Consider the following 121,896-nt stretch of genomic DNA (forward strand, 5'->3'; position numbering starts at 1 on the left):
ACGGATTTGTGTGCGGTCTTGTGTTGTTGGGGGAAGAAGTACAGTAGCATTTTTGTGGCGACGAACACATTGCAGAAGTCACTGCTGTGTGCAAAAGGTTGGCACGCAGATGATGGACAGGTTCGCGGAAAGTTGTTGAGATGATGATAGACACCTCAGCCAAAAAAACCACATGCTTTTTATTCACTGCCAGATCTCTGTAGACACTCTGCAAACGCCTATGAATTTCTGCGATGCTCTGGTTTTCCGACATTTTCGGACAATGACTGCATGGAACACACCTCCGTTACAGACGCCGTTTTGAAGATTACGCATGACGCCGCCACCTATCAGAATTTCATGAAACTACAGGGCTGGTGCGGGTATATTTCACAAAATCCCACAAAAAATTCCGCATTTTTTCAGCCAAAATTGGCAGCGAGAAAAACGTTGCATCATGTACTGAACGCCCCTCGCAACACTTTACCTAAGTAAAAGTATAAAATGGGAGAAGCAATACGTTGTCACATCCTCTACACTTAATATTACAATTTATTGTCGTGTTTGGAAACTTTTCTCTATTAGAGGGGAGCAACAGTAGTGGTAACAGATTTGATTACAGTTAATATTGAAACAATCTGCTCTCACCTAACTAATTTTGTATATTATATTTTGTAATACACGTTTCGGCTGAGACGTATTCGATGGAAATCCAATCATTTATAGTAAACTGTTAAGTTGCAATTTTAGGCTAAAAATAAATTTAGCATTTCCAAAATGCTTTTATTTTTCACTTTAGATATGCTTGCTTTACAGTTCATCAGACTAGTTCCAGCACGATAATCACCTGTCAGCACCAACCAAGTTGTTTATAGAATCGATAGACCTATACACTTTCCAACCCTGTTCATATATTCTGTTTTTCTAATGTTGCCATCTGTTGAATGAGTCTATATGATACTTATGGGCAGTGATTATATTTTTCAAAATTAGCTTTTTAAAGTTTATGTAGAATGACTCACTTATTTATACTTGATCACTTACCACATAATTTCACCTTGATTATGTTCTCCTTGTAGCGTAGCTCTCTTTGGTAAAGAACACCGATTTATTTGCAGGTTAGCATATCAAATGAAGTGCACATTTCACCTCCTCCAAAGCTCTTCAAGGAAGAGGAGGCACAATTTTCATTTGCCTTTAACATCTTAATTGATAGCGAAAACAGTTGTGTCCCTCAGATCAGTACATAAAAAAATATGTAGCTGGATTATGTGTCGTGTGTGTTCTGGAAAGGAGTTAAAGTCTTTCCTGCTGTTTTTGTATGGCCTACGCTTCACCAGCAGAAAGGGCTGTCTTTAGGCACAGTAATTTCCACAGTTAATCAGGCAGAGCAAATTCCTTTTTGTAGAAAATTCAACTCCTTGTACACATTCCTGTGTATCACTCACGGACAGTCAGCTACGACATCCAGAAAATGTAAGTAAGAAGACTGCATGTATAATTTATTACTGAAGTAATTGACGTAAAACTATTCAACAATCTTTAGAAATGTTTTAGTTTATCCTCGTTCACCAATACCATAATTGTGGAACTAAGACATCCACTAAGACACAATCTCCATGTGAATAAGCTTCTCTCTTTGCATGGCAGATCATTGTTTTTAAGATGAATATATTATTTTCTAATACAGTGAAATTGCAATGCGAAAACTACTAGAAGTATATGATAGTTCTTTTTGTTTACACTATTTTCATACCAGGTTCTATTTTAGCTCTCATAGTTTTTCATGCTTGTCGCCCCACATCTTCCGTGTCTGAGTCACACAAGTGATTGTCCTTGTCATCCTCCTTTGCAAGCGAGTATATCCTCGCCAAAACACACATGATACATAATTCAGCTACAGATTGTTTATGTACACTGGATCTGCTCTGATGGACACAACTGTTTCTGTTGTCAATTAAGACGATAAAATCAAATGAAAATCATTATTAATATTCCGATACATCTTGTTTTCAGTTCATGATTATGTGTTGTGTGTCCACAAAACACGTATTATGTATCTCATATTGTGTGCATGTGTGTGTGTGTGTGTGTGTGTGTGTGTGTGTGTGTGTGTGTGTGTGTGTATGTGTGCGCAGTTTACGGCGCTCACTGAGAGGTTATCACCATCCTTACTGAAGTCAGTAAAAATGAATTTAGTTGAAAAGTCTAAAATATTAAGACAGTATTACATGCCACTGCACTCTCTCTCCCTCTTTGAATCACAGTCACGTTCACTCGCACAACCACACTACCTTATATTCTATAAGTGAGATAGATCCGTCAGATCCATCTTATATATTTTGATACTATATTAAGTCATTCCTGTTTCGTGACACTCGCTACCGGTAGGAGAAGGTAGTAAGCCTTGAGGAAGACAGTGAGTCGTTTTATTCTTTTTTTTTTTACGTCGGCGTTTGTGCATCTGTGCCTTTCCTGTATCCTTTCCCTAATATTTAACCCTGTGTGTGTAACTGTGTTGAGTGAATGTGAATTGGACGATATCTGTAGTCTGCTACTGCATTTTTGGCAACTAGCAGTAGATGGGCAGAAAGGCAGAGATGTCCAACTGCACCGTCTGGTGCACGGTTGACTCACTCAGTTTGGTAGAAGATAACGTGGAGCTCTAAGGTGGCTACGTCTCCCCGTTTTGAAAAGCGAGACCGGTTGCGGTACACCTGGTGTGCGACAGTGCCGCTGAGACTTGGTAAGAACATGTACACACATCAAAAAAGTTTTGCATCATATCGGTTCCGAGAGTTCCGGGACCCGTACAGGAAATTGGAATAGAGATCAACATAAACATCCTTTCCGCACTTTTTATTGCTCGTGAAAACCACGCATTGCATGTTGTACCACCATACAAGGAGATCTTCAGACGTGATGGTCCAGATTGCTGTACACACCGGTACCTCTAATACCTAGTAGGACGTCCACTTGCATTGATACATGCCTGTATTCATCGTGGCATACTATCCACAAGTTCAACAAGACACTGTTGGTCCAGATTGTCCCACTCATCAGTCTCGATTCGGAGCAGACCCCTCAGAGTGGTTGGTGGGTCACGTCGTCCATAAACAGTGCTTTTTCAATCTATTCCCGACATATTCGATAGGGTTCATATCTGTAGAACATGCTGACCACTCTATTCGAGCGACGTCGTTATCCTGAAGGAAGTCATTCATAAGATGTGCACGATGGGGGCGCGAGTTGTCCATGAAGACGAATGCCTCGCCAACATGCTGCCGATGTGATTGCACTATCGGTCATGTGTAGCACAGCCCTTACGGCGCCTTCCATGACCACCAGCGGCGTACGTCGGCCCCACATAATGCCACCCCAAAACAGCAGGGAACCTCCACCTTGCTCCACTCGCTGGACAGTATGTCTAAACCGTTCAGCCAGACCGGGTTACGTCCAAACAAGTCTCCGGCGGTTGTCTGGTTGAAGGCATATACAACACTCATCGGTGAAGAGAACGTGATATCAATCCCGGGCAGTCTATTCAGCATGTTGTTGGGCCCATCGATACCGCGCTGCATGGTGTCGTGGTTGCAAAGATGGACCTCTCCATGAATGTCGGAGAGCCTATGGTGCACAGTTTGAGTCGTAACACGACGTCATGTGTCTGCACGAAAAGCATTATTCAACATGGTGGTGTTGCTGTCAGGGTTCCTCCGAACCATAATCCGTATTTAGCGGACATCCACTGCAGTAGTAGCCCTTGGGCGGCCTGAGCGAGGTATGTCATCGACAGTTCCTGTCTCTCTGTATCTCCTCCATGTCCAAACAACATCTCTTTGGTTCACTCCGAGACGCCCGGACACTTCCCTTGTTGAGAGCCCTTCTGGCACAAAGCAACAACGCGGACACGATCGAACCGCGGTATTGACCGTCTAGGCATGGTTGAGCTACAGACAACTCGAGCTGTGTACCTCCTTCCTAGTGGAATGACTGGAACTGATTGGCTGTCGGATCCCCTCCGTCTAATAGGCGATGCTCATGCATGGTTGTTTACATCTTTGGGCGGTTCAAATGGCTCTGAGCACTATGGGACTCAACTGCTTTGGTCATCAGTCCCCTAGAACTTAGAACTACTTAAACCTAACTAACCTAAGGACATCAGACACATCCATGCCCGAGGCAGGATTAGAACCTGCGACCGTAGCAGCACCGCGGCTCCGGACTGGAGCGCCTAGAACCGCACGACCACCGCTGCCGGCCACCTTTGGGCGGGTTTAGTGACATCTCTGAGCAGTCAAAGGGACTGTGTCTGTGATGCAACCGTTATCTTTAGGAGTTCTGTGAACCGGGGTGATGCAGAACTTTTCCTGATGTGTGTTGGCGGTATTGTCACTCTGGGAACTGAGATATTTGATTCAATTAGTCTGTCATATTGGTACTTAATAATCATAATTTTAGCTTTTTGGATATTAGCGGGCTTCATGCTTGTTATTCTGGGAGTGGTCTACTTATTACTAGTATCTTTTAGGTAGGAAGTACGCTCTGTGTGAGTTGCTTTGCTACAATGTGGAGGAAAATACAAATAAAATTTATTCTCGTGTACAACCAATAAAGTGGAACTGTTTTCAATATGTGAAGTAAATTTTCGAGGTATAACTGTGCAGAAAGTGCAGTTGAATTTTCGTATTTTCCATTATTTATAGAACGTTGAAGATTGTTGGCTTTGTTCAGCCACTTTTTCTCATGAATAATGGAAGAAATGAAATGCATTATTTCATTAATCTTGAGTGAATATGTGCGTCCTCAGCGCTTAAGTAGTGTGTGTGTGTGTGTGTGTGTGTGTGTGTGTGTGTGTGTGTGTGTGTGTGAATTTTCAAATTTAGATTCACCTTTCTTGCGGATAAATGCATAACTGGTACTTCCAGCCACATGTTACTGAGACTACGAAATAAATTCGTTTCTTTGTTAACCATTCAACACATCTAATCGTGGAAGAGGTGAAACTAATGCCTACAAGTGTAGACTGTTTTTCTTTATTTTTGTGATTCGTAATTTAATGCAATTTTTGTGGTTTGGAATACGGTCATGGTCGAGCTATGGGTTGTCTGTCGAGTATGTAGTAGGCTTTGTGACGGTTATCAGCAGTGTAGAATCACTTTCTGTGCAGTCCTAAAGCGTTGACTGCACACTGACCAGCGCAGCGCCGCGAAACGACATCAAAAGGCGCTGACCGGCGCGCAAATGGAAAGAGCGGGCGACACCACACCTCCAGGAACACAGAGTTCACCGCCACTTGTCAACGCTGACTTAATCAGCCACCCATCACTGGTCGGCCCCAGTTCGATCGCAGGCTTCAAAAACTTCAGTAATGATAATAGGATGACGATACATAATCTGCGCTCTTCGAGTCGAAATAGTGTGTTGAAGTAATTGCATGTACGAAGCACAGGAAGGACATGACTACACCTCACAAAGAGAAGTTAAGTTGTGTTTCTCTCCGTAAGAGACAAAGTTTTCTGTTAATCTGAAAGTGTTACGTACAGATCATTTAGGAATCCTGCCACCGGTGTGACTCCCACAGTAACCGGCACAAGACTTTCAATGCAGTTCCTTTGATGAATGAGCAACATGTGAATTGTTTTGTGAGGCGTCGACCTCGTCTTGGCCTTTTCCTCGCAGTTTCAATCAACGTAGAACCGCATCAAGTGTAAATAATTCAATCTTGCATTCCCATTTTAATGACATGGAATATGAATGGTTATGAGATTCGATGGGTGCTGTAGTTAGTTTTATCTTAATTGTATCTTTCTTTAACCTGTTTTCAGAAATATATTTTCTTCTACCTAACATTTTTGCATGTGGTAACAGCGTCTGGAGTTACGTGTGGGGGCTTCTGAACTTGCGATTCTCACGGCTTACGACAGAGGCAGATGAGGTCCGGGCGAGACATCAAGATATGGCGCTGACCGGACCATCACTAAGCCGCTTACAGCGGAAACAAAAGTGGACCTGTGGTCACAGTTTCAGCGAAATACTGTCCGCGCAATAGTGTACCCGAGCAAGAGGACAGGGTGAGGCGAGGCATCCCACTTGCCAGAGCGAGGAGAGTGAAATGGATGACAGCTGACCTGAAGAGCAAACAAACATTCTGCAGCAAGGCAGTGGAACACTGCTCTTTAGTCAAAATAATGTCGTCTAGAGAATACTTCAGTGAATACAGACTCTGAGTCTTCTGCGGGAATTTTTCGTTACCGTTTCCAGAAATCTTACTAGCAGGATGAACGACCGCCGCTCCTTGGGAATCGGGCTAGTCGGCCGCTGCTTTGTGCAGAAGTTGCTCATTGGTTGGCCCACAGTCACCATTCTGGTGGGAGGGAAATGTTCATTATAATTCGGTGTAACTGGAACAGCGTTTAGAGCCTGCCCTACAATTAGACGCGAGGGAGGGGCGTGATCGCTGCTCCAAATTTAGATGTGAAGCCAGAGAGGCGAGAACGAATAATCTTATACTGTGACAGCAAGTGACTTGGCCCTTCGTGTGGGGAGTCTAAAAGTTTTTCTTTCGGAACGGCATCTGCTACTATGGAGTATGGCGTCTGCGAGCACCGCCGCTGTACGGGCAATCCTGTCCATGCCTAATGCGACATCTCAGCCGACCTGAGAGACGCAGCGTCGCTCGCCACACAGGCAATCCATTGGTGCTAAGACGCCACTGCAGTGCGACAGATTGGCGCAGTGAATAGTGGCAGAATAGGGGGGGGGGGGGACGGGTTTAAAATATAATATATAATGGAAACTGATTAATAATTGCTGCTTGAATAATTTTTAAAAAATGGAAAGAATAACTGAAAGGAATTGGAAGGTACAAATATTCAAATGGTTCAAATGGCTCTGAGCACTATGGGACTTAACATCTATGGTCATCAGTCCCCTATAACTTAGAACTACTTAAACCTAGATAACCTAAGGACATCACACAACACCCAGCCATCACGAGGCAGAGAAAATCCCTGACCCCGCCGGGAGTCGAACCTGGGAACCCGGGCGTGGGAAGCGAGAACGCTATCGCACTACCACGAGATGCGGGCACAAGTATTCTGAGTGAATTTTAACTAGCACTAATATCAACAGACCTTCAATATTCAGTACATTTAAGATCAACATTCATCATTTAAATTTACGTACTTCTCGTTAGCGCCGTTGTGCATAGAGCTGGTTGTTACGGTGCTGTTTCTGGATCACCCCTCCTCTGCACACGGAAAGTCCTCTTGTCTGCTCCGATCCTCTTGATGCAGGATTCTCGTCGAGGGCGAAATGATGAACGGATGGGATTCTATGAGGTGCGACAATAAAGTAATGAGACTGATGTGAAAAAAAATGTTGCTTACCGTTTTAGTCAAGTTTAGTGTTGTCTCCTTGAAAGTAGTTCCCTCCTGATTGCACACACTTTTTCCAGGGCTTCTGCAATTGATGGTAACATTTCTGGAACTCATCTTCTGTAATATCCTCCAAGACCCTCGCCACAGCTTTTTGGACATCTTGTGTTACTTGAAAATGGTGTGCCTTGACCGTCGTTTTGACTCTTGGAAATAGAAGAAAGTCGCACGGAGCAATATCTAGTGAATAAGGTGGCTGTGGCGGTACTGAAATTTGTTTTGAGGTTAAAAATTGCTGTACTGAGAAAGCAGTATGAGATGGCGCATCGTCGTGATGCAGAATCCACGTATCAGCAATGTTGGCACGGACACTAAGAACTCTTTTACGAAGTCTTTCTAAAATTTCTTTGTAGTAATATTGGTTAACTGTTTGTCCAGGAGGCACCCACTCATTATAAACAACTCCCTTGGAATCAAAGAATCACACAAGCAAGCATTTCAATTTTGACTTTGACATGCGAGCTTTTTTTGGTCTGTATGATCCCTTTGAGCACCATTTAAAACTTATGCGTTGAAAAAACCAACTTTCATCACTAGTGATAACGAGGCCCAACAATTCTGGATTGATTTCCCTTTGCTCTAACAGATCGGCTGCCACATTTTTCCATGTTTCTCACTGATGTGGTGTGAGATTTTTGGGGACCATTTTTGCACAAATCTTTCTCATACCAAAATCCTCAGTTATTATTAGATGAACCGTTTCTCAATTATTGTTCAGTTGTTCTGCAATCATTTTCACGGGTAATATTCGATCAGATCGTACGAGTTCACGCACGCTGGCCAAGTTGACATCCGTCCTTGAGGTTGATGGCCGTCCTCTGCGGTCTTCATCTTCAACAATTGTTCTGCTTTCAAAACATGGTTCAAATGGCTCTGAGCACTATGGGACTTAACTTCTGAGGTCATCAGTCCCGTAGAGCTTAGAACTATTTAAACCTAACTAACCTAAGGACATCACACACATCCATACCCGAGGCAGGATTCGAACCTGCGACAGTAGCGTTCGCGCTGTTCCGGACTGTAGCGCCTAGAACCGCTTCCCAAGAAAAAAATAGTTTATTGCTTATGAACACAACTCAAACTTGACGATACCAATCGTATCGAATACTTTTTCAGTGTTTAAAGTCCAGCTCAATAATTACTTGCTACGTTCATTGTATAAAGGAAAACCAAACCATTTCATATACTGAGGTATACAGAGATGTATCATCAATACTATATGTTACATACAATGAGCATAAGACAGTGTTTGCGTAAGTAACAAACGTGTATAAAAATTTCAATGTAATTGAGGTGTTTGACGCTTTCATGGATTGGCGACTCTCACAGTAGTTAGGTTTTGACCCTTTGATTATTTTATAGTCCTCAGCCTGAGTTCAATATCGTGATATTGACGTACTGCAACTGTTTCCCTCTTCACATACTTTCTCCCTATTACATTCATACGTAACATAAACTTATAACTATATTTGTCTTACGGTGCGGTCCTTCTTGTTTTTATATGGTACTTAACACTCTACAAGCATTTATCTTTCTTCACTTTAGGACGTGTCGATGTATCGTTTCCTAGAAGATAAACTTAATACTGGTTTAAAACTAAATTTTCATAGATAAGTGCACAGTGGCTCGATGGCTATTAATACCTCTTTCATATATTCAACCATGTATTTATTTACTTCAGTGTGCAGTCGTACTATCACAAACTCTTCTAATGTCATGTGTGTATCTCTACTTACCTAATAAATCTGAAAGATAAAATGTAATATAGGCGAGGAGCGACCTCTTTTTCCAGCTTTCCACTTATATTGTACACGCTTGTTTACCTGCAGCATGGGTTTTCTGGTCCCTCCAATATAATTAGTGCGTGTACTTTCAATACCTTAATTTGTAAATATGTAGATATAACGTATATAGCAGCGTAACTGCAGTAAATATCTCGTAATTTAGGATCCCTTTCCACGTATATAATCCCAAATATTTGTGTGTATTGTGTAGGTAGTCGTAGCTGTAGTATAGACTCTCCCTGAATGTTCTTTGTCTCAGATTATGCAATAGGCTTTACAAATGCTACTGCAGCCTGTAGCTCATAGGGTCTGTTTGTTTTTGTTGCTCCAACACCTTCAGCTGTGTCTGTCTGGCGCGCACGTGAATGCGGATTGATGACTAGCTTGCTCCCCAATGCGCACGCACTGCGTCGCTCTGATACGACCAACGTCGCGACGAGTTGTGTATTGCGCTGAGCGTTACTCTGCGTTTCACAAGTTCGTTTATTCGTTTACAACTGGGCTAAGCGCTAGGTGAAGCGTTGTATTTGAAGTATTGTGGTCTCTAGACACATAAAAGCTAAATTCTTCTTTGTTACATCCAAGCAGCTTATCATTTACACATTTGAAATATAATAAAAAACACAAACAAACATTTTCCTTATTAACTGATAACTGATAACAAATTCTTTAACGAGATTTTTCAGCATCCTAAATCTAATATTATTATACATATGTACAACTTAGGGGGTATACAGCCCTTCTTCAATATATAAACGTTCTCAAGTCTTTGTGTGGGTAAAGGCCCTTGTCCTTACCTGTGTTTGTGTGTGCCAATTTGTATGCTCCCAAGTAGGGGTTTTAGTAATTATGTATGGTCCGGTGTATAGCAGTTGCCACTTACGGTTCAGTTTCCAATTTTTGTGGATTTGGGGTGTCTTCTTAACACTTTTGTCCTATATAAAATTGTGTTGTAAGTTTCAGCTTTCTGTCGTAAATTCATTTCCTATATTTAGCCCAGATTTCCAGGTTGATTACTACTTGTCGTATTTTATCATCCAGTGATATTGCCTGTATCGGTACCTCGGGCAAAGGTTTTTCCCACTCGTCTACTTGTTTGCAATTGAACATCAGTTCATTTGGTATAAATCCAGTTGATATATGGGGAAGGTTCTTAACAACTTGTAAGAAAGGAGTGACATATGCAATCCACTTGGTATGTTTTCGAGGTATGTAGGTCCTCTCAAACCTGTTGAATTCCTTAAACACCCTTTCTATGGGGAATGCTGCAGGATGAAATTTGGATAGTAAAATGTGTTTGATTTGGTCGGAATCTACAAACTCTCTCCACTTATCAAAGAAATATGAGACATTACTGTTAACATGACTTCTGGTTTACCTACTCTGGCAAAACAATCCTCTTTAATTCGTCTTATAATTGAACTGGCTGTAACGTTCTGTACGGCATACAGTACGTAATTTGTGAAAATATACAGGCCTACTATATATTTCACTCCCCCCGATACCTCTGAAACAGGATCCAGCCACATCTAACGGTATCTTTTCTAGAGGTTTCTTAGCCACAATTGGATTTAGTGCTATCTGTTTGGAGATGTTAGAATGTTTCTGTCAGACAGTACAATTTCTTACCACCTGTAGTACTTTTCGTCTGAGATTGGGGAAATAACAATTTTTACATATTTTATCAGTGCATTTTGCAGTGCCATAATGGCCCCAAGTATTGTTTCCTTATCAGATAAAATCATTCACACATTCCTCTGACAAACACCCGCGCCATTGTTCTATTACGGAAGTGTTCCTGTGGAACAGAACACATTTACGAATAGTGAAAAACCTTTTTCACTTTTCATCACCGTTATGTGTAAGTTTTGCTCTTACCTTACTCCAGTGTGTGTCTTCCTGCTGTAATTGCTCCATGTGTTTACACATGTGGACATAGTACGGTCGGAGTGTTTTGTCCTCCATCAACATGGCTCTTAATTCACCTTCTTGGTCTAAAAGGCCGTTTAATACCTCTAAGCCTTGTGGTAGTCGAGAAAGAGCATCAGCTATTGTGTTTTAATTTCCTCTTATGTATACTATTTCAAAATTGAATTCATGAAGTATGAACTCCATCTGGTTATCCGTCAATGTAGCAGTTTACAAGTTAACAAAAACGATAAGAACAGATGGTCACAGTAAACTTTTGTATGTTTACCCGAAAGGAAATATTCAAACATTTTTAAAAGACCAAATTACAGCCAACCCCTCCAACTCAGTGACTGAATATGAACCTTCAGCTTCGGATAAGTTAATGACTTTAAGGATGAGATTTCCTTCTTCTTCTACCATTTGAAAAAGACATGTCTCCAGGCCGTGTGAAGACACGCGGTGCATAAAGAAAAATCTTTCTTCGTGTCTGGTTAAGATAAAATGTTAGCATTTAATAAGGCTTGTTTGATGTTCTCGAAATCGGTTTGACATTGCATCCCATTACCAAGGACTGTTTTTACGGAGATCATTGAGTAAAGCATCACTGTTCGTAAGTTGGTTGGTTAGGGATGAATTTCCTGAAAAATGACACTAAGCCTAAGTACGCCTTTAACTGTCTCCTGTTTTGAGGAACAGAGTATTTCCTAATGGCATCACGTTCTTTAGGATCTGGCAGTATGCCTTCCGAAGAGATTGTGCGTCCTAAAAATTTTGCCTTTTCTTGTCTGAAATTAGATTTCTTGAGATTTGCTGTTACTCCGTATTCGGGCAAGCAGCTCAATACTTGTTCAATTAATCTTAAATGTTCTGCCAAATTGGTTGTAGTGACCAAAAGGTTGTCCACATATACCATTGTCTTACTCAAAAGTTCGGGCTCTATCACTCTGTCAAGTACAGAGATAAATACACCTGCACTTAGATTAGATCCAAATGGTAATACATGAAATTCGAAGCTCCTGCCCCCACATACGAAGGCGATGTACTTCCGACTTTCTTCATGCACTTCTATTTGCCAATATGAAGACCGGGAGTCGATTATAGTAAGAAATTTAACATTATGGAATTTGATAAGTTATTCCTGTAAATTGTCTGGACGTGTTTGGACTGATACAATAATCTTATTAATGTTACGTGCGTCAAGGACCACCTTGCCGTCTAGCTTACACACGGCTAAAATAAGACTACAATAAGGTGAAAATGATGGATGTATTATGCCCCAGTCAAGCATCCTGTTAATCTCTTTTCTTACTGCTTCCCTCTTTGTCCCTGGTGTAGGGTATGCGGCAGAACAAAAAGCTTCGTGAGGATACACTTCCATTTTGTATACAAAATCCTTAATCATACTTGTTCTTTCTTCAAATACATGTATATAAGCAATTATCAGTTCCCTAAGTTCCGCTTGATGTTCCTGAGAAAAGCACTTTGATTCACTTACCTTTGTGCTTATTGTGTCGACTGTTCGTTATTGTATGTGTTGACAAACACAACTATGGGATTTACCAATCGACCTTCAAAGTTGTAACTTCAGTTTTACATCTATTAGTACTTCCCCTGATTAGGTCTATTACAAATAAGCGGTTATTTACAGTGAATGACATTGGCCTTTTCGTACATCAATTTGTACTTGGTATGCCCTAAATGTATCCATACCGATTAAACCATCAACTATTAATTTCTCTACTATCAAAATGGTGCATCGTACAGAAAAAACTGTCCTAATTGTATGGGAATTAAGGCTTGTATTTTGACTCCTTTCGATTTCTGACCAACGGCAATTTGTACCTTGCAATTTTGCACTGATAGTGTGCGTATACGGCCACGTTTCTTCAATTATTGAAAGAATCCCTGAGACACCAAATTATTCGTAGCACCTGTGTCAAGCACAAAGGGTACATCAAGGTCAAATATTTTAGCTTTAATAGTAGTTTGTACCTTGTCCTCCGTCAAGTTTTTCTGCGTATCCACATTACCTTGATACAGATAATCTCTCCCATCATTACCATGATCGTATCTGATAAAACAAGTGTCGACAAAACTCGTGCCCCACTCTCCTCCGAGATCACAGAATGGGGGCCTATCGTGATCGGTTCAAGTTTCCCGGCGTCGCTGGCCGGGTGGCCGAGCAGTTCTAGGCGCTACAGTCTGGAACCGCGCGAACTCTACGGTCGCAGGTTCGAATCCTGCCTCAGGCATGAGTGTGTGTGGTGTCCTTAGGTTAGTTAGGTTTAAGTAGTTCTACGTTCTAGGGGACTGATGGCATCAGAAGTTAAGTCCCATAGTGCTCAGAGCCATTTGAACCATTTTTCCGGCGTCATGGTGGCATCGATCTCTGAGTTAGGCGAAACTTCCACTGTGTGGACTGTTGGTGTTTGATTACGCCAATTAGTATCCTGCGAGGCTCTAGATTGAAATTCTCTTTACCTCTGCACGTTATTCGGCAATGTACGTTGCTTTGCTGGCCGAATACCGCTGCCTGTGTGTTATTCGGTTGTCTGGTATTCTTTTGCGTTTGCGAAGCGATCGGCTGATTGTTGCCGGTAGCTTGTGTCTGTACATATTTTACAGGCTGGCCATACACTACTCGCCAGTTGTAGTTGTTTTTACTAAATTTCTGTCCATTTCTTTTATATTCGCCTTTGAATTTACGGCTTTCTCCATTCCCTTTGTGATTACCGTTACCCCTACCACAGGTCTTTGTGGGGTGAGTTGCCATCCGTGTTGTATTATTAATTGTTGGTCCTTACCTCTGTGGCGCTATCGGCGTATTAACAGGCTTGGGTTGTACTGGTGTCTCTTCGTATATCAAATCTACTGGGTCCAGTACAGGTAGAAAGTATTAGATGTCGTGTTCCAGAATAGTGATGAATTTTTCCCTAATGTGGCAGGAAGACGGCTCTTTAAAATTTTCAGCACTTCAACTTGAGATACCGAGTTCGTCCAGTATTTGGTTTTATTCAAATATTTTTCAAAATAGCGCCTTAAGCTTCCATGTTTGCTATTGAAAGGAGCTGGGTTGAATACTTCATATCTAAGCCTCTCTTGTACGGCCTCAGACCAATACGTATCCAGAAACGCTCTAGGACTGTTCAACGTTCTACCATGTCCGTATGGGACGTACCATGGCAACGTTCTACCATGTCCGTACCCCATAGCAGAACGTCACCTTGTGTGTATCCAACAACAAATCTAATGTTATGGGCTTCGGTCCAATTACGAGGTAAAACATTTCGAAATGCTCTGATAAGTACCACTGGGCGTCATCATTTTCCTTCAGAGGTAAATATCGGAAACTGTTGATGCCTAAATAAACCCTCACCTGCAAGTAATGTTGACAAACACGACTCGCTGTAGGTTTACAGGAGTGTTTATGCTCTCTCGTCACGTAGCGCATGGCAACTGCACTTGCTCGACAGGTGCAACTGCGGGCAAGTGTTGTTGCATTGTGCAACTTCCGCTATTTTCCTTCGACGTGCTAGCCCCGTATTATGGGTAACCAGTGACGGTGTCTAACTTCTCTAAAAGCATGGGTTTGTGTTCTGTCCTATGTTGTTTTGGAATGTCAGTAGTTTTAGCAACACTGTCTCGTAACCTTTCCTCTGCTTCCTTTAAACGTGAATCTGTTTTAGCTAGAAGTTGACTTACTTTCTATTTTAGAGCTTCTTCTACATTGTTGTTGTGGTCTTCAGTCCTGAGACTGGTTTGATGCAGCTCTCCATGCTACTCTATCCTGTGCAAGCTTCTTCATCTCCCGGTACTTACTGCAACCTACATCCTTCTGAATCTGCTTAGTGTAGTCATCTCTTGGTCTCCCTCTACGATTTTTACCCTCCACGCTGCCCTCCAATGCTAAATTTGTGATTCCTTGATGCCTCAAAACATGTCCTACCAACCGGTCCCTTCTTTTTGCCAAGTTGTGCCACAAACTCCTCTACTCCCCAATTCTATTCAATACCTCCTCATTAGTTATGTGATCTACCCATCTAATCTTCAGCATTCTTCTGTAGCACCACATTTCGAAAGCTTCTATTCTCTTCTTGTCCAAACTAGTTATCGTCCATGTTTCACTTCCATACAAGGCTACACTCCATACAAATACTTTCAGAAACGACTTCCTGACACTTAAATCTATAGTCGATGTTAACAAAATTCTCTTCTTCAGAAACGATTTCCTTGCCATTGCCAGTCTACATTTTATATCCTCTCTACTTCGACTATCGTCAGTTATTTTACTTCCTAAATAGCAAAACTCCTTTACTACTTTAAGTGTCTCATTTCCTAAAATAATTCTCTCAGCATCACCCGAATTAACTTGACTGCATTCCATTATCCTCGTTTTGCTTTTGTTGTTGTTCATCTTATATCCTCCTTTCAAGACACTGTCCACCCCGTTCAACTGCTCTTCCAAGTCCTTTGCTGTCTCTGACAGAATTACAATGTCATCGGCGAACCTCAAAGTTTTAAGTTCTTCTCCATGAATTTTAATACCTACTCCGACTTTTTCTTTTGTTTCCTTTACTGCTTGTTCAATATACAGATTGAATAACATCGGGGAGAGGCTCCAACCCTGTCTCACTCCCTTCCCAACCACTGCTTCCCTTTCATGCTCCTCGACTCTTTATAACTGCCATCTGGTTTCTGTACAAATTGTAAATAGCCTTTCGCTCCCTGTATTTTACCCCTGCCACCTTCAGAATGCTAGAAACGTAGGTTTGCCTTTTCTTAATCTTTCTTCTAAGATAAGTCTAAGGTTAGTATTGCCTCACGTGTTCCAACATTTGTACGGAATCCAAACTGATCTTCCCCGAGGTCCGCTTCTACCAGTTTTTCCATTCGTCTGTAAAGAATTCGCGTTAGTATTTTGCAGCTGTGACTTATTAAACTGATAGTTCGGTAATTTTCACATCTGTCAACACCCGCTTTCTTTGGGATTGGAATTATTATATTCTTCATGAAGTCTGAGGATATTATGCCTGTCTCATACATCTTACGCACCAGATGGTAGCGTTTTGTCATGACTGGCTCACCCAAGGCCGTCAGTAGTTCCAATGGAATGTTGTCTACTCCGAGGGCCTTGTTTCGACTCAGGTCTTTCAGTGCCCGGTCAAACTCTCCACGCAGTATCTTATCTCCCATTTCGTCTTCATCTACATCCTCTTCCATTTCCATAATATTGTCCTCAAGTACATAGCCCATGTATAAACCCTCTATATACTCCTTCCACCCTTTCCGCCTTCCCTTCTTTGCTTAGAACTGGGTTTCCATCGAGCTCTTGATGTTCATACAAGTGGTACTCTTCTCTCCAAAGGTCTCTTTAATTTTCCTGTAGACAGTATCTATCTTACCCCTAGTGAGATAAGCCTCTATATCGTTACATTTGTCCTCTAGCTATCCCTGCTTAGCCATTTTGCACTTCCTGTCGATCTCATTTTTGAGACGTTTGTATTCCTTTTTGCCTGCTTCGTTTACTGCGTTTTTATATTTTCTCCTTTCATCAATTAAATTCAATATTTCTTCTGTTACCCAAGGATTTCTATTAGCCCTCGTCTTTTTACCTACTTGGCCGTCTGCTGCCCTCACTACTTCATCCCTCAAAGGTACCCATTCTTCTTCTACTGTATTTCTTTCCCCTATTCCTGTCAATTGTTCCCTTACGCTCTCCCTGAAACACTGTACAACCTCTGGTTCTTTCAGTCTATCCAGGTCCCATCTCCTTAATTTAGCATCTTTTTGTAGTTTCTTCAGTTTTCATCTACAGTTCATAACCAATAGATTGTGGTCAGAGTCCACATCTGCCCCTGGAAATGTCTTACAATTTAAAACTTGATTCCTAAATCTCTGTCTTACCATTATGTAATCTATCTGATACCTTTTAGTATCTCCAGAATTGTATTTCTGTCGGTAGGTTTTTGCATACGTCTTGCAGCTCGCTGACTGCATTCGTCCTTTTTTTACCGATGCATCCATTTGGAATTACGTGTCCTGATTTTGAGAATATCCTGTACTAAAGTTTTTTAACTCACCTGCAAGTTGTTCCTGTTTATAGTTTACGGATGTTACTTTTTCCATTAACTTATTTATATTGCGGGCATGTCGGTAATTATTTCTTGTTTTAGTTGTTTACCGAGGTCTATCAGCTTCCCGGATAATTCGTCAAATAATTCGGTGCGTATAGTTTTGCCCACTTCACTGAACTGTTGACTAATACTATTCTTGTAATCGTTAAATGCCTGATTGCTCTGTGTAAGTTATTGTCCTATATTTTCTGATGTTTTATGAACTTCTGTGTAAACTGTTGTTCTATATTTTCCTGATGTCTTGTAAACTGTTGTTTATTAGTTGCATGAGTTGTGTTAAATTGTGTGTTCATATCGCCAACTAAGGTAATGTGTCGCTCACCAGATGGTATTATGTATATCATATCTGAGCACACAAAGTTTTCCTTGTAAAGAATATTGTTAATATCCTTTTTGTAAATAAAAGCCACCTTTTCTTGTTAATATTTCATTTCTGTATTTCTCTTGTAGAAAATTGCATTGGTTAACATTTTGTGTGCGCTTCACGGAAATTAGTAAAAAAAGTTTAAAATAATCATTTGGTGGAATGGGTATTTACTTTGTTTGTTGGCTAAATAATAAAATGTAAATAGTTATCATTCTAATGATTTGTTTCCATAATGTTATTTAAGAGTTAACCTGGTAACAATAACCGCCTTATTTTCCAGTTTGCTTTATATGAGCACAAACTTCTTTGTTGAGTAATTAAGAAGGCAATCAGCTGCCACTAACACAAACTGCTTTGTTTCATCACGTAATAAATACTTCCTGATGTCTTGATAGTATGCTTATGTGAAAGAACAAGTAAAATCAAAGATTCAAATCAAAATTGGCTATCTGAAGGGTAAGAATGTTTTCTTTTCTTTCTTTTAAATATAATGATATAAATAATTAAGTGAAAGTTTATTATTTTTTCTGTTCATTTCACGAACAATGCCGACAGCCTAATGAACAGTTCACCAAAACGTCTTTCAAAGATGTTTAAGACTCGAACAAAATCTCACAGATGAGAATTCGTCACGCCAAGCAATCACTGTTATTACCATTTTTCTGAACCTTGATGAAGTGCTTTCATATGGCAGCTGGCGTAACACCGAGAAGTATTCGTAGCGGTAATCTCACTGCACCATAAACGTCCGCAACAAAAAAGCAGTTGAAGCTTTTTTTTCTTTTCAAATAGAAAACAAGGAGAGAAGTATTGTAAGCAATAGCTTCACTTTATTGCTCACGTCAGTATAACAGTGAGGAGTTTCACGTCTTGCAATTTTTTGCTACCATCATTGCCTGTAAGTTTCACAAGGTTAGCTAGTATCTGAATCCAAGATTAAAGACTTGCTTTCATGCGATTTCTATTGCAAGGTCAATAGATAATTGACTATGTCTTATGTAAAATTGGAACTAATTTTTTTCCAACGTTAATCAGTTCCGCAACAACACATTAGAATATCTACCAAGTTTCGCTACCACACGATATTACAGCCCTGGTCATCTGTGAGTAACTGCACTTTAATTAAAACCATCCGGTAGTTAAATTTTGCACTGAGGTACGTTTCCACTAGAGGCCGTAGTTTTCGATTCATTCAAGATAAACGTACAAAATTGACCTTCAAACGCACCCGCACTCCCAAACTCAGCTCCCACCAGTCGCGTTTCTAGTAAATTGTCCATGACTCTCCCTCCTCCCACTGTACAAAACGTTGCGATTGCACGAAGTATTTTCCACATTAGACCTTTTCTGGTCTTCATTGGCTCGCCTTATTACGCCACTGGCTTAGTCAAGCAGTTGCAACTTTTAACAGCTTTGTGAAATTGAATGTCAGAAGGATACATCACAGAAGAGATAGCTCGACGTAATGCATTTACATCCAAACATCTGAAAATATTAATTATCTCGTCGAGTATTGTGTCAGCTCCTGCAATAAAAATGAAATCACTATCGCTTACTAACAGCGAGTATATCCGGCAGTGGATGCGATGAAGGTAAGATTGTTCGACTAGTAGATTGAACAATGTACGTTACCCTTCCTGACACATTGTCTCTAAAACATAAAATGCACAGCGCAATATACTAGGGATCTACAGGGTGTTTCAAAAATGACCGGTATATTTGAAACGGCAATAAAAAATAAACGAGCAGCGATAGAAATACACCGTTTGTTGCAATATGCTTGGGACAACAGTACATTTTCAGGCAGACATACTTTCGAAATTACAGTAGTTACAATTGTCAACAACAGATGGCGCTGCGGTCTGGGAAACTCTATGGTACGATATTTTCCACATATCCACCATGCGTAGCAATAATATGGCGTAGTCTCTGAATGAAATTACCCGAAACCTTTGACAACATGTCTGGCGGAATGGCTTCACATGCAGATGAGATGTTCTGCTTCAGCTGTTCAATTGTTTCTGGATTCTGGCGGTACATCTGGTCTTTCAAGTGTCCCCACAGAAAGAATTCTCAGGGGTTCATGTCTGGCGAATAGGGAGGCCAATCCACGCCGCCTCCTGTATGTTTCGGATAGCCCAAAGCAATCACACGATCATCGAAATATTCATTCAGGAAATTAAAGACGTCGGCCGTGCTATGTGGCCGGGAACCATCTTGCATAAACCACGAGGTGTTCGCAGTGTCGTCTAAGGCAGTTTGTACCGCCACAAATTCACGAAGAATGTCCAGATAGCGTGATGCAGTAATCGTTTCGGATCTGAAAAATGGGCCAATGATTCCTTTGGAAGAAATGGCGGCCCAGACCAGTACTTTTTGAGGATGCAGGGACGATGGGACTGCAACATGGGGCTTTTCAGTTCGCCATATGCGCCAGTTCTGTTTATTGACGAAGCCGTCCAGGTAAAAATAAGCTTCGTCAGTAAACCAAATGCTGCCCACATGCATATCGCCGTCATCAATCCTGTGCACTATATCGTTAGCGAATGTCTCTCGTGCAGAAATGGTAGCGGCGCTGAGGGGTTGCCGCGTTTGAATTTTGTATGGATAGAGGTGTAAACTCTGGCGCATGAGACGATACGTGGACGTTGGCGTCATTTGGACCGCAGCTGCAACACGGCGAACGGAAACCCGAGGCCGCTGTTGGATCACCTGCTGCACTAGCTGCGCGTTGCCCTCTGTGGTTGCCGAACACGGTCGCCCTACCTTTCCAGCACGTTCATCCGTCACGTTTCCAATCCGTTGAAATTTTTCAAACAGATCCTTTATTGTATCGCTTTTCGGTCCTTTGTTTACATTAAACCTCCGTTGAAAACTTCGTCTTGTTGCAACAACACTGTGTTCTAGGCGGTGGAATTCCAACACCAGAAAAATCCTCTGTTCTAAGGAATAAACCATGTTGTCCACAGCACACTTGCACGTTGTGAGCAGCACACGCTTACAGCAGAAAGACGAAGTACAGAATGGCGCACCCACAGACTGCGTTGTCTTCTATATCTTTCACATCTCTTGCAGCGCCATCTGTTGTTGAAAGTTGTAACTACTGTAATTTCGAAAGTTTGTCCGCCTGAAAATGTACTGTTGTCCCAAGCATATTGCAACGAACGGTGTATTTCTATCGCTGCTCGTTTAGTTTTTATTGCAGTTTCAAATATACCGGTCATTTTTGAAACACCCTGTACAAGTGTCTACATTAACGGAAGATAGTTTTGATAAATATTTCAAGTTGTTATTCAGAACAAGTACAAGTACAAGATTTGGAAGTTACTCATACGTATGTGTGCTTCTCAAAACCAAACAAACGGAGTAACTACCGGAAAGGAGCTTATTCCCTCAAAAAATTTCTGACCTGTAACGACTGACAGATATTTTTTCGTATATGATATCTTTGTCTAAATTTTATTCCTTTACATAAGTAATCTGTGCCTTTTTACTCTTATTCTCTATTTATATTACGCTGGAGTGGGGATACACTTTATTATGACAGTACGGATAAATGAAACAAGAATTTCACATTATTATATTTCTTACACTTTAAAATGCATTTTATATTTTGTAAGGAAATAAAATACACAATAGACTAACACTGAATATTGTGCAGTTCTAATTATGGGCAAAACAAAGAAACAAATGACAAAGAGAAGTCGTCGGCTCCCAGTTTCTCTCTCACACATTCATTTATGTTTCTTTCCCTCCTAATGCTACCACTACTACCAGTAATCCTACCATTTACTACGTCATTTATGCACTCTACCAAAACTGCCGAATCGTAGTTTTCATAGAGCGCAACTCTACGTAATACTATTACGAGGTGTCGCGCAGTAACCCGAATGAAGAGGAACGCGTTAAACTTGCATGACAAGCGTTTGTCGCGCAGTGAAACTAGCGAGTGCGCGCGCGCCGGGCTGTTATTTGAGCCACGGCGCGGACGTGCTGGAGGCTGTGTGGCGTGTGTGCGCCGAACTGGCCCGCCCTGTGTGTTAGCAGCGACTTTAATTTCGCGGATTTGTGTGCCGGTGACATGGTGCGCAGAATTCCGGGAACGGCTGGCCAGGCATGCGGGCTGGCGCGATGCCAACATAGGCCCTACCTGTCCGGGGCGCCGTTTTATTTTCACCGCTTCCTCACTCGTCCACAGCCCGTGTGCCTGCAAATCTCATTTGCTCTGCCACATGTCCTGCTCTCTAGAAAAATACGGCTTTAGGCTATTTGTTTCAGTTAACGCTGCAGACGTTCGTAGGAACGTTTTGGAAGTCTCTAGGGAGAGCGAATGTGTAATCAGAACACGGCATACTAGAGCGGCAATGTTAGGGATTTTGTGAAGTAGCTGGAGGACACTACTATACGCAGTGTGATTCATCTTCCCCTACAGACGGTGTTTTATGCAACCCGCAATGTCATATTTGGTCTTCAAAAGCTGTGCACGACATTTTCATATTCTCTCGCTCGCTACGTCCTACAGAAAAAATGAATAAGACCTCTTTGTAGGAAATTTAATGTACCACGTGGATATAATTAACATTATAAAGGCATTCGAAATCGACAGTAAAACAACAAAAATAGTTACAGGAACTTTAACAACCACAACCTCGAAAGTAAAATTCATGGGGGAACTATCAAAACCTTTCGAAATAAAATATGGAGTAAGACAGATCTTCAACTAGGAAACCCAAATAAATCATGATAAATTGTCTGACTTTTGCAGATGACATGACATTAGTTATTGACTCAGTGGATAGTGACAAAGAACAAATCACAGAATTGTAGAAACAAGCAGACTAATTAGGACCAAAAATATCTTTTGAAAAAAGACATTTCATGACAAATATCAATGACGCCCCTCCAAATCTTAAAATTCATAGCAACACAATATCTAAAATTATCTAGGAGAATGGATAACAAAAGAAAAATAGCCATAGAAAATAGAGTACATAAAATGGAAAGGGCATTAAGTGTGACAAAAAACACATATAAAAGAAAGATTTATGCTGGAACAAAAGGTACTATCAAACAGTGGTAAGGCCTGAAACACTGTATGCAACAGTTACACTTAAACTAACAAGATTTGGGGATCTTGAAAAATTGGAAAAATTTGCATAGAAGGCCTCTAAGGCAAATACTGGGGCCTGTAAGTACTAGTGCTGTTGAGTACAGAATAAGATCAAACAGATAGGTTTGTTTTTGAAAATGAAGAGCTAACTGATGCAATGAGGAAAAGAACAATTTTATGGACACATGCAGTATACGAATGGATAACAACAGACTAAACAACCATATATTCAACTAAACAGCTAACATTCCAAATTCACATGGTCCATCGAAATTGGCGAAGATATGAAAAACGCAGGAATCAAAATGGACATAATTAACAACAGAAGGGTAGAAGTTCAGAAGAGAAAGAGATCTGCGAAAGGAAGAAAGTAGACCCAGGAAGAGGAGGAATGACGTTCTCGAAGGATGAAGGAAAATTTGATTTATCGTACACTCCAAAAGGGTTATTCGAATAAATAAATAAATAAACAAAGTGCAGCTATTCACGGACGTCCAGAATGGGCTGTAATTGTCGTATGGAAACGAAACTTCGTAGATATGCTAATGCATTAAGGCGTAATCGATTTATACAGGAAAAAAGTAGTTAAAATTTGGCCACCAGGTGCAGATCTGGCGCTGTACAGCATCTCGTCGACGTCTCCGGTGCTCATACAGAACAAAGTACGTAAGTGGCGGTTAATAATAAAATCAACATTATGCCTTTCTCACTTCTTTACCTTTTCTGCCCACGTCCTGTTCCTACTCGATCACATATGGAAATATTTCTGTACGTCTGTCCAGCATTCATAGCGCCAGTTTTGCACCTGGTGGCCAAACTTGGAACTAACTTTTTTCAGCATTAAACAGTTCCGCATTAACACATTAGAATATATACCAATTTCGCTGCCCTACGATAATTACATGCTACACTCGACCTCTGTGAGTAGCTGCAATTTAATTATAACAATACAGTAGCTAAATTTTACACCGAAATACTTTCCACTAGAGGCCATAATTTTCGAATTATTCGGGAAAAACCTACAACAGTAATATTCAAACTTATCACTGCTCCGAAACTCAGCACCCACGAGTCAGAATTTCTAGTATGTTGTTCACGGCATTCCCATCTACCGCTCAACAAAAATTTGCAACCGCATGAAGAATTTCCCACATTCGACCTTTTCTGGTTTTCACTGACTGATCTTATTAGGCCACTGGCTTAATCGAGCATTTACAGACTATATAAAATTAACGTTTCTGTAAACTTTACGTGGAATTTAACTGCAAAACATAAACAATTACGTCGTTGTGTTCGTTATAACTTCTACCTACGGAACTACTGTGCGTTCTTAAGTTTGGATCGAATTGTCAACGTAATTAGTTTTAGGGTAACGTTTACAAAAGTCACTTTTCTTTCATTATCCACTCGATCACGTTTAAACTGATAATGTTATCGAAATAGCTGACTATGCTGGTCGTATAATATTCCACTCAATACAGATCAAAAAAGGTAGATACGGGGAATAGTCGGTATAGTCGGAAAATTTTTGTACAGCGGTAGAAAGAAGTGCCACCAACAACGCACTAGCAATCCTGACTGATGAGGGATGAGTGTGGTGGTAGAGTAGGGTTTGATAGTAACTTTATGTTTTTCTTGAATAATTCGAAAACCATGGCATCCTACGAAAAACGTATCCCACTGCAAAATTTAACTACATGAAATTTGCTACAAATGGTCTGTTTATTTTTTTCTTGAAGAGTAATAGTTTGCACGTAGCTAGCGAGAGAATATGAAAATTTAGCTCGTTGTTTTTTTAAGACGGTATATAAAATTCTGGGTTGCATAAAACTATATCGGTAGGGGAGATGAATCATTCTTTCTTCTATTTTTCTTGAATTTAGGAAGTAAAATTACTTGGTGATATCCAAAGTTTCTCCAGATATGTTAATCTTATTTTATTATTTCTTATCTTAAGATAGCCTGATGATGGTATTTGGTACTAAAACAGGTTGACGGTAGACGTAAGTGCATCTAAATACTAAAGCAAATAATTTCTTCCAAAATCATATTAATTAAAATTACTGCCTCTTACTTAGTTCTTATCCTGGTCCATCAACTCCGCAGCGGACCACTTGAGGCCGATTACACCGATACCAAAGTTTCTGCCACTTTTAAAATGGATCCTGTGATTTTTTGTTAGGTATTGGCAGAGAAATGATCCGTATAGAGATTGTAGATTGTTTTGAAGTCAGAACTGGTCTCACCAAGAAACAGCACTAAATTGGCCAACTTGAGGCCTTTTTTTATGGAGAAAAGAGAACACTTGCAAGATGTCAGCTCCGGCACTAGACCCCGCGGGAGATTTGGGTCAAAATTCTAAGAGCACGCAGTTATGATGTGAAAGTAAAGTTTTTACCTGTCACGCACAGGTTGTTTGTCATTGGCTCCGTCCCACTATATCCGCCTAAGGCCCGAGCGCATTGTACTGGACAGTGGAATTCCTGTTAAATGCTCTACGTTTCGAGGGTCATAACTGGTTACTGTTAGAATTGGCCCAAGCCAGGAATAGATACGATTGGTGTAGGAATGTCTCCCAGGCCAAGCAACAATTAAGGAGAAGAAAGAAGAAAGAAGAGGAAGGCATTTGATACCCTTTACAATTCCGCTTTACTTTCCTCCACTATATCTTCACCTTGATTTTCATTTTGGGGAAGGTGAAGTGGTTACACAGAGCTAAGCCTGGTGATTACGGCGGATGGGGACCAATTGTAATCTGATTTCCAGTCAAAACTCATCAATAATTTAGGCCGTATTCAGTCGTGCTTTGTCATGGTAGAGAATCAAGTGGTGTTTACGCCGCTCTGTGCACGTTTTACTCTCATATACCGCGCCGTCTAAGGCCCAAGCGAAACAAGCGACCATTTGTGGCTCGTAGCTAAGTGGGCGCCTCCAACACAAAATTTGTACGCAGTGGGTATCGAAATAAACATCAAAAACACAATTTCCACGGTCGTTAGAGTAAATTTATTTTTTAAATGTCTTAGCCGGACTCTCAGGAACGGATACTAGTACACGAGGGAGGGAAGAGAAGAGAGGGGATAGCGGAGGCCGACAAATGATATGACGCTTGTGTGGAATAATGCTTTCGAAGCAGCCTGCCTTATGTCCTCCCTCAAACTTATTAGATCATCGTGATATAACTCCTATTCATCATCTGCCCAGGAGGGACAATTCCGTCAACGTACAAAAAAAAAGACAGATCAACAACAACATACTGTAATTCCTGACTTGCTGAACGTTTTTAGTTGTGCTGAAGAATGACTCTTCCATTGGAACGATTGCAGCTTAGTTTCAGCCATAAACTCAACTTTTCTTACCAGTGACAACTTTGGAGAGCAAGTTTTCATCGTCTTGTAGCAGTTGTTTAAGTTGCCTGCAGACTTCCGCCCAATGTTGCTCCTGGTTGTCTTGAAGCAGTCGTAGCACAAACTTCGTCGCAGTCACTCTCCTTTTCCCTGCTTCTAATATGAAACGTTCACGCTTATCATAACAAATTCACAAGGCGGTATATGAGTTTTCTGTTGCGATCTTGCAGTACCAGACAGCTCACTTTCTGAACATTTTCAGGTTTGACGTCAAATTGTAGTCGATATTCCACTGTTTTTGAAACGCTTATATTAGTCGTAAGCAAATGCCTGACCTAAGGAGTTCTCTACAAAAGCTTGATTCAACATTTGGTGTGCTTCTGCATTCGTTTTCCCAACTTTGAAACAAAACTTTGTAGACTTGCTGCTGAGTTTCATGTCAGCCATCGTAAATCCACAAACTCACGGTAATACGAAAATGGAAATATGACCACCAACTACTATCCAGACCACTCGCGCACAAAACCAAAATTTCGAGGACTTTTTGATGACACCTCTATCAAAACCGACCATTATCTGAATTAGGAAAACAACGGCTGCCTAAAAAAATCAATGAGAGAGTTACACCATGTGAAGTGTAGTCATGGTCTCGGAGTCCCGGGTGTTTACTATAACCTGTGTGAATGTCTCAGTGGCTATTTGGGACAATTTACTCGAATCGTTTCCCATTTCTGTACCGAACGTCACCGACATATAAAGTACAAAAATGTAGAAAAGTCTGTGGAGGTTAGACACGTAAGACGAGTAAGCATAAAATCTTGTTTGATCAAACACAGGTTCTAACCACGCTTCAAAGTATTCGGGCTCATCCATGAAACAAGTTGAGGGAATAACAAAGTTTGTTAGCACCTTTAACAGATATACGTGCTATGTGCTAAACCCTTTGTGGTAGATGGCACTTGATATTGAGCGACTGCATACTCGTAGTATACCCCAACTGACACGTCGTGATGGAAAAAAAGAGGCTCCAAGTCACATTTCATCATTGGTGCTAATATAATACTTGGTTGCATTGGGAATTACTACATCAGTACAATAGAAGAAAAGTCACACTCGGTGTACACGGAAGTGACATCAACATGGCATGAAAATCGACGCACAACGAAACTCCATAGCACTGAATAACTGAAGAACTATAGAGACACCAGATTGGATTTAGTCGTACTTCGCTCTTTTCGTGTTATACGTTGTGTGTTATGACAGTATGAAGTTTCAAAGCAACAGCACATTGTGCATTCATCATAAACTATTACTCTTTGTACATTTTGTTATACGAATGTTAGTGGCGGTAACAGCGTTCACGAAATCCTAGGATGAAAGACTCTGTTGTTGAAAGCTGTATGTATTCACCGTGATGTAGTGATTAGAGAGACAGAGTTACGAAGTTGAAAGGAGATGATTTGCATCCAGGTATGCTGTAATATTCTTTTATAAGTCTTTCGCGTTTCTCGGGCTTCCCTATTAATTTAAAAGAAGTACGTTCTGCAATATTCTATATTACTTATATATGAGAACTCTCTCACTCAGGAGTGAATTACTTCTATTTTGTGGCTTCAGTCTGATTAAAAAAGAAAAGATTAAATTTCTACGAGTGAAACGAACAGCAGTGACATTTGTCTTTTTGACTGTTACAAATATTTGGTTGTTTCTTCCGAGCATGTCACGATTTCCAAGGGTGTGGTTAGGCAGGATCTAAGAACATAGCTTAAATTATAGTGAGTGTAAAGAACAGCAATGACATTTGTTTTCTTGCTTATCACAATATTTATCTGTTTCTTTTTCCCGAATATGTCGCTATTTCCGAGGATCCACACACAGACGTGACTATTACCAAACTCGATACGACCATGAAACTCGATAATAGTCGCCCGACAAGTACTCATCATTTCGACGTCATTTTCGAGTACGTCATACGTGTAACTGGCTTCTCCCCATCATTTACATCTGTTGTGACTGCATTCTTTCTTTGAAAATCAGCTTCTTTCGTGATGAACGCAATGGTGGATGCTGTCGGAGCCTCGGCTTTTCCCGGAGAAATGACACCAGAAGAAAGCCGAGGACATGTAACGGAACTTTAATTATTAAGAAACTGTCTGACATGCTTTATATTGTTACTTTGTGCAGCAAATGGAGAGAATTTTGATTTCCTTCGAATCTTTTGGAAGATTCCACTTCTGCGAGTATGTTTCTTTGTCAAATATAAAACAGGTTAACATTTTAAATATATTTAAGGACAGCACTATATTTTTAAAATACGCTTTCAATAAAATGTACATATTCACAAAAATAAACAGCTTAATTTTTTTTTACTTTTCTTCTAGTATTACCTCTGTGATTAGCACAATACGATCTTCTTTCTGTCTTCTGTGTAAAAATGTGCTGGTGTACTTCTCCTTTCTCTGGCAACTCACCTGAAATATTTTATCAACAGAATGTGTAATGTACTCTAACGTGAATTTAATTTGCTATTAAAATATATATATTATTTTTACTGAATGGAAAATATGATAACTAAAACAATCATTGTTACAGTCGGATGAGGTAGCACTGGATATATATACATTCAGCATCACGAAAAAAACCGCTGCAGCTTGCCCTTTCACAAACCGTCCTCTCGCAGTCAATGGTTGAAGAGTAGAGAAGTAAAACGAGAACATTACCATCATTTATTGAAACAAAAACATCAGTTCTTTTCTTGATCTAACTGCAGCATATAACATGGTCTGTAGAGGTGGATTCTTATAAAAATTAGTACAACCTGTCCCATGTAAACAGACGATAAAACTAATTGATAACATGTTAGCTGGAAAGTCATTTACTGTCTCTACAAGAAAAGACACTAGCTGTCCAAAGGTATAAAATAATAGTTTACTGCAGGGATTTGTCCATCCTCCTGTCTTGTTTAATTTATGTATATCTGATATTCCTCCAACGCAAGCCTGAAAGTTTCCTAATGTGACAACTGGGCAATACTTACCCAATACAAAACCTTTGAAACAACTGCAGGAACTTTGGCTTCTGATATGACGTCGTAAGCCTATATTGCCGTAAATGGAGGTTTCATCTAAACTCAAATAAAATAGAAGTTGCATGTTTTCATCGGGCCAACAGATTGACTCGCAAAGCCTTTGGTGGCTATTCTGAGGGAGACATACTTTATCATAACATGCATTCAAAATACTTTAGGATCACTTCTGATAGAACACTTTCTTTCATGGAGCACTTGATGCAAACGTCTAGTAAGTTCAAAAGGAGAAACGACATTCTCCATAAACTTTGTAGCACTAGTTAGATATCGTCAGCAGACACTCTTCGAGTACTAGCTCTCGGAGTGGTATACTCAACAGCACAGAACTGTGCGCCTATCTGGCTTAATAGACTCTTCCTAAGAAAGATAAACGTACGCGTTAATTAAACCATGTGCATTGTTGGTAGGTCAATACGGTCTACTCCCCCACACTCGATATATATTTTGAGCTCCATTCAACCTCCTGATATCAGACGGGAGAGCGTGCTACTATATCAATATCAAATGATTGCTGATAACCCTGATCTTCCAGTACTGAGCAATGTCTCATCTGCGAAGCGAAAAAGATTAAGATCATGATATCCCACTCTTATCAGAACCAGGGTTCTTACGGGAATTGAATTCAGTGCCATCAATGAATGAAAACGGCACTAGATACAGAATTGTCCTCCTCAATGCCTGAAATTGCCCTGCATAAAAAAACGTTGGATATGACCAGTGTCGGGCAATTTAGATTACCCCAAACCAGATCGGAACGGGCCAAGGAAGGTGTGCAGACACTGCAAATGGGGAAAATCTTCATCTGTGGTGCGGAAAGATAAACAGTTGCTCATGTTTTACCAACATGTCCTGCACATGCATGTAAGGATGCGTTCCAAAATTTCCTGACAGTGATGAGTGGTGTGATAAAATACATAAAAAACCTTCATATCCGGCTTAGCTGTTATTTATGTTACTTCAGGCTTAAGAGCTGTGTTTGAATGTTAACGTGTAAAAATAAATAATCATACCCAATAGTATCCACAGTAATGGTTGTCACCCTGTCAGCTGACGATGACTGCCTCCCCTCAGAAGTATCCAGGGGAATGGCAGCCATCAAATGTCAACTGAAGATCATTCTCCCATCCAATAAGAAATTTGAGGGGGGGGGGGGGGGGGAGGGAGGGGGGTCAACTGACCTTAATTATAAAACAATAGTAATTGGGGATAATGGCAGTCACCCTCTCACCTGACCATCATAACGCCATAGTAGTACCTGGGGTAATGATAATAACGCTATTAACTGATCATCATTGCCCCACACTACTATCTGGAACAATAACAGTCATCATGTATTAACTGAACATCACTGTATAACAACAGTAACGGTACCTGGGGTGTTCATTGCAATCACCAAAAAATGTCTCTATTGATGTCGAATTTGAGTGTGACTGTGAAGTTATGTGGTTGCATATATCAGGTATAACTTAAATTGTTGGATGTTTTTACCGACCACCCAGTTCTGATGTGACAGTTTTAATGATTCAAGAACAGTCTACCCTCAGTGGTAGAGAAAGATCCAGATCACGCACAATTAGTTGGCGTGAGTTTAACATGCTGAGTAAAGATTATGGATTCACTGGAAGGGGTATGGACAGGATGTCTTGTGAAATACTTTAGCACTCATTTTCCGAAAACTGTCTTGAGCAGCTAGTTCAAAAACCCATATGCTATGAAAATATTCTAGACCTTGTAGCTGCAAACAGGCCTGACGTTCTCAGTGGTGTCAGTATAGACACAGGGGTTGGTGATATAGATGTCATCATAGTGTCAGTGGTAACTATAATTAATAAATCAATCAAGAAAGCTATGAGAGTATTTTTGCTAGAAAAAGCAGATGAGCAATTGTTAGCATCCCATTTAAACAGTGAATAGAAGTAATTTAGTTCCAATACGATAGACACGGAAGAATTACGGGAATAGTTTAAATGGAATCTAAATTACGTTCTGGAGAAGTATGTACTGAGTAAATAGATTAAGGATGTATAAAGACCTACGGTGGTTTAATAACAAAATTCGGAATACGCTGAGGAAGCAAATCCGTTTCTTTCCTAAAACACAGCAGAGTTTACAAATATGCATCTCGCTAAAATTATAATGAAGAATCCTGAAACAGCGTGTTATTAAACTAACATCTGAATACAAGATAGGTCAGCAGCTTATGAAAAAGCCTATTCTCAGTATAAAAATAAATCTGCAATTTCGTTAGTTATATTGTCGCAAAACCTACAACACTTCTCATTTCATCAGCTACCAATAGCCCTTAAAAATAACATTATTTTATTAAAAAATCTGTTGCTGGTTTAACATCATGGTAAATGTGGAAGTTTCGAATACTAATCATATGGAAACGTATTCCTCTCTTTGTGTGTTATCATTTATCTAACCATTGTTTCGATATCTCAATCTGTTTAAGAGATAAAAAGGAAGTTATGAATATTTTATTTTGGACTCGCCTCTTGCACACATGATTGGAACGAAGTGTTTTACGTAGATTCTATGTTCTTCAGCATGCACGCGGATTTAAAGCATAATTAGATATGCTAGCCAATTTTCATATGCAGCAATATATGATCTAACATGCACCAACGCAAATTCATATTGACCCCTATTTATAATGTAAACTTATCGAATTTCTTGCAGTAGTCTACTTAATATCGAAATATCACAGTTACTACGACTATTAACGAAATTATATGCTGTTCACCGTAAAAGTTATGAATGGAGCTACAAGATGTGCGAAAATCAAATTCTTTATTGAATAGTGTCTTTACAATCGTTTGAGAAAGACTGCAGAATGGTTGGCAGGCATATGACACTGCTTCGTCTCGAGGATAAACCAGCGATGCTGCGACGTCAGATGTCAAAGAGGTCAACTGATTGCACAACGCAATGGGGAATAGCATCAGAACTATCACAAAAAAGATGCCCAACTCCCTGCAGTGTAGGCGGGTAGTAGATGACAAAGGCTGCTAATGAGCCACTGTCTGAGCCAGAAAGTACGATTATAATGAATTTTAAAGTGAATTTATATCTGACATTTTTCTCTGGAAATATATATCGGGTGTTGGACAGAAAATCCCTTTGACTGTTTACGCACTAATACACTACTGGCCATTAAAATTGCTACACCAAGAAGAAGTGCAGATGATAAACAGGTATTCATTGGACAAATATATTATGCTAGAACCGACATGTGATTACATTTTCATGCAATTTGAGTGCATAGATCCTGAGTAATCAGTACCCAGAACAACCACCTCTGGCCTTAATAACGACCTTGATACGCCTGGACATTGAGTCAAACAGAGCTTGGATGGCGTGTACACGTACAGCTGCCCACGCAGCTTCAACACGATACCACAGTTCATCAAGAGTAGTGAGTGACTGGCGTATTGTTACCAGCCAGTTGCTCGGCCACCAATGACCAGACGTTTTGAATTGGTGAGAGATCTGGAGAATGTGATGGCCAGGACAGCAGTCCAACATTTTCTGTATCCACAAAGGCCTGTACAGGAACTGCAACATGCAGTCGTGCATTGTCCTGTTGAAATGTAGGGCTTCGCAGGGATCGGACAAAGGGTATAGCCACGGGTCCTAACACATCTGAAATGTAACTTCCACTGTTCAAAGTGCCGTCAATGCGAATAAGAGGTGACCGAGACGTGTAACCAATGCCATCCCATACCATCACGCCGAGTGATTCGCCAGTATGGCGATGACGAATACACGCTTCCAATGTGCGTTCACCGCAATGTCGCCAAAAACGGATGCGACCATCATGATGCTGTAAACAGAACCTGGATTCATCCGAAAGAATGACGTTTTGCAATTCCTGCACCCAGGTTCGTCGTTGAGCACACCATGGCATGCGCTCCCGTCTGTGATGCAGCGTCAAGGGTAACCGCAGCCATGGTCTCCGAGCTGATAGTCCATGCTGCTGCAGACGACGTCGAACTGGTCGTGCAGATGGTTGTTGTCTTGCGAACGTCCCCATCTGTTGACTCAGGGCTCGAGACGTGGCTGCACGATCCGTTACAGTCATGCGGATAAGATACCTGTCATCTCGACTGCTAGTGATACGAGGGCGTTTGGATCCAGCACGGTGTTCTATATTACGCTAACGAACCCACCGATTCCATATTCTGCTAACAGTAATTGGATCTCGACCAACGCGAGCAGCAATGTCGCGATACGATAAACCGCAATCACGATAGGTTACAATCCGACCTTTATCAAAGTCGGAAACGTGATGGTACGCGTTTCTCCTCCTTACACAAGGCATCACAACAACGTTTCACCAGGCAGCGCCGGTCAACTGCTGTTTGTGTATGAGAAATCGGTTGGAAGCTTTGCTCATGTCAGCACGTTATTGGTGTCACCATCGGCGCCAACCTTGTGTGAATGCTCTGAAAAGCTAATCATTTGCATATCACAGCATCTTGTTCCTGTCGGTTAAATTTCGCGTCTGTAGCACGTCATCTTCGTGGTGTAGCAATTTTAAAGGCCAGTAGTGTAAAAATCACTAGAAATTCATGTCATGAATATGTGTCTGACAGTTTCTGAATTTGCAGTAAATCTACAGCCTGCTTAGGTACGTTTATGTCTGACACTTATTACATGGTACATACGGATGAGTCCTGTGTCGTACATCTCTTTCATCCTGCTTCCATGTTGAAAGCAACCCATGAAATTATTCTAAAATGTCAGAAAAGAAGAAACAGTTCTGCGTGGGTTTGACATCGGATTTTGAGATGTGTAAATGTTGGTGCATATAGCCAATAACAGTTGGTGCATATAGCCAATAACCGGAGCTTCGCATTGTTGATCCTGCACAATTCGCGAAATTTGTAAGAATAAAACCAGCTGATTTAGAAAACTTGCTTGTAATATTGGTCCACTTATATTAAAACAATATACCAAATTCAGAAAATCCATTAGTGTAACACAAGAACTTGCTGTGACATTGCTATTTTTAGTATCAGGTAAGCAGGTACTAAGACTGCTTAATGAAATAGTATTTTACTTCATGAAATATTTATCAAAAGTACATTGTTTGAAATTTGGAATTGTGTGCTTATGGGTAATTCTTATGCAGGCAAATTTCATACTGACGGTTTTCACACTGTGTAAGCCTCTATGCAGAAATAATAGCAAATTATAGTACAGCCATTTTGATACATGCAGTTATTCAATACCCTGGCCAGATTTTGTCTTGGTGCTTCTTGTAAATTCATTGTTAAAGGCATTTCCAATCTACGACTTTTTCTTTGAATCCATTATATGGACATACAAAATTCAACTATTTTCATTAAGGCATTATGTCTCTTCACTCTGTGTTTATCAGTTTTGCATGCAACATCCCATATTTTAGGTTTATTGTGCTACATATTAATTAACTCTTCAACTTCAGCTTTTAGCCACTTTTTTGGTCATCCATGTACACTTGACATTTATTGGCCAGTGCAAGAAAAGTAGACAAGGAGCCATCTTCAGCGATATCTGTCAAATCAATCTGAACTTGGAAATAAACATTGTTTATTTCTGTTGGTATAGGTGTGTCGACACATTGCTGGTGGTAGAACTATGTATCTCTACCATCTATTCTTCACTGTTTCTATTACACACGATTTACCTACGACATTAATACCTAGCAGATGCAAACATAACTTTACTCTGCATGAGATGGCCTTTTTATTAGATCGCTTTCTTGTCTGTCTGTCTATTCAGTACAAATTTTGCAATTTTTAAAGTAATTTTTGAACTAAAAACTTGAAATTTTAAATTCAGCTCAGAACTGGATGACATGCAGTATTAACCCCCTTTCTTGTCTGATTAATCTACATAGCTCCCATAGGGTTGGGAGTGGGGTTGAAAAGGGTTGTTATAGCCTGACATCTCAGCTACCCTGCAGCATTGGTATGTTGTGTCGGTAGTATCAGAACGCTTTCCAAGTGGTATGCGAATGGATGAGCATGACTGAGCAAAGAGAGGGGGAAGAGGTACTGGATATCACTTTCTTGTCTGTCTGTTTGCTCAGCACAAGTTTTGCAATTGAGCAAAAGCCAAAGACATGAAAATGTAAAGATACCTCAGAACATGATGATAGTGCAATATTAACTCACTTTACTGTCTGGTTTGTGGCGGAGGATATTTTGTGTACCACTGTCATTTTCCCCTTTTCCTGTTCCAGTTGCAAATGGTTACCAGTAAGCCTCCATATGAGCTCGAATCTCTCTAATTTTTATCTTCATGAAATGACTGCTGGTAAGTCTCCATGTGAACTCAGTCTCTCTAATTTTTATCTTCATAGTGTTTTCACAAGATATGAATAGGAGCAAACAATGTAGTTTCAGTCATGAGTAAATTAACCAGAAATTTGTCACATGTCTCTATTGTAATCTCATCAAAATGCTTGGAATAAATTCAAAAATTTCACACAGAATAGTATAAAAAGCGGAAATTTTTAAAAAAATATAAATGAATTATTAATATATTACATTTTTAATTATACTAAAAATTATAAAATAGTTTCTCCTAGCTCCATACAAATAGTGCTGAAAATTTGTGATGGTGAACTTTTAAAAGCTATGAAAATACATGTCAGATTTAAAATGAAAAACGTGGGATGCATGTATTTAGTAATTTATATATGAATGGTTCACCTCCTTACTGTTATCTACTGCATGTGCCAGACATTTTTCGTTTTAAATCTTAACATTTTCATAATTATTAAAAATTCACAATAACAAATTTTCTATCTGCATGGGGTTAGGAATCTGTATGGGCTAGGAGAAATTATCTTATTCTTTTTAGTCCTATTTAAAAATATAGTATATTAAAAATTCATTTTTATTTAAATAATTATTTTTCACTGAAAATAATTCAAAATATATTGTCTGAATATCTTGCTACACTGATAACAGAAGTGTAACTCTGCACTTACTGCTCAATCACTGATTAGACAATATAATAGGTTATGGCAGGGGTGGACTACTGCCTGGTGGCAAGGTCAGCTGTGGCGTTAACAGTGCAGCTTGCTATTGCCTACACACTTCGTGCTCCCTACAGTTCCTTTCAGTAACAGTGATTTCAGTTGTTAGGCTGACCCTCTCCTACCACATCGTGACAACAAGCAACTAAGCATTCACTTACAACACTTTCCTTTCCCCTACCACGATGCCTATGCAGGTACCGGCCAAGTTATTTTACACACCCTCTATACTAACTGCCCTATTATGAAATTATGTCAGTCAAGTACGACAGTTACTAACCATGTTCTAATTCCCACCTAGAAGTACGAGAGTTGCCCAGTAAGTAACGCAGCGCATTTTTTTCTGAGCTGAAAACAATGGTAGAATGCGAAACGTTACGCTATCATTATTTGAAGTCTCCTGAGGGAGCGCGTCACGTTTCCGTCACTTCCGACAGATAGCGTAGCTGCAGGACAGTTTCAAAATGACATCTGTAAGTGATGTACTTTACAAGCAACGTTCCGTCACTGAATTTGTCACTGGGGTGGGGAATATTCACAAACGCTTGTGCAAAGTCTATGGAGCACCTGACGTCGATAGAAGTACAGTTACTTGCTGGGCAGGGAGGCTGAGGTCATCAGAAGGCGGTTCGGCAGAGCTCTGTGATTTGCAGCGGTTGGGGAGACCATCCGTGGCTGTCACACTTGATACACCTGATCTAGCCCCCTCGGGCTTCCACTTGTTTGGGCCATTAAGGGATACAATTCGTGGAAGACATATTGAGGTCGATAAGTATGTGATTCACACAATGAAGCACTGGCTCCACCACCAGGAGAAGGATTGGTACCAACGGGGCATGCACGCCGTTGTTTCGCCCTGCACGAAGACCATAGAACGGGATGGAGATTACGTGGAAAAATATGCTGTGTAGGTAAAAAGCCATTCTTTTGTGTGTGTAATTCTCATTACGTCCAATAAAGAAATGTTTTGAAGAAAGAAAGAAGTGCATTACTTTCTGGGCAACCCTCGTAATAAAATTAAGTAATCAATTTTTTCATGTAGACATTTGCAGTCCTGGTACACATTAAAATCCTCATGTCACAGTACCAAAATAAGCCACTAGAGATGACAAAACAAAATGATGCAGCCCATTGACAAATTGGAGTACAGTGGTGTAATTTGTCTGTGAAGAACCAGGAATCGAAAGAGAAGACAAGCTATTAGAACTGAAACGACAACGTAAAGGTGATAATCACAGACCAGTTTTCAATATCTTGCACCACATATCAAACATGACAAAGGTCGCTGCACACTGCGTTTCGTGACTTCTACAACCAATTCAAAGCGCTCGCCGGATCAAGGTGAGATACTAGTCAGGCCAGTCCAAATTTCTTCGGCTACGTAATCAACATGGACGAGTGGTTGTTGTACCACAATGACACGAGACAAAGGAACAAAGCAAGCAGTGGAAATATGTGGATTCACCACCGCTGTAAAAGGTGAAAGCCGAACCGTCGGCAGAAAATGGGAGTCGAGTGTTTTTAGAGATTGCCTTTGTGTGATGCTAAGAAGAGTAAGGGTGGAAGGGTCAAACTGTCACATGAGTGAATTACCAAAATCTGAGGTGGTTATGGTAGGCTACAACCAACGTCTCCACCACGTCATCTATCGTTGGAAGGAATGTCGCATTGGAGGGTAAATTTGTTGAGAAGGAGTAGTGTCGGAAAGAGCTTTCATGGTCACTGTTTGATTTTTTCCGATGTGATGACTACAAAGCAGACTTCTAAACCTGACCTGCCAGAAAGTTCAGTATGCCGACGACCTTACAGTTTCACACACACCTAAGAAGGTAGAAATTGACTGAACCTAGTGAGGAGGCTGATAAATAGCATATGTAGAGCAAATACATCAGTTCACTGATGAGCCTACCTACGTTGGTATATTCTGCAGCAGTATGGCTCCACAGAGATCTTGTGAAGAAAGATGACTATCTGAAAGCGGCTATGAGAACTATTGATGGCACAGTCAGCTCTGCGCCTATATGCTCATCTTCGTCGAAAGGTGGCTCTCTGCATCCTTTGCCAAGAAGTTTCTAACAATGAACGAATGTCTATTCACGGAGGTTAAAGTGCGCTACCTAGAAAACACCTCAACTCCAGAGTACCAGCATATGAACAAAGATTCGAAATGCTCTCCACGGAGTTCAAATGGAACATTGAACAGAATGTGATTGGCAAGTTTTGAAAACACGGAACCACAAACTTATTGACAACTCAACTATTAAAGTTCCATGTTTTATTCATCCATGGGAGGTGTGGGCACAACTTAATATATTACAGACTGAAGAAGTTATGTACATATACAACATGCATAAGTGCAATTGTGGTGATATTCAAACAATGAGCAAACTGATTGTCGTAATAGATGATTCCTTAGTGATATCAAGAGACTGCATGAATCATCTGACGAGATTGGTGTGTAGCTTGGGGCGTTGAATGCTTATGTAGTGTAAACAGTTGCACGTGTGTATTTTTTGATTAAGTAGACTGCGCAAAACAAATAAACGGTCACTTGTTAGAAACTCCTTCATTTTCCCCACTTTGTGATGCAGTTTGGCTCAGAGGTACCTAGAACCTTCCTCTGTAAGGTTGCGACGTCACCCTCAGGCTCGGCGACACTGCGAACAGCAATGTGCCAACACACTCGAAAAAAAATCCAGAGTTCAGAAGTTCAAGTGATGTATAAGGTGGGTTAATGATGACAGCTTGGTACCAAATTTCACCATAAATCTGCCCAGTGACACCGTGGACGTGAGGCTACAACCCTAATGAACACGATCTGAGTTCTTGACAAACTAATTTTATATTCTGCCCAGACTGTTGAAGGCACGGTGTTAGGAAGAATTCGCTAACAGCTTCGAAACATCATGATTCCTTTGTAGTTCAGTGTGGAGGCAAGTTTTGCTTGATTATACAGGATGGAACCACTAGTGACAGTTCAAAACTACTCAGTGACATCTGAATGTGATCCAAAGCAGCAATGTGTTTTTATGCTTTTTCAGCCCTTCTGTTTCACTCCCTCCTGTTGCATGATCACAGGGGGCTGCAACATTAACATGTGGATAAATAAGACAGTAAAGGGTCTTTCTAAGACCCAGTATGGCAACACGCACAGTGTCATCTTTGCGCCTTTGTAGAGCACTTTAAAAATGTATCTGTACAGAGACGGCCCTTGACCGGTTCCTTTGCGCCTGCTGGCAGATAACCCTTTCAACATCCTTCATATTTTACATGCCTGTAAGCATGCTACAGCGGTAGTGTAGAGCCAATCAGCTGTAGGACTTTGAAGGAAGTGCCTGCCCACAGTCAAGAGTCGTTTCTGTACAGGCATATTTTTAAAGGGCTCTAAAACGTGCGTGGGCGGTGCCGAGATTGTTGCCAAACTGGGGGCATTAGTGGAGCCCTTTACCGTTTTATTCATGCATGTGTCATTATCACAGCCACTCATGACCTCTCCACAGGAGGGTGTGAAACAATCTGAGACAACAAACACCATGTGCTGCTTTGGATGAAGTTCAGACTTCGCCGTATGTTTTTGAACAGTCACTAGCAGTTCCATCCCGTATACCAGAGCAAAAATTGTGGTCGTGCTACATTCCAAACGGGTCAGATCACATTCAACGGGGTCGCAGCCCCACAGTGTCCTGAGAGAAGGGATGAATCGTCTGGTGGTGGGGAGGTGGGGGGGGGGGGGGCAGCAGTATCAAAGGTTGTCAAGAACATTTTCTGTTACACATCGCACTGAAAACTGTCGTTTTCGACCGTGAAAGGCGTGTAAATGAACGATCCAAGGTAAGGAGTGGTTTCATTGACGTCCTTAATGCCACCTACAGAGGCCGTTTCATGTCGATTCTGAGCAGCGGTGTGTATCAAATGTTTTCCTCGGCCACCCATAAGAAAATCTCATGATTTCAGCATGTGCGTCGTTGTTCTGACAACCACCCCGGAAGTGTCAAGAGAAAGGGTGAAATGTGGTAAAGCGATGTGACGACCTTCCCATCGTATAAAACGTACACGGTGTCGTTGGAAATATTTATGATGAAATTTGGTGGCAGTGATTCATCATTATCCCATCTTACACCTAAAAAATGGTTAAAATGGCTCTGAGCACTATGGGACTTAACTGCTGAGCTCATCAGTCCCCTAGAACTTAGAACTACTTAAACCTAACTAACCTAAGGACATCACACACACCCATGCCCAGGGCAGGATTCGAACCTGCGGCCGTAGCAGTCCCGCGGATCCGGACTGAAGCGCCTAGAACCGCTCGGTCACCGCGGCCTACATCTTACACCTCACATGAACTTCTGAGATCTGCCTTTTTTTTTTTTACATGTGCTGTTTGAAACCTCTCCAACTCCAAGAGTGACGTCACAGGGCACCATGCTTTTCCATCATTGCAGAAGAAGGTCCTAGCCACCTTTGAGCCAAATGTCCACTCCTGCATCGGAGGGCGGGGGGGGGGGGGGGGGGGCGACTAGGTTTCAAATAAATGCGCAGTGTATGCCAAGGTGGAAAAAGTCATGGGATAGTGATATTCATATTTGCAGATGGGGGTAGTGTGGCAAACAGAAAGTGTAAAATGGCAGTGAAAAGGCAGAGCTGCCATTTGTAGTGAGGCGACTGATGTGACCGCACGATATGAATTAACAGATTTTGACTGCAGAAGTGGGAGGTAGACGCATGGGACATTTCATTACGGATTCGTTAGCGAATCCAATATTCCGAGATCCACACAGTCCAGACTGTGTCGTAAATAGCACATTTCGAGTATTACCTATCACAATGAATAACACAGCGGCCGACAGCCTTCACTTGACGACCGAGAACAGTGGCGTTTGCATAGAGTTGTCATTACTAACAGACAAACAACTCTGCGTGAAACAACTGCAGAAATCAATGTGGGACGTATGCGTTAGGACAGTGAGGCGAAATTTGGCGTTAATGTGCTATGGAAGCAGACGACCGACGCGAGTGCCTTTGCCAACAGCACGACATCGCCTGCAGCGCCTCTCCTTGGCTCGTAACCGTATCAGTTGGGCACAGACGACTGTAAAATCGTGACCTCGTCAGATGAGCCCCAGTTTCGGTTGGTAAGAGCTAACGGCAGGGTACGCGTGCAGTGCAGACCCCACAAAGCCGTGGACCCAAGTTGTCAACACGACGCTGTGCAAGCTGGTGGCTGGCCTACAATAGAGTGCGCTGGGCATACATGGAATGCACAGAGTCCTCTTTTCCGACTGAACCGATCACTGACTGGAAATAGTTATGTTCAGCTACTTGGAGACCATTTGCCACCATTCATGGGTTTCATGTTCCCAAACAACGACGGAATTGTTATATATGACAACGTGTTAATAGATCAGTTGTTTGCGACTGGTTTGAAGAACATTCTGTACTATTAGAGCGAATGATTTGGCCGCTCATCGAACATTAATAGGAGATAATCAAGAGGTCAGCTCGTACACAATATCCTGCACTGGCAATACTTTCCCAATTGTGGACAGCTATACAGGGTGAAATGTATTTAAACCGACAAACTCTGGGAGGTTGTAGGGGACATCAAAACAAATATTTTTCCCTAATGTCATTTTTTCCCATGAGGATTATTTAAACCGGCGGAGGCCGTATTACGCTCTTCAGTTGTTAGAGGCCGTATCAGGATCTTCAGTTGGTACAGATCGTATTACGTTCTTCAGTTGTACGAAACGGCTGTCCACCAGTGTAGTAGTGCATTGTCTCTGTTTACTAATGGATCGATACACCTGGAGTGAGTACACTGATACAGTTGGTGCGTACTACGTAGCGCACCCCAACGCACGAGCTGCACAGCGGGTTTATCAACAATAATATCCTAATCGCCGTAGCCCGCATCATACGATCTTTGCTGCTGTGAACCAACGTCTGCGTGAGACCGGGTCATTTAGCAGATTATCTGGACAGGGACGCCGTCGCACGGCAATAACGCTGCAATTTGAGGGCTGTCTTGGAGCATGTGAAGAGTCAGCCTTCAATCAGTACTCTTGCAATTGCAAGTAACATGGGGACGAATCAGACGAATGTAAGAACAGCCCTTCAAGAGCAATTGTCACGTCCGTTTCACTTACAGCGTGTCCACAACCTGGAACCAGTCAATTATCCACCCAGAGCACAGTTTTCGCAGTGGTACCTGGAACAGTGCGAAATGCATCCTACATTTCCATCCTCTGTGTTGTTTGCCGAGGAAGCAACGTTCGGGCGTGATGGAGTCTTCAACATGCACAGTTCGCATGTTTGGAATGAGGATAGCCCACATGTCACAGTTACTAGTGCTCATCAAGTGTGGTTCTTCGTTGATGTGTGGGCCGCTGTTGTTGGGAACTGCTTAATTGGGTCCTATCTGCTACATAGGCCATTAAATGGCAGCCACTATTGGAATTTTCTCGCCAGAGCATTGCCAAAATTGCTGGAAAACGTCCCGATCCCTACAAGACAACGCATGTGGTTCCAACAAGACGGGGCGCCGGCACATTTCAGTCGTCGTGTGCGTCGATTTATGGACCGACGGTTCCCACAAACGTGGATTGGCAGAGGCAGAGTGTTTGTTGGTTTAATTAATTTGCCACCATAGAAATCTTCCTCTGCCGGCTTAAATACTCCTCATAGGAAAAAATGACATTAGGGAAAAATATTTATTTTGATGTCCCTTACAACCTTCCAGAGTTTTTCGGTTTAAATACCTTTCACCCTGTAGAGGTAGCATGCAGAGGTCCTCCAACGACTTGTGGAGCCCACGCCACGTCGAATAGCTTTACTATGCTGGGCGAAAGGAGGGCCGCCACGATATTAGGAAGTTTACACGATTTTTGTCATCTCATTGGATGTCTAACAATTTTGTCTTTGTAGGAGGCGACTTACCAGGGGAAGCAGTGGCAGTAGGGCTTGCGCGGCTGGCGGCAGGCCTCGTGCGCGGGGCGCAGCGAGCTGGGGAAGCAGTGCGGCTCGGGCAGCAGGCAGTAGGCGTTGCCGTGGCAGCCCGTGCGCCGGCAGTCGTCTTGCAGCCCGTTACTGTGCAGGCAGTCGCAGCCGTTCACCAGCCACCCCATCAGGATCTCGCGGCTGCGGCTCGGCCGAGGCGGGCACACGCACTGCCAACATCCAGTCGCCTTACATCTATCTTTTTTTATGCACGATGGGGCATCAAAATGTAAGGTACACGTTGTTATGGCTTGCCAAGTAGCTGTTATTGAACGCTCAATTACACTACAAAGAGACACCCCATGGTACTATTTTTCGTCGTAGCCACCAAGTCTATGTAAACAACAGTCTGAAAGTTCTACCCAACTTTCATTGTTTTCCTTTATTGATTTTCAATTCCGCCCTAAGGGAGCGGGTTGGCAGCAGCTTAGTACGCTACTCTGCAGCCTACAGACCTTTTAAAACGTAAGAAGAAGAAAAGAAACAATAAAAGCAGGCGATAAAACGGTGACTTAAATTGTAAAACGGCGGTAAATTGTGGAAAGTTAAAAAAGAAAACAAAGGGTTGGCAATACTAATAAAATACACAGGAAACAGACAGGTGAAATAGTAGACAGACAATTAAAAAACATGGCGACACTCTGGTTTCTGTTCGCAAGAGATATAAAAATCACACCCAGCGACAATATGATTTCCGTTCACAACACTTCGAAAAAGACACACAACACTGAACACTCACTGTAAACACTGCGCTGAACTGTCGGCCCAAAGATGACACACCATAGCCGAGGAAGATGGGGGGGGGGGGGGGGGAGAGGACCTGGACAGATGAGGGGGAAAACAATGAGGGAGGAGAGGAAAAACGAAAGGCGGGGGGGGGGGGGACCGAAGGAGGTAGAGGACTCATAAGGGGGGGGGGGGGGCAGGACAGACGCGAGAGGGAATGGGAAAAGGCAGAGGAGGGAAGTGCAAAAGGACTCGGTGGAGAGAAGGGGGGCACAGAGAGGGTAGATGGGGAAAAAAGAGGATGGAAGGGGGGAGAGGGAGCCCAGGAAAAGGACGGAAGAAAGGAGGGGAGTGAGGATCACAGTTAATAGGAGGGATAAATGGAGGGCAAGAGGACATCATCCTGGAGGGGGAGTTGATGGAAGCCACCTTGGGAAAGGAGATGAAGGGTGTAGAGATGAAGGGTATGGGGGACGCAACAGTGAAGGGGTGGCAGAGGGCGGGGGTTGGAGAGGAGAGGAGCAACCAGGGGGTGAGGGGGATCAAGGCGGCAGGAGGTGTAGAGTATGTGGATATGTTCGAGGAATAGGAGCATATGGGGGAAAGGAATGACGTCATAGAGGATCCGCGTGGAGGACGGGAGGCATACACGGAAGGCGTGGCGGAGTGCATAACGCTCAAGGATATGGAGGGGCTTATAGAATTTGGGGGGGGGGGGGGGAGGGGGACAGATATCCAAGTGAGACTGGCATAACAGAGGATGGGACGGATTAAGGATTTGTAGGTGTGGAGCATGGATGAGGGGTGCAACCCCCATGTCCAGCCAGAGAGGAGCCCAACTTTCATTTTCTTGAATACAGGAATCCGCTCCTTAGTGACGGATCCATTCGAGAACCACTATTTGTAAGTACTCAGCGTTGAAAAATCTCTTTCTTACAAGTGTTCTTTCAGCCCGCTGATAAGATAGAAATTGCATGGTGCAAAATGTGGACTTCCCTTTTAGCGTCACCTACGAGGTGGAATCCAAACTTTTCGGGACTGGTGCTGCCATCTGGAAACAAGGAGTAGTAGATCTTTGCACAGCTAGGTGGCGAGAGCTGCATATCTGATGAGTCAGTGTGGGGAGTGGTATTCAGCTGGGAGAACGTGTTGCGTGTCCACAGTGATTTCCGTAATACTCTGTGTTCGGTGTGTGGCGATTTTACGATGGATCTGCGAACAGAACAGCGTGTGTGTATCAAATTCTCTGCCAATCTCGGGAAAAGTGCTACGGAGACCCTTACCATGATTCAACTGGATTTACGATTATGACCCAGAGACAAAGCAACAATCGTCCCAATGGAAGATCCCGGGCTCTCCAAAACCCAAGAAAGCGAGGCAGGTGCAGAGCAAAGTGAAGAGCATAATCATCGTTTTCTTTGATACCAAGGGCGTTCTGCACGAAGAATTCGTCCCACCCAACCAAACAGTGAATTCCGCGTACTACTGTGACGCCTTGCGATGACTCCGTGAAAACGTGCGGTGACGACGGCCCGAACTTTGGCATCTAGGGAACTGGCTGCTGCATCACGACAACGCGCCCTGTCACACGTCCTTGCTCACCAGGACCTGTTTGGCAAAAAACAACATTGCGGTTGTACCCCACCCACCGTACTCGCCAGATTTGGTCACTTGCGACCTCGCGCTATTCCCAAAACTGAAACTCAGTTTGAAAGGCCATCGGTTCGACACTCTAGAGAGGATTCAAGAAGCATCGCTGGTGGTGATATACACCATCAAAGAACAGGACTTCCAGAGAACGTATGACCACTGGCAGAAGTTCTGGGACAGGTGTGTAGGTGCGGATGGGAACTACTTCGAGGGTGATGGTGACCATTATTCCAAAGGTAAGATTTTCAACAGATGGCAGCACCAGTCCCAAAAATTTTGGATAGCACCTCGTATGCCTGTCAATTCTTGGTGAAACCGTTGGCACCATTTCGCTATGGTTGAATGTGACATTGAATTTGGTCCACACACAGTCAGAATTTCACTGTGAGTCTGTGTGCGCGGCCGCAGTCCGGTCGCAATGGTAACACCGGTCTCCGTCAGATTACCGAAGCTAAGCGTTGTCGGGCTTGGATAACACTTGGATGGGTCACCGTGGGGGTCTGACGAGTGCTGTTCGTAAGAAGGCTACGCTCAGCCCTTGTAAGGGCAACTGATGAGCTACTGGATGGAGAAGTAGTGACACCAGACACGAAAACTCACGATGGCTGGGAGAACAGTGTGCTGATCGCATGCCCCTCAGTAATCGCATCCATAGACTCCTAACGGCTGAGGGTGACACCGCGGCCGCTCGGTATTGTTGGGCGCTCAAGGCCTGTTTTGACGGTGTTTGTTTACGTGTGCAATTGAGATGTTAGTCCCACAAGACTTTACAGTCCCCCGTATTTCAACTTTGGAGAACGTTTTCAGTTGACGAGCCATTTCAGTCCCACAGCAGAACATGTATTCTCCTCTGGCAATTCGCACTCATGTTGCACAGTGGTTTTAGCGTAGGACTGCATGTGTAACTTTTTTTCTGAAATCCCTGCGAATATACATGACGTATATAGAGGAACCGTAAATGTTTTAGATAGTGGTAGGCCCTATCACAGACTAATTCGAATAAAAAATTCCATATAACATGAGTCCACCTTATATTGGTTACAGAGATACAGTTGATTACAGAAATCAATTTTCATTTCGTGTGTTGGTACTCCGGTTCTTGTGAGTTTATTTATAGATTACCATGTTTGTTTTGACTTTCAATGTCTGAAGTTCCTTTTGAGTTAACGGAAGTGAATTTTTCTTCTGTTTGATTTGTTGGTCAATTCAACTGTAACATTTAAGTATGCTGAACGTAAACTATCTGATCAAAGGTGTTCGGACACCTCCATGCAATGTGGAATTGACCACTAGATGTCACGAGAAACGGACCGCCAATATAAATTGATGCGGCGAGTGCCGAGTTGCCGGTCAGCACAGAAGCTGTAACAGCAGAATGGATGATTTAGGAGAGCTCAGTAACTTCGAGAGTGGACTACTCGTTGGATGTTACCTCAGTAACAAACACATAACGGGCTTTTCAGCCCTTCAAAAACTGCCGAAGTCGAACGTTGGTGATATCCTTGTGCAGTGGAAACACGAGGGAACAATGACAGGTAAACCAACTCAGATCTCGTGTATTGATGGACGGGAACGTCGAGCTTTGAAGAGAGTGGTTGCAAAAAATCGCGTCAAATGATCAAACGGAATCTCTCACTAGCTAGCACAATGACTGTAATTAAAACGAATGGGGTGCCGTGTTTGAATGACTTCTCATAAGCCAGATATTTCTTTAATCTACGCTAAGCGAGGCTTGAGATGATGTAAAGAGTGGTGCTACTGAACAGTGGATGGCTGGAAACGAGAGATTTGGAGTGATGCGTCATGCTACATCCTTTAACAATCGGATGGGATCGTTTGGTTGTAGCGAATGCTTGGAGAATGTTATCTGCCATCATGTATATTGACGACAATGAAGTACAGACGAGATACTGTTACGAGATGGGGATGTTTTTCGGGGTAGGGGTATGGTCTCCTCATCGTGCTTAAGAACACACAAAATGCGGAAGGATATGAATACATTTTACACCACTGTGTACTGTTCAGAGACGATGATAGTTTGTATCAACATGACAGAGCACCTTGCCGTAAAGTACCATTTGTGAGGCAATAGTTTGTGGACAATAACATTCTTGAAATGAACTGATTTTCCCACAGTTCAGACCTGAACCCAACGGAACGCCCCCTGGAAGCTATCTTCTCCGGTTTCAGCTCTTGAGGAGTAATGGGCTGCCATTCTGACACAGACATTCATTCAGACATCTCATTGAAAGTATATCCATCAGAGTTCAAGGCGCCATAAAAGAGAAGATATATGATAAAATGAAATCACGTGGAAAATTGGATGACAATATAAAATCAATTATCACCATCAGACACTTACATCTAAAAGAAGGATATAGTCTTACTGCGTGTAAGGCTCTTCAGACGAGCGGAGGTAATTACATGTGAGAAATAATTGTATCACTGTATAAAGTTGTCTACGCAGCGATGATTGATGAGACATATGAAATGATTTTATACCGAATTTATGCATACAAGATTGTTATTAGTATATTGTATCCTAATAGTTAGTTGTAGCTGATTCTGTATTGATACCTGGGTGTCTGAAGATAAGAGTCTTGTGTCTTGGAAACTATTGCAGCTGCTTCGATATACACTGAAGGAAAAAACTGCAAGGCCAAGCGGAAGTTGTCACTTCTTCTTCCGTGTGTTTTTGCTTCTAGGAACCTTTAATTGTCGAGTGCTATTAATAGTGTTCCATAGATCTCGTGTTTGTTTTGAATACAATCAGAGAGAGTCCCTTCAGTCAGCCACAGTGCCAGTAGTGCTAGTGTTTGTTTTGAATACAATCCAGAGACAGGTAGTGCTATTTTCATTGTTTTCTACAAGAAGTGGTTAGCAATCACAGTTTAGTCAATAATCAGCCTCCTTTAGTGAATTAGCAGTCTAGTTAAAAGTTGATTTAGTCTCTTCAGGAAATTGATTTCTTAGGATGGATAGGATGTGTGACTGCTGTGTACGGACGCAGAAGGAGCTGACCACTCTTCGCGAACAGCTGAGCGTGTTGATGGCCGCGGTCAGCCATCTTCAGGCTGCTGCCTCGGAGGGAAGCAGCAGTGGAGAGTCTGGTGCGTCGCAAGGTACACCCCAGGTGTTACATGCTTCACCCACCGCCCCTGCTGTCGAGAGATCGTCGCGGGTACCGGGCGCGGTTGGGCCACCCTCTCCCCAAGGGGAGTGACGGGTTCAGCGGCGTTCGCGGCGCACGAGCTGGAGAGTAAATGTGGAGGCTGGCCGTGTGGCATCGCCCGCTCTGCCTGTGAGTGGACATGTGGCCGCTCCTTCAGCAAGGTCCGAGCAGGCACACGGGGGGAGGGGTTTTTTAGTTATTGGGAGCTCCAACGTTAGGGAAATAGCGGAAAGGTCGGGGAAGAAGGCCAGTGTTCACTCTGTCTGCTTGCTGGGGGGTCTCATCCGCGATGTGGAGGAGACCCTACCGGCGGCGATAGAGAGCACTGGGTGCACCCGACTGCAAATTGTTGCTCATGTCGGCACCAATGACTCCTGCCGTCTGGGTTCAGAGGTCCTCCTCAGTTCGTACAGACGGTGGGCGGAATTGGTGAAGGCGGAAAGCCTCGCTCACGGGGTGGAATCAGAGCTAACTATTTGTAGTATCGTTCCCAGAACGGTCCACTGGTTTGGAGCCGAGTGGAGGGTTTAAACCAGAGGCTCAGATGATTCTGCGTAGAGCTGGGGTGCAAATTTCTCGACCTCCGCTATCGGGTGGAGAAATGTAGGGTCCCCCTGAATAGGTCAGGCGTGCACTACACGCCGGAAGCGGCTACAAGGGTAGAATTCCCTCCCTAGGCCCGACAAGACGCCTCCTGAGACGCGGTAAGGTAGGAGTAGGCAAAATGCAACAGCAAATAACAATATTAATGTGCTAATAGTAAACTGCAGGAGCGTCTATAGAAAGGTCCCAGAACTGCTCTAATTAATAAACGGTCACAACGCCCATATAGTACTAGGGACAGAAAGTTGGCTGAAACCAGACGTAAACAGTAATCAAATCCTAAACTCAGATGAGAATGTATACCGCAGAGACAGGCTGGACAGTGAAGGGGGAGGCGTGTTTATAGCAATAAGAAGTGCAATAGTATCGAAGGAAATTGACGGAGATCTGAATTGTGAAATGATTTGGGTGAAGATCATGGTTAAAGCAGGCTCAGATATGGTAATTGGATGTCTCTATAGGCCCCCGGGCTCAGCAGCTGTTGTGGCTCAGCACCTGAAGAATAATTTGGAAAATATTTCGAGTAGATTTCCCCACCATGTTATAGTTCTGGGTGGAGATTTTAATTTGCAGGTATAGACTGGGAGACTCAAACGTTCATAACAGGTGGCAGGGACAAAGAATCCAGTGAAATATTTTTAAGTGCTTTATCTGAAAACTACCTTGAGCAGTTAAACAGAGAACCGACTCGTGGCGATAACATATTAGACCTGGTGACAAACAGACCCGAACTATTTGAATCAGTTAATGCAGAACAGGGAATCAGCGATCATAAAGCGGTTACTGCATCGATGATTTCAGCCGTAAATAGAAATATTAAAAAAGGTAGGAAGATCTTTCTGTTTAGCAAAAGTGACAAAAAGCAGATTACAAAGTACCTGATGGCTCAACATAAAAGTTTTGTCTCAAGTACAGACAGTGTTGTGGATCAGTGGACAAAGTTCAAAACCATCGTACAATATGTGTTAGATGAGTATGTGCCAAGCAAGGTCGTAAGAGATGGAAAAGAGCCACCGTGGTACAACAACCGAGTTAGAAATCTGCTGCGGAAGCAAAGGGAACTTCACAGCAAACATAAACATAGCCAAAGCCTTGCAGACAAACAAAAATTACGCGAAGCGAAATGTAGTGTGAGGAGGGCTATGCGAGAGGCGTTCAATGAATTCGAAAGTAAAGTTCTATGTACTGACTTGGCAGAAAATCCTAAGAAATTTTGGTCCTATGTCAAAGCGGCAGGTGGATCAAAACAAAATGTCCCGACACTCTGTGACCAAAATGGTACTGAAACAGAGGATGACAGACTAAAGGCCGAAATACTAAATGTTTTCTTCCAAAGCTGTTTCACAGAGGAAGACTGCACTGTACTTCCTTCTCTAGACTGTCGCACAGTTGAAAAAATGGTAGATATCGAAATAGACGACAGAGGGATACAGAAACAATTAAAATCGCTCAAAAGAGGAAAGGCCGCTGGTCTGATGGGATACCAGTTCGATTTTACACAGAGTACGCGAAGGAACTTGCCCCCCTTCTTGCAGCGGTGTACCGTAGGTCTCCAGAAGAGCGTAGCGTTCCAAAGGATTGGAAAAGGACACAGGTCATCCCCGTTTTCAAGAAGGGACGTCGAACAGATGTGCAGAACTATAGACCTATATCTCTAACGTCAAACAGTTGTAGAATTTTGGAACACCTATTATGTTCAAGTATAATGTCTTTTCTGGAGACTAGAAAACTACTCTGTAGGAATCAGCATGGGTTTCGAAAAAGACGGTCGTGTGAAACCCAGCTCGCGCTATTCGTCCACGAGACTCAGAGGGCCATAGACACGGGTTCACAGGTAGATGCCGTGTTTCTTGACTTCCGCAAGGCGTTTGACACAGTTCCCCACAGTCGTTTGATGAACAAAGTAAGAGCATACGGACTATCAGACCAATTGTGTGATTGGATTGAGGAGTTCCTAGATAACATAACGCAGCATGTCATTCTCAATGGAGAGAAGTCTTCCGAAGTAAGAGTGATTTCAGGTGTGCCGCAGGGGAGTGTCATAGGACCGTTGCTATTCACATTATACATAAATGACCTGGTGGATGACATCGGAAGTTCACTGAGGCTTTTTGCAGATGATGCTGTGGTGTATCGAGAAGTTGCAACAATGGAAAATTGTACTGAAATGCAGGAGGATCTGCAGCGAATTGACGCATGGTGCACGGAATGGCAATTGAATCTCAATGTAGGCAAGTGTAATGTGATGCGAATACGTAGAAAGATAGGTCCCTTAACATTTAGCTACAAAATAGCAGGTCAGCAACTGGAAGCAGTCAATTCCATAAATTATCTGGGAGTATGCATTAGGAGTGATTTAAAATGGAATGATCATATAAAGTTGATCGTCGGTAAAGCAGATGCCAGACTGAGATTCATTGGAAGAATCCTAAGGAAATGCAATCCGAAAACAAAGGAAGTAGGTTACAGTACGCTTGTTCGCCCACTGCCTGAATACTGCTCAGCAGTTTGGGATCCGTACCAGATAGGGTTGATAGAAGAGATAGAGAAGATCCAACGGAGAGCAGCGCGCTTCGTTACAGGATCATTTAGTAATCGCGAAAGCGTTACGGAGATGATAGATAAACTCCAGTGGAAGACTCTGCAGGAGAGACGCTCAGTAGCTCGGTACGGGCTTTTGTTAAAGCTTCGAGAACATACCTTCACCGAAGATTCAAGCAGTACATTGCTCCCTCCTACGTATATCTCGCGAAGAGACCATGAGGATAAAATCAGTGAGATTAGAGCCCACACAGAAGCATACCGACAATCCTTCTTTCCACGAACAATACGAGACTGGAATAGAAGGGAGAACGGATAGAGGTACTCAGGGTACCCTCCGCCACACACCGTCAGGTGGCTTGCGGAGTATGGATGTAGATGTAGATGTAGAAGTTGTGCAATATAAACGAAAGTCGCATAAGAGTAGCGCTAATACCACCACTATGAGGATGCAGATCAGGTTAGCCTTAAATAAACTCTGTAACTGACGTGAGCGTTAGTTACCTTTGAGACTAGACATGGTGAGCTAATGTTAGGAAGAATACCTTTAAGGCGAAAAGACCCCATTATCAACAGATCACTGAGTTTGATCGAGGTTATGTAATAAGGTTAGGAAAAGCTGGTGTTCCTTCTGCGATACTAAAGGACTTGGCAGGTACATAGCCACTGTACACGATAGCTGGCAGCGGTGATCACGAGAATGTACGGTCGCAGTAAGACCGGGCTCCTGACGGCAACGCAACAGTACCGAGAGGGAAGAGCAATGTTTTCGGCATACGGCTCTGGCGCATCGTACTGCATGTGCAGCAACAATTTCAGCAGCATCTGGCATCACAGTTACACGATGAACTGTTACAATTCTGCTACTTCAAGGACAGCTCCGAGCTAGACGCCCTGTAGCGTGCATTCCTCTGACCTCAAACCACCGCCATTTACGGCTACAGTGATGTAAAGCGAGAGTTCATTGGAGGGCGGGGTGGAGGTCTGTTGTGTCTCCCGAATAAAGCTGCTTCTGCCTTAGTGTCAGTGATGGCCGCATGTTGGTTAGGAGGGGGCCAATTGAGGTCGTTGTACCAACCTGCCTGCGTGCACAGTGGGTCTGCACCTGGAGTAAAAGCCTGCTGTGCAATTTCGTATTACAGCAGGAGCACTCTCTTAATTATTCCACGCAACCTGACTGCAAAACTGTACGTCAGTCTGGTGATTCGACCCATTGTGCTGCCATTCATGAACAGCATGCCAGGATAACGCTCGTCCACATACCATTGTTGTAGGCCAATATGTTCTTAAGTGTGTCGACATATTGCCATGAAATGCTCGATCACAATATATTTTTCCAATCTAGAGCACAAAAATTGACATCTCCAGTGTCAGCCATAAACAGCATTAACCGAATAAGTGCAACACACATGAAACTCCACCCCACAAACCGAGATCTGGCACCTGTACAACACAACGCATACACGTTTACGTGCTTGCATTTAACGTTCTGGGTGTTACAACAGATATTAATGTACAAGCATTTCACATTTAGACTGGCATATCTCGCGATTACATTAAACTGTGGTGTTGCAATGTTAATCGCTTAAATATGTTATCTAGACAAATGTATTCCCTAAACTTCATTACCCTACATTAATTATTTTTGGTGTTGCCATTTTTCTTGTCAGTGCAGAAACAGAAACGAAATAAATATTTATTCCCATCGTGTTACTCTTAATTGTCTCAATGCATTTTTTATTATTTCGTCAACAATCATCACATACTCATTCGTTACCTCGGAATATAGGATATACATCCCGAGGCTGTATCTGTACTCGCGCACTGCTCATGGTAGCGGCGCTACGTACAGAGCACGAAAGACGGTTTAAACTAATCTTTAAGCTATTAAAGCAATGTACCGACCCAGAATTGTATCATTCAGTCAGTATTGACAAAACTGGCCTGTTTGCCACAACGAGAATGTATTATCTTTCTATCCCTGTAGTTGATACGGCACTATCTACGGATACAAAACGCTTTTGTCAGTTCCACATTGGAACACTTTGTCTAGATCTACCAATGCGATACATGTTTGCTTGTTTTTCCTGATCTTTGAAAGTGACGTTCTCTTATTTTTTATATATTATTTGTCACAGTCACATGAACATTTCATTATTTTAGTATACTTAATTATTACCGCTCCGCTTCCCCTTTTACAACCACTGAAATTTAAAAATCGCTTTAATATTTAGAAAGTTTTTAAAAATTGTTTAAAGATCAGGTCACATTACTCGAATGAAAGAAAATATAAAATCTGCCAAAGAAGCGAATGTAGACATCTACGAAAAAACAAAAAGAGAATTTTATTGCACTTCGACTTCTAAGTGCTGTTGCCTAGACGTCGGAATGAGAGTGTTACACTGCTTGCAATAGTCTTTAGACAAAATTTTATCCTTTTTTGTCTTTATGTAGATGGTAACTTGGCTGATTTCATAGATTCTGTAATGATACTTTGTCTCCTTATCTACTGTCAGTCAGCAGATTCCTTCTGCCAGGTCTAAAACGGTTAACACGGCACTGTGTAGTGCTCTTGTGATTGTGTCGTATGAAATGTGAAAATAAAGAACATAATCACTTTAATCAGGTTTCTTTTCGATGAAAGTGATATAGCACAAGTGTGTGAATAGAAACAAGGTAAAATAAACTCAGAGTTTCCTATGTTCAATACACAGCCATCATTGGCAAAATCGTACCTACGTTTTCTATTAATATACCAGGAGTGTATTTTCTCTTTGTTAACAGAAAATGAAGATAAGACTTTTTCCTATGATCGCTGCATGTAGAATATATTAAATCTTCGTTCCCTTACACTCATACGTAGATTTGCACTACATTCCTTTCATAAGTTACCAAAGACCTCTGTGTAACTACTACTTGAGCGACATCAAGGTAATGGAGCCATTTGGTCCTGAGATTTCGCCATGTATAGTCTAGTACGTCAACACAGAACTAAGTGGTACGTTAGACAATACTGTGTTAGTACTCTTGTCATGCCTTGCACTGTGAAATCTGATTTATTGTACATGTAGTCATTGTTTGTATACCCACCACTCTTACAAGTAATTATTGTATACCGGACCAACTTCCACAAACTATTAAACGTGTGAACTGACGCCTTCTTGGACTCAAGATGGCCACTCTCAATGGGCTGTACATACATAAGTGTTCTTTTGTATTATCTTTCGACAGTACTGCCTGTGGTTGTTTTATATTTTAATTATGTTGATGAATTAGAAAATTGTTTCAGAGTGGAAACTGAGCAGCATTCGAAACCAAATGATTGGATGTTTCACGTCGTTCAGTGGCATCCATGTAGTAAAATATTATCATTCAGATAATACTCTGTGAACCTGTATTCTGAAATTGCACAAATCAACAAACAGAGCCACATGAAATATTTTCTTTAGTAACCGCTATCATCTGTATAATTTTGATCAATAAGCTTCTCAGCAGCATGCAAGCATCACACCTTTGTGGCACAAAATACAAAGCGGTCGCTACGACACAAATTTTTAGTTTTAATCACTGCAGTTTAGTTACTGATATTCCTTGCTGTTGTTCATGAAATTAACATTAGGAATAATAACAGTTTCTATCGGTCGTTAGTAATGTTATGTGTAGCGCCACAGCTTCTCCATAGTTGAGAGCGAGTTAGTTTCCGCCATTGGAAAAATTCTCGGTCTCTCTATTGTTTATTCACTCCCGAAAGATGCAGAGCCATGCATTTCTGTGCTGACGGGAATTTCAGCTAGAAAGCCACTTGAGCACGGATCTCCGTGTGGGCATCTGACTTTTACAGGCAGCTGCGTGTACAACACACTAGCCGTGTGGATTAGGCGCCACATCTGGGCACAGAAGAGTATTCAGTTCGAGCACCGCCCAAGTACACGTTCAGCCACCATGATTTAGGTTCATCTAAATCACTTGACGCACATGCTGGTTTGATTGCTTAAAGAAATTCACGGCCGATCTCATTTAACCTTCGTTTTCATTCCGAATTTGTACTTTCTGATTGTGTAAACGTATGAGAACGATGTATAATGACACTGTTACTAATGGTACCAACGTGCACGTCAATATCAGATTAGATTAGATTAGATTCAGTTTTCGTTCCATAGACCCAAAAAATGGGGCGATTCTCGTGGGTGTGGAACATGTCAGAAAGTATAACATAAAAACATAAAACATTTGAGTATAATACTACCCTGATCATTTGTCAGGAGATAGTCGAAATAGGTTAATACTATGCAGTAAACTGGAACAGCTAATATTTACAGAATTAACACGCTGTCAGAATGAAACACTGTCATGCACTATTAATAAATTTATCATACACAAAATAACTAATCTTTACTGTTGTGACCAAGTGTTGTCAAATCTGAAATCTAAGATATTTTTACTTAAGCTGGCTTAACAGTCTCCGTTAAGGTAATCATCTATGAAGTAGAAGGAGTTGCCTATCAAAAAGTCTTTCGAACTCTGTTTAAACCGTGCTTCATCTGAAACCAAGTTTTTAATGGATACTGGCAATTTATTGAAAATGTGTATTCCTGAATATTGGCCCCCTTTTTGGACCAAGGTAAGTGATTTTAGGTCTTTATGTAGATTGTTCTTATTCCTAGTATTGATACTATGTATTGACCTATTGGTTGAAAATAGACATGTATTACTTGCAACAAATTTCATTAAGAAATAAATATACTGAGTAGCAGTGGCTAGAATACAAAGTTCGTTGAACAGGTTTCTACAAGACGTTCTTGAATTCATACCACAAATGATTCTTATCACACGCTTTTCCACCCTAAAAACTTTTGCTCGGTTTGATGAGTTGCCTCAGAACATGATCTCATATAACATAATAGAATGAAAGTAAGCAAAGTGTGCAAGTTTTTTTATATTTATATCTCCTACCTCTTACATCATTCTCATGGCAAATACAGACTTGTTTAGGCGCTTAAGCAATTCTGTGGTATGCCCTTCCCCACTGAATTTATTATCGAGTACTAATCCCAGAAATTTAACACTGTCAACCTCTTCAATCTGCATGTCTTCATACGTTATACACAAGCTGGAAGGAAATCTCTTACAGGTTCTGAACTGCATATAGTGGGTCTTGTCAAAGTTTAATGACAGTGAATTAGCTTTAAACCACTTACTAATGTCAGTGTAAGTTTAATTAAGAGCTATTGTAAATCTGTACTTGACTTGCTACTTATTGTAATGTTTGTATCGTCTGCAAACAAAACAAACTTACTAAATGGCAATGTAGGAGATGAGAGGTCATTAATGTACACAAGAAAAAGCAATGGACCCAAGATGTAACCTTGAGGAACAACAAATGTAATTAATTCCCAGTCAGATCAAGACTGACTGCTTACGGCAAAGGTATTTCGCAATGACACCCTTTGTTTCCTATTAGATAGATAAGACTCAAACCATTTCGCAGCATTGCCGGTGTCACCATAATGTTCTAATTTACTTAAGAGAATGCTGTGGTTCACACAGTCAAAGGCTTTTGAAAGGTCATAGGAAATGCCAGTAGCCTCTAATTTATATTCTAATGAATTAAGTACATTCTCACTGTAAGCGTAAATAGCTTTATGTATAACAGAACCCTTAAGAAATCCAAACTTTGACTTGGACAATATATTATTTGCAGTCAGATCTCTAAGGATACGCTTGAACACAACCTTTTCAAATATTTTTGAGAAAGCCGGAAAAAGTGAAATTGGTCGATAGTTTTATGGTATCTCTTTATCCCCCTTCTTGTAAAGAGACTTAACTCACTTCAAGTGAGGCGAGTCGACAGGTTTGTTTATTACGATGGTGGAAGGGAGAATAAAATGATGGTAGAGTTGCTGTGTTCTTGGAATAACTGTCTAATAGAAATCCTGACCAATACCGATCAGAATACAAGCCAGACGAAAAGTTAGTTCCATTCCCAGTGCCTTTCTCTCTTATATGATGCTAAATCGAACATATTGTTTCCACATTATTTTTTGACCTTTTCCCGAAGAGGAGAATGTGCGGTTTGTAGAAGGCATATAATTAATATCCTGTTTTTCATCTATCATAAGTACACAGTGTCACACCATGAAGGCCCGAAGGGCACAGTGCTATCACCTTCCCCAACGCCAACTTCAGTTGGTTGAGCCGTAAATATAACAGGAAGCTGGACAGGAAGCATAAACATTATAACACTGTATCAACCTACTTCATAACCTCCCTCTTTAAAATCATCAAAACAGTAGCTATAATAACGATGGAATCTGAAGAACTGAACTGATATTTGTGCTGCAGCTGGGACTTGAGCTCAAGTCCGCTTGCTTAAAAGGCAGGAATGCTAGCCATTACAACACCACAGCACTATGCCCAACATTCCTATATAGACTGCCCAAGTCCGTGCCCTCCCCAACACATACTTCGTATCTTCAGTTTACTGTGTTGGAGAGAGCATTGGACTTGAGTAGTCTGTGCAGCAATATTAGCCATAATGCTGTGGTGGTGTAGTGAGTAACATTCCTGACTAGTAAGCAAGGACACCTAGCTTTAAGTATTGGCTGTGGCACAAGTTTTAATTCATTTTTTTCAGATTCCATCATTATCGTAGGTAAAGATGAGACTCAAATTTCTCGAGGAAAATTGTAATTATTAAAAAGAAAACAGTATCTGCTTAAGTGTAGAATCCTTTACCTAAGCCACTTCGAACTGCAGCTAAAGTGTAGGTCTTCTTCGTATCATAACATGGCATAATTATGTATGGTCATCAGTCGTTAGTGTTTTGTGGCAAAAGACAGGCCGTAAGGAATTCCAGTAAGAGAGGTTCTTGATAAACACCTTTGTTGATATGATATGACAACTTAATACATAGTTAAAGAATGCAGTGACAAAACAAAGCGGATAGACTGCATAGACAAACAATTTATGACAGTACTACGAGGTAAGTGAGAAAAATAATCAGACTGACTACACTACGAGCGACCGAGAGAAGTGGCGCAATGGTTCCTGCATTGGACTCACATTCGGGAGGAAGACGATTCAAACCTGCATCCAGCCGCCCAGATTTAGGTTTCCTCTGAATTCCCTAAATCGCTCCAGGCAAATGCCTCGATAGTTCCTTTGAAAGGGCACGGCCGATTTCCTTCCCTCTCCTAGACACCATCCGATCTTGTGTTCCGTCTCTAATGATCTCGATGTCGACGAGACTTTAAACTCAATCTTCCTTTAGTCTTTCACTGCGAGCGATCTGGTAGCGCTGACTTGTTCTACCCTTGTAGATCGGTGTATTCATCCCTTCTAGATGCTCAGTTCGAGTTTCAGCTCCGTACAGCAGTCACGTGATTTTTTTAGTACGTAATTAGTGCAGTTATGGGTTTTATTTTTCTTTTTTTTCTTTTGGTACATCCCGAAAACAAAATAGCGGAATTTATAGCAAATTATGCCATTAAATTTTGTGTTCAACCAGGGCAATCCACGAACGTAACCTCTGAAAATTTGAAACAGACTTATGGGGAACATTCCCTATCAAGGGCACACGTTTTTCACAACTCGAGAACACCTGATGATGAATCTCGATAGGGAGACCTAAACTTCAAAAACCGACGAAAACATTGAATGTGTGCTTTTGTGAGATCAGATCAACGTTTAAGACTAAGGATGATTGTGACTTGTTAAAACACTTTCACCGTACATCATATTTCGAGCGAAGCTTTGCACATACTAAAGGTTTGTGGCAAAATCGTGTCAAAAGACCTCACAACTGAGCAGAAGCCCAATCGAAGAAACGTTCGCGTTGATATTCTTGAGAGAATTGCCAATGACTAAGAATGGCTCAGCCATGTGATCACACTAGACTTATAAGTACGACCCTGAGATAAAGCGGCAAAGTGAGGAGTCGCACACTGAGACATCTCCTCGACACAAATAAAGCTCGAACAAGCAAATCAAAGATCAAAACAGTGCTGATTTGCCTTTTTGACAACAGGGGTATCGTGCACAAAGAATTTGTCCCTCCAGGACAAACTGTCAACCAAGTGTTTTACAAAAGTGTCCTTGGAAGGGTAAGGAAAAGTGTGAATCGGATGAGAGCAGACATTTCAGATAAGTGGATGCTGCATCATGACGACGCCCCATGTCACACGGCGACTTCCATCACGGAATGTTTGACCTCAAAAGGCGTTCCTGTTGATCCACAGCCCCCATATTCTCTTGATCTGAGTCCTTGTAGCTTTGTTCTTTCCCGAAATTGAAAATGTCTTAAAAGGACGTCTTTTTGGGACTCTGTACAACGTTCAGAAGAATGTGACAGACATATCAAAGGCCCTACCACTCGAAGTCTTTCAGTGCTGCTACCAATACTCGAAACAACAACTCCTCCGATGTATAGCTGCCGATGCGAACCACTTTGAGGGGGACAACATTGTTGTTTAAAAAAATAAAAACTTTAGTAGATAAAACATCGGTCTAATTACTTTTCTCGCTCATCTCGTGTTGTCAACCCTTCTCTCAAATCTGGTGACTGCATGGAACACCGTCAGTCCACTCAGTGTCGTGACAGGCAGCAAAGTGATCTCGCTACCCCGCTTCCCCCCCTCCCAACCCTGAAGGCGTAAACATTGTTCAACAGTACTCAGCCCAGTGCCAAAACAATGTAGTGCTGACGCAAAATACTATCAGTAAATACTCTAGTAACTGGTTTGATTAACTTATCGGTTGCTGATTTCAACACTTCGTTATTTAAAATTCGTTAACTATCGAAGAAATGAAACTCCGTCTCCTATACCTGAATTTTTCAGATACTTCAGGTTATCTATACTAATATATAGGGAGAAGGCATTGTTTAACGCTGTTACCAAAAATCTCAAAAAGTTCCTGACAGATTTACTTCAAATTTTTATACGATACTTTACTAAACGTTCGGACAGACAGACGTTAGATATTTTTAAATATACATTGTATATAAATATATATGGAACTTCATTAGAAAAAATCTCGAAAAGTTCTTTAGCTATTTGCTTCAAATTTTCATAAAATTCTCTAACAAAATTTTGATGACCATGCACTACTTATATTTTTAATGTATGTAGTTTATAGATCTATACAAGATACAATAGGAAAACGTCGTTGACAAAAATCTCAAAGCGTTCTTGCTCGATTTATTTCTGATTTTTTTACAATACTTCAATAAACATTCAGACGGACATAAGCTATATGTATTTTTTAAACAACGCTGTACAGACTTTCTGTTAAAACCAATACGAGAAAAAATGTTGTGCAGTGTAATGTGTGGTTTAGTTGTCTTTCCCATAGTCAATTTTAACTACGATGTCAGAACATTTAAACCAGACAAATTGTTTCTCATATATCTATTCTTTCTCCTTATATATATTTTTTGTAAAGTTTGCACACACAACAATGTGCTGCTCCTTTCATTCCTCGCACTCGATTTTAACAGAAAACAGTGAAGTCGTATTTGTGGCTTATCGGCTTACGATTAGGATAGTACTACGGAATCTGAACCGCCCTTAACTTTGTAATCCTACACGTTTACACATAAAAACCATGGAAAATACTGACATTGAAGCCACTATCCACGCAGGTCCAGCAGCTCGAAAGGTCTCTCTCACACCCCTTATACCAGTGACCCCAACCGATTTACCCATTCATTTTAATTTCCGATGAGGTTTCTTTTGCAACGACAAAGAATACGGTTCAGAGTCAGAGGCAGTAAGGAAGAGGAGGAAGAAAAGAGAAGGGAGGACATGAACACAGAGAGAGTAAAGGAGGAGATGGACAGAAAGAAGGGGCAAGAAGAGAACGATACAGAAATGGAGGAGGAGGAGGTGATAATGAAAAGAGTGGGGAGATGGAGAATAGGACGTGCATCCAATTCCGAAATATATATATTTCTTAATCAATAGATTATAATATAATTTTTAATTTTGTTTTGAGAGAAACTATATGAAATACTGAAAGTAATGTTTTTCTTTCCTTAGATAAGCAGCCTGCAAACTGGACGGTCTGACTGTTTTCGCAATTTAGTAATGGATGAGGAAGACCCAGTAATTATTTGAATGGAATAACGTTGGTGTTATAATCACGTTGAAAAGACCACGATCGCCTGATTACAGTATCACCGAGCAACTGTGGTCGTTATTTGAAAGAAAGAAAGAAATACGTCTCGTAATCCTCGCCCCTCCCGCCCCCCCCCCCCCTTCCTGGGCCCAGCGAAGCAGAGTAAAAATTTCTCGATCAAGCTTGGTTGACGTGGGGGAGGGGACCAAACAGCGAGATCATCTGTCCCATCGGATTAGGGAAGGATGGGGGAGGAAGCCGGCCGTGCCATTTCGAAGGAATCATCCGGCATTTACCTGAAGCGTTTTAAGGAAATCACAGGAGACCTAAATCAGGATGGCCGAACACGGAGTAGAACCGTCGTCCTCCCGAATGCGTGTCCAGTGTCTAACCACTGCAGCACCTCGCTCGGTCACGATATAGGCGTTTGTTGCAATTATATATTTGTTTTGTTATGTTGGTACATATTGTATATACAGCATGTCAAGTATCATCTTGATATGCAGGATAATTTTGTTCATATGAACTATTTATGTGGTCTTATTCACACGTATGAAGTGGAAACCGTGCCGCCGGCATAAAATTCTTTAGTCTGAATAACTGATTACCAAAAAATTTTCGGAAGGTTTACACAGATTATACTTCTAGACTATCAACAGCTAAGAAACGGGCACCTAAACTCGAATGGGAGCGTACTTCTCTTGGTATGATCCGCGGTAAGGATCCCGTAGGTGAGAACGGAGAGAAATATGGCGTTGGAGGATACGTTATTGAAGATGCATGAATTTCGGAAGGTAGGAGGTGTGGCACTGGCGGAATTAAAGCTATGAGGAAGGGTTGTTGAGTCTTGCTCTTGAAGATCAGGTGGCAGAGCACTTGCCCCACAGAAAGCAGAGGTCCTACTTCGAGTTCTGGTCTAGCACGCAGATTTAATCTGACAGGAAGTTTCATACACGAAACACTTTACGCCATTGGCATACCAGAAGAAACAGTATACAGAATCAACTATGGGAAAGCTTTTGCAACCTGAGTGCCGCATATGTTGAATACTGATAAAATGTTAATAAGAGAACGAGTCTTTCATCAATTTCTTTGTCGTTTTGAAACGTCCCCTTAGAAAAATTATACAAGACTGTGCTTAAACTGAAACACAATATTTTTGGCGCAACGCAATCTGACTTCCAAAAATCCCTACGAAAGAATGGCGCTGACTAACATTAACCTATACGTTTCACAAATCACTTAACTCACAAAAATCTTCGTTACTCAAGCTACTGCAATACAGCAAGCGCCACTACTGCCAGCTAAATAAAAGATACAAACTACTGAAGGCACTAACTACTGATAGGCATAGTTAGCAAATGAAAGATTTTAATACAGAACAAACAATGTATTTACCTTAATAGTCATTATATATATATATATATATATATATATATATATATATATATATATATATATCAGTTCATGACACCAATTCTTACAAATTTCAAAACTCCGCCATCTCTCTCCCCACGTCCACCACTGCTGGCGGCTCACCTCCAACTGTGCAACGCTACGCGCTGTTCATATCCATCTGCCCAGCGCTACAATGGCGAGTATTACAACAATGTGAACCAGCCACAGACTGCACACAGCATAGTCAGTGATCTTCATACAGATCGCTACGTGGCGTTACCAACAAAAAAACCTAAACACCCTACTTACAGTTTTAAAATTTCAACTGGTTTTTACAATGATATTTTACTTTGGATGAGAAGTATGTCCATCGCTTCATGCCACATAAGATAACGAGATCAAAACAATGTGAACGTAAGATAGTAATCCTACTCAAAAAACAGAGTGTACCCAGTGTTTTATGGGATTTTAAGGGGTAAAAAAAATAACCAGCGAATACCAGGCATGTCTTTTGGACCGATGCTATAGCCTGAACTGTGAACGTGATCCATTTACGACACTACCAACGAGACGAATGGTGTTCTCTACTAGGACTTTACTGCTAGTGTTGTGCATACGCGCTGGACGGAACTATCATCTTATCGTGCCCCTCACCCATGTGACAGTGGTGACTCGTGGCACAACCTTAGTAAGGCGAAATGTTATTAATAGTGAAATCTAAAAGCCATCAATTTTAACTTCTGCTAACGCACAGAGAGAATGATGAAGCCATAGTCTCTTGGCAACTCCCGTGGTCACTGCCGCTATCAGTAGCCAGTGGAGATGGCCCTTCTGAACGTAACCTGTTGAGTCACAGAAAGTGACATACCAGGCAACCAGCGCAGTCGACTGTCAGTGGAGGTAGACAACCCGAGCGTGACATGTCGAGCAGTGGAAGGCAGTGTACCTTGGTATCCCCCTTTGTCACTGCTGCCGTCGGCAGTCAGTGGAGGTACACTATTCAAGTGTAGCGTGTTAGATGATAGAATGTGGTGTACCTTGTGCAGTCAGTAGTCAGTGGAGGTACACTATTCAAATGTAACGTGTTTGGTGATAGAATGTGGCGTACCTTGTGCAATCAGTAGTCAGTGGAGGTACACTGCTCAAACGCAACGTGTTGAGCGATAGAATGCTGCTTACCTTGGCAGCCCCTGCAGTCACTTGTGCTGTGGGTAGTCAGTGAAGGTAGACTATTCAAGTATAAAGACTTGAGTGACATAATGTGGCGTACCTTGGCAGCCCCGTGCTGTCGGTAGTCAGTGGAAGGTCACTACTCAAGTGTATTGTGTCGAGTGATAGAATGCTACATACCTTGCAGCCCCTGCAGTCGCTTGTACTATTGGTAGTCAGCAGAGAAGGCCCTTCCAAGTGTGTTGTGTTCAGTCATGTCATACCATGGTAACCCTATCAGTCATTGCTGCTGTCAGTAGCCAGTGGATGTGGACCACCAGAGCGTGGCATGTTTAAAGATGTAATGTGGCGCACCTTTTCTGTTTGTAGCCAGTACAGGTAGGCCTCTTGAATGTGGTGTGTTGAGTGATGGAAGGTGACATACCTTGGCAACCTCCGCAGTCACCATATACGAGGACTATTCGGAAAGTAAGGAACGATCGGTTACGAAATGGAAACCACAGTGAAAATCAAAACTCTTCTATCTGCAATAGCTAGCTACAACTTCCAGCTACTTATCTTCATAGTCGCCGATCCGACTTAGACGTTTGTCGTTGCGTTGTACCAACTTTCCAATACCCTCGCTATATAACGCAGCCGCCAGTGCTTTCCGCCAATTCTCTGAGCTGGCCTACAGCTCGTTGTCTGTGCCAAAATGTCTTCATAGCCAGCAGTTCATGTGAGCAGAGATGAAACTCAGAGAGAGACTACGTGATCGACTTGAATACTAGAGACACTGCCCAACACACATGTGCCAAACTTCATCGGATTTTCACTGTGGTTTCCATTTCGCGACGGATCGTTCCTTACTTTCCGAATAACCCTCGTATTACCGGCAGTCAGTGGACATGGCCCTACCCAGCATAGCATGTTCAGTCATAAAAGGTGGCGTTCTCTTCAAGCATAATGTGTTATGCGATGGAAGGCGGCGTACCTTGGCAACCCCCACAAACATAACTGCAGTCAGTAGTCAGTAGAGGCAGACCTAATGAAAAGTAGTGTGTTGTGTGACGAAAGGTGGCACACCTTGGCAACCTCTGCAATCACCACACATTACCGGTAGTCAGCAGACACAGCCCTTCCGAGAGCAGCATGTTTAGTCATGGAAGGCGTCATACCCTGTCAGCGTGGCGTGTTGTGTGATGGAAGGCGGCATACGTTAGCAACCCCCACAATCATCACTGCTGCCGATAGGCAGTGAATAAGGCCCTGCCGAGCATACTGTGTTTAGTCATAGAGAGTGGAATACCTTGGCACGCTCCACAGTCACAACTGCTGTCGATAGTCAATGGTCACGGAGTGGCGCTACAGTCTGGAGCCGCGCGAGCGCTACGATCGCAGGTTCGAATCCTGCTTCGGGCATGGATGTGTGTGATGTCCTTAGGTTAGTTAAGTTTAAATGGTTCTATGTTCTAGGGGACTGATGACCTCAGAAGTTAAGTCCCATAGTGCTCAGAGCCATTGGAACCATTTTTGAATAGTCAATGGTCAATGGAAGTAGACCTCTCGAATGTGGCCTGTTAAACGATGGTGACGTACCTCGAGAAACGCTGCAGTAGCGACTGCCGTCAGTAGCTATTGGATGTGGACCAAAGAATCGTTGCACATTGAGTCATATAATGTGGCGTACCTAAGCAACCCCCACAGTCGCCACAGCTGTCGGTAGTCAGTGGAAATAGACCTCCTGAGTGTGGTGTGGTGAGTGATGGTAGGTGTCGTACCTTGGCAACCAGCGCGGTCACCACTGCTGTCTGTAGTCAGTGGTCGTGGACCTCTTGAAGCGGCGCTGCGGCGGCACGAGCGGCCGCTGCGGCGGTTGCTGCGGCTGCGCCGCCTGCTGGTGGCAGCGGCAGGGGCCCGGCGTGCCCGTCGCACAACACACGTCGCACACGGCCTGCGCCTGCCCTGCCTGTGGCGCCGCCGCCGGCTCTGGGGCCGCCTGAGCAACGCCGCCACCCTCCTGGCACACCAGCTGCGTCAAGTAGCGCCTAATTCCTGCCCCCCCTCCCCCACCTTCTACGGCTCTAATCACACCGGGGTAGACAGAAAATAGAACACCACCTTCTGTAACGGTTGCCTCTCGAACTGCTCCAGAGTGTGGGAAATGAAGACACAAAAGTTTATCTTGTGTGATGAATTATTCTGTGTCACAAATGCGAACTAACAGCATGGTCCAGTGACGCATAGGAGCCGAGCAGTGAGGAGAGAATGGCGTGTCATGGGCAGTCTTTATAATGTCTGTACATACGCAAAACTTGCGCCATAATCGATATTATGGGTCACAGCGTAGCAGGAGTGGCTCGTAATGATGGCTCCACACGTAACTGCATGCTTGAGCAAGCATACGTGGGCTAGCACTTTTGTGAAAACCTTGCACAGGTTCCTCCTCCCATCACATGTGTCAAGCATGCTTGTACAAGCATTGGTTTGCTTGCCGGAAGATGACGAGCTCAGGCAACGATGCATTCACTGGCTCTGGCAGCCTGTCTGCTTGTGTTATGAAGGAAACGAAAGAGGAGCTGTGATATGTGGAGTAGAAAGTGGTGAAAGAACCGAAAATATTATTCTCACATCAACTGTTCACAGTATACATGTTATGCAAACTGTTTCACAGTATTGTTTTTTTCTCTATGTAATATTGTATTCGTTGGCTTGTCCTTCATTACTGTCCAAGCTTAGTACAGATTGTAAAAAAATTAAATGAGCGTAGGGCATAGTTGGCCTGGAGGCCCCTAGTCGGGGAAGTTCGTTCATTACAGTATTATTGCAACTTCAAACTGAATGTGCTGCACGCAAGATTCTAAAATTAAGAAGCACCTCCCTGAAGAGACAGACAGACTGCTATATCTCGATCAAAATAACAAAATGTTTGTGATAGATGAGCAAGGGAAAGATCGATGTTGTCGGTTCGTGTTTGTCGGTACACACAAAACTTGACAGCAGCAGTAAAAGCTGGACGTTTCCGAACTGGATACATCGACATGATGCTCGTTAAGATGCAATATTGGATATTTTTATCAGGATGACAAAAGTCGTATTACTTTTCCACATACTGTTGCAACGAATTTAGGTCGTTCTGTCGCTAAGACACAATGCAAAAAACGAAATAGAAATCGCGATTGTTACGTCACTGGCCGCAAGTGTCGTCTGTAAATGACGACGGCAACTGGCACCTGAAGTAGCAGAGCTACATGACAACAGTGAACAGAACAAAAGGCGTGAGCACACTCTTCTCTGACTGGTTGTTAGTATTTGTCTATGTCAATGATATTCTTCAACAGTGGTGTAACTTAAGATGTTACTTTCTTTTATTTTGAAGGCTATCCGTTTCAGCATTTCACTATGCCATCTTTAGTCCCCATATGCATTTCTCCAGATAAAGGATAGTGTTATATAGTGCCATAAATGCCTCGATGCCGTGATTTAAATCGTTTCACATGTGCTTCATTCGAAGACTTGATAGCAACTCTTGATCACTTGATAGCATCTCTTTGAGTTGATAGCAATTATATAGACTTGACAGCAACTCTTGATCAATTGATGGTAACTCTTGATCTTAAGTTACACAGCTGTTGGAGAATTTCATCGACATTGACAATTACTTAACAATCTGATGTTCCCTGTCCATGATGGACCAACAGAGGTTATTGGTATGGTCCAGTAAACAAATAACTGTCAATCACTTCGTTATCAGAAGTCAGATATAGTACCGTATGAGATATTTTACTGCACTCTCTTAACAATTATTCGTTATTTGACTGTTGTCAAGTTGCGCTACAATGTTGCCAAGCCTCAGACAAAAGGGAGGAGCGGACAGCAAATATGGGCAGAATGCGTATTTCCTCAGTGCAGCTGGCAACAGTTAAATAGGATACGTGATGCTGCATTGTTGCGACTCTGGCTGTCAGCACTACGCAAGAACTGATTACACAAAATAATGTTGCTCTGTACAGAAACGCATTCCTGTCCTGAGCGCTGGAGATCCTATCCATGTTTTTCGAGCGGCCGCCTCAGTTGACTGCTACCCGCCGATCTGTCCACTTCCAGAGCTCTAGCTGCTCTTTATTACACAAAATGGCACTACAGTCTCAGAGCATCACAGCTGTAGGAAAAGTTTTCATAATCAGGCACATGTAGTTACATACAATGCCACAGACTTTTTGTTTGAAGAGCAAAATAAGGAAGCAAAAATCTCATTAACACTCGAGGGCGTGCCTCTTTGTATAAAGTGCGCCAATCAGAAATTACATGGTCTTGCACCGTTCCATTGTTGTTTCACAACTACGACCCCAGACCTATTTCTTCATTATTGCTTCAGATAGCACAGTAATACGTTGTACTGTCATATGTCCAAGTGAGCAGCAGTAACAGAATGTAAACAACAAAATAAGTAAAAGAAAAGTATGTTACGTACAAGAAAATGATCCGGATTTCAAGCTGGCAGCACAATCCCATAATGAGAGTTATCTACGAGGTCATTAGTAATTAAATAATCGTTTGGCAGGGATCTGATGCATGTGCGCTGTGTAAGAATTGTGCTTGAGATGGCTGCACGAACTACTAGCCATTCCAATTGCACAGTAAAAAAAAATAAAGGAGGAGATTTTTAAACTTAGTTACAATTGCTTCCCAAGACTTCTTTACTTCAGGAAAGACACTGAAGGAAGGAGAAGAAAGATTAATGTTAGGTACTTTGACAATCAGGTTGTAAAGAGTCTGACAATTTTCAAGTGGCATATTTTTTTTAAGCAACGTTGTATGCTACTTTAAATTTTTACACCTCTTTTGTTTTATAAGACTTCCGAGTACATGATTGCTTTGCCGGATCCTTTGTTTATGCGACTGTCTCATTTTCAGTGCTGTAGTGAGAAACCTCGACTTTGAACGTCTATACTCGCAAAATTATTGCTGGCACTAGCGTAACTCATTAATGCGATCATTTGCAGATTCGCTAGCGGCACCATACAAGATATACGAGATATTCGTTAGTGGACAGGTTTCAGCTGTTTGAATGCAGCTCCTGTACTGTGAGGTGGCTGTTCACAAGGGAACCCCCATCAGTATTGTTTAGGTATGGGCCAAGTAATTTTGTGCACACTCTACACATCACTGCTCGGAAACTGCAAGTGAGTTGGTTAGTGGCAGCTGCCATGTAAGAACACAACAGCACGAGAGCGCCCTAACTTTCGACGCCTAGCGGTCTTATTGGTTACTTTTCTCTGAATGCTGTTAAGTGTAACGTACATAGATGCTGCAGTCTGAGAGATAATGCACTTAAATCTACCGCACTATTGCTCCTCTACACTCCGTGAAACTTGGCGTCAAGATCGTGAGCACATCTTCAGCTGTGCATGTTTTAAGAAGCTTCTGCGAAGGGCAACATGCATGACGTAACTGTCTTACAGGCCAAATACATACCGATTTGACAAACAACGTGCGCAGTTCATGATGTGCAGAGCTACCCCTTGCCAACTCAACTAGAAGTTTACGTCAGTGCCAGTAGTACACAGCAGCAGACTTCAGTTCGCTCGGCATAAATCCTGCTACGTGATAGCCCACTCCTCAGATATGTTAATTCACTCTCTATATACAGGGTGTCCCATTCAAACCTGCCTGATTTCAAAGACACAGGAAAAAGAAACCACAGTAGACATGACAATGGAAAATGCACCACATTGTAGATCATCTCTACATGTGAACCATTTGTAGCATGAAGAATAGTCTATATTCAATTTTATCCCAAGTTCTTTGTAACATTTCCTCTGTTATTGTTGCAATCGCATTAGTGATACGATGTCACAACGTAGGATTACCGTCCACTTTGGTAGCACACACGCGGTCCTTCACGAATCCCCACATGAAGAAATCAAATGGAGTAATATTGATTGAACGTCGTGGCCAGGGAATGGGTCCTTCGTGTCCAGTCCAACGACTGGGAAATTTCCTGTCCAGGAACTTGCGTACAGCCGTTGACCAATGCGGTGGAGCTCCATCTTGTTGAAAAATGATGTTGGGTTGCAATTCTTGTATATGAGGGTACACAAACTGCCTCAACGTGTCCAGATACACTGACCCACTCACTGTTTGTTCCGCAAAGAAGAACAGTCCAATAATTCTGTCGTGCATTAGCCCACACCAGACGTTTAGTTGAGTTCTATCACGAACATGGTCAATGGCAACGTGCGGATTTTGCGAAGCCCAGATCCGAACATTATGCCTATTAACCGTTCCTGATAGATGAAAGGTTGCCTCATCTGAGAATAAACAGCTTTCCAGTAAGCTGGCATCCATACCAATACTCTGCAGCATATCTGCAGAAAATTGTTGTTGGCGTGGTTCGTTGTTCAGTGTCAGATGTTGCAGAATGTGCAATTTGCTAGCACACATATGAAGATACTGGTGAATTAGACCATGCAATGTTGATCGAGGTACATCAAGTTGCCTAGATGCTTGACGAACTGACTTACGTGGGCTTCTGAGAAACGTTTGTCTGATGTCCTCCAGTGTCTCTTCTGAAACACCGTAACATGAAGCGCCAGATTGTTCCAGAACACTTCCTGTTGCCAGAAACTTCCTATACCATTCCTTAACTGTTTTCACATCAGGTGGATCAATAATTTCTTTGCACAGTAATCGGCGATTTTGTTTCTGCAAACCACACCACCGCATGCACGCGCTGCTGTGGGGTCGCCATTTTCACTTCATGCGACCATGCTGCACACTGGCGACGATACTTGGCACTTCTGACGCGGGAATATAAATTCTGTGAGATGCTCTACAATGTGGTGCATTTTCCATTGTCGTATCTACTGTGGTTTTTCTCTCCTGGGACCTTGAAATCAGGGAGCTTTGAGTGGGACACCCTGTACTATAATAAAATTAGATCGTACATCAGTACATATTAAAATTGTACTGACAGTAAACCTATTTTGTGGGTTTCTGAATGAGTTATAGTATATTAACCTATGAAGTTTATCATACAATGATCCATTTGAGGCGCTGAAAAGGGAAACTCCCCATCGCACCCTCCTCAGGTTTAGTGATATGATGGCCCAGTAAAAACCTGGACACAGATCAAGCTTGAAAACAGGAGAAGGTATGCTGAACTGTCAAAAAAAGCAAAATAGAAACAGTGAACGGTCCAAGCTCAGCAAGTACAACACCGAGCGTTTGAGCTAGCCACAGTGTTGTTCAGTGGTCACGGTGCTGGACTGAAGCAGATGAACAGTGTTCAAAACTTTCTAGCGTCATATTTTTATTTTTTTCACAAAATTATCAACTGCCTGTCTGGTCATTCAAATGTTTGTTCTCCTTCTGTAGTTTCGGCTATTTGCATCCCATACATTGGTTACAGAATATGAATCATTTGCTAAGAATACATTACTTTGCAAGTAAATGTGATTAACAGCCGGAGCAGGCGAGATACCGCATAGACATCTCACAGAAATGAAAATAATAAATAAAAAGGGTGTGAAAAATGTTACAACAAAGGAACTCAAGAGCAGTACTTCGAAAACGGAACGCAACTTCAAAATTATTAGAAACATATGTTTTGATACATCACAGAGGAAACAGTATGATTGTGAAACTGTAGTGTTCATTTGTTGCAGCTTATGCGACAGACAATTATATTTTCATAATTTCTTTGGGAGTGATCACATTCACATTCGTACGAACACCTAAATCGGACAAGGAGTTATATACTTACTCATCAGGCGTACAAGTTAGTTGCGTCGATAAGAGATTCCTAGAATATGACACACATACTGTCATTAATAACGGCATGACATATCAGACGTGTTTTCCGGTTGAGGATTCGATTGACTTGTCGCCTGTCATCAAACCTTTGCGGTTCCCATTCGAAAGCCAATTCCTTTCAGCTGCTAATAGAGTACGTGTGCAGCATCAACTTTCATTATAGGTCTCTTAATTACACCACACTGTTGGAAACCGACGTTACACCACGACACGGGCCTAAGTTTGAATACAACGAGTAGACACGTAATGACCAGACAGACAGTTCATCACTATGGGGAAAAAAATTGGCATGATGGAGCTTTGAACATGGGCCCATCCGCTTTGTAGTCCAACTCCGTGACCACTTTTTTTCCGTCATTGTTCGTCGTATTTGGTCGTAGCGGACGCTACATTACATCCGTTGTAATTCGTTGTTGATCCAACGCACTTAGCCACGATGCCATTGCTTTTCGGCTATGCTCGATGTTGTGCTTCTCGAGCTTGGACCGTTCACTGTTTCTATTTTGATTTTTTTCACAGTTCAGTACACTTTTTCGTGCTAAACCTGTGTTCGTTTTTGAGTGGCTGTGTACTGTGCCCCCTTACCACTAAATCTGCGGGGGACTGCGATGAGAAGTTTCCCTTGTGAGAATCATAAGGAACTAAACCACATCACCGTCGATTGTGAAATTGTAGAATTTACTTATGCTTCTAAAATCTGTAGCACGGTTTATCTGCTCTGTATTGTATATTGTATATACGAAAATTTACGAAAAGCTGTATCACTGGTTTCTTTGATATTCACTTAAAGGTGGGATCGAAGGTGGTGTGCTTTAGGCCGTTATAAACCTCAGCGCCTCATTTGTATTCTAATCCAGTGACCATGCTGGTAGACATTCCTGCTTAAGTTTAATAATTCCCGCAAACGACACTTCTTGTTTGGAGTTGGTTGTTTAATGTCTGGGAATTGGCTTTTTCGTGTAAACATGAACTATATTGAATCTATTTTAAATGCTAACAGAAAAATAAAGCTGAGAGGAGAGATCGTGAGTCGTGCTTGGGTAGCTCAGTTGATGAGGTCCCGAGTTCAAGTCTCGGTCCGGCACACAGCTACTAGATCTACAACTTTGCTTCCGCCATTGTTTCTCGAAGTTCGGGGCTTTATTGTGAACAAGTTACAACAAAATTATGATTCATAGTATTGCCCATCGCTGGCAACTACATTCTCCCATCTTTCGGATAGCATACGAATCCCGTGGCGCAAGAACTGGGCGTCTTTTGTGGGGATCCACAAATCAATTCAGCTTTGCAGTTGTTCATATGATCGGAAGTGTAGGCCAGCCAAGCTGTATGCGACTGATCGAAAAAGGTGGTAGTCAGAGAGAGCAACGTATGGAGGTTACGGCGGGAGGGACAGAACTTCTCATTTCAACGTTTACATGTATATTTTGACGGGTTTTGCGACATGGGGTCGAGCACTGACCTGCTGCAACATTACCTTTACGTGTCTGTCGCTGTATTGTGGCCGTTTGTGTTTCAGTGGTGTGCTCGAACACATGAACTGCTTTCGAAAATGATGTCCTGTGACTGTATTCGTCTGTTTCAGTGGCCACGAAAACCGCCATGCCGGTCTTCAACAACAAAATCACCGTTCTTAAGGCGTTAAAACATTCTCTGCACGTTCTTCCACTAATAGGTCCCTCACCATTGGCCTTACCAGATTTCTTCATGTTAAAGCAGAAAATTAAAACTTCCCGCAAATGGCGAGAAATGTGTACGTAAGTTAACGTACTTAATCGAGAATAACCTTATGATGCAATCACAAATCGACTAATATTTTATGGCATTATGTTTACAGATGCTTAAGCTTATTGTATTACACCTATGACCAACCACCCGAACGACACTTGCCGCTACTGCCGTCTATTGCAAAACGGCGGAAGCAAAGTTGTAGACTTAAAATATAACCTGCCAGAAAGCTTCACACCAGCGCACACTTCGCTGCAGAGTGAAAATTTCGTTCTGGGAACAGAAAAGTAAATTACGAGGAGAAGTTAGCCGCAGAGGAACTACGGCCTACGAGAACAGTGATGAAATCAAGTAAGCGTGACTACAACGAACATTTCACAGGGAAGTGTACAACTAGCACAAGTTGTCGTGCGGATGCAGCATCAGAATACCACATTTTCAGCCTGAATGTAAATTCCTGAACTAATACATCTGTTACGGAGATGTAAAATTTTCCGAAAAATGGAAAAGCACGAAAACTACCAGTTACACAAAAATGCGAAATGGAGAACTGCGAAAGCTTACACATTATCTCGTTACTGCCCTAAACTGTACTTAATTATGTGCAAAACAACAAAATTCCACAAAAACAATTCTTTCTTTTGTCAGATAACTTATGCATCTTATTATTATTATTATTATTATTATTACTGTTGTTATTGGCAGTGGTTGTAGCTGTGAAAACTTGTTGATAACCGTAAATATTATGCAGCAGATGCTATTAATTTCACACTATCAATTTTTTCTGAATCTAAAAGTTTGTGAACACCCAGAATGTATACTCGCGAGCCGCCTCTGAAACTGATGCTTTGTTGTTGGGCGTTGTCAATGGCGAAGAGTGCACAATCTCTTAATGAAGGAACTAAGAGCCAAAGCGTAAAGTGTCAACTAATAAGTACTTTTTATCAAACTATACTACATAACCCACTTATATGCATTTTTTTTCGAAAATCCTCCACAATTGATTAAAGATGTTAGTCTTCTACGGAGCAAGTACAAGGAGCAGTCAACTGCATGGAGAATCCGTAACGGCTCCGCAGCGAAACTTCTGCAGCCTTGTTGACGGACGGCAACGTTCTGTGGCAGGATAACGCCCTCCTACATGCCAAGGTTGCTTGGACTACGCTGCAGAAGTTTCGCTGGGAAGCCTTTACATGTCCTCAACACAGTCCCGATACCTCATACGATTTCCGCATTTTTGGGATCCTGAAGAAAGACGTTCCTGGCTGTCGACTGGCTTCGTACGAAGATGTGCACACCTGGGTGCCATGGTTCCGTAGGCAACCGTGAATATTTTTCCATGAAGGCGTTGACCGCCTTGTCTCACAGTGAGATAAATGCATTAACAGTTAGTGTAATTACTTTTGAAATAATGAACAGTTTATTTACTTTCTTCCCATTTGCCTCGTTTTCATTTGACGGTTCTTCACAGAATGATCGCAAAGAGCGTAAGTGTTAGGTTGGTACCATATACTGAACAAAGAGCATTGTAAAAAGTGCAATAATGAAGATAAGCTTTCATTATTTTCCAATTCTGCTGTATTTGGTTTTAATTTCTACACAACTAGTTCGTGGCTTTTAGGCCATCTTCAAGCGATTTTCAGTATGAACACACTACATTCTCTACATGAATGGAGACGTAATGACGTGCATGTAACTTATTAGAAATTTATTTCAAAAATTGTCAGTTGCATTAAAAAATGTGCCATATACAAAACATGTGTCATATATATTAAAATGGCAGCGTCTTCAAATTTACGTGTTCTATTGGATTTTGTGGACATGTATGTTGTTTGTTTGGCAGTGACATTTTAATATGGTGCGAAATTTACAAATACGCTGCACTGACCAACCTTTCTTAGCTCAATACAAAATTTGGAGGTTTTCGTTATAGTTTTTTGACGTATGTTAGTTGTTTGTCAGATGTAATGCGAAGGCACTTGTGTTGTTATCGTTAGATTTTATATGCTCTTTAAAGCGTATACGAAATTTTATACCGGTTTGCCAGATGCGCACCTAGTCACAATCGTATATTTTGTGTATCCATGACTTATTAACTGGAGCCTTTTCATTTATGTGTGCCTTATAATATATTACTAATGTTGTTTTCAGCATGAATTCCCAGTTTGATATCCATATTTTAGAAGAAACTTTTCCGTAACGTGGCAAAACTACAAATTTGGTCTTTAGTTTGGCTTTTTCCTTTCTAGAGTAATCTGTCCACATCTCATCTCCAGCTACTTTTCTCTTGAGAAACATCTTACGTTTCTGGTAGCATGTAAGAAACTTCAAGAATTGGTCATTTTGATGTTTGTGACGACCACACGAGATATACGGAGCAGTTAAATAAAAACTGGACACCCACCACAACGGGACCATGGAATAGTTCCATTCAAAAGTAATCACCACACTCGTTATGCATTTATCGCACTGGGAGATGAGACGATCAATTCCCGTTTAGTACGATGCGGTCTGCCGCTGATGGATAGACAACCTCATCCACTCTTGCACTTCCTCGTCCGACTGAAACCCGCGTCCACGCATGTCTTTCTTCAGATCGCCGAAGTTGTGAAAAATACGTGATGGAAGATTCGGGCTGCACGGAGGACGTTGCAATGATTCCCAACCAAATCGCTGAAGCGTAGCCTGAGTTCTACTGACAAGGTATGGGTAGGCGTTATCGTCCAACGCGATAATTCTGACAGCCCTGGTACTGATTCATGCTATCTCCTCCCAAAACATGAAAGAAAAGATATGCCATAGAAGAGGTCCACTGTCAGAGGTATCAGAAAGATTTTCGATTATAATTTTCGACTCGATCGCTTCCTGGTCAGAACTCCTTACCTCAAACTGATACATTTACCTTTCTCCATCATACCTGAAAGTTTATAACATCATCACGGAATCACCGTGTATAAGCTGACCCAGGCTCTACCGTGATAACAGCTGAGCTGATTGCCGTACTGGAACCCTTGATCTTTGTGCAAGTGAGCGCTGAAGAAACAATAGCCACAACATCCGATAGCATGTCTGCCTTGCAATTAATTCAAACCACAGCAGTTGCACTAATCCTACAGTTAATGCAGTCATTGACAACATGTTCGACATGAAAAGAAAACATCGAAACACAGTAATGTCTTCACTCAAAAACCACACGGGAATCCCTGGAAATGAAAAGGTAGATATCCTCACTGAGCAAGAATCTACAAACTTGACTCTTAAATACGAGAATATCCCAGTACCGGATATGATTCCCATACGCAGAAAACAGTGAAGAAAGAATGGTCAAGAACTTCTGAAAGGAAACATTTCCATCATGTGTTAAATCATCTAATAATTCCCATAGAGCCATGGATTAATAGGACAAAAACATCAAGCTTCACAGTAGCGACTGCGAGACATGTTTTTTCATGGGAACTTCAAGAAACACTTTTGAAGAACCAGTCTATGTGTCTGTGGCGAGAAAGGTGACAAAATTACATCTTTTACAATGTATTTGGAAAACGATGCACATAAAAATATTCGAAAGTAATCTTGGTCACTAGTTTCTACATCGTCACCTAACGAGTAGTCGTAGGCTATTGCGCGAGTCTGTTATCAACGCAAACTACTCGCTTAGTAAACTGGACTCTTGAAGAGATAAAGCGTGTGCTATGCTTTCAACATTGTTAACACCTTTAGATAGTAAATAAAAACATTTGTCTATGTAATTAATTTAATCCACACTGAGATGAAAAGAACATGTGCAGTATACAAAGGGAATTTTTCAGTGTATACTGCGCAACTAGACAGAATACTCCAAGTACCCTTCGCCATATTATTTGTCTTATCCACACTTTATTTTAAACCCCATGTGAAAATTTGCTCTTCTGGTTAAATATGTTAAGAAATCAGACATTCTCATTACTCGAAGAAAGGAAGATTAGGGTTTAACATCCCATCGACATGGGGTCACAAGAGACGGAGCACATGTCCGGAATGCTTCATGGATGGAGAAGGACATTGGCCTTGCCCTGTCAAAGTAAGTACCCCGACATATGCTGGAGCGGTTTAGGGAATCACGGAAAACTTCAATCTTGATGGCCGAACGTGGTTTTGGTGATTACTCGAGGGCCGGCTACTTGTAAACCTATCCTCACACCGAATATTGAACAACCTATATCTTTACTAGGCGTGCTCCTATTGGATGTGAACAAAAAATGTTAAAAAAGTGATAGCGTGACGGCTTTTTTCATGTTGAGAGCATTGGGCGGAAATTCTTTCAGGCTCGTGAGAATAACCTAGAAGCTACCTCAAAATGAAAAACACGATCTCGTTCAATAAGGCGGCACTGACCACTGGCAATATGACTATGCTAACTACATGGCAGTATAATACTGTTGCCCAATGATGATTAACACAGAAGACTAACCAGTGGTCAGTTGAGAGGCCAAGGTTCTACAGGGAGAGAAGTGTCGACAAGGATATTTATTTTAGCGCTACGCAAAGCTGTTCGAGCTACGATTATGCATCAAAACCGTGAACATACTATGACCACCACTATAAAAGCTATCATGATGCAGTGGAATAAAATGAAATGCTGACGGCTAAGGCTTTTGATCATCATCAGATATGTGCCTGCTTCTTAGTTTCAACTTGGTTAAACCTATCCACAGCATCTGTCTATGTAAATAAAAGAGCTCCTGCTACTGATTTTGTCTGTCCCTTATGTTCATCACTATCCTAATCCTTCCTGTACAATAGCAAGTCATCTCATTTCTTGTTTTACATGCAACTATACTGAGGCACCCAGTACTTCACTCTCAAAGATTAAACTTGGCGAACTAAACTTGTGACACGTATACAATGATGGATGTTGGAATTTAAGTTTACAAAATAATTTTTAGTGCGAACAGATTAAAAATTGAAGAGAATTACGTCTTTTACGCTCTTTACCTTATCCCTAAATTTTTTATATTTTTCATTTTCTGCCATTTCTGAGCTGAGGCCATCCTGTTTCTGAAGAGCATTTCTAAAGTACTTCCTATAACGGTGACACCTTCTTAGTTACTGTGTTAATTTCACCCATATCAGGAAAAATCGTATCCGATACACACGCACTCATAATGGAAACGGTATTCCATCTTCCTACTTAAACCTGTAATAATACTGTAAATTTAATGTGGAAGCAATAAGCCAAGCGTTCGCCTAAATGTTAACCGTAAGTACAATAACTGTCCTGACACACAGGAACGACTTCATTTGAATCGATAAAATCAGAAACCCCTCATGTCCACATTTTTTGCAAAATGAGATAGTGGCGGGTTATGTATCTTTGAAGGTAGCGACATTGATTGTGATAGAAGTACCTCATGTTCACTCATTGATTTCTATGTTATGAGATGGTAAATTTTCTGTTTTGTTCAAACGCCTCATGTCTAATGGGATGAGGCGTTTCTATACTTAAAAGAGTGGAAGCATTATTCTCTTTTGTTTTCTCGTTGGTTTCCTTCGTAGTTTACTTTGTTTTCTAAGGTTGTTGTACCCGACTGCTAAACAGTTGGCAGTCAATAATATACATAAACGTTATATGGCTGTAGTGCAAGTCATATTATGCTCAGTTTCATTACATTATTACATCTTTTAACTACTACTTCTGCACTGTTAAAGCATTTCTAATATGAGTGATGTATAACCAACAAGAAAGAGAGGGAAAAGCGTTCATAACAATATTAAATGTGATATTATAAAGGAAGCGAAAGCGAAAAATAGAAAATACACACAACCTACAAGGGGTACGTTTTGCTCAAAGCACATGGTTTACAATGCAGCACATATTGTGAATTATTTTGTTGTTAATACATTAATAAATCCCTTTAAAACGCCATTTTTTGCTATTCATTTGACGTAGAAACCCTCATGTCCACACTTTTGAGTAGAAACCCGTCATTTGCAATAACTATACATATTAATATATCCATTGCGTCTACAATAACAAACCGTATAATAGGAAATGTGTGGTTTTTATCAACAACTTTCAGTTATTGGTCCTTCTGATACCACGTTTTCGCTTCTCGTGAAAAGTTTGTGTTGTGGACATAAGGGGTCTCAGCTCTTAATAGGTCATTTATTCCACTGATAACATTTTCCACATTATAGTGTTCGAAAATATACCTCACGTCAAACGGTGCTGTGATCAAGAAACTGGATTCCTTTTTGGAAGATACAGTGCTCATATCCCTATCCAAGCCATTTTACATTACGCGTGTTTTCCACGTCCAGTATAGGTGAATCAGAGTATGGTTTCTGAACAAGGCTTAAAGAACTTTCCACTGGGCGACTTCTACTCTGTTGATAACTTATTTACAGAAACTCTTAAATTTAATGTTTCTGTTATTGTTGTGGTCTTCAGTCCAGAGACTGGTTTTATGCAGCTCTCTATGCTACTCTGTCCTGTGCAAGCCTATTCATCTCCGAATAACTACTGCAACCTACATTCTTCTGAATCTGCTTAGTGTAGCCATCTCTTGGTCTCCCTCTACGATTTTTACCCTCCACGCTGGCCTCCAATGCTAAATTAGAGATCCCTTGATGCCTCAGAATGTGTCCCACCAACCGGTCCCTTCTTCATGTCAAGTTGTGCTACAAATTTCTCCCCAATTCTATTCTGGACCTCCTCATTAATTATGTGGTCTACCCGTTTAATCTTCAGCTTCTTCTGAAGCACCACATTCCGAGAGCTTCTATTCTCTTCTTGTCTACACTGTTCATCGTCCATGTTTCACTTCCGTACATGACTAAACTCCATACAAATACTTTCTATAAAGACTTCCTGACACTTAAATCTGTACTCGATTTTTACAAATTTCTCTCATTTAGAAATGCTTTCCTTGCCATAGCTAGTCTACGTTTTATATCATCTCTACTTCGACCACCATCAGTTATTTTGCTCCCCAAATAGCAAAACTCATTGGTACTTTAATTGTCTCATTTCCTAATCTAATTCCATAAGCATTACCTGACTTAACTCGACTACATTCCATTATCCTCGTTTTGCTTTCGTCGATGTTCATCTTACACCCCCCTTTCAAGACACTGTCCATTCCGTTCAACTGCTCTTCCAAGTCCTTTACTGTCTCTGACAGAATTACAATCTCATCGGCGAACCTCAAAGTTTTTATTTCTTCTCCATGGATTTTAATACCTACTCCGAACTTTTCTTTTGTTTCCTTTATTGCTTGCTCAATATACAGATTGAATAGCATCGGGGAGAGGCTACAACCCTGTCTCACTCCCTTCCCAACCACTGCTTCCCTTTCATGTCCCTCGACTCTTATAACTCCCATCTGGTTCCTGCACAAATTGTAAATAGCCTTTCACTCCCTGTATTATACCCCTGCCACCTTCAGAATTTGAGAGAGAGTATTCCAGTCAACATTGTCAAAAGCTTTCTCTAAGTCTACAAATGCTAGAAATGTAGGTTTGCTTTTCCTTAATCTAGCTTCGAAGATAAGTCGTAGGGTCAGTACTGCCTCACGTGTTCCAACATTTCTACGGAAGCCAAACTGATCTTCCCTGAGGTCGGCTTCTACCAGTTTTTCCATTCGTCTGTAAAGAATTCGCGTTAGTATTTTGCAGCTGTAACTTATTAAACTGATAGTTCGGTAATTTTCACATCTGTCAACACCTGCTTTCTTTGGGATTGGAATTATTATATTCTTCTTGAAGTCTGAGGGTATTTCGCCTGTCTCATACATCTTGCTCACCCATGGTAGAGTTTTTTGTCAGGACTGGCTCTCCCAAGCGTGTCACTAGTTCTACTGGAATGTTGTCTACTCCCAGGGCCTTCGGTTCTAGGCGCTCAGTCCGGAACCGCGCGACTGCTAGGTCGCAGGTTCGAATCCTGCCTCAGGCATGGATGTTTGCGATGTCCTTAGGTTAGTTAGGTTTAAGTAGCTCTAAGTTCTAGGGGACTGATGACCACAGATGTTAAGTTCCATAGTGCTCAGAGCCATTTGAACCCAGGGCCTTGTTTCGACTTAGCTCTTTCAGTGCTCTGTCAAATTCTTCACACAGTACCATATCTAACATTTCATATTCATCTACCCCCTCTGCCATTTCCATAATATTGTCCTCAAGAACATTGCCCCTCTATAGACCCTCTATATACTCTTTCCAATTTTCTACTTTCTCATCTTTGCTTAGAACTGGGTTTCCATCTGACTTCTTGATAGTCATGCAAGTGGTTCTCTTTTCTCCAAAGGTCTCTTTAATTTTCCTGTAGGTAGTATCTATCTTACCCCTAGTGAGATAACCCTCTACATCCTTACATTTGACCTCTAGCCATCCCTGCTTAGCCATTTTGCACTTCCTGTTGATCTCAGTTTTGAGACGTTTGTATTCCATTTTGCCTGCTTCACTTGCTGCATTTTTGTATTTCCTCCATTCATCAATTAAATTCAGTATCTCTTCTGATACCCAAGGATTTCTACTAGCCCTCGTCATTTTACCTACGTGATCGTCTGCTGCCTTTACTATTTCATTCCTCAAAGCTATCCATTCTTCTTCTATTGTATTTCTTTTCCCCATTCCTGTCAGTTGTTCCCTTATACTCTCCCTGAAACTCTGTACAACCCTTGGTTCTTTCAGTTTATCCAGGTCCCATCTTCTTAAATTCCAACCTTTTTGCAGTTTCTTCAATTTTAATCTACAGTTCATAACCAATAGATTGTGGTCAGACTCCACATCTGTCCCTGGAAATGTTTTATGGGTCATTCCATGTCAAATCAACCAATTGTACTACATGATTTGAACCATGACCTCTCAGATTTGGATGAATTTTTTTCAGGTAATGTACCCACTAACACTAGTTTAAACTTGAAATTTCAAATTTTCTGACCATGGTTTTTGAGTTTCAAGGGTTTAAAAATTAAAAACTTCTGTTTTTGATCAATCGATGTTTGTTTTAAAATGCTGTAACTCAAAAACTATACAACCTAGAGAGCTCAAACTTGCACCATTGTTTTCCTCTAAAAATTCCCTTCAATTTGATATGTAACATGACTATGCTACCGAAATCCGAAAATTTTAAACTATTCAAAAAAATTTTTTTTGAAGTTTCCAAAATACATACCCTCGAATTTTTTTATAAAAATTATATGTGTTGTCCAGTCTAACTGACTACATGCATGAAAAATTTCAAGATGGGATCTCAATGGGTTCTTGTAAATAATAATATTTTACTACCACAATACACACTAGTCAGGTGAAAAGCAGACTATTTCTAGGCTATGAATACTGAGGTAGGCCTATGTAATTCTAACAAACTCAAATTATTATGTTAGCCTTTTTATGCAACATTACCCCCTTATTGTTTGTTATCTCATTAAATGATATAGTGTTGTAGTTCAGCTATGCATCAGAAGAAAGTGAACACATTTTAATTGGTAATATACGTGCTACAAGTTAAAAATTTGAATAAAGCCATTCACCCTCATCCTTAGTTGTAAATGACAGAGATTATCGTTTTCTTGGTTTTCCAGTGTTATTTGTGTAATCATTTACAAGAAGTTCCTTATATTAGAAATTGGCATATAACTAATTTCACTTGGGAAAAAGATTAACTTCTTGATATTTGCGTGGATAGAACTGTATTTCTAATACTAATTGGTATTTACAAAGGTAATACACATGGTGTTTATACGACTTAGTGTTTAGTGAGGATAGGTGTAACATAATTTAAATCTGCTTCTTTTATGACCTTTCAACATAATTTTGCAAAGCAAGAGAAGACAACTTCATTTCTTTAGCACTTTAAGTGTAGGTTCTTCCCGTAGCTGTTGTAGGATTCGCTGTTTGTAAAAGAATATTTCCTGGGACATCCAATATATCTCTTGGTTGTGGATAGTAAAAAGACTGGGCTGGACCCTTTGGGTGTAAAAAAAATGTATTCGGTACATGTCATTGTATTTTTCTTCAATGCATCCTAGCCACAAAGAGTCATCATATGCTACTGTCACAAAACCAGCAGCAATATTTTCCATATGTGATGGTGTTATTTGATTCAGTGTTGTCACATACTCAAGAGACTCATCCAGACTATAATGATAAGGATAGAAAGTAATTTGACTCTCTGTGCAGGATTAAATGAGTGAAACTTTTGTGTTCCCACAATTGCTTTTGATTCAGTAAACCGAGGAAGTAAGTATTCTCTGGTCAGTTCATAGTCCTCTGTTGTGCAATATACAAAGTCAATGTTTTTTATGTTTTCCATGGCATATACATAAAGTGATTTGGGTGTTAAGATTTGTTGGCCATATGGCCTTTGTAAGCTGGCTTTAGCAGATAGCCGCTTAACAGTTCTGCCAAGGCCATCGCATGCACTCTTGCCATGGGATGTTGCAAAGAACTCCCACTCTGCCTCAGCTTCAAAATCAGTTTTATGCAAACACACATTAAGGAAGTTTTTCTTATTTTTATATTGTGCAGCACTGCGATCAGAAAAGTAAGTAATCTTTTTAAGTGAAAAAGTCAAGGTTTGCTTTATGATTTCTAGCAGTTTTTTCTGGAATACATAGAAAGCGACTGTATTATGTTTCAGGCAATCTGATATGAAGACATACTGCAGATGTTTTAGTTTTCCCTCCCATTTATAATATATGATGAAAGGATGCAGTGTAGCTTGGATGTAGTCCAGTGGAATGATTGTATTTCATCTTGAACTACGAAAGAGTAGTTTTCTGTAAAATCACAGTTGACTACTAAATGGTCTTCAGTTAAATTGTCCTTGATTTCGCTGTAGTATTCTTTCTGCTGACTAGCTATAAATGAATGAGTTTTTACCTTCATTAGAGTGTCCAAAAATTCATCCATAAAGTCATTAGTATTTTTTACTACAGTTTCCATCAAACACCTATCTACAGTTACCCACTTTTTATTGGTAACTTCATCAATCATATCATCATTGAACTCTCCATTCAATAGATCTTTAAGTCTAGAGACACCAGGACATTCTTCACAAATATCCATAAAACATTGTTGCGATGGTGGATTGCACATTATCTTGACTAGGCAGGAATGACAGGATTTCAATGCAGTTTTATCTCCATCCAAAACAAAATTTTTCATCTTAGCACCATTCATCATTAGCTTAATGTTTTGGTGTAAGGTACACACACAAACAGTATGTGTGCCACTTCTTCCAGTCAGGATATAGTTCCTTGGTCTTAATTCGCAAAATTTGGAAAACCCAATTTTGTTTGGAGGGATCTTTTCCTTAAATAATTGGTATATTTATTGCAAATGTGCCAACACTAGCCTCTTTTGAACCTGGATCTTTCCATCTTTATTTCTTATGATCACATAATCTTTTTTCCCTGGCATCATTCTATAACATCGTCAGAATTGTAGAAGTCTTTTACACAGTCAACAATATTCTCATTTAGAGTTCTTCCAGGTTTAGGACTCGGAGTTGACAAAATTCCTTTTTCTTTTACTAACAGTTTTACTGCATGAGCCATGTAGTTTGTCACTCCAAATTCTTCTTCTATTTTCTGACACCTCCAACTCATAGGTAAGGTAGACAAAATCATCATTATTTTACTTCTTTTTGTTGTTTGAGCAAACTTTTCTTTTAACTGTTGAGTAATCTCCGATTCATCTTCAGAATGTTCAGTAAGAACTTCTTCAGGGCTTGATTCTGGTAGTAAGTTCTTTTCTAAGCTATAGTTTATTTTATCAAGTTTTTTATTTGTATAGGTAGGCACAGCAAACTTTTTCTTCTTTAGTGGTGACTCACCAATGCGTTCCAGGTACTTGTTCAAATAGTCTATGGAAGATTGAGGATCAATAAAAGAATCGTTTACATTTCCTCCACTACTGCAAGGCAAAACTTCCTCTTATATATATATATATATATATATATATATATATATATATATATATATATATATATATACAACTCAAATAACCACATTTCTACATTTCTATTATTTGGAAAATTCTAGGAAAAATAAATATAGTAAATAATCCTATTTTATGATGTTTGATACATTACCACATACATGGCATGGCATACACTGAGACTGCACCACTCCATACAAGATCACTTGGACAACTTAACACTAAAACACAGTACAATATAGAGCACTCATAAGTTTTTTTTGCTATGATTATTTCATAGGCCCCACTTATAGCCACATTAATAACATGTTTTTAGGTTTTATCACATTTAACTTGTAGGATATGAAAATATAGTACTTAATCTTACCTCTCAATAAATTGAGTTTCTTCTGATGCTTTGTACAACATGTAGAATACAAAAAAAAACAGATTGTGTGTTGCTTAAAGAAAACATAACTCAAATTCTGCACATTTTTCTATAAACAATTGAGTAGCACATTTCATATTGCTTATTATAATCTATGGTAGGACTGGCTGGTATTCCAAAGGAGCTTAAAATTGCACCTGTTACATCAAGGTGGCCATAAGTGGGGTAGTGGCCAAAACAAGAGCCTTGACCCTGTATGAAAATCTCACATTTTTCTATAGCAAAAAGTGAATGTATAAAATCGTAAGATTCTTAAGTTATATTTTTTATATATTTTATTCTCACATTAAAATATGGTTTAATGAATTAACAAACAATAACAGGGTAATGTTGCATAAAAAGGCTAACATAATAATTTAAGTTTGTTAGAATTACATAGACCTACCTTAGTATTCATAGCCTAGAAATAGTCTGCTTTTCACCTCACTAGTGTGTATTGCAGTAGTAAAATATTATTTTATACAAGAACCCATTGAGATCCCATCTTGAAATTTTTCATGCATGTAGTTAGTTAGACAGGACAACACATATAATTTTTATAAAAGAATCCGAGGGTACGTATTTTGGAAATTTCAAAAAGTGTTTTTTTTTGGAATAGTTTAAAATTTTCAGATTTCGGTAGCATAGTCATATTACATATCAAATTGAAGGGAATTTTTAGAGGAAAACAATGGTGCAAGTTTGAGCTCTCTAGGTTGTATAGTTTTTGAGTTACAGCATTTTAAAACAAACATTGATCAAAAACAGAAGGTTTTTTTTATTTTTAAACCCTTGAAACTCAAAAACCAAAGGTCAGAAAAATTTGAAATTTCAAATTTATACTAGTGTTAGTGGGTACATTACCTGAAAAAAATTCATACAAATCTGAGATATCAAGGTTCAGACTGTTAGTTGATTTGAGATGGAATGACCCTTACAATTTAAAATCTGGTTCCTAAATGTCTGTCTTACCATTATATAATCTATCTGAAACCTTTCAGTATCTCCAGGGTTCTTCCATGTATACAACTTTCTTTCATGATTCTTGAACCAAGTGTTAGCTATGATTAAGTTAAGCTCTGTGCAAAATTCTACCAGGCGGCTTCCTCTTTCATTTCTTAGCCCCAATCCATATTCACCTACTATGTTTCCTTCTCTTCCTTTTCCTACTGTCGAATTCCAGTCACCCATGACTATTAAATTTTCATCTCCCTTCACTACTTGAATGATTTCTTTTATCTCGTCATACATTTCAGCAACTTCTTCATCATCTGCAGAGCTAGTTGGCATATAAACTTGTACCAATGTAGTAGGCGTGGGCTTCGTGTCTATCTTGGCCACAATAATGCGTTTACTATGCTGTTTGTAGTAGCTTACCCACACTCCTATTTTTTTATTCATTATTAAACCTACTCCTGCATTACCCCTAATTGATTTTGTATTTATAACCCTGTATTCGCCTGACCAAAAGTCTTGTTCCTCCTGCCACCGAACTTCACTAATTCCCACTATATCTAACTTTAACCTATCCATCTCCCTTTTTAAATTTTCTAATCTACCTGCCCGATTAAGGGATCTGACATTCCACGCTCCGAGCCATAGAATTCCAGTTTTCTTTCTCCTGATAACAACGTCCTCTTGAATAGTTCCCGCCCGGAGATCCGAATGGGGGACTATTTTCCCCTCGGAATATTTTACCCAAGAGGACGCCATCATCATTTAATCATAAAGTTGCATGCCCTCGGGAAAAATTACGGCTGTAGTTTCCCTTTGCTTTCAGCCGTTCGCAGTACCATCACAGCTAGGCCGATTTGTTTAGTGCTACAAGGCCATATCAGTGAATCATTCAGACTGTTGCCCCTGCAACTACTGAAAAGGCTGTTGCCCCTCTTCTGGAACCACATGTCTGTCTGGCCCTCAACAGATACCCCTCCGTTGTGGTTGCACGTACCGTACGGCTATCTGTATCAATGAGGCACGCAAGCCTCCCCACAAACGACAACAAGGTCCATGGTTCATGGGGGCGGGTGGTGGTGGGGGGGGGGGGGGGGGGGGGAGGAAAAGCATATATACTTTTTTCCAAACGGAAATAAAATTCTATCCTTTTCATGTGCGCATGTTATGCTTAAAATTCATAGGTGTGTTAAGTTTTTGGATTTGGTTTCAATTGAAATTTAAAACTGCGAAAATCCAGTATAAGGTTATATTGTTTCCATTCTAAATGATAAACACTTGCATGAAATATGCAGTTATACCTGGAGAAATTACTTGATCATTGAAGTAAGTGGAACACAAAATATCATTCAGTCTGTTTTTCCCAGATGGAAACGGAAATATTCCAAAATATGTTACATTTACAGCAGTTTTATGAAAATAGTTGGCAAAAATGTGAAATGATTCAAAGCAACATATTGTAAACTTGCCACACAAGAGAGATAATACAAATAGATTAGGTGTGAGTGATAAATACAAAAACATAATCTGCAAAGTCATTATACACCTCAGTACGGGCCCCTGGAAGAGGTATCCAGAAAATCGGCCGAAATCCTGCGGCATACATTTAACCATTTTCTGGAGAAATGCGAGTAACAAAGAGAGCTGGGAAACCTGGTGTTTTGAGGATGTTGTAGCTTTTCAGCCTGAATGAGTAACACACCACATTATCGATGAATTTGATGATTGTTACAAGGCTAAACTTGTTGTCGTCTAGATTTCTGTTGGACAACAAAGATCTTGCCCAATAACTGCACGTCCAACGCACTTTTCTTGTAATAATGTTTCCACCAATAATAAAAATCCAGAAAGTGTGGAGATTCGAATATCGTCACTTGAAATTCAGCACGTGATTGCTTCATTGTGATTCTCTTCTGGTACGTGCACTTGATCTTTAGTTTATTTTCTTTTTGCATCAAAATCTCCGCAATTGGGAAGAAAGAAATAGCGCTTCAGAGGAAAATAATTCTGGTTGCTCAGTAACACCGATAGAAAAAGATGAAGAATGTACATATTAGAGCAACATGCTACAAACTTTATTGACTCCTTGTCTTTGCTTCTCCATCATCAAACAAAAAGAACCGTAACATCTGAGGTCATCTACCAACTGGCTGACTTAACGTCTTTGCAGTTACAGAAGTTTGCTATGCCGCTATTACTTTCGAACCGAGGCACCAGATTAGTGTGATTTCTATAGACACCTTGTGTTGACGCCAGACAAGTCCAGTGAAGCGAGGAAATACACCGTAAAACTTTCTGATTTGTCTTATTTCTGTAATCAACGAATCAATCATTGAAGTACTTTAAAAAGTAAAAAAAAAATATTAATTTAGGCATTATTCATTATATCCGTAAGAAAACAATAATTTTTCTACGAAAGCATCGTCTCCTTTAAAGAATTCTCTGGATTTCAGCACCATCACAGTTTAGGAACTCACCTCACTCACAACGCCTGGAGACGAGCACGTGTTGGGCGGACAGCATCTGTAATTAAAAATCCCCTAATTAGTAGTAGTAGTAACTTATTAGAGCAAGGATAATTCTGTAATGACATGAGATCAGTCATCTTAATGCAAGGAAAGAAATGTGGACATGTACACGCGTTCAGTGAGGAATGAGCATGTGATTGGCCGTGGCCTTGTTGATGCAACCGTCCCAGGGAATGCCTGAAGTGATTTAGGAAAACCACGGAACACCGAAATCGAGATGACCGGACACGGCAGGAGTCTCCATCCTCTCAAATTTCTTGTTAGTGTCCAAACAAACGCACTACCGCCTTCGATTATATGCAAGTATAGTTCTCTTGTGCCTGTCTATACTTTGAGTAAGTTACATCACATATGACTTGCGGAGTACGACCATGCTTCTAGCCTTATTGCACATCTATGTCCCCTCTCCTATACTTCGAGAAACTGAGTCAGTACCCCTCATGCTCAGAAAAATAGTGAGACATTAATATCATTCATTGGAAATCACTTATCATTAGCATTGTTATTATTGATCTGTATTCAGTTCTGTCAGTTCTGCAAGTAATGTTTAATGTACAGATAGCATGGATTGCTTAAAAGATATGCTTTGACAATTTTTTTAAAATAAATGTATTTTACAAGAATGGAAAAACTGGTAGAAGCCGACCTCGGGGACGATCAGTATGGATTCCGAAGAATTGTGGAATATGTGAGACAATACTGACCATATCTTAGGAGACAGGTTACAGAAAAGCAATTGTACGTTTATCGCATTTGTAGACTTAGATAAAACTTTTGGCAGTGTTGACTGGAATACTCAATTTCTAATCCTAAAGGTAGCTCTAGCAAAATACAGGGAGGGAAAGGCTACTTACAACTTGTACAGAAATGAGGCGGCAACAATCAGATTCGAGGGGGATGAAAAGAAAACAATGATTGACAAGGGACTGAGACAGTGCTGCAGCATATTCCCGATGTTATTCAATCTATACACTGAGCAAGAACTAAAGGAAACCAAAGAAAAATTTTGAAAAGGAATTAAAGTTAGGAGACAAGAAACAAAAATTTTGAGATTTTCCGATGAAATTGTAATTATCTCAGAGACAGCAAAGGACTTGGAAGAGCAGTTGCACGGAATGATTAGTGTTCTTGGAAGGTGGATAAAAGATGAACAACCATAAATTCAAAACAAGGATAATGGAATGTATTGGAATTAAATCTGGTGATTAGATTAGGAAACGAGGCAATGTAAGTAGTAGATGAGTTTTATTATTTGGCCACCAGAATAACTGATGATTGCCGAAGTAGAGAGAATATAATATGTAGATTGTCAGTGGCAAGGCAAACGATTCAGAAGAAGAGAAATTTGCTAACGTGAGATATAGATTTAAGTTCTAGGAAGTCTTTTCTGGAAGTATTGCGTGGGGTGTAGCCATGTATGGTAGAGAAACATGGGCGATAAACAGTTTACATTAAAAGAGAATAGAAGCTTCTGAAATGTGGTGCTACAAAAGAATGTTGAAGATCCGGTAGGTAGATCACGTAAGTGATGACGAGGTACTGAACAGAACTGGGAAGAAAAGAAATTTGTGGCGCTACCTGACAAGGAGGGCTCGGTTGATAGAATACTTTCTGAGAGATCAAGACATCACCAACTTAGTATTGGAGGGAATTGTTGGGAGTAAAAGTCGTAGAGGGAGACCAAGAGATGAATACGTCAAGAAAATTCAGAAAGATGTAATTTGCAGTAGTTATTAGGAGATGAAGAGGCTTCCACAGGATAGAGTAGCATGGAGAGCTGCATCAAACCAGTCTTCAGACTCTAGACCACAACAACACAACGTATTTTAGTTCTCTCTTTCATCACCTAGCACAAATCAATACACAATTTCAACCCCAGATGGAAAATTCTGATGAGATTATTTCACTTGTTTGTCCATGACAAATTTAAGTCCAAATGAGCCCTTGTTCCATGATCATGATAACATACCAATGTTTCTCCTGATGTGTACAACAGGCTGGTGGTTGGACTCTCTTTGCTCAGTAAAGACATATACATTATTTTTAAAAATTTGCTTACAATGAGCCTTACTACCACTTTTAGTTACGATTCTTATGGCCATTTACTGCTCTTTAAAATTGTGTTCCTGTTTTGTGTTGTGTATTCGTTTGTGTGTGTATGAATTTCTAAGGGACCAAACTGCTTAGATCATCAGTCCCTAGGCTTACACACTACTTAAACTAACTTACGCTAAGAACAACACGCACAGCCATGCCCGAGGGAGGACTCGAACCTCCGACGGGAGGGACCGTGCAGTGTATTCGTTTCCCAGAAAACATTCCCATTCGTAATAATTGAGTTTACTTAGTAACAATATGTCACCACAACCCACTGGCTGTTAGTCGGCCGTTGTGGTCGAGTGGTTCTAGGCCCTTCAGTCCGGAAACGCTCTGCTGCTACGGTCGCAGGTTCGTGTGTGATGTCCTTAGGGTAGTTAGGTTTGAGTAGTACTAAGTTCTAGGGTACTGATGAACTCAGATGTTAAGTCCCATAGTGCTCAGAGCCATTTGAGGCATTTTTTGAACCCACTGGCTGTTACCCATTGATGACAGCATCCTCAGAGTGTAACATCATTCCTTGTACTTCTTTTCCAATTATTGTGAAACAAATAACTATCACAAGCCTGCTGATTAGTACAGAGTGTATCAAGAAGAATCATCTGTTAAAAAATATCATAACTATTATGTTATTTGAGATACTTGCATGGTTCAGATGGCTCTAAGCTCTATGAGACTTAACATCTGAGGTCATCATCAGTCCCATCACTTGGAACTGCTTAAACCTAATTAACCTAAGGACATCACACACATCCGTGCGCGAGGCAGGATTCGAACCTGCGACTGTAGCAGGTGCTCGGTTCCAGATTGAAGCGCCTAGGACCGCTCGGCCACAGTGACCGGCTGTGTGCAAGAACAGTGCACTATTAGAAATAGCAAACTCTCGAGTTTTACATAGTCCCCGCTAGTAGTAGCAGTGTGCGCCCACTTCAGTTATAATAAACAATGTGCCGGGACAACAGAAGGCGTTTTGCATTCTACGTTTTGCACAGTAGGGGTCAGCAATAACTGGCCAACATGACTTTCCTACTAGGTATGGTGTGGATCTTCCTACAGCACAGAGCATTAGACGATGGCATGAAGAATTGCGATAAACAGGTTCTTTGTGTAAAGGCAAGTCGCCAGGCCGTCCCCGAGTGTCTGACAGTCGTTGAATGCATCCGCCATAGTTTCACAAGGAGTCCGCAGACATCCGTTTGCCGTGCTGCTCGACAGCTCAGCATGCCCCCAATATCCGTCTGGCGTGTGTTGCGGCGACGTTGACACATGAAACCATACAACGTTCAGCAACTGCAAGTTCTTCGTGAAGGTGAAAAACAACAACGTTTGGAGCTCTGTAATTTCGTTCTTGGCAAGATGGATTATGACAGTTTTCTTCCACGCTTAATGCTTAGTAACGAGGCCACATTCCATTTAAATGGAAAGGTGAACCGTCATAATGTGAGAGTATGGGGAACGAAACAACCACATGAAGTTGTACAACATGAGAGGGGCTCTCCAAAATTTAATGTGTTTTGTGCAGTTTCAAGGGAAAAAGTGTGTGGTCCATTTTTGTTTGCCGAGAACACTGTTATAGGGAACAGATATTTCGATATGCTTCAGAACTTTCTTTTCCCGCAGCTGGAGACTGATTCGAACGACTCCATTTACCAACAGGATAGGGCACCGCCACACTTGCATCTGGAAGAGCGGAAATTTTTAAATCAAAGGATTATTGAACAATGGATCGGTCGCACCGGGCCAAATGATTCACCCTTATATTACCGGTCTCCAAGGTTACCGCAATCGATTGTATGTGATCATTTCTTGTGGGGGTTTATAAAAGACTTTGTTTGCGTGCCTCCCTTACCACCGACAACCAACGAACAGACACCGCAAAACAGCAGCTGTGGAAGCTGTAACTCAAGACATGCTCGCTGCATTGCGGTAACATTTTGAATACGGCATTAACATACGCCGTCATCTCAAGAGGGCCATATTGAACACCTATGAAACGGTATTAAAGAAACTTTTTCAGTTTCCTCTTCATCAAAAAACAAAATTCATTGTACATATTTATTAGTTTCAGAGATACAGACGTGCCAAATAGGATGATTCTTTTTGATACACGTTGGATTTTGTTTAAATTTTATTATTCATCCATTCAGTTGTGCAGGTCTTGAGTATGAACTAAAAATGTTAATCAAAATTCACTTCCACGTTATAAAGTACTTATTACAAGTGTCATGTTAATGCTTTTGTTTCTCAGATGGCAACTGATAAACGATTGTGTCCGAAAGTGAAATACTTAGTATCTTGAACAAAACTTTAGACAAAAGTGAAGACGACGAAGCAAGGGTTGATTGTCAGTTACAAATTCGGGTGAGTAATACAAAAGACACATATTCGTAAGAAAGCAGTGATGAAGAAAGTTGTCGCAAAAGCAGTAATGAATACGAAACGTTTCCTTGCTGTGCTAAAATCATCGTCAGTGAATCAGTCTCTTGGCTCACGTTCACAACAAAGAGTAATGCTAAAAGAATCCAGTAAAGTAAATGTTCAGACTTCTAAATCGATGACGGAGCAGCGGAGATGGTTATGGAGATAGAAGTACTTCTTTGAGAAGAGTTTTCTTTCTGCAGATGCTTCTAGCACAGAGGTGAAGTACATGTTGGTTTACCCTGCCAATTTTTCTAATATTTTAATGTACATCACATACACGGAACATGAGATTTTACTTTCAGGTTCCAGTGGAACTGAAAGCACTTTGGAGCACTGATCTCAGTATTTCTCTGAAGATTTCTTTACATACCGTAAACTGGGGCTAGTTTGGGACTGGTGGGATACAATTAGGAAAATAACACTTTTTAAATTCGTTTCTAATTTCCCGACGCCGTAACTTACGAGATACTTTGTTGCTTCTGAGGTCTCTACAATCATTGTTCATTGCTGCTATCTACTGACCGTCTCCAAAATTTCCATATACAACCTGTGTTGTGCGGCATCCACTTTAGTATTCGTGTCATTGTTGACATGTTAAAAGTTCACTACAAACTTTCACATACGCAAGCGGTACGACAATCGGCCTACGACAGACAGGTAAATAATATAATAAATCGTACATACTTTAGCTACAATTTCTGTGAATATGGAATAAAACATCCTATAATTAGTATTTTGTTTGGCTGCTTTTGTCAATAATGAGACTTTCATGGGGAAACTTTGGGACTGTCCCGAAATTACCCCAGTCAGTTTTAAATGACTTTGATAATCTCTTTTGTTTTAGAAGCCGTCAAGTTATGGTACGGAAATATAAACGGGCCCTTGGATCAAGGATATACAGAAATTAAACAGAGGAAAGTCTCCAAGAGGCTATTAATGCAATTAAAACGGAAACCCTGACGTACTGGTTCAAATGGTTCCAATGGCTCTGAGCACTATGCGACTTAACATCTGTGGTCATCAGTCGCCTAGAACTTAGAACTAATTAAACCTAACTAACCTAAGGACATCACACACATCCATGCCCGAGGCAGGATTCGAACCTGCGACCGTAGAAGTCGCGCGGTTCCGGACTGAGCGCCTAGAACCGCGAGACCACCGCGGCCGGCCTGACGTACTGGAAGACGCCTCAAAAGTATGATATTCCAAAGAACACACTTCCAATAAACGTTAAAGAAAGGTGTGGAAAACAGTTGGCACGCATTCTCTATTTACAGAGTCAGAAGAGGAGCGGTTTGTTTCCCATGCAATAGCTTTATCAAGTTTTGGATTCCCCATAAGGACATTCGACCTCTGATGTACGGCAAAGGAATACCTTGACAGATGCGGCAGGAAGGAAGCGAGGTTTAAAAACAACTTTCCTGGAATAGACTGGACAAGGCAGTTAATGCAAAGATACAATGCGTTTTTCACACACGGGTCGGCAAAAAACATCTCGTGTGCAAGAACAGCAAACAACGAAGAAATCGTGAATGCATTCTTTGACAATATGCAGAAAAAGCTGGATGGAGTTCCCCCAGAGAATGTGTGGAACCATGACGAAACAAATTTAGTTGTTAATCAAGGATGTTCAAAAATTATCACTAAAAGGGGAACAAAGTATCCAGAACAAATACGGAACTCGTCAGAAGCAGACACCTCGTTAATGGTACTGTATCCATCAGAATTGACAAATGTTTCTTCAGTAGTAAAAACCGGTAAATCATTGCTAACCATCATATTGAGCATAAGCATTTGTTTGGTTTAACTTTAATACTGGGATTGACCCGAGAATCAATACTGACTGTTCATAATGATGACCATATAATTTTAGTACAATGGATAGATATCAGTCATGTTCTAAAAATATCTACATGTTCCGGAATTCATTCAAAGCTCAAGGTGGAGTGCTGGTCTCACATATATCCATTCAGTGCCTGCAGTGAACATCCATGATCGACAAGTGTTGACGCACTTCGTTTAGGACAAGGAAAAGGATCATTCTCTACTTCTTTGGATTGTATACAGTGAATAGTTGGATGTAATACAGAATTGCAGCAAAACGCGATAAAATTTAACAGAAAGATATTAAGGATGCGGTGAAAAGACGACTGAAAATAGCAATTCCTATGAAGAAATGAGCTGAGTTGAGGTGAAGAACATGAGGATGAAATAGAGCCTAAGGCACGCGAAAGATCCAAAATTGTTTCGAGCAGTTTCACATACTGAGTTAACAGACTCATAGTCTCTTAGATTATTGTTAGTGAACTTATTATGATTTTTTGCTGATGGTTTCACTTAATTACTAACATTTGTGGTCAAGTTTACACATGAATGAATTAAAATGTTTCACACAGCTTCATACGCTGAAGTAATATTTTTTTTTAGTTTGCTCCATTATTACTAACGATTTCTCAATGACTATTAACCTCCGACTTAATTAAATTTATATTCTAGTATGCACATAAATGAATACTAATGTATTTAATTATATCTGTACGAGATAAGTATGCAGTTCATCTGTTAGTCACAGTCCTACGTATTTAAAAAGCAAACAACATATATTTTATAAGTAAATCCTAACCCTTTTTTCGAAATTGTAGACTATAAATCAAATAATTAAAACAAGAAGTTCATGAAATTAAAATTTAAAAAAAATCGAGCCTGAAGGGTTGTGTTCTAAGGTTCCACCCTAACCGCCATCTCGGAAACTGCGGCATATTCCGAAAAAAAAACAGCTAAATATTTGTGATAGTGAAGATTATATTTCATTGCTGCTCGTTTCACTAGCGTCAGTTAGAGTTGTGACGCGATTAATAAGCGAACATCAGGCTACTATCCACGTCCCGCGTTAGTTACACGATTCGCAGATCCTTCGAAAACGATCACATATTTTACATGCGATAATACTCGACACAGATAATTGGGATGCACAAGTGGATCGAAATGGAATGGCACCCGGCCAACCTCTGCCACTAACATTACCAAATCCGAAAATTAAAATTCACAGTGAAGATACGAGAAATAGGCCAAGAAAAAGAAGAAGAAAAAAGAACTACTGTGTAGTGGTCTGACAAAGGAGTCGCCCGTCATTCCGAAAAACGAATCCGTGTACTCAGTAATGCACAATATATACAATAACCTCACTTTAAGTGTAGACATTTTACACCTGAACTGGAATCTCAATACAACGTATCCATCTGTATAGACAAAAATTAAATGTTTGTGTCCCACAGCAAAAGGTAAATATATTTAGTCTCGTTGATCAGTTCAAGTATGTTTCATTAATAGCATCAGTAGTGGCAAACAAAAACGTCTTCATTTTGTTAATACGTTTAAGCAACTGAAATGTTCAGTACTCCGTAAGTGGCGATCATTTATGAACACGCCTAAACAAATTTCATCTACGTTATTTGTGAAATGGCTCGTTATACATCATTTTGGGAAAAACTGTGTAAATGATGTATGGAATATGCAATAAACACAGTAAGGATGCGCTTCTTATAGTTATTCGACAGTACATTATTTCGCACTTAAGTCAGTGGCGGTTCATAACCTCGCTTTCACAAGTATCTCACAAACAATTCGTTTGTGCACACGTGTGTGTGTGTGTGTGTGTGTGTGTGAACAGAGCGATATGTTGCAGTTGTTAAGTCCTGGACAAATATTTTGAAAATTTTGACTATAAGCCGTTTCCGACAATTACTCTTTACATTTTCTGTGGTCTCCCTAAACCAGCATCTTGTCTCACACCACCAGTCGCCCCTATTCTCTTTCATCTAATGTAATGCTCAGTCTGTTATTGCCTTGACACCATTTTCATGCATTATTATCAGTCTTTCCTCCAGACCAAAGCCATTTACGGTGTTAACTGCTGCGTCAACACTGTAATTTATGTTTAAATTTAAAGTGTGATACTTCCTGCTTCGATAAATTTTGGACCATCGCCTGGCCAAGGTATTACCTCTCTCCCGAAACTGACGCAAGGAGACGGTATTTCACTTTTCTGGAAAGCTATTCCTCCGTTGTAATTCCCATTTCATGTCATACAATTTTCCAGTGCTAACTAGTTGTTGAAAATTCTTTCCCATTGACCAACTCATCACAATGTTCATTCGATTACAGCTAGTGTCTCATCTTCCGTTCAAAAGTGTTTCACAAAAATAACAAGAAATAATATACTTTAAAAGTCCAGTTGTGAAGTTTCAGACACAACTATTGCCCTAATGAAGTCTCTCAAAATATAAACTTTATCAAAATCAATATCACAACTGTAGAAAGTTTAAGATCATTACATATTTCCGTACGTGTAGCTTATTTAATTACTCGACAGGAGATCATTTCACACTTTAGTCAGTGGCGGCTGGTAACCACTCTTTCACAGTTGTCTCACAAGCAATTCGTTTGCGGACCTCCCTTACCGAAATGTTTTTATATACTTTCACCCATGCCAGTTTTCACTATTATTTGTGATAAATCAGGCCCTAGTTCGCAGACTTCTACAGGTTTCACTTCGTACAGCTAGTTTCACAAAGAATCATTCGCGATCTCTCGTTTCCCACGGCGACAATCCAAATAGAAAATTTACAAAAAACTTCAATAAATCTTATCGACTCTCCTACGGTCCTCTTCATTTACTCGTGAAATATGTTTCTAATGTAAATAGACTAATAAATGCGACGAGTATTTATTGCTTTCTTGTATAATTTGTGACGAATACCTTCTGACCAGCCGGTAACTATTTAGAAAACTTTAAATTACAGATTTATTGTGTATGAGTATGAGATGGTCAGCTTACCCGGGTACCATACCACCGAATTCCGCCCTGACGTCATCTCGCCTGTGAGTGGCCGTCTGACGCAGAGCCTCGTCGTGGAATTTTGACGGCATTTTGTTTGAAAATTGAGATCACCTCGCATATAATTTAGATCAATTAGCCAAAAGATTAAGAGCAACGATCGCGCCCGCTGTCGTTGGCTGCTAGCTCGTTATTCAATTTTTTTCTACAGAGAAAATTATATTGGCAGCTGTAGAATCACGGGAATTATATTGTTAAACACATACTAAATAATATCCACCGCAGCTACTCGAATTGGGCAGCATTGCACCACCAATAAACTTCTCAGTATTCAAACGAATATTGACTAAAATGCAGTTCGTAGTCAACGCTTGATGCTGGCGGTTCTATTGGAGGTCTAAGTCAGACGCATAGGAACATACGGGATTACAGTCTTATTCATTTACCTAGAAACTTTCGAGAGTATAATTAGACACACAGCTACTCATAAATCCAGTCTTTTACCTTACGGTGATTCTCAATAAGCCACGCGGTGTACAATTTTACTATTAAGAAGCAATACAGATAAAGGATGACAATTTTTGAACTATATGAAAAAAACGTCAATTAGTTACAATCTATGGCGTGTACACACTTTATTCAACATGTAAACGCCACTACAGATATTCGCATTCAGGTTATGACTTGTTCCATGTGCCACTCATTACTGGCGATAATGTGGCCCAGACATAATAGCCAAATTCTGCATGATCCGTCGGAACATCGATGCTGTCAATGACCTCATGAATGGCTGTTTTTAGCTCGGCAGTGGTTTTGGGGTTACTGCTGTACACCTTGCCTTTAACACAGCCCCACAAAAAGGAGACTCATGTGTTCAGATCTGGAGAATATGGTCTCCAATCGAGGCCCAATGGCCTCTGTCCCAGAGACAGAATGCGGACCCCAAAGTGCTCCACCAGAACATCAAACACTCTCTTCCTTCAATGGGGTCGAGCTCCGTCTTGCATGAACCACATCTTGACGAAATCAGGGTCACTTTGGATAGTGGGGATGAAATCATCTTCCAAAACTTTCACATGCCGTTTGGGTAATCACCACACTATTAAGGAATGCCGCAGCGATTATTCCTTGACTGGACATTGCACACCACACTGTCAGCCGTTGAGGGTGAAGAGACTTCTCGATCGCGAAATGTGGATTCTCAGTCCTCAAAACGCGTTAATTTTGCTTATTGACGAATCCATCCAAATGAAGTGGGCATCGTCAATAAACAAAACAATACAGCACATACTAATTCCCATCATGTCCCTCGGCCGACGTGCAGTTTGAACGTCCGAACATAAATCGTTCAGAATTTATGGCGATTTTATGTCATATACACTACTGGAAATGGAAAAAAGAACACATTGACACCGGTGTGTCAGACCCACCATACTTGCTCCGGACACTGCGAGAGGGCTGTACAAGCAATGATCACACGCACGGCACAGCGGACACACCAGGAACCGCGGTGTTGGCCGTCGAATGGCGCTAGCTGCGCAGCATTTGTGCACCGCTGCCGTCAGTGTCAGCCAGTTTGCCGTGGCATACGGAGCTCCATCGCAGTCTTTAACACTGGTAGCATGCCGCGACAGCGTGGACGTGAACCGTATGTGCAGTTGACGGGCTTTCAGCGAGGGCGTATAGTGAGCATGCGGGAGGCCGGCTGGACGTACCGCCGAATTGCTCAACACGTGGGGCGTGAGGTCTCCACAGTACATCGAAGTTGTCGCCAGTGGTCGGCGGAAGGTGCACGTGCCCGTCGACCTGGGACCGGACCGCAGCGACGCACGGATGCACGCCAAGACCGTAGGATCCTACGCAGTGCCGCAGGGGACCGCACCGCCACTTCCCAGCAAATTAGGGACACTGTTGCTCCTGGGGTATCGGCGAGGACCATTCGCAACTGTCTCCATAAAGCTGGGCTACGGTCCCGCACACCGTTAGGCCGTCTTCCGCTCATGCCCCAACATCGTGCATCCCGCCTCCAGTAGTGTCGCGACAGGCGTGAATGGAGGGACGAATGGAGACGTGTCGTCTTTAGCGATGAGAGTCGCTTCTGCCTTGGTGCCAATGATGGTCGTATGCGTGTTTGGCGCCGTGCAGGTGAGCGCCACAATCAGGACTGCATACGACCGAGGCACACAGGGCCAACACCCGACATCATGGTGTGGGGAGCGATCTCCTACACTGGCCGTACACATCTGGTGATCGTCGAGGGGACACTGAATAGTGCACGGTACATCCAAACCGTCATCGAACCCATCGTTCTACCATTCCTAGACCGGCAAGGGAACTTGCTGTTCCAACAGGACAATGCACGTCCGCATGTATCCCGTGCCACCCAACGTGCTCTAGAAGGTGTAAGTCAACTACCCTGGCCAGCAAGATCTCCGGATCTGTCCCCCATTGAGCATGTTTGGGACTGGATGAAGCGTCGTCTCACGCGGTCTGCACGTCCAGCACGAACGCTGGTCCAACTGAGGCGCCAGGTGGAAATGGCATGGCAAGCCGTTCCACAGGACTACATCCAGCATCTCTACGATCGTCTCCATGGGAGAATAGCAGCCTGCACTGCTGCGAAAAGTGGATATACACTGTACTAGTGCCGACATTGTGCATGCTCTGTTGCCTGTGTCTACGTGCCTGTTGTTCTGTCAGTGCGATCATGTGATGTATCTGACCCCAGGAATGTGTCAATAAAGTTTCCCCTTCCTGGGACAATGAATTCACGGTGTTCTTATTTCAATTTCCAGGAGTGTAGTTCAATAATTGTTACCCGTGTGTAAACATCTGTACCCTACAATTTTACAGTGAGCGGAATTTTGACACTTTTGCTGTAGACTAGAAATTCATGGAAAGTTCATAATTTCAGTCACGATATAGTGGCCACCAGCCGATGATTCGGAATTATTTATGAAACAATTATACACATCCAGAATGAGATTTTTCACTCTGCAGCGGAGTGTGCGCTGATATGAAACTACCTGGCAGATTAAAACTGTGTGCCCGAGTTCGAGTCTCGGTCGGGCACACAGTGTTAATCTGCCAGGAAGTTTCAAATTAGACACATTATTAAAGTTTCTGAACACACTGAGGTAACAGCTTATTAAAGATCTATTTTAAGTGAAATGTTTAGAGCATACCCATTCTACTGCTACATTTAAATCACATGTCGTTTCATATGTACCCTCTTTCTCACTCTATAAGAAAAATTACAACACGAGTTATGGAAACACACAGTACTGCTATCGATGACACATCTACATGCGCATCGAGAATTGCGTAAATTCTTAGTTGAACTACAAGACCAATGAATAAAAATGGAATTGAGAATTTAAAATGTATATGCGAAATAGACTGGAAAACTATACAGGGTGTTACAAAAAGGTACCGCCAAACTTTCAGGAAACATTCCTCACACACAAAGAATGAAAATATGTTATGTGGACATGTCTTCTCTTCAAATCACATTAATCATGGAATGGAAACACACAGCAACAGAACGTACCAGCGTGACTTCAAACACTTTGTTACAGGAAATGTTCAAAATGTCCTCTGTTAGCGAAAATACATGCAACCACCCTCCATCTCACGGAACCCCTGACGCTCTGATGCAGCCATGGAGAATGGCGTATTGTATCACAGCCGTCCACAATACGAGCACGAAAAGTCTCTACATTTGGTACCGGGGTTGCATAGACAAGAGCTTTCAAATGCCCGCATAAATAAAAGTCAAGAGGGTTGAGGTCAGGAGAGCGTGGAGGCCATGGAATTGGTCCGCCTCTACCAATCCATCGATCACCGAATCTGTTGTTGAGAAGCGTACGAACACTTCAGCTGAAATGTGCAGGAGCCCCATCGTGCATGAACCACATGTTGTGTCGTACTTGTAAAGGCACGCACATGTTCTAGCAGCACAAGTAGAGTATCCCGTATGAAATCGTGATAACGTGCTCCGTTGAGCGTAGGTGGAAGAACATGGGGCCCAGTCAAGACATCACCAACAATGCCTGCCCAAACGTTCACAGAAAATCTGTGTTGATGACGTGATTGCACAATTGCGTGCAGATTCTCGTCAGCCCACACATGTTGATTGTGAAAATGTACAATTTGATCACGTTGGAATGAAGCCTCATCCGTAAAGAGAATATTTGCACTGAAATGAGGATTGACACACTGTTGGATGAACTATTCGCAGAAGTGTACCCGTGGAGGCCAATCAACTGCTGATAGTGCCTGCACACGCTGTACATTGTACGAAACCAACTGGTTCTCCCGTAGCACTCTCCATACAGTGACGTGGTCAACGTTACCTTGTACAGCAGCAACTTCTGTGACGCTGACATTAGGGTTACCGTCAACTGCACGAAGAATTGCCTCGTCCATTGCAGGTGTCCTCGTCGTTCTAGGTCTTCCCCAGTCGCAAGTCATGGGCTGGAATGTTCCGTGCTCCCTAAAACGCCGATCAATCGCTTCGAACGTCTTCCTGCCGGGACACCATCGTCCTGGAAATCTGTCTCGATACAAACGTACCGCGCCACGGCTATTGCCCCGTGATTATCCTTACATCAAATGGGCATCTGCCAACTCCGCATTTGTAAACATTGCACTGACTGCAAAACCACGTTCGTGATGAACACTAACCTGTTGATGCTACGTACTGATGTACTTGATGCTAGTACTGTAGAGCAATGAGTCGCATGTCAAGCACCGAAGTCAACATTACCTTCCTTCAATTAGGACAACTGGCGGTGAATCGAGGAAGTACAGTACATACTGACGAAACTAAAATGAGCTCTAACATGGAAATTAAGCGTTTCCGGACACATGTCCACATAACTTCTTTTCTTTATTTGTGTGTGAGGAATGTTTCCTGAAAGTTTGGCCGTACCTTTTTGTAACACCCTGTATACAACACACTTACCCTCAATAATAAATGTAATGTATTCTGTAACATAGCCTACAGTTCCCAAGAAAAGCGTTCCAAAACAAGTTCAATAAACTTCAATTCCCGTTTTTTTTTAATTTAATTTTTTGCAAGTGTTAGCCGACTTACGGAGATCAACTACAATTTTTGCTAAACGTATCACTTCATTTTCCATAGCAGAACTTCGAAATTGCTACGTAAATTGCCCGGGCTCGACATCGCAAGCGATTTATAGTTCGTGTGTGTGTGTGTGTTTGTGTGTGTGGGGAGAGGGGGCGGGGGGGAGGGAGGGTTCTTTAACAGTTAAAGGCTTTCCGTAACTATGTCACCACTTACATAAATTTAAAACCTTATCCCTCCGTCAATCGAGGATTTTACTACCTGTCCAGAAATACGCCTTATTGAAAAAAGATTAGACGCGCTTGCAGTACATCTTCAGTAAATGGCCTCCGCTTTGAGATACCTAATCTCCCTGTGCATTATTTGTTTAAAAGGATCAGTTTTGTCTTTTTCGCTGCCTTTCTCTCGATGACTCTGTACATTAAGCGCTAGTAGATATCTCGGGAACAGCAGTAATACTCATAGTCATCAAGCAAAATCGATCGTTATCGGCCATCGTCTCTAACAATGATAAGGCAGCATATATGTGGTCAGCTTTCGCTACTATTAAAGACCCGTTTCACACTGGAAGATTTGGATGCAAAGAACTGCTTGGAGCAGTTGGTCTTGGATCTACAGAGCTGAAGTCTCGATTGTTGTGGAAAGAAAGAAAAATAGGGTTTAACATCCCGCCGATGGTGTGGTCATAGAGACGTCGCACAAGCTGATGGTGGGGAAGAAAAGTGGCTGTGCTCATTGGAAATCGGCCCGTCTTTCTGTCTTAATAGGGGAAATCGCGACAACCTTGATCTTGAATGGACGCACTTAGCTTAGATGTCAGGCAGTAGCTCAACTGTCGGCTGCCTCCGTGCTGCTTGAAGGCTCTGCAAGCACTTCTTTTCTGTCGTACTTTTGGCTGTTTGCGATCATTGCTTCACTGAAAGCTCTTATTCTTGTCTCTTCGTGAAATCAGTAGTTGAGAAGAGACGTACCTAAAAAAAAAAAAAAGCCAACACCAATTGCCAGAAACTCCAAAACCGGATACTGCACTTGTAATCGTTGCAGATAAGACATTTGGTTTTTCCACGAATGTAATGTGACGTTTTGCTGGAAAAGCCTTATCTTTGGAACTGGATGTTTACGCAGTTCTTTTCAGGGGAAGATGTTATACTGAATGTACGTTTGAAACATTATCTAATAAGTGGCACATTTTAGCGGCCTTTTAATGCGTTCCTACATGTTGCTGAAGACACCACTTCTGCACGCGAGGCGGAGTAAAATTTGAAGGTACGTTGCAATGCTGTGGTTCAGAGACACCGAGTCCAGCTGTGTTACAAGCCGCAGCAAAAATTTTCGCAATATTTCAATTTAGTACTACGGCAACAGCGCTGAGGAACACAAAATCAACTTTTTCCTAAAATAAATACAAATCAATGAAGGTAATTTGTAACTTGCCATTAAGTATGGAAAGAAGTGCAGTAGAATACATCAGTTGAATACGTTTCTAATGTAAATATGTTGTTACAGATTGAGCTTTTTTACAAGTAATTACAGTTGATCGGCGAAACAGCAGGTCGGTTTGTATCATTTCATTGTAAGTTACAATGGACAACGATGACATACAAAGAGTAATAGGAAAGTTTTGCAATACGACGCAACAAGAAGTCGCAGAAGGCTGATTGTTGCTGTGTTCTGAGACTACTTCATACTTGCAGTGTAGTCGCTGTGCAAATCTGTCAGCGCAGCCGTTCGCTGGCAGGATTAGTTCGAAGTCCTTGCCATGACATCTTGGTTACGAAGTGAGATTCGGGCAGATGACGGTACAACTTCGCGCGAGATTTAAACATAGGCCAATGTTTTGAAGAAATGATGCTTGCAGTCAGTGATGAGTGTCCACATCGTTTAACTCTATTCATGTGGAAGAGAGAATTTAAAAGAGGAAATTTCACTCCGGTGGACGCCGAGAGCACGGCAAGGCCACAATCAACAGTTACGGAGGAAAACATTGATGCTGTGAGGAAAATGCTAGAGGAAAACAGGCGAATGACCATAAGCAGGTAGAGGATACCTAAGGGCTAAATGCACCAGAAATTCATCCGATTCTGCATGATCATTAGTCCAGTGAAACTGTCAGAAAAAAAGCCTGTACCTTGCAAAAGGTGGGTAGAAGATTTTATTTTTTTAACTTGTTCATATTGTTGGAAAGGTTAGAAACCCAGGTTTTGCCAACTAAATTTCTCTTGGGAAAACTTTCTGCAGTCAAAAAACTTCGAAAATTTCGGACTTTTTTCAGTTTTCTTCAAAATATATCAGTTTCATTTGTTCCTATCGCTTTGACGTCTATTTTCTTTTTTTAAAGAGCACAAAATTCTCTACAAATTTGATTCTTACCATTTTTTTCTACTCTCAGTATCTAGGGCGCTACAGGGCGTCAAAAAATACCATTTCTTCAAATTTCGAGCAAAGTGCCAAATTACCTAATTTTTGAACACTGTTATTTCAGTTTCTATTTGTGTAGTATAAACATATTACTCATTATGTTATTCATTGGAATTTACCATCTCACTCTGCTGCAGTGCCAGGACAAACAGCATCATATTCAGTAACTCCGAACACATTCACGTCGGATTGCGTGAAGTTCATTTGTGTTACAATATGTAATACGATTGCATGCAGGTGCTGTACATTTTCTACAGTTGATTGACGTTAATGATCAGTTATAAGAAAAAGTATGTAGAAATTGTTTTTTAGCGGACAAAAGCGTATTTATTCTTTGGCGGGCGGAAGGCGATTATCTCTGGTGATTGTTCACAGCGCGCTGACAGCTATTAGCACACAACAATAAGGATCCTACAGTTTGGAGTTGCTTCCATTCAGTATATGTTGTGGTGCTGAAAATGAGTAGGTCTGACATGAATTTGTGTTTCATTTGCGAAAAAACAGTAGTGAGTGGTAGACGCAATGTGAAAAAGAAAGGACTGAGCACACTTATCGATTGTAGTGCTAAACGCAGGGAGCCTGCTCACACCCGTTTTTTGAAAACGCTCAGTGAAGTGATGGTGCATGAAGTATGCTGCAAGAAGTACATTAATGAGAGAATGATAGCAGCTAGCCTTCAACATCCGCAGGAACCAACAGGCGTGTTATGTCGGTCGCAGGAAAAAGGTCATATCAATTTCAAAGAGAAATGCTTCTTATGTGCAAAAGGGAATTCTGATGACTTTTTAACCAAGCAGTTATGACTGCCATATACCAAACGAAATTTTGTTCACAAAGTAATGAAATTAAGAGTGTAATCGACAGTATTAGACCAGGCTAAATGACGTGGTGATGAATTTGGTCAACAAGTGATAGAGCGAATTCAAAATGTAAATGATTTGGTTGCTGCAGATGGGTGGTACCACAGATTTTGATACAGAAAGTTCTTTCACCGTGTTTCAGCTACTGGAGAGAAACGAGGTTACCGACGTGCAACACAAGTAGATGAAGGCATGGAGGCTATATTTGCCTACCTGGAAACCAGTACGGAAGAATGTCAGTTTTCTATGGACGATCTGTTAGAGCAAATACCCACATCAGCCCGTCCTGATATTCGAACTGTCAAAGCTCACCTTTTCCAGAAATATGGTGACGATGTGGTGATAGCTGAAACAGCTCCAAAGCCAACAGACGTATGTTTCAAGAATGTTGGGCACCAACCACTCAGTGAAAATTGGTACACCAAAAGAAATTCAGATCCTCAGCAAGAAGGACTACGAATCGTCAAAGCAGCTGCAAATATCATATCAGACGATATAAGATCAGTAGTGTACGATGTAAAACAGTACTAACCCTCTGATAATTTTTTATGTGATGAAGAGTCTATCATACCAGAATCTGTAAGATTGCTCTTTGAAACTATAATTTTGAAACACAAGCGGTCTCCCAGAAAATGGAGGAAAATATGTGTTTCTCTTGCTCGTGTACTCATAAGTGCTGTGAGGCCACGTTCATTTATTTCATCACTTTTGACTGCTATCGGCGCATACTTGTACCGGAAGTTTGGCTCAAAACATCTCATCCAGGTTTTGTCTTCCCTTGGCTTTGCAGCATCTTATACGGAAGCTGCGTTATTGGAAGTGTCTTCAATCCTTCAGCTTGACAACGAACGACAACGAAGTGACACATTTTGCCAATTTGTGTTTGATAATGTAGATTTCAATGTAAACACCCTAGATGGAACTGGTACTTTTCATGCAATGTGAGGTATAATGTGTGTTACTCCTCATGATGCATTGCTTCCTCAGAAAAATATTAAAAAGTTGAATCATCGTCCCTCAGCTCAACTTGTTAGTGAAGCCGGAAAAAATGACACACAGCCATTCCACAGAACACAAGTTGGAGGGCTGAAGGCTATAAAAATTTAATATTTGGACATAATTGCTCCTGCAAAAGGTGAGATCGTCATCTCAACAGCGGAAATTACGTGGTTATATTGTAAATGGCCTCTGAATGCAGTTGTTTCAGGATGGAATGGTTACATGGAACGCTTTATGACAGGCAAAGAATATGAACGTTCTAAAATAAAGTGTCTTCCATTTCTTAATTCATCACCAATCCATTATGACACCATATATACTGTATCTGAAAGAGAGGATATTGCGGAGATATGGCTTAGCCACAGCCTAGGGGATGTTTCCAGAATGTTATTTTCACTCTGCAGCGGAGTGTGCGCTGATATGAAACTTCCTGGCAGATTAAAACTGAGACTCGAACTCGGGACCTTTGCCTTTCGCGGGCAAGTGCTCTACCAACTGAGTGTGCACCCAGTTTTAATCTGCCAAGAAGTTTCATATCAGCGCACACTCCGCTGCAGAGTGAAAATATCATTCTGGAAACATCCCCTAGGCTGTGGTTAAGCCATGTCTCCGCAATACCCTTTCTTTCAGGAGTGCTAGTTCTGCAAGTTTCGCAGGAGAGCTTCTGTAAAATTTGTAAGGTAGGATACGAGGTACTGGCAGAAGTAAAGCTGTGAGGACGGGGCGTGAATCGTGCTTGGGTAGCTCAGTTGGTAGAGCACTTGCCCGCGAAAGGCAAAGGTCCCGCGTTCGAGTCTCGGTCCGGCACACAGTTTTAATCTGCCAGGACGTTTCATGGGTGGGAGTAGATTAAAGGACTTATTTGGTGTAATATTCGCTGAAAACAGCGTTGAAAAGATTTTGTCACGACATGCATATTCCAGGGTTGTGTGAGCGCATTGTGTCACCTTGCTTTGGCCTGTCAAGTGTGAGATCACATTGAGCTAACAGAAGATAAACGTTGGACACTGAATGACTTGTGTTCTCCTTGTGGTGCGTTAGAACTGTCAGTTGGCCAGGATACCAGTGTTCTCAGGGAACAAGTCATAAAAAAAATTGTAACTGCCCTGAAACCGATTGAAAGTAAGGGGCCCACAGCAAAATTATGGGTTCAGTACTACAAGATGGTCACTCTCATGAAACAATTTATTGAAGCGGATAAATCAGGCAACTGAAAACTTCATCTTGAAAGCGTGAGAAAAATGCTTCCCTACTTCCATTCAACTGGACATTTTATGTACGTTAGAAGTGGCCACCTCTACTTAACAGGATATGTTGAGACTCGAGGAAAAAATGGGTTTATCAGAATATGAGAAGTTCACAACGAAAGGACATTTTACAATCCGGCGATCAGAAAAGTATTGGTCAGGGGTTCCTTCTGACATGACTATAGAACAAACATTTATGAGAACCATGAAGACTTCTGGAGGACTTACTTCTGGCCGAGGAATTACGGATAGTGCATTAGCCAGATGGACATTGGGTATGATTCACATGCAGAACATTTGTGAAGAAATTGAGTCGTATTGCGAAGTGAGGGCAGTAACATCAGAACAGCACGTAGATGCAAGAAGCTGTCACACCGCATGAGATGGCATAGACTTGCATTAGCTGCGTGATTGGTTTTCAGTGCACCCTCCCTTCCCTGAAAGTGATTTTATAATGTCTATGAGCAGTGGTGTTGTCGGAACGGAGGATGTTAATTGTCATATGTGTCACGAAGAGTTGTGATTCTCCTTTCTGCGTTCAATTCTGTAAAAGCTGGGAGCACTAAAATTACTCCTGTTGATCCTTTAAATCTTTTCCAAATGATTTTTTTAATGAAACAGAGTGAAAAAGAGTTAAAAGCCTTTCTGAAATATGAACTTGCTCCTTCCCCAATGTCCCTATTCTCAGAAAAAGCATGCAAAAAGGAACAAAATCTTCATTCTACAATGCCTTCGTTCCAGTGGAAGATGTGAAGTCAGGTGGACCAAGTAAATTTTTTGTCACTGATGGAGGGTACCTTATCCACAAAGTGACTTGGACTCGAAATATTTGCTTCAAGTCAATAGCCCAAAGCTATGTTTCTTACCTGAAACGTCATTTTGGATCTCAATTTGCTATTGTATTTGATGGGTATCCATATGAGGGAGACAAATGTAGCACAAAGAGTGCTGAGAGGATTCGTAGGTTCAAAAAACATTCTTCCGTTGACGTTGTGGTTGAATCAGAGTTGGTGAACCAAGTCCCTCAGGGCAAGTTCTTGTACAACGAACGAAACAAGACGCGTTTGATCACACTTGTTAGAAAGGAATTTCTGGTGTGTAGCATTGAAGTACACCAGGCACAAGAAGATGCTGACGTTATGATTGTAACATCTGCCATTTCAAGAACCAAAGATTTTGGAAGTGTTCTCATTGTAGAAGAAGATGTTGACCTGCTTGGGCTCATGACCAATTTGGGGCAAGGCATTGAAAACATATTTTTCTTAAAGCCAAGGTGAGGAAATGCAGAGGACAAGTGGTTTTCCACTGCATCTTACAAGTTTGACAGTGAATATATTCTGTTCACTCACGCCTTTCGCGGCGCTGTAGCGCCTTAGATATTGGGAGTAGAAAAAATGGCAATAATCAAATTTGTAGAGAATTTTGTGCTCTTTAAAAAAGAAAATAGACGCTAAAGCGATAGGAGCAAAAAAAACTGAGATATTTTGAAAAAACTGAAAAAGGCCGAAATTTTCCATGTTTTTTTACTGCATAAAGTTTTCCCAAGCGAAATTTTGTTGGCAAAACTCGGTTTTCTAATCTTTCCAAACATATGAACGAGCTGAAAAAATAAACTCTTCTATCCCACCTTTTGCAAGGTATAACTGCTATTTGACTGGACTACATATGAAAGTAAAGAAACTTCGTTGTCTCTGCTGTGTAGATTGACAGAAGAGCACATGACAGGCATGATGTGCGACTTTGTGCCGGGACATGTTAAAGAAGTTTTCTAAGGGACATTCTCAGTATGTGAATAACATCGTGACAGGTAACGAGACTTGACTGTACTGTAATGACGTGTCGACCAAGACTCAAAACAAAATCTGGCTCTTTGAAGAAGACGACACACATGTAGCTGTCAGAAAACCCGATCAGTAAAGAAGAAAATGATCGCTTTTTTCGAATCGAGTGGAACTGTGGAGTGTGTTGTTATGGACACACAGAAGACAGTCGCAGCTAAGTAGTACACTGAGCAGTGTCTGTCCAAAGTCGTCCAGTCTTCGAAGAAACTGCGGCCGAAGTCGAGTGTGGACCCTGGTTCCTCCATCACGACAAGGCTCCACCTCAGTGCGTTAAAGAATACACCGAATATTTGCCGCGTACAGGACTAAAATTTCTTGAGCACGCTCTTTTGAGTCCAAACCTTGCCCCTTGTGGCTTTGCACTGTTTCTGCATGTGAAAATAAAGCTGATAGGAGGGAAGTTTTCAAGTGTTGAGGACCTCCTGAGGGCTTGGGACAGATAGTGTGCCTTACTTCGTACAGAAACTTGGGATAGCTGGTTTAGAGATTGTTTTCGGGGGATGGGGAGGTGTATTCCGTGTGGTGGAAATTACTTCGAAAAAATTAAATAATTAAAGCGGTACAGGAAAACTTTCCTAGTACCCTTTCTACAAGTCGCACGGCGGAAGTCAGCTGTCATAACTTGCAGCCCTTTTCATTGTGACTGAACTAAAAATTCTCTGAAGTCAGAGGTGGATAATAATAACTGTAACGAATGCCAAGTATCACCACTTCTTCTCAGGAAGCCTGACGACAGATTCCGAAAATATATCACTGTAGTATTGCCTTTGGATTTCGTTTGAAGTGTTTCCATATAAACATGGTTTCTAATGTCACACTTGCTAGTGGCGCCAGTTCTTTGATCCACTTGCCCATTAAACAAGCTCACATGTTCACGGAACTGTACTCTCTGTTGTTGTTGTGGTCTTTAGTCCAGAGACTGGTTTGATGCAGCTCTCCATGCTACTCTATCCTGTGCAAGCTTCTTCATCTCCCAGTACCTACTACAACCTACATCCTTCTGAATCTGCTTAGTGTAATCATCTCTTGGTCTCCCTCTACGATTTTTACCCTCCACGCTGCCCTACAGTACTAAATTGATGATCCATTGACGCCTCAGAACATGTCCTACCAACCGATCCCTTCTTCTAGTCAAGTTGTGCCACAAATTTCTCTTCTCTCCAATTCTATTCAATACCTCATTAGTTATGTAATCTACCCATCTAATCTTCAGCATTCTTCTGTAGCACCAAATTTCGAAAGCTTCTATTCAATTCTTGTCTAAACTATTTATCGTCCATGTTTCACTTCCATACATGACTACACTCCACACAAATACTTTCAGAAACGACTTCCTGATACTTAAATCTCTACTCGATGTTAACAAATTTCTCTTCTTTAGAAACGCTTTCCTTGCCATTGCCAGTCTATACTTTATATCCTCTCTACTTGGACCATCATCACTTATTTTGCTCCTCAAATAGCAAAACTCATTTACTACTTCAAGTGTCTCATTTCCTAATCTAATTCCCTGAGTATCACCCTATGTAATGCGACTCCATTCCATTATCCTCGTTTTCCGTTTGTTGATATCCTCCTTTCAAGACACTGTCCATTCCATTCAACTGCTCTTCCAGGTCCTTTGCTGTCTCTGACAGAATTACAATGTCAGTGGCAAACTTTAAAGTTTTTATTTCTTCTCCACGGATTTTAATTCATTCACCAAATTTTTCTTTTGTTTCCTTTACTGCTTGCTCAATATACAGATTGAATAACATCGGGGACAGGCTACAACCCTGTTTCACTCCCTTCCCAACCACTGCTTCCCTTTCGTGCCCCTTGACTCTTGTAATTGCCATCTGGTTTCTGTACAAATTGTAAATAGCCTTTCACTCCCTGTATTTTAGCCCTGCCACCTTCAGAAATCGAAAGGGAGTATTCCAGTGAACATTTTCAAAAGCTTTCTCTAAGTCTACAAATGCTTGAAACGTAGGTTTGCCCTTCCTTAATCTAGCTTCTAAGATAAGTCGTAGGGTCAGTATTGCTTCACGTGTTCCAACATTTCTACAGAATCCAACTGATCTTCCCAAGCACACAAATAAGTATTGCACAAAAGACACATGGGTTGGCGTTTAGTATTGCTTCCACTTATCTACTTTGTTGACTAAAAGAGTCCAGTGTATTCCATACACTCAGAGTTGCTCTTCATTGAATGAGTTTCTACAACAGTGTAAGTTCAAAGCCATGCATCTCCGTACGTAAGGGCTGTATGAACTTCATGCAGTTTGCAGGGTTTGTGAATGCACTAGACCTGTTCAAATCCATCAATCTGAAAGGATGTACTACGAATTTATTGTTCAATGTTTAATGAGAATTTATTTGGCTGCTACTGATTATCATATACTGTACATGTAATTCATGATATTCATATAGCACTAAGCTCGTCATAACTTTAAGAGCTGTATGTTGTTTAATTAACAGCAGTAATTCTTACCAATGTACAACTCGGAAGAAAGTTTTGTTACTGGCAGAAATCAGTTGATAGCTACTACCATTGGAATACAAAGACTATAATTCACAGGCAAATATAAGAAATTCTACTCCAGTAAAGGCAACCAAATTCTCCATAACTAGCTGATATCTGTGATGAGAAGTGACCTCTTCCCATCATGATCCAAACAAGTAGGCCTAATAAGTCTTGACTTGTACCAGAGCATACATTTAGGCATGGAGCGAAATGGAGACTGCACTAAAACATTGAAGAAGCTTCAACTCAAACCTTTGCCTTCTGGAAGTTGCGTTCCTACCAGCTGAGCAATCTACATACGCTTCACACTACCAAAAGTAAGATCAGATGGGGAACCAAACAAAATCTGTAACTTGCTCAAGGAGTTCTGGGCAGCACGTTATCTTGGATGGAAAGTCATTGACAGATGTGTAAGTAACATCAGTCATGTTCTAGGGAAGTGTGTATGTTGGGACCATTGTTGTTCGTTTTGTATGTTAATGACCTGCCAAACAATATTAATAGTGATCCCAGACTTTTTGGAAATAACTCTGTATAAAATTATGCATTTTATGAAAAGCGTAACATAAAATCAAACTATGTGATTATTTGACCCCCTGATAGGTTTGTTATGTATTATTATGGACATTTATGATATTTTTCTATGAAGTTTACCGCAGTCATCCACTCCACTCGTTTGGTTTAGAAGTTTTCATTTATCGGTGCAGCAAAAATAAAAACGAAAATTAATATAAAACAGTAGTGTGCAAAATGTTATAATGTGTTGGATTTATTCATTTATTAATTGAGCTACTGTCTTGTAAACTTTGTTTATGTTTGTTGATGGTTTTATGAATGGTACATTAGAGGGTGTATTTTCTCTTACTGCTGCATTTTTATATCATTTATATTTCTTGATATCTCGGTTTGCAAAGAATGTGTTTTTAATTTTAATTGGGTTTACTGTTCTTTTATAAACAATCTTAGCTCCCCCTTTTTGCAATAAAATATATCATGTATATCGGGTTATTTGAATATAGGGGTCACTGTGGTGCCTACATCATGTACCGAGCTTTGATGCATGTGATTATAATCTGCAGGATCAGTCCAAAATTTGTTCATTAGCTGCTATGTTTTTCTGTACTGACCCCCTGTTGAAGATGTAACATGTGCTTTTATTTCATGAGTCTTCAAGACTTCAGTATTTGGTATGTGCTATACATTATGGTTATAATGTACTCAATGTGACTGTACTTGTGTTATCTTATATGATCTTCAGGTCTGATTTTATGTCTTGCACTTTTTTAGCACTGGAGGTGGTTACACAGTGGCTGGAATTGATTGGCTGTAGTAAATGATTTCAAACCTCTTTTAATCGATGCTGGCAATTTTCCTGGTTACAAGAAGCAAAAACATAGTATCCTATCAACAATTCAAAAGTGGAATCAGTCAACCAACACAAATACCTGACTATAAAAATTTGTCTGGATATGAAACGCCGTGGTCACATAGGCTCAATCTTAGGTTAACAAAGTAGAAGACTTTGGTTCATTGGTAGAACACAGAGAAAATACACTCAGAGTATAAAGGAGATTGCTTATAAAGAAACCTCATTTGATCCATCCTAGAATATTACTGAAGTATGTGAGAGCTGTACCAGGTAGTGCTGACAGGGGACATTGATCATATGCAGGTGTTGGACAAAAATATATAAACACAGTGAGAAACGCATGCTTGAATATAAATGCAGATGCTTGCCGAGTCTGGAGTTTGTGCTGTTGTATTTGACCATGAACACCACTGCTGCTGTGTACGCAATATGTTGCACTGTCAGTTGTGGTCAGACTTGTGTTCTGTGTAGTTGCGAATACATTACGTAGGAGCTAAGTGGATTTGAATAAGGGTGAATTGTTGGTGCTTGTATGTCGAGTGCTTCCATATCCAAGGCAGCCAAAGCATTTGGTGTTTAAAGAGTCACCATATCATAGATTTATACCGCATACAGGGAAAGCAGAGAACCGTCACCCTCTTAGTCACAACTTGGACGAAAGTATTTGTCAGCTGATCATGACAGTCAGTCATTTATAGGGATTGTGATTAAAGATATGTGTACGGCAGCTGCAAAAGTCACTGAAGAACTGAATTTTGCACTCGCAAACCCTGTTAACAGAAAATCAACATGAAGAGCTCCATAAGCAGGGAACTGCAGAGCAAGTTAGATTTCCAAAACCAGCGATGCAAATGCCCATAACAGGAAAACGTGGGACAGAAACCACAAAACTTGACTATGAAGCAATGGAAGAAAGTCATTTGGTCAGCATAATCTTCCAACGTTTGGCCAAATTTACATTCCAAAAGTGAAACATGGCAGGGATTTGATGATGATATGGGCAGCCACATTGTGATATTCCATTGGCCCCAGGGATACTCTGTAAGATGGAATTACTGCTAAGGATTATGTGACCATTCTTGCTGATCAGGCTCATCTCATGGTACAATATTTGTTTCCTAGTGGTGATGATGTGTTCCAAGACAACAGGGCAATGGTCACACAGCTAGCATCATGGTTTTGTGAAACGAGGACGAGTTGTTGCATCCCCATTGGCCATCACGGTCACCACATCACAATATTATCGAGCCTTTGTGGTCTACTTTGGAGAGTAGGGTGCGTGATCCCTGTCCACCTCCATTATTGTTACCTAAGCTTGCCTCTAATTTGCAGAAAGAATAGTATACAGAAGATTCCCTTGAAACCTACACAGGACATGTATTTATCCTTTCCGAGACTAATGAAAGCTGTTTTGAATGCCAAAATTCTTGCCGGCCACTGTGGCCATGTGGTTCTAGGTGCTTCAGTCCAGAACCGCCCTGTTGCTACGGTCTCAGGATCGAATCCTGCCTTGGACATGGATGTGTGTGATGTCCTTAGATTAGTTAGGTTTAAGTAGCTTTAAGTCTAGGGGACCGATGACCTCAGATGTTAAATCCCATAGTGCTCAGAGCCATTTGATTTTTTTTTTTACAGTATTCTTCCTGCAGTGTATCACCCATGGTAATGTGTGATGTTCTGGGGTTTCCATATTTTTGTCCTCCCACTGTACAAAGATGGGCAGCACGAATGGGTACATGAATGTCTGACTCACAGGAGAGTGCCAGTGAAGTACTGATAATCCTCAAACTGGCAGACACTCGGCGAAATACATCAACTAAACAGCGAAAGCCTACTTGCAAAGTTTCAAGAACCAGGAATACATGAGGAATCTAAGAATAGGCCTATGCTACAACCATCTGCAACATAGAATAATTACAGCATGCACAAAGGGTTTTGTGCTTTGTTCTCACCCTTGCTATATGAAGAAATCCTAATATGTGGTACAGTGCAGAGACTCCTATGCCATGAATTTTACTATGGCTTGCAAAAGAGTTAGAAAACTGCTGCGGAAGCAAAGGGAACTTCACAGCAAACATAAACATAGCCAAAGCCTTGCAGACAAACAAAAAATACGTGAAGCGAAACGTAGTGTGAGGAGGGCTATGCGAGAGGCTTTCAATGAATTCGAAAGTAAAGTTCTATGTACTGACTTGGCAGAAAATCCTAAGAAATTTTGGTCCTATGTCAAAGCGGTAGGTGGATCAAAACGAAATGTCCAGACACTCTGTGACCAAAATGGTACTGAAACAGAGGATGACAGACTAAAGGCCGAAATACTAAATGTCTTCTTCCAAAGCTGTTTCACAGAGGAAGACTGCAGTGTGCTTCCTTCTCTAGATTGTTGCACAGTTGACAAAATGGTAATATTGAAATAGACGACAAAGGGATAGAGAAAGAATAAAATCGCTCAAAAGAGGAAAGGCCGCTGGTCCTGATGGGATACCAGTTCGATTTTATACAGAGTACGCGAAGGAACTTGCCCCCCTTCTTGCGGCGGTGTACCGTAGGTCTCTAGAAGAGCGAAGCATTCCAAAAGATTGGAAAAGGGCACAGGTCATCCCCGTTTTCAAGAAGGGACGTCAAACAGAATGTGCAGAACTATAGACATATATCTCTAACGTCGATCAGTTGTAGAATTTTGGAACACGTATTATGTTCGAGTATAATGTCTTTTCTGGAGACTAGAAATCTACTCTGTAGGAATCAGCATGGGTTTCGAAAAAGACGGTCGTGTGAAACCAAGCTCGCGCTATTCGTCCACGAGACTCAGAAGGCTTTAGACACGGGTTCACAGGTAGATGCCGTGTTTCTTGACTTCCGCAAGGCGTTTGACACAGTTCCCCACAGTCGTTTAATGAACAAAGTAAGAGCATACGGACTATCAGATCAATTGTGTGATTCGATTGAAGAGTTCCTAGATAACAGAACGCAGCATGTCATTCTCAATGGAGAGAAGTCTTCCAAAGTAAGAGTGATTTCAGGTGTGCCGCAGGGGAGTGTCATAGGACCGTTGCTATTCACAATATACATAAATGACCTGGTGGATGACATCGGAAGTTCACTGAGGCTTTTTGCAGATGATGCTGTGGTGTATCGAGAGGTTGCAACAATGGAAAATTGTACTGAAATGCATGTGGATCTGCAGCGAATTGACGCATGGTGCACGGAATGGCAATTGAATCTCAATGTAGACAAGTGTAATGTGATGCGAATACGTAGAAAGATAGGTCCCTTATCATTTAGCTACAAAATAGCAGGTCAGCAACTGGAAGCAGTTAACTCGATAAATTATCTGGGAGTACGCATTAGGAGTGATTTAAAATGGAATGAACATATAAAGTTGATCATCGGTAAAGCAGATGCCAGACTGAGATTCATTGGAAGAATCCTAAGAAAATGCAATCCGACAACAAAGGAAGTAGGTTACACTACGCTTGTGCGCCCACTGCTTGAATACTGCTCAGCAGTGTGGGATCCACACCAGATAGGGTTGATAGAAGAGATAGAGAAGATCCAATGGAGAGCAGCGCGCTTCGTTACAGGATCATTTAGTAATCGCGAAAGCGTTACGGAGATGATAGATAAACTCCAGTGGAAGACTCTGCAGGAGAGATGCTCAGTAGCTCGGTACGGGCTTTTGTAATGTTTCGAGAACATATCTTCACCGAAGAATCAAGCAGTATATTGCTCCCTCCTACGTATATCTCGCGAAGAGACCATGAGGATAAAATCAGAGAGATTAGAGCCCACACAGAAGCATACCGACAATCCTTCTTTCCACGAACAATACGAGACTGGAATAGAAGGGAGAACCGATAGAGGTACTCAGGGTACCCTCCGCCACACACTGTCAGGTGGCTTGTGGAGTATGGATGTAGATGTAGATGTAGATGTAGATGGCTGTAGATGTTGCTCCTAAAACTGAGACATATTTACAAAGAATTTGGTAGTACGAACCCACATATCAGTGTGAAGTTGTACACCCTCTGGCCTCAATGCACCCAGTGATTTATTTGGAAAGGGAGTCACAAGGCCACCATACCCTGTTCCAAGGTAAGCTGGTCCACAACTGTTGTAACTGGTTTTTGATATCCTAGATATGGGCACTGCGGCAGAGTTGACGTCTGACCTGCTTCTACCTGTGTTCTGTCAGTGCCAGATCAGGCCGTTAAGAGTACCTCAGCATCATGCACACAGTTCATAGATACATTTTCCATGTGTGGACATCCATTGTCCTGTTGAAGAATGGTGCCACAATACCCTTCCATGAGATGTAACAGGTGATTACGCAGGATGTCCATCAGAGTTCCCTCAGTCACTACAGCTGTAACCTGTAGTCATACCGAATGGTCCCCCACACCATGATGGGAGATGTAATACCGTAGTGCCTCACCAAAAAATTCAAAGAATGGGACCTCTCCTGAGGTTGCTGCCATACACACCAATGATGGTCATCCAGGGTAGTACAGAAACATGATTCACTGTTGAACACAACATGATCCCATACATTAGCAGTCCATGCATCCTTGGTCCCAGCAGCACTCCAAACACAGCTGTGGTGTTATCGGCAACCTATTCATGAGATGATAATTCCCTAGTCTGGAGGCTGCTAGTTTCTGATGAGTGGTGCAGGTTGACACAGAATGTTGTAGGGAGTCTATTACTTGTTCTTGGGTGGCAGGTACATTACATTGTGCTTGATCCACAGTGCAGTGCTTCTCTCGTGTAGTAATCAGATATGGTCGAACAGAACCACGATGACAGGCATGCTTACCCTCACACCGTCTAACCTTGTGTCACTGCCACATCCGCATGGGCCACAAATCTAGACATTGCACAATTCGAACAGCTGTTCAAATGAAGACTCATATTGAGGACAATTTCAGACACCTGTCAGATGCTGATAATGCTGTATTCTTCACAGTTGATCACAGAACATCTCACACTGTTCATGTCCCTTATATACCCTTCCAGCCCTGGTCACAGTGCTAATCATGAACCACAATGTACTCTGATCACAATTATACCTGTTGAAGCTAACTGCACCTTTATCATGTACATACCCGCCGACCATATATACGTGTGTATGTTTACACTGACATCCATCTACAGTGTGACAATTATTGAATTATATGAAAAAAATGTAAATTAGTTAAAACTATGGTGTACACACACTTTACTCAACAAGTAAAAGTCATTACAGATATTTGGTTATGACATGTTTGATACGCCTGCCATCATGGTGATTATGTGGCACAGATGAATAGTGAAACTGTGTATGACTCACTAAAGGGTCAGAACATCGATGCTGTCAGTGACCTCCTGAATGGCTGTTTTCAGATTAGCAATGATTTTGGGGTCATTGCTGTACACCTTGTCTTTATTATAGCCCCACAAAAAGGAGTCACTTGTGTTCAAATTCGGAGAATATGGTGACCAATAGAGACCCATGCCAGTGGCCTCTGAGTACCGCAGAGCCAGAGAATGTGGTCCCCAAAGTGCTCCTCCAGGACATCAAATGCTCTCCTGCTCCAATGGGGTCGAGCTCGGTCTTGCATGTACCACATCTTGTCGAAATCAGGGTCACTCTGGATAATGGGGTTGAAATCATCTTCCAAAACCTTCATGTACCATCAAGGAATATTGCACGGATTATTCTGTGACTGGACACTGCACACCACATGACTGGACACTGCACACCACACAGTCCCCGTTGATGGTGAAAAGCCTTCTTGATCGCAAAATGTGGATTCTCAATCCCCCAAGTGCGCCGATTTTACTTATTGACAAACACATCCAAATGCAAGTGGGCTTCATTGCTAAACCCAACCATGCATGCACATAGTAATTCTTATCAAGTCCCAAGGCCAGCCATGCAGTTTGAATGTTCTAACACAAACTGTTCAGAAGTTATGATAATTTTTTTTCATATAGTTAAGGAACTGTCACTCTGAATGTCTTTTGGATGCTTCACTGTTTTGTCAGGCAGAGTATATTTCTAGATGTCTTGCCTGACTCTCAGAATATAAAGTTACATGAACACTAACAGGCTCATAAAAGACAAGGCAATGCAGAAAATTGTAAATTATGTTTAACACAGTATACTTTTCAGTGTCTTACTTGGGACTTTCCCAGTGTGGAACCACTTGTGGCCTGACCTACCCAGTGGGCAAAAGGAAACATTCCAGCCAGAGGAAGATGCACACTCATGGTTCAGCCATAAGAGCTGCCAAATTAAATCTGGCAAAATATTACTGGTAGATCAGCAGACTAC

At 41.3% G+C, this 121,896-nt stretch overlaps 1 protein-coding gene across 2 annotated transcripts; it reads right to left on the reverse strand.

The window, feature by feature from the left end:
- Nucleotides 1-28,340: 28,340 nt before the first annotated feature.
- On the reverse strand, nt 28,341-99,459 carry LOC126267266 (uncharacterized). 2 transcript variants are annotated; one of them, XR_007548974.1, is made up of 5 exons: nt 99,252-99,452; nt 89,846-89,891; nt 66,325-66,563; nt 43,129-43,358; nt 28,341-28,542 (listed from the first exon to the last, which is right to left on the reverse strand). XR_007548974.1 is itself a non-coding variant. In XM_049972332.1 (4 exons), exons 1-4 carry the CDS (start codon nt 99,341-99,343, stop codon nt 28,539-28,541), a joined length of 372 nt encoding a protein of 123 aa, XP_049828289.1. In that variant the 5' UTR covers nt 99,344-99,459; the 3' UTR covers nt 28,341-28,538. The 2 variants fall into 2 exon arrangements, 1 of the variants encoding a protein (XP_049828289.1); XM_049972332.1 differs by lacking the exon at nt 66,325-66,563 and having other exon boundaries at nt 99,252-99,459.
- Nucleotides 99,460-121,896: the final 22,437 nt, after the last annotated feature.

Source organism: Schistocerca gregaria, chromosome 4 (genome assembly GCF_023897955.1).
Source record: "Schistocerca gregaria isolate iqSchGreg1 chromosome 4, iqSchGreg1.2, whole genome shotgun sequence".
Lineage (NCBI taxonomy): Eukaryota > Metazoa > Arthropoda > Insecta > Orthoptera > Acrididae > Schistocerca > Schistocerca gregaria.

Excerpts from the sequence above, each read along its gene's own strand:
- LOC126267266 (XM_049972332.1), bottom strand. The coding sequence starts at position 99,343 with ATGCCGTCAAAATTCCACGACGAGGCTCTGCGTCAGACGGCCACTCAC. Across the intron at positions 89,892-99,251 it reads TTCGGTGGTATGGTACCCGG|ATGCTGTCCGCCCAACACGT; the intron begins GTAAGCTGACCA and ends TTTTAATTACAG. Across the intron at positions 43,359-89,845 it reads CTCCAGGCGTTGTGAGTGAG|TGCGTGTGCCCGCCTCGGCC; the intron begins GTGAGTTCCTAA and ends GGATGTTGGCAG.